The sequence below is a fragment of the Eupeodes corollae genome, chromosome 1 (assembly GCF_945859685.1).
Source record: "Eupeodes corollae chromosome 1, idEupCoro1.1, whole genome shotgun sequence".
In the NCBI taxonomy this organism is placed as follows: domain Eukaryota; kingdom Metazoa; phylum Arthropoda; class Insecta; order Diptera; family Syrphidae; genus Eupeodes; species Eupeodes corollae.
In genome coordinates, this window is record NC_079147.1 from 242114596 (window position 1) to 242258774 (window position 144179).

At 33.0% G+C, this 144179-nt stretch overlaps 6 protein-coding genes across 7 annotated transcripts; 2 read left to right on the top strand and 4 right to left on the bottom strand.

Annotated features, from left to right (window-relative positions):
* Nucleotides 1-9200: 9200 nt before the first annotated feature.
* Nucleotides 9201-10664, top strand: LOC129949469 (putative nuclease HARBI1). Its single transcript, XM_056060958.1, has 5 exons — nucleotides 9201-9506; nucleotides 9560-9995; nucleotides 10051-10192; nucleotides 10257-10584; nucleotides 10661-10664. The coding sequence occupies exons 1-5, from the start codon at nucleotides 9373-9375 to the stop codon at nucleotides 10662-10664; spliced, it is 1044 nt and encodes a 347-aa protein (XP_055916933.1). The 5' UTR covers nucleotides 9201-9372.
* A 154-nt stretch (nucleotides 10665-10818) lies between these two features.
* On the bottom strand, nucleotides 10819-11975 carry LOC129953477 (uncharacterized). The gene is made up of 2 exons (XM_056066729.1): nucleotides 11482-11975; nucleotides 10819-11430 (listed from the first exon to the last, which is right to left on the bottom strand). Exons 1-2 carry the CDS (start codon nucleotides 11620-11622, stop codon nucleotides 10858-10860), a joined length of 714 nt encoding a protein of 237 aa, XP_055922704.1. The 5' UTR covers nucleotides 11623-11975; the 3' UTR covers nucleotides 10819-10857.
* An 827-nt stretch (nucleotides 11976-12802) lies between these two features.
* Nucleotides 12803-77806, bottom strand: LOC129953471 (sodium-dependent transporter bedraggled). 2 transcript variants are annotated; one of them, XM_056066721.1, is made up of 7 exons: nucleotides 77102-77806; nucleotides 22965-24078; nucleotides 15278-16542; nucleotides 14761-15211; nucleotides 13915-14699; nucleotides 13617-13855; nucleotides 12803-13547 (listed from the first exon to the last, which is right to left on the bottom strand). In XM_056066721.1, the coding sequence occupies exons 2-7, from the start codon at nucleotides 23965-23967 to the stop codon at nucleotides 13013-13015; spliced, it is 4278 nt and encodes a 1425-aa protein (XP_055922696.1). In that variant the 5' UTR covers nucleotides 23968-24078; nucleotides 77102-77806; the 3' UTR covers nucleotides 12803-13012. The 2 variants fall into 2 exon arrangements, with proteins under 2 accessions (XP_055922696.1, XP_055922699.1); XM_056066724.1 differs by having other exon boundaries at nucleotides 14761-15208; nucleotides 77102-77803.
* A 17335-nt stretch (nucleotides 77807-95141) lies between these two features.
* LOC129940413 (death-associated inhibitor of apoptosis 2) lies at nucleotides 95142-98507 on the bottom strand. Its single transcript, XM_056048732.1, has 4 exons — nucleotides 97800-98507; nucleotides 97543-97731; nucleotides 95818-97012; nucleotides 95142-95749 (listed from the first exon to the last, which is right to left on the bottom strand). Exons 1-4 carry the CDS (start codon nucleotides 97965-97967, stop codon nucleotides 95661-95663), a joined length of 1641 nt encoding a protein of 546 aa, XP_055904707.1. The 5' UTR covers nucleotides 97968-98507; the 3' UTR covers nucleotides 95142-95660.
* A 7276-nt stretch (nucleotides 98508-105783) lies between these two features.
* Nucleotides 105784-106898, bottom strand: LOC129942073 (60S ribosomal protein L18a). The gene is made up of 2 exons (XM_056050872.1): nucleotides 106770-106898; nucleotides 105784-106412 (listed from the first exon to the last, which is right to left on the bottom strand). Exons 1-2 carry the CDS (start codon nucleotides 106785-106787, stop codon nucleotides 105897-105899), a joined length of 534 nt encoding a protein of 177 aa, XP_055906847.1. The 5' UTR covers nucleotides 106788-106898; the 3' UTR covers nucleotides 105784-105896.
* Nucleotides 106899-110678: 3780 nt separating this feature from the next.
* LOC129940588 (activator of 90 kDa heat shock protein ATPase homolog 1) lies at nucleotides 110679-124937 on the top strand. Its single transcript, XM_056048971.1, has 4 exons — nucleotides 110679-111222; nucleotides 111295-111955; nucleotides 124064-124199; nucleotides 124267-124937. Exons 1-4 carry the CDS (start codon nucleotides 111075-111077, stop codon nucleotides 124408-124410), a joined length of 1089 nt encoding a protein of 362 aa, XP_055904946.1. The 5' UTR covers nucleotides 110679-111074; the 3' UTR covers nucleotides 124411-124937.
* Nucleotides 124938-144179: the final 19242 nt, after the last annotated feature.

The window sequence follows — 144179 nt, forward strand, 5'->3', positions numbered from 1 at the left end:
TTAAGCATTCATTCTTTAAAATTGTCGACAATGTACTAAACGATACACAAAATTTGTCTGCAACATCTTTTTCCTATGTTCCCCTTTTAACTTTTTCAATCATCGATAACTTCTCTGATAGCGAAATAGCTTTGGGCTTCGACATTTTTTTACAATTCTCGAACTTTAAATGCCTACTCAAACAATTGACCTGTTGATATGCGTAACATTTCTACTACACATCTTTAAAAAAATTCTTCCCAAAACGGAGTGTTCCCTTTTAAAATAAGGAGTACAAAACGTAGTAAACCTTGCTTTCAAATTTGAAAATTGACATTTGTTATAAAGAAATAACTTTGCTTTCAGGCCACAAAATTAGTTCCTTATAAAGATAATTTCGGTATGGACAATTTCGTTATAAAAAACCTAATTCGTATGGGATATTTCTTAAGGGGAAGGGAAACAAAATGAAATTCGCTATATAGAGAATTACGTTATAAGGAAGTTCGTTATAAAGAAGTTTGACTGTAGTTGAATACGATGCCAATGCTCACTATATACCATGAAGAAGTACTGATATTAATCGAAGTGGTAAGTACCTTTTCCAATTCATTATCGAATGAAATTAAAGCCATATTTAACGTAGGGAACACCCCCGCTTTTGTACCTAAGAAAAGAAAAAAGTCTTAGACTTAACATTCGGAACCGCAAACTTACAGCCCTATTACGGTTGTCAATTATCAATACGCTAGTTGACATTTTTCAATGAAATTGATGAATTAGTATTATCGTTGTCAGCAATCAAAATTTTTGATAAACTGTGAATGCTCTTCAGAAATTAGATCTATTGTGAATGGTTCAAATTGACAGTCTTGGTATTATGGTTGTCAAAATATTTGTTAATTATCAAATTTTCAGTCAACCACAAATTCCTTGTTGATTAAATATTTTACGGATCGCGAAAGCCAAAAGCATGTCTGCTATTGAACTATTTTTCGGTGAAAATGAAATTGAAGAAGAAAATACTTTGGAGCAAGCAAAGATTCAAAGGAAACTACGCGATGCTTCAAATCCAATGGATTTGGCTGAACATATGTATGTAGATAAAAGATCTTTTTTAGTTACAGAATCTAATTTGGCTCACTTTTAGATTCATTCAAAACTTTAGACCAAAAAGTTCCGAACTTATTGTAAGTTCTATTCCTTGAGCCTTGACTTGAGATAATTTTTGAAGATCGTCTTGATTTGTATGACCTAAACGTTTATGCCATAAATCGGTTTTTGTAGCTTGACAAATCTTATGATCCTTTCTTATGTCAAGCTTATAAAGGGTGATTTTTTTGAGGTTAGGATTTTCATGCATTAGTATTTGACAGATCACGCGGGATTTCAGACATGGTGTCAAAGAGAAAGATGCTCAATATGCTTTGACATTTCATCATGAATAGACTTACTAACGAGCAACGCTTGCAAATCATTGAATTTTATTACCAAAATCAGTGTTCGGTTCGAAATGTGTTTCGCGCTTTACGTCCGATTTATGGTCTACATAATCGACCAAGTGAGCAAACAATTAATGCGATTGTGACCAAGTTTCGCACTCATTTTACTTTATTGGACATTAAACCAACCACACGAATGCCTACAGTGCGTACAGAAGAGAATATTGCGTCTGTTTCTGAGAGTGTTGCTGAAGACCGTGAAATGTCGATTCGTCGCCGTTCGCAGCAATTGGGTTTGTGTTATTCGACCACATGGAAGATTTTACGCAAAGATCTTGGTGTAAAACCGTATAAAATACAGCTCGTGCAAGAACTGAAGCAGAACGATCTGCCACAACGTCGAATTTTCAGTGAATGGGCCCTAGAAAAGTAGGCAGAAAATCCGCTTTTTTATCGACAAATTTTGTTCAGCGATAAGGCTCATTTCTGGTTGAATGGCTACGTAAATAAGCAAAATTGCCGCATTTGGAGTGAAGAGCAACCAGAAGCCGTTCAAGAACTGCCCATGTATCCCGAAAAATGCACTGTTTGGTGTGGTTTGTACGCTGGTGGAATCATTGGACCGTATTTTTTCAAAGATGCTGTTGGACGCAACGTTACGGTGAATGGCGATCGCTATCGTTCAATGCTTACAAACTTATTGTTGCCAAAAATGGAAGAACTGAACTTGGTTGACATGTGGTTTCAACAAGATGGCGCTACATGCCACACAGCTCGCGATTCTATGGCCATTTTGAGGGAAAACTTTGGAGAACAATTCATCTCAAGGAATGGACCGGTAAGTTGGCCACCAAGATCATGCGATTTGACGCCTTTAGACTATTTTTTGTGGGGCTAAGTCTAAGGTCTACAGAAATAAGTCAACAACTATTCCAGCTTTGGAAGACAACATTTCCGAAGAAATTCGGGCTATTCCGGCCGAAATGCTCGAAAAAGTTACCCAAAATTGGACTTTTCGAATGGACCACCTAAGACGCAGCCGCGGTCAACATTTAAATGAAATTATCTTTAAAAAGTAAATGTCACGGACCAATCTAACGTTTCAAATAAAGAATCGATGAGATTTTGCAAATTGTATGCGTTTTTTTTTTTTAAAAAGTTCTCAAGCTCTTAAAAAATCACCGTTTATTCCACCTTTTCACAATATGTCATATATGATGCTCATATTAAGAATATTTTAGATATTGTTAAAAAAAAAACAGATGAGAATTGTTATTTTGTAATTAATGGTGTTTTTAATTTACCCAATATTAAATGGTTGTACTCGAATGTGGATAAAAAAATGTTTCCTTGTAATGTTAATAAAAACTTCGAGTACAGTGTGATTGACAATATTACAAGTTTAAATATGCACCAAATTAATAATATTTACAACTCGATTGGTCGTATTTTGGATCTTATATTTATTGACAATAACCTTGAAGATCAGATAAATGAAGCAAATTTTAAACTCTTAGATAATAGTGTCCATCACAAAGCACTTGAAATTACATTTAATTTGTCTGTCTTAAATGAATCAAATTATTCTTGCAATTATGTTCAAAAATATGATTTTAACAATGCTGATTATGCTTCAATAAATACTTATTTAGAATCAATTGATTGGCAACAACTTTTTTATTGTACTAGTTTAGAACTAGCTTATACTATGTTTCGGAATACACAGTTAGTCCTTAAAGTATTTGAAGCAATAGTGAAAAAATTATATTCTTAAGTTAGGAGCTATATTTCTGAATTCCAACACGGATTTTTCGAAGGCATTTGATCGTGTTCAACATAATATTCTAATAAGAAAACTTGAATTGTTTGGATTTCACTCTGTGCTTCGTAAATGGATTCAAAGTTACTTAGTTGGGCGAAAACAATATGTTAAAATTGGTAACGTGTTTTCTAAAGAAATAATGAACTTTCCGGCGTTCCACAATGTAGCCATCTTGGACCGCTCCTTTTCATTATTTTTATTAACGACCTACAGCAATATCTTCTACACACAAAATGTCTTTTGTATGCTGATGATCTTAAACTCTTCAGCAGCATATGATGTCCTCAGTTCTAATATTGATTGTCCAATGTTGTTATCAATGTTTAATATTTACGCTCCAGCTCGCAGCTTGCGCATAAGAGATGGCGATTTTTACATGTTCCTTACCATAGTACAAGTTATGCTAGACATAATCCAATCACAAATGCTTGTATAAATTTTAATGAATTTGACTCAGCTATTGACTTAAATGTAAATAGAAATGTAATTAAGAAAAATGTATTATTATATTTATTATTTAAATATAGAAGATGTATGTATATATTATATTCTATTGTTATTAATGTCTATTAAAAGTTTGTAACTTTATTGACGAAATAAATAAATAAATAAAGATTGTTGATTTAGTGGAAATGAGGAGCAGCTTACCAGCAAATGACAATAATTTTAACTCGTTTAAGAGAATACATCTCAAACCAGAGAGGATTAGAATGCAGCAACAACTACCTGTTTCCATATTTAAATTGTTTGTCAAAATCACTACAAGGTATTTGAACTCTTTGACAATCTCAATATTTTCACCATTGTAGTTCCATTTTTCATTAAGGCAGTTTCTACCTTCTCCGTTCTTGAAAATCATGATCTTTGACTTTTCCATGTTTACTACTAGAATCCATATTTTACAGTACTTAAAAATCCGGTTTATCATAAGCTGTAGTGATTCTGGAGATGACGCGAGAATCACAATATCATCCGCAAACAAGAGCGGTTTAATCAATTCTCCCGCGTGTTCGATACCATCAGGTAAGAAATCGACTAAGTCTTCGATAAATAGAGCAAATAGGCTTGGACTCATCACTGCTGCATTAATATCCATATATATGCTTTGCAAGGGGGTTATTATGAAAATCGATTATCGTTTTTAATACGGAGTATTTTTGAAATTGCGATTATAAAAACGATTGCAGAAGCGCGTATTTGTAAAATTGCGATTACCAGAAACGAGAATCGTAAAAAAACGATACTCGTATTTTTATTTACGAGTGCCTTCAAGCACTCGTTCAGCTTTTGTTTTTGGGGGGTTACTGTCAAGTGTCAAACATTATAGTGTTTTGTTTTTTTTTTTTTGGTTTGGTTTTCATTCTAATGAGGGAGAAAAATGTAAGTTAAATAATAAATATAATGGTGAAAACCATAAAAATAATATATTTCTAATATTTAGTCCTACAATGAATGCTAAACAAATAGACTTGATGGTAGCTTTCATTTAAAGTAATCCAAATGTTGCTAAAAATTATTTTCCGACAGCCAAGCTAAATCCAAAGCCAAAAATGTTTGGAATATCTTAGCTGCTAAATTAAACGCGTGTATGGTCCTCCAGAAAAACAACAGAGGGTTAGAAAAACGTGTGGAATGATTATCGATATAATCTGACGAGAAAAATACGCGACAATTTGGTCCATCTATGCGGTACAGGGGGCGGGCCTAACAAGCAGAAAAAAATTGTCTGATAACACAAAAAAAATGTAATTTCGATCATTGACCTAAATGAGGCCGTTTCAGGAAACCAACTAGGCAATCAATTTGGTGATCCAAATGGGAATAGCCCAAACATTGAAGTGACGGCCGTTAGCAGCACCAGTGTTAATGTATTGATGGAATATGCTAATGATCAGGATTACTTTAATCGAAGACCCTCAACCACAACTTGAAAACATTGTGAATAGTGAACCACAACCAAACAATTCAGAAGGTAACCCGTCGTCGTCTAGAAAGAAAAAAGCAACAAAACGGAATAGGAACATTATGTTGGAACAGCACGTTGACCTGCAAGATAAAGCTGTCAATATACTAAACGGAAAGCTTGATTGCATCCAGGAAACTCAAAAGGCCATTTTAAAAGAGCTGACTACATTAAATGCATGGAAAAAAGAAGCAGCGTTTTATAAAAATACCATTTTTAATTTTTGGCTGGCAACATTTTCTTTATTTCATTTTTGTTTCTCATAATCTGAGTAGCTCTACGCCATGAGTTTCGTTTTTTCTGACGTTCGTTTCGTATTTCATAATAAGGGCCCATAACTTTTCAAAATTTTAACGACATTCCCATACCAAAGAGCTTATGGAAAAGAGCTTGCTTATTCACCGTGTCAAATGAAGACTTAAAATCCATGAAAAACGCGTATAACTTCTTCCTTCTTCTTGTAAATGAATCCGCAATGCTTTTCAGAACAAAGATATGATCGAAAGCCTGCCTAACCCAAATTTATAGATCCTTTTTTGTGGATCGGAAAAATGATTGATTCCCTTAATTCTTGAGGAATCATACCTGTTTCCAACATCTCGTTGTAAACTGTAGTAAGCTTATTTATTTACTCAACGGTTCCATACTTAAAAAAATCGGCTAGTATCCCATTGGAACCTGCCGTTTTTCCATCCTTCATTTTTTTCATTGCTGCATCTACTTCTTCGTTGGTTATATAAGTGTCGAAAACTTCATTATAAAAACCCGCATGTGCAAAATGAAAGTTGTTCCCTTCATTAATTGGGTTGAGCAAATTTTTAAAATGGTCTGATAAGAGCAAAGGGCTCAACTTACTAACTTACTTAAGGTGGCGCTACAGTCCGGGGAGGACCTGGGCCTCAACCAACATACTCCTCCAGCCAGCTCGGTCCTTAGCTAGCTGTCTGCAGTTTCACACGCCAAGTTGGTTGAGGTCTTCATCCATATAAGTGCGCCACCTGAGTCGCGGTCTTCCTCTACTGAGCCGTCCCTCGGGATTGGATTCGAAGACCTTCCGGTCTAGAGTGTTGATGTCCATTCGCTCTGCATGATCCAGCCTTCTAAGCCGTTGGACTTTAATTCTGCTAACTAGGTCCGTGCAGCCCGTACAGTTCGTCGTTATATTATATTCTCCTCCATTCTCCATCTATGCGTACGGGACCAAAAATCACCCGAAGAATTTTTCTTTCGAAGCATCCTAAGACGCTCTCATCTTTCTTTGACAGGGTCCAGGCTTCAGCGCCATAAATGAGAACCGGGATGATGAGTGTCTTATAGATGGTGATTTTAGATACTCGAGAGAGGACTTTGCTTCTCAATTGCCTTCTAAGTCCAGAGAAGCAGCGATTTGCTAGAGTTATTCTTCGTTTGATTTCAGCGGTGGTGTCGTTGCCTGTATTATTGGCGGTGCCTAGGTAGACAAAGTCCTTAACTACCTCAAAGTTATAGCTGTCCATTGTGACGTTTTGTCCAAGGCGTCGTTGTTCAATGTCCATTTTTGATGACAGCATATACTTGGTCTTGCCCTCATTGACCACTAAACCCATCTTCTTCGCTTCCGTCGCAATGCTCAAAACCGCTTCACTGACATCACGCTTTTATCTTCCAATTATGTCAATATCATCTGCGTGTCCGAGTAATTGGATGGTCCTTTGAAAGATTGTGCCTCTAGTGTTGACGGTTGAGTTTTGCACAATTCTTTCCAGAACGATATTGAAGAAGTCGCATGACAGTGCATCGCCTTGTCTAGAACCTTTTTTGACATCAAATGTATCGGTGAGATGTTTTCCGACCTTGATTGAGTTGCGTGTATTCTCCATCGGCATTCTGCACAAAGGGATAAGTTTGATAGGGATGCCAAAACTAGACTTTGCTCTGTAGAGCTCTTCCCTATGAATGCTGTTATACGCAGCTTTAAAATCCATAAAGAGATGGTGGGTATTGATTTGAAGCTCCTATGTTGATTCCAAGATCTGCCGTAGTGTGAGTATTTGGTTGATACTGGACTTTCTTGGTCTGAAGCCACACTGATAACGACCTATCAGGTTGTTGACGAACGGCTTCAGACGTTCACATAATATAGTAGATTGGATCTTATAAGGATCTGATGCCTCTGTAGTTGGCGCAATTTAGAGGGTCTCCTTTCTTATGTATCGGGCAAACTATGCTGAGATTCCACTCATCGGGCATGCTTTCTTCCGACCATATTCTGCAGATGAGTTGGTGCATGCTCCCTTCCAAGTAATCGCCTGCTACTTTAAATAGTTCGGCAGCGATGTCGTCAGCTCCAGCAGCTTTGTTTGACTTCAGTTTAGATATAGCTACCTTCACTTCGTCTAGGTCGGGTAGGCGGGTAGGCGGAATTGTTGATCTGATGCGTCGCCTAGGTTGAGTGGTTCTATCTGCCTTACAGCGGAATTCGGTTCGTCATCGCCGTTATATAATTTGGAGAAGTGGTCTTTCCATATTCTCAACATCGACTTCGGTTCTACTACGATGTTCCCCTGATCGTCTTTATAGCCTTCGGTTCTTGAGTGGTACCCTTAGGAGTTTTTTTTACCTTTTGGTAAAATTTGCGAACCTCATTCCCGTTGTGACTATCTCCTCGATCACGCGCTTCTCGTGCTCTTTTTTTGCTATCTAAGAAGCCGGCGTTCCTCTCTCCTCTTCTGCTCGTAGAGCTCGCAAGCAGCTCTGGTACTTCTGTGCAGCGCTGTTTTGTATGCCTCTTGTTTCGCTGCGTGCGCTTGCCGGCATTCGTCGTCAAACCAGGGGTTTCGCTGTTGTGGCCGTGTGAAACCTAGCACTTCAGAGGCGGCATCTCTCATGGCTGCAAGGCAATGTTGCCCCTGGTTTTCAATGCTTAATGCAGGCAGCATACTCGATTGGAAAAGGACATGGCAGTCTCTTGCGATTGTAGCCGTCTAACGTCGAATCTTCTTACAGTACTTCCTTGTTTTGGCTTGGATCGGGATATCCGTAGCCGTACCTTGGCTACAACGAGGTAGTGGTCCGAGTCAATGTTGGCCTCTCGGAATGTTCGGATATCCTTGATTGATCAGTAGATTTCAATGTACCCTTGTGGATATTAAGATGCGTGAACTGCGTACTAGCTACCAGAACGTCTCGCTCAGCAGCAAAATCGATCAGCCTGAATCCGTTGTCGGAGGTGGTGTCGTGCCACCAAAGATGTCTTCTCCTCCTAGCTTGGCATTAAAATCTCCTAAGAAAATTTTGATGTCGTAGCTAGGACACTGCTCATAAGTCTTGTCCAAGAGCTCTTTGGTGTTGTCATCCTTCTCTTCTGTGGGCGCGTGCGCGCATGCTAAGCTAATGTTGTCGAATAAAGCCCTGATGCGCCATGAGGCGCTCGTCGATGTACCTAAATAGCTTAATACTTGTTGCCTAAGTCTCCAATGACAAAACCGCATCCAAGCTCTGTTGGTAAATATCTGTAGAATTGTAGACGCCACCGTTAATTCTATCTTGGGAATTCATCCGCTACCGTCTGGATAAGTAGAGGTGCATTAGTGGAAACACCTCTCCCCCCTCTCTCGTTTGCTGCCCCCAACAACGTTTCAATGGGGTTGGAACCCAATCTCCAGTTGAGCTACTAGGCACTAGGAGAGTAGGAGTTGATAAACAGAGGTAGGTTTTGAGCAAAAACCTGTGGACGCTTGTGTCCTTTTGAATGCACATGTCTACCATTTGAACATCAACTTGGGTTGGATTTTAAAGGTTTTACCATTCAAATTGTTCACCAACTTCCAAAAGCTTCGGTCTCAAAGTATTTTGTTTTCATTTGGAAACACAAGGTCTTGTAAAAGGTGTTTGCTTGAAAATATTGTCTTTTAAAGTGCTCATGGCTTGAGCGACGATAACCTCTTAACCATCCAAATTATAGGGGCGTATTATCACTCGCGAGCCGAAAATTCGCTTAAAGTCGAATGTTTTGGTGAATTAAAAGTTTGGTGGTATTACCAATGGCGAACTCCGTAGTTCGTCTTTCAAAACAAAACTGCCAACATTAAAAACTGAAAGTGAAATGTCATTCATTGTCATAAATATTTATAAAGTCAGATTGAAGAATATTGTTTTTTGTGAAAAAAAAGTAAATAAAAATAAAGATGATTAGCAGCGTTGAACTGTTTTTCGAGGATGAAAATGAAGAAGTAACAAATAAAGAAGAAAAAATCATGATCTGCAGATTGAGGAGAAGTTTAAGAGATGCTTCCAACCCACTGGAAGTACCAGATAATTTGTAATAAAATTAGCAATTACTTTGATAAAATTTAACTAGTTTTTTTTTCATAGATTTGTGTTATACTTTCGGCTTAGCAAACACGGATTTCAATATGTTTTAAGTCAGATAAGTTCAGGATTTCAAACAACTCAAAGTTCTGCAATTCCACCAATTTTAAAACTTGCGTGCGCACTACGATTTCTCGGATGTGGAAGTTATCAAAACAGTGTAGGAAATGACTTTGAGCTAGGTTTCTCCCAACCTACAGTTTCAGTAGTTTTAAGCGAAGTTCTTAATTTGCTTGAAGCAAGAATCTGCCCAGTTTGGATTAATGCAGATATGTCCACTAATGAAAAGCAAGAAGCGAGAAACTATTTTTTTCAAAAAGCAGGCTTACCAGGGATAGTTGGATGTGTAGACGGAACTCACATTGGTATCATAGCTCCTGCTCAGTTACAACACCAATATTTAAATAGAAAAGGTTTTTACAGCTTAAATGCGATGGTGGTAAAGTACTTCAAAATTGAATCTTGATGTTTAGGTAAAACTTTTTCTTTTTAAGGCTTGTGACAATAATGGAGTAATACGATTTATTGATGCTAGATATCCTGGTTCTACACATGACTCGTTTGTGTGGAATCATAGTGCGTTAAAGGATTTGTTGGAAAGGTGGTGGATAAAAGGAGAGCGGTCAAGATATCTTGGTATGTGAATCATACTCTTATATTAGCATATGTTTAAACAATTTTTTGTTTTCAAAAATTCTAGGAGATTCAGGTTATCCTCTACTGCCGTATTTAATCGTTCCATTTAGAAATGCCTCCTCAGGGTCTAGAGAAGGACTATTCAATAAAAAACACGCGAAGGCAAGAAACATTATTGAGAGAACAATTGGTGTTTTAAAAAGTAGATTCAGGTCAGTTTTGAATGAGCGAAAACTGCACTACAGTCCACAGAAAGCCATCAGAATAGTTAACGCTTCTTGTGCACTGCATAATATTTGTAGAAAGTACAACATTCCAGATCCAGAGGCAGTGGAAGAAGAAACCTTGCAATCCAATGAGATTGAAAATGAACCAACGGAATTCATCAGAAGGTACCCGAATAAGAAATGAAATATTATTTTCTCTTTAGGAAATGTTTTTTTTTATTTTTCTATTTTATACTTAAAGCTAATAATAAGATACAGTAGAATAATGAAGTAAAGAAGTTAAAAAAAAATCTATTACAAAATTCATAATATATACACAGATGATAAATATTAATAAAATGAAAATAATAATGAAAATAAATAAAGAATTTAGTTTAGTGAAAAAAAAAAACCATTTCATACATTTATATACATTTGTTCTAATTCTACTTTCTTATACTATTTTGGGTGGTATTGTAATTTACATTCCAGTTTTTTTATTTTCAAATCCAGAAGATCTTTATGTTGTTGCGCCTTCTGCACATTTTCTCTCTCCTTCCGTTTTTCCTTTGCTTTCAGTACCTCAACATGTTCCTTGTTTACTTCATAATTCTTTCTTGAATATCTTGCCATTTCGGAAAGAGATTTTTGAATTGAATCCGACGCAACAAGAAGTTTTTCTTGAGTCTCCGTTTGTTTTTGGAGGAGTTTGACTCGTTCATCCACAAACTTTCCCCTGCTTCTACGACATTCGTTGATTTTTGTTGACTGGGCTGATGTCATTGCCATGGGAGCATCTTCAACTTCAACGTCTGCATTATTTGAGTCGGGTTGTTCCACTGTTGCAGTTGAATTTGTTCCAAATGTATTACCCATTGGATTTACAGCTTGCTGCAAACTTAGCAAATTGTCAACTGCCTGTTCCAAAGGGGACAAAGTCAACTGCCGAAAAGGTCCTCCACCTGTTGCGACTACATCCTTTTTATTTGTCGCGATTTTCTTCTTCAATTTCAATTTATAGTCCAGCCAAACCTATAATATTTTATTTTATAAAACCGTTTTGTAATATTCTTTGTTACGTACCTTATGCCACTCTTTACCCTCTCGTATAGGAGGTCCCAATGCGTTTAGCTCAAGGGCAAACGAATCCCAATATTGGGCTTGGTTTTTTTTGGATGATCCAAACGTCCCGACACCCTTGGCAATGTCGGGGTTTGCCTCCATTACCTCCACCAACTTTGAGAACTAGGCGTTGTTTGTTCTTTTAATGCTATACCAATAAAAGTTGTAATTATAATTTGTTTAATAATTATTTAATTTGTTCTTACGTTTGTCGATTTTCACTCATTTTTTTTATGTCGCAACAAAAAATCTAGACAACTATGTATTTCGAATTCAAAAAAAAACTGTGTTTTTTTCAAAGTCACCAAGAATTACAGTTCGACCGATTATGACAGATAAAGGCGAGCATTCGCCAATTGTAATAGAACGACATTTCAATTCGCCAAATTTTTGAAGTTTAAGGCTAACGTCAACTTGGCGAATCGCAAACAGTAATGCGAAAAAGTCACATTCGCTTATTTGAATAGGCGACTCGCGAGTGATAATACGGCCCATAACTTGTTGGCCTTTTTACACTCTAGATCAAAGCTATCGTGTGCTTTCCTAATACTGCACAATGTTCTCCGATATAATGCTTTCATGACCTCTTCTAACTGACTCAGGTTATATTGCTGATAACTTTGGAGGGAAGTGTTAAGATTTATTTGGTATTGAACTCTATTTTTTTGGTTCCACCTAAGTTTTGGTATGAGTCTCATAGGGTTTCAGTCCTCAGTTGCCATCGAAAATCCACAAGTAACAACTAATGGAAAGTGATCCGAAAAGGGCACATTTTCAACTTTGAACTTAATTATTCGGTCGTTCCAATTACCATTAATAAGGCTGTAAAGTCATCCCTATTAGAGCATGCTTGCAGGGAGGGATATTATCTCCCTAACTACGGAGCCTACAAGTGGTTCATTTATTAGAAATTCTTATTTCTCAAGGTATATAAAATATACCTTAGCTTAGCTGAGGACAATTTTTCAAAACTTCAAGGTACATTCTTTGTAACATAAATCAAAGAGGACTGAGTATTGAGCATAACCAGGAAAACTTCATCAATTACCCTTAAGTTGTACACTGATGGGTCAAGAAAATATGACTTAACTTACCAAGGTGTATTTGAGCCTATAGAACCAGACTCTCAGTACCGATAGAAAAAAACGCACAAGGTAATAAATATATCTAAAGGTGGCAGTGCGTCAAAACCTCTTTTTATTCATTCATTCATGTTATTCCATTAAAGCCTCTTTGGAATTACCATAGGTTGGCCGCCTTACGGACAAAAGAAAAAAAACTATTTTAACATTTTATTCTAAGTCTAATAGTTAATTTTATTATGCACTTTACATTTTACAAATAACAATATTATTGTTTTTCCACGCTTCTATTTATGTATAAATAACATTAAATTACTGTCTAACATAAGGCTCTCTTTATTGCAATATTAAAGTTAAGTCCAATGCTGGACTAACCAGAGGAGAGAAACATTTTCGTTTAATGGGGAGATTCAAATCACAGATGTATTTTCGTTATTATCTAACATATCCGGTGGGTTGTGATCGCTTGATGAGTCTTCTGTCGGGGAAGCACTTAGTGTAATTGCATTGCTTTCTCCAAGTGGTGCTGCATTGATCACTAGATTTTCAACTGACCAACTTGTCTTGTTTCGCAATGATTGATCGATTCTCGATGAAATCGAATTCGATCCAGATTCACGACGACGAGTTGAAGTTCGTAAAACGTTAGCAACATCAAATGCCGTATAAGGTTGCCTTGATCTTGATAATATAGTTGTTCCAGCTGATGAAGGTCGAGGTTCACTGGATCGATCGATTTTATGAGCTCCTCTTAAATTTCTTCCTAATGAAAGGCTTCGCTGTGTGTAACTATTGTATAGTGGTCTCGGACGGATTTCAATGTTTTCAGTCTGATTATCAACACCAGCTGGATTCGACAGGACTGTAGAATAATCAGGTGGAAGACTGTTATCGGCTGATTCAAGAGATAGGATTGGTCGTGGCCTACTTGGTTCACCCAAAAATCTATAACAGAACACATTAAAAATATTATGTACAGTGTAAGTAAGTGACTTTTAACAAATGAGACTTTACCGTCTGACACTTCGCCTTATGCTTTGACGTAAGATCTTTGCTAAACGTGCTCCCGTTGCTGTTGTGTATGATGGAGGTGGTGTATATTTTGGAGGAGCATCATCCTGAGCATTGCTTGCTTCTAAATCGGAATTCCTAAGATTATATTGACCAGCTTGATGTCTGTTTCTATCAGCGCCCGGTCGCCCTCGACGGTGTGGCAATGGTGACTCTGTTGGGCGGTATAGAAGCTGAATACGCTAAGAAAAAATATTCATTAATATCTCACTACAGTATTACAAATTAATTAATAACTTACATCTAAAATATCTGGTGGACCATTTGTAAGATATCGATATATTTGAATGATTGCTGTGACCGGTACGATGAGTAAGAACGAAACTTGAGTAAGACCTCCAACTTTTCGAGTCCAAAAACTAAAGTAGGACTTTCCACGCCAATGATAGAATTGGCTTGTCAGTGAAACTTTATATTCGATTATAGCCAAAGTAATCATTGCAATCGGAAGAAGCACATTCCAGGAAAGAGCCAAGAAGGCCGACATCGAACCGTTCATCCGCAAATCATTAACTAGCACATCGCCATTATAAGGACGACCTCTAATCAAAAACACCGCTAAAATTTCCGCTGTCCATAAAACCAACATCCACCATGCTCCTCCAAACACCATATCAAAGTAATGTATCATAGCCAGACCCATTTCGGAGGCGAATGGTATTCCCAATAACAAAGCGGTCACACAGCTCAATAGAACTGAGCTTGTCGAGTTACCCAATCCACTTGAGATAGGCTTCCACATAACGCACAGCTGTCCCAACCCAAACAGAATGAACATGAAGAAGGTAAGTGCAGTCCAAATACATGATAAGTCACCCTGAGCAATAGCCATTGCAGCCGGAAACAACTCAGTTATCAAACGTAGCGCCTGATACCCACTCTCTCGAACAGAAGTCAGTGGAGGTCGACGATAGGTTTCCCCCAGGAGGCTGGAGTAATGTGGCACCCATTTAGTTGGAAATGAAATAAGGGCAGGTGTTATTGGTCCTTTGAGAGAATACACTGAAGTGTAGGAGTCCATGAACTCTGAAAATAAAAATATACTATTAACAATAATCACACCACAAACAGAAATATATCATCTTACCGTATGACCTTGGCACATAAATGTAATGGTTTTTATGCAAAATCTGCTCACAAGAGAACCCGAACACTCCCGCTAAGCAAAGTCCTAACAAAGTCAGCAACACCACCAATATTGCTTCACGCCGAAGAATCACCTTGCTGTTGGTCTTCCCATGACTTCGGCTGCTAACAGATATAACAGATGCTCCCAACAAACCCCAGGTTAGAAAAGCCTCTTGGGCAGCCGCAGTCCAGGTTTTCGAATTTATCAAAAAATCCTCAAAGTCAGAGGCTGAGAATATATTTTGAGCACTTGAGAATCCGATGTAATACAATAGTCGAAATGTGATCACAATGAATAAGATCAGCGGAGCCAAAGTCAAGAATAATATAACTTTTCCGAATGATTTTGATCCTTTGCAAAGCACCAAGAATACTATTGTCCAGATGATCGACAAATTGAAAGCGAGCTGCTTAAATGGAAAACACAAATGTTCTTAAAAAAAACTTAGTTAGCATGAATTTAATGTCCGACTTACCATATCGCTCACTTGGAACCGAACATCACTGCCATCACTTCGCCTGCCCAAGTGCAGTCTCTGCAGAACGATTCCATTGAAATAATCGGCAACAGTTTCTGTTAGATTTCCTGAGACGTTCGTTGTTCGATGATAGAGATAAAATGATTCCTGCCACCGATAGAGTGGTTGGGCTTTTGTTAAGAATGAATCCTTTAAATAAACTAGAAGCCAGCTTATACTGACTGTGGAATACAATCCCATGACACATTGTCCCAATACCAAAGCAATTCCGATGCCTCTGCAAATTGGACTGACCTTCCACATCGAAACCGGACCAGCTTTTATTTTGGCTCCAAGACAAATTTGCAACCAAAACAGTGGAATTCCAAAAACAACCGAAAGAAGTAGGAACTGAAGCAGGAAGTTTCCTCCATAATGAATTGTTTGGTTTGCAAAGCGACTAATGTTAAAAAGCCCCAGCGTACAGCACATCAGGGCCAATATCCGACTATACGAATTCGGCCACTCTGCATTGAAATCCAACTGTACCGACTGATTGTTATCGGGATCAATATGAGCAATTCGTGGCTGAACATTGCCAATCTCCAGAGGTGGAGTATTGGGCCTGCGTGGCGAATGGCCAGCTGTTGTTGAACCTATCGAGCTAGACCCAGTGCTAGAAACTAACGAAACCGGACTGGGATTGCGTGATGATCCAACTGAACTGGGTTCCGATCCAATGTATCCTGAGCAAATAACATCAGCCAGGTGTGACGTGGTATTTGGATTACGACGACCACAATCAACGGAGCCGTTAACTGGGGCGCTCATAGGTCGATCATGATTTATAATAATGCAATGATTACCACTGCCTGTTGCCTCGGAGCGTATGGAGAATATTCGCGGATGACCATCAGCTCTACGTCCAAATTGCCTCGGACGATCCTCAGAACATTCCTCCCCTTCTGCCGAATTCCTGTCGACCATTTCCTGCAGAATATCGTAGGGCGTCAGTACACTGGGGGTGAAGTCAGTCTGAGATATACATCTTCTCATAGTGGGTGTACTAAGTGGGGGAGCACTGCCACTTGCAGTCGAATCTTCAATTTCTCGAGGCAAAGAAGATAACTCCTCTGATGTGACTGATGACGCTGACGCTGACGCCGCTGTAGGTAGGTCCTCCTCACTCCTTATATGATCGGGAAGAACCAAAAGCGATGTCTTTCGCATTGAATTACGGCGCCATGTTTTCCGTGTGGGGGATGTCGATCTGGTTATTTTACCTGTAAACAAATAAAAAAAAAAAACAAACCAAAGATTAATAATACTATTAACGTCACTTAAAAAAAATAAATTAAACGTTTATTACGTCTTCTATAGAATGCGTCTTGTTCTATTCAGCAAAACGTTGTATTTAAAAAAGTAGCTTTTCTGTTGTGGTTTTCCAGTCGCCGGATTTGAAACTACCTAGCAACACATTGATTATGTTGGATTCAGTGTCATAGCTATGAACATACAAGAGGTAAGGGCTCAAACTTAAAGGGGCGCATGTTAATAGACAATACAATTCTTACCAACGTTTATAATCATTGGTTGATTTAAATTTCAAACTATTTGAAGGCCAACATAAGACTCTTCAATTGCAGTCAACTTCATTCTTTGAACGTACATTTTGACCAAGGCAACTAGTTAGTTTTTCAAGCGTCTTGAATTTCAAATTCAGAACTTTACCAACAAAATTACTGTCTTCAAAACACTCCTCAGTTAAGCTTCAAGGCCATCAAGATTTGTATTTTGCGTTGAAAGTTATTTCTTTTCCAAATTGACAAGGAATCCTTTTACAGAAAGCATTAAATGAAGTTGTGCAGAAAATAAATAAATCATAGACATAGAGTAATAAAGATCAGCTTCCAGTTGAATGAAAAAACTTTATGAACTGTCATTTTGACAGAAGTAGACTTGATTTGATAGTTAGGAAGATTTTTCTTGACTAACTTTCCAGTCAACTTTCCATTAAAGTTGCCTTAATTGGAAGGTAATTTTTTGGCAGCTGGCCAATCAGAACATAGAAACTTCCCTAACTTTCAAGTCCCTTATGTTGTCTGAACCTGCCCAATGTTTAAATTAGCTAAGCAAAAGAACTATAAGAATAATAATTTAAATGACAGGCTCCAAGTTAACCATCAAATTTGAAACACAGCCCTGGTTGAATTTAACCCTCATAGAACAACACTCATGATTCTACATTATCTGACTCATAGTTTTAATGCCCTTCAAGTCAATTTTTTCTCAATTAATTCAAATTAAAAACCTTATAATGCAACAAAATAAAAGACGAGGAGATGATGAACTTTATGTTGCGCAACGACAATATAATGGTGAATGGTGAAAGTTTTCTTTTTTCCTATTTATCCATCATGATGGTTTATGAATCTTTATTACAATTTAATCGATGGACATTATTTGTATGCGCTTGTGTATGTAAAGGGTGTTTTTTTTTCAGAGATATAGAACAAAGATAATTTTGTCCTCAAAGTATTCAATAGCTTCTGGCTTATCGACGTAGACCGGCGACTTTACATATCCACACAGAAAATGGTCAAATGGCCGCTTTAAACTCCACGGTCTTAAAGGCCAATTCACGAGTCCGTAACTTAAAACTATGCAATCAGTCAGTTTTTGTGGATGTAACAGTGTATCAACATGCCCTTTAGGATTATCACAACTCTAAATATGCAGTTTTTTTATAACGTATCCATTCAATCAAAAGTGAGCTTTATCGCTAAACAAATTTCGTTTCTGGAAATTGGCTTCATGAAGATTGATTTTCTAAATGAATTTGCGAAATTTGGAAATGTTTTTTAAGTGTCAGTCTATGCTGGTTGAAATGTCAAACCGCAGCTAAAAATAAATAATTTGACAGCTGACAGATATGCAAGATAGTCATTTGCGCAGTCAACTTCATTCTTTGAACGTAAATTTTGACCAAATGCAACTAGTCAGTTTTTCAAGTGTCATGAAGTTCAAATTGAGAACTTTACTTTACAAACCTTTATTTTATTTTAAGTTCATAGTAAACAAACTACCAAAAACATTATTGGCTACAAAACACTCCTCATGCATGGTACAAGTCCATCACAATTTGTATTTTATATTGTAAAGTAATATTATTTATTTCTTTTCAAAATTGACAACGAACACTTTTACAGAACGCATTAAATGAAGTTGTGCAATACAAAAATAAGTCATAGAGTAATAAAGTTTAGCTTTCAGTTGAATGAAAAAACATTATCAATTGTCATTTTGACAGAAATTGACTTGACTTGATAGTTAAAAAGATTTTTTTGACTAACTTTCCAGTCAATTTCCATTAAAGTTGCCTTAATTGATAGGTAATTTTTTGGCAGCTGGCCAATCAGATGATAGAAACTTGTCTAACTTTCAAGTGCAGTAAATAAATAAATCATAGAGTAATAAAGTTTAGCTTTTAGTTGAATGAAAAAACATTATCAATTGTCATTTTGACAGAAGTTGACTTGACTTGATAGTTAGGGAGACTTTTCTTGAATAACTTTCCTGTCAACTATCCATTAAAGTTGCCTTAATTGGAATGCAATTTTTTGGCAGCTGGCCAATTAGATGATAAAAACTTGTCTAACTTTCAAGTGCAGTAAATAAATAAATCAGAGTAATACAGTTTAGCTTTCGGTTGAATGAAAAAACATTATCAATTGTCATTTTGACAGAAGTTGACTTGACTTGATAGTTAAAAAGATTTGTTTGACTAACTTTCCAGTCAATTTCCATTAAAGTTGCCTTAATTGACAGGTAATTTTTTGGCAGCTGGCCAATCAGATAATAGGTACTTGCCTAACTTTCAAGTGCAGTAAATAAATAAATCATATAGAGTAATAAAGTTTAGCTTTCAGTTGAATGAAAAAACATTATCAATTGTCATTTTGACAGAAGTTGACTTGACTTGATAGTTAAAAAGATTTTTTTTTGACTAACTTTCCAGTCAATTTCCATTAAAGTTGCCTTAATTGGAAGGTAATTTTTTGGCAGCTGGCCAATCAGATAATAGATACTTGCGTAACTTTCAAGTCCCTTATGTCGGCTGAAGCAGCCCACTGTTGTCAACCTAAAGCTATATACTCGTACCTCCAAAAAAACACCCATTACATAATAAATGTATGCTTTTGAAAAGTATTCTTTGAAAAGAATCAACAAAAATGCAATTCTTCTATATTATGGCTTATTTTGAGGGCATAAATGTATAGAAATCGTCTAGTATTACGATGTTCCCAGTTTAAGTATTATTATGGAAGTGATTGTACATTTGTGGTGCTGAGATATTCTATCAAAAAATGAGTACATACATTAAGGAAATTAATCTTAGCATTAGCATCAGCATTCTAAGTCAATGAACTTTCATATCTACTCAGAGATTTTCTGTTGCAGTTAATCAAAAAGCTGAATTTAGAAAGTCTAAAATCTTTTTAGGGCTTTAATCTTAATCCTGGACGGTCTCTCCAGCTCTTGAGCTACTGATGAAGACGCACTTTCCGGGTTGCGAGAGTGATAGCCCCGAATATCTTGAAACCACAGAGCTAAACGTAGCTCATGTGGAGTAAGTAAATTCCGTTATAACCAGAGAAAATATTTTGTGGGCCATCAATACTTTTTCTCCATATAAATCCCCAGGCATGGATGGCATACACGGCATAGCCGTGTTTTGTTGGAAAATCTATCAATAGTGTAGTAGGACTTTTCACGAATAACAAAAACAATATCCGCAGTATGAATACTACCGATAAAAGTTAAGGTAGAATCTTACTACGGATGGGTTTTTGACATTTATACGAGTCTCGAATGGATCGTATGTGATTTTGTTCTCGAATGTTGGTACGATTGATATCGCATTTGTATCTCGATGGCTGTGTTCGTTGAGTAGTTGTGCATTTGGAACTATGTGTTTTCTTTTGGAGAAAAAATCAATCTGTTACTGTTGATATTATTTAGTTTTGTTAATGAAAATGGACTAACTGGGCTTATTTTGCAAGAGAAAACAATAGAAAAGATAATTGAGTTTTGCTATATTTCCAATAAGGGTTTATATCAGTTTAGATTAAATAAATCTTTTTGGTGTTTCCACCGCAAGATTTAAAAATGATTAAGTTTGTCAAACTTTCTAAATCTATTGAATAATTACTCAATACAGTCAACAGATTTTGCCATCTGTTAGAATCGTTTGAAACTAACAGATAATTTTGAGTCTTAAATAGTTTGCAATCATAAATTGAGATGTAAGCTATCCTATCTTTGTTATTGGATCAAACTGCACACAGTGTATAAATTTTATTAAAATCGGTTGAGTAGTTTAGTCCATCGCGGACAAACGTCGTGACACGTAATTTATATACATATATTAAGATATACTATTTTTAAAGGTCCTCTCTCAATTTTTCGATGATATTGGGCGCATTCACAAAGCAGTCACTACGTAGTCAAAATTCAACTAGTTTTGTGAATGCAAAATAACACTACAAAGCTAGTCAATCCGGAACTGTCATATTAATGATATACAGAAAAATATAAAATAAGAAACATTTATTTTTAGAACATTAAATAGTTTTTTTCTTTTTAAATTTAATAAAACCAAATAGAAGATATAATACAATTGATTTATATATGTATTTAAATACCGAAAGATTCATTTCATTACGTGCGTTTTTTCGCATTTCAAATATAGTAAAGTGAGAAATTCCCAACAAAACGATCCGCAGTGGCCAGATTTTTGTATTTAAAAATTGGTACAACTGAAAGAAGATCTGTCAAAATAATAATAAAAAACTTCAAAAAGGGGGTTTGTTCGTAGACTACTACATTAACATGTGGTGTTGAAGCGAGCTTGAAGCTCGCCTCAATTCTTTATATACCTGAATCGGGTTGAGATTTATCTATTCTAAACTGAGATAAACCTTTTTTGGAAACATGCATAGCTAAACATAAATATCTTTTCTATTGTTTTTTCATGCAAAATAAGCCCAGTTAGTCCATTTTCACTAACAAAACTAAATAATATCAACAGTAATAGATTCGTTTTTTTCCGCAATGGAAAACACACATGCACAAACTACTCAACGAACACAGCCATCGAGATACAAATGCAATATCAATCGTTCAAATATTTAAGAACGAAATCACATAAGATCCATTCGAGGCTCGTTTAAATGCCAAAAACCTATGCATAGTGAGATTCTACTCAAACTTTTATCGGTGTTATTCTCACTTTGGATATTGTTTTCGTTATTCGTGTAAAATCCTACTTTACTATGGATATATTTCCGAACAAAACACGGGTATTGTGATTGCTTGTGTCCTTGTCGAGCAGCTGATTGTGAAACGTCAAAATCAGTGTGCACTAACTTTGTAGCCGAAACGTCGGAGGAGAAATTTCAACTACTTTTGTAGTTAGATTTAACCAATCAGAATCCCTTGGCTACGTAGCCACTAGTTTGAACTGTGAATGTGACAATTATCTGTAAAAAACATTCTTTTGAAGTTGATATATTGACCGCTTCTAGAGATATGGACGATGGAAAATGGCATTTTACACGTCCGGCGTATGGACTTGACACAAGGTGCGACCTTCATGTCCATACGACGTACAACCGTACTTGCACATGCACACACTGACATCTCTCTAAATGTCTTTGATTTAGATTCTCGGGACCTTAAAACGTCAAAAAATTTCAATATTTTTAATTCAAAAAATCCTATTTGAAGTTATTAAATCATATGACAGCTGTCAAAATGGCCGCACACACGTACAAACGTACTTGCACACGAACACTGTCACATCTCTCTAAATGTCTTTGATTTAGATTCTCGGGACCTTAAAACGTTGAGAAATGTCAATATTTTTAATGCAAAAAATCCTATTAGAAGTTATTAAATCACATGACAGCTGTCAAAATGGCCGCCAGTCTAAATAGTGTTGCCAACTTAAAGTTCTATACCTTGAAAAACAACAAAGTTATTTGTTTTACTACATTCATCTTTGTGTCCAGCCTCATATCTATTAGATCACATGTTTAAAGTGATGAAATGTCAGTCTTCTTAAGAGCAAGATAAAAAGTCAGTCTCTCCGCATCCCCCCCCCCACAAAAACAGCTCTAACCCACTTAATTTATGTATGTTATTTATATGCAAGCTAATAAATAAATACTATTTGCTCAATATAAATATGTACATAACCATATAACCTTTAATTTGTGCAATACCATAAAACTTGTGAAAACGAATAAAGCTGCTTAAATATTCAGGTAAATTTATTTGCAGCCTGCACATCGAAATAAATTCGCGTATAAGTGTAAACAAAGAACGAACAAAAAATAATAAAAGAAAACTAGTTTGAGAAACCACCGCAAACCTGATTTCCAAAAGCTTCACTCATTGACCTCTCCCTCACTTTAGCTGTTGGTATATTAACTTCACGCCATGTGCACAGGAAAGTGTAAAAGTTAAAAATAGTCACAATATTTAAACAATCACGGAATGGCGCTGCCGACACGGTGGCGGTGTGGCGCGTCACGACAATCGTCGGCAGCAGCAAGCCCCGAACCTATGCTATGTGACGGTGGCTTAGCTGTCACCGACTTAAAAGAGAAAGCAAATAACGTGAAATAAAAGAATATCTTACCTGAAAGAGATATGTTATTATTTGTGGCCTTAATAACTCCATTGTCACCAACACCGCCGCGGTCGCCGCCACGCATACTCCGCAGTGCACTGCCACTTCCAATGGTCTTTCTCAGCACATGACCGCGATTTAGTGATGATGAGTCATTGCCAGAGCCAGCATTGGAGCCTTTAGAATTTGTAAAACTACTACGCATATTCTTTGGAAGGGTTGTAGGTCGACGTTTGGGGGCTTTGTTTAGCACCTTAACATTATCACAGTCAATGGAGCTATTAAGACTCTTATTGTCATCTAGCCCATCCAAGTATGTGTCCAATTCCAAGAGACAATCCTCGACTTTTTCCGTCTGCTCCGAGGATGAAGTCAATTCCATGCTAGACGAGCTGGCATGGTTGTCCAAGATGGCATCAAGTTCATTCAGTACATTCAATGCTTCTTCTTGGTTAAGCGTAAGCGAACTGTGATTGATGATGTCATTGTGATGGTCTCTTTTCAGATTATCAAACGTTCCATCCGGCAAACGAGTAGTTTCTCCACCTCTGCGCAGTGTGCAGAATGGATTTTCAGCCTTTTTTCTTTTATTGCGGTTTTTACTGATGGTTGATGGTGACCTCAAGGACCTCCGTTCGTTGGTCAAACGTTGTTCATCAAAGATTGGCGGTCGATCGTCATCGCTTAATTCAGCGAATTCGCAAGCATTTTGTATTGATTCTATCGAAAGGTTATTCGATAGACCAAACGAACTATTATTTTCATTTTCTTCGGATTCGGGCTTGAGTTTCTTATACGGCGGAAGTGCATCGTCGTGTGATTTAATGACACGTCTTAGTTTCCTTCCCACGGTTCCGTATGATGATGTTAAGGTGGTTTCTTCATCGAGCTTAGACAATCGCTTGGTGTCGCCAAACGAAGAGGTTTTCAAGGCATCATCTTTGGATTTGTTGCGAGAAAACGGCAGCGTACAGTATGCTGAAGCGCCTTGATGTGATGTATTTGAGAACATTGCCTTAATTTTATTGTGATGTTCTTGAATGTGGAATTTTGATTTTATTGAGTTTCCATTTTAGTATATAAAAATATTATATTCGCATGCATTTGTCCGCTGGGTATGTTCCTGAAATTTTAAGAAAAAAGTTTATTAAAGTTAAATTTTATTTGGTGTTTTAAATAATATTATTTATATCCTAAAAAAGGTAAGTATAATTTACAAATAAGAATTTTAAGAATTAATTTTGTTAAAGCTTTCACATTTTGTGTCTGCGGTTGTGCTAAAATAAACAATTTGGATGGTAACTAGGGTAACAAGTTCATGAAATGTGTGCTTAAGTGCTTGGTTTAACTTTAACTGCTTTGGAGAAATTAAAGGTAATATTTAAGAATATAAAACAGAACGGTAAGAAGTTATAAGTTCATATTTCTTTTAATGTAAATAAACGGTGATTTTTTAAGAGCTTGAGAACTTTTTTAAAAAAAAAAAAACGCATACAATTTGCAAAATCTCATCGATTCTTTATTTGAAACGTTAGATTGGTCCATGACATTTACTTTTTGAAGATAATTTCATTTAAATGTTGACCGCGGCTGCGTCTTAGGTGGTCCATTCGGAAAGTCCAATTTTGGGTAACTTTTTCGAGCATTTCGGCCGGAATAGCCCGAATTTCTTCGGAAATGTTCTCTTCCAAAGCTGGAATAGTTGCTGGCTTATTTGTGTAGACTTTAGACTTGACGTAGCCCCACAAAAAATAGTCTAAAGGCGTCAAATCGCATGATCTTGGTGGCCAACTTATCGGTCCATTCCTTGAGATGAATTGTTCCCCGAAGTTTTCCCTCAAAATGGCCATAGAATCGCGAGCTGTGTGGCATGTAGCGCCATCTTGTTGAAACCACATGTCAACCAAGTTCAGTTCTTCCATTTTTGGCAACAAAAAGTTTGTTAGCATTGAACGATAGCGATCGCCATTCACCGTAACGTTGCGTCCAACAGCATCTTTGAAAAAATACGGTCCAATGATTCCACCAGCGTACAAACCACACCAAACAGTGCATTTTTCGGGATGCATGGGCAGTTCTTGAACGGCTTCTGGTTGCTCTTCACTCCAAATGCGGCAATTTTGCTTATTTACGTAGCCATTCAACCAGAAATGAGCCTCATCGCTGAACAAAATTTGTCGATAAAAAAGTGGATTTTCTGCCAACTTTTCTAGGGCCCATTCACTGAAAATTCGACGTTGTGGCAGATCGTTCGGCTTCAGTTCTTGCACGAGCTGTATTTTATACGGTTTTACACCAAGATCTTTGCGTAAAATCTTCCATGTGGTCGAATAACACAAACCCAATTGCTGCGAACGGCGACGAATCGACATTTCACGGTCTTCAGCAACACTCTCAGAAACAGACGCAATATTCTCTTCTGTACGCACTGTACGCATTTGTGTGGTTGGTTTAATGTCCAATAAAATAAACTGAGTGCGAAACTTGGTCACATCACAATCGCATTAATTGTTTGCTCACTTGGTCGATTATGTAGACCATAAATCGGACGTAAAGCGCGAAACACATTTCGAACCGAACACTGATTTTGGTAATAAAATTCAATGATTTGCAAGCGTTGCTCGTTAGTAAGTCTATTCATGATGAAATGTCAAAGCATACTGAGCATCTTTCTCTTTGACACCATGTCTGAAATCCCGCGTGATCTGCAAATACTAATGCATGAAAATCCTAACCTCAAAAAAATCACCCTTTACAAAAGTGGTGCATACTTAAAATTCACAATCAAAGAAGTTAAGTTAAATAAACTCGAGTTAGATTAACACTAAACGACGTATTCAAACATAAATATTATTAACTTCCCATCGGAAGTTATTGTAACGATTTGTCAAATTGAAAATTTTGACATTTCTCGACGTTTCAAGGTCCCTAGTGACGAATTAAAAGATTTTTAGAAAAATGTCTGTGCGTGCGTGTGTACGTACGTTCGCGACGTTTTTTTCGTTGTCCATAGCTAAAGAACCAAAAGAGATATCGGCTTTAAATAAATTTTGTAATACAGATAATAAAGCAGAACGATGCAGGAAGGGTTCTCAAGAAAGTTGCGTGGGTTGTTTTTTAACCATAGCAGTTTGAAAAAAAGGTGAACATTTTGGTTAACCCTAAATATCTTAGGAACCAAAAACGCTAGAGACTTCAATATAAAGGGTGTCCCAAAATTAAAGCAAGATTTGAATTCAATAGAAAACGCAGTTTTAAGTCTTTTGATAGTTATGTTTTTATTGACTCGTAAAGTAAAGGGTGATTTTTTTGAGGTTAAGATTTTCATGCATTAGTATTTGACAGATCACGCGGGATTTCAGACATGGTGTCAAAGAGAAAGATGCTCAGTATGCTTTGACATTTCATCATGAATAGACTTACTAACGAGCAACGCTTGCAAATCATTGTATTTAATTACCAAAATCAGTGTTCGGTTCGAAATGTGTTTCGCGCTTTACGTCCGATTTATGGTCTACATAATCGAGGCTCATTTCTGGTTGAATGGCTACGTAAATAAGCAAAATTGCCGCATTCGGAGTGAAGAGCAACCAGAAGCCGTTCAAGAACTGCCCATGCATCCCGAAAAATGCACTGTTTGGTGTGGTTTGTACGCTGGTTGAATCATTGGACCGTATTTTTTCAAAGATGCTGTTGGACGCAACGTTACGGTGAATGGCGATCGCTATCGTTCAATGCTAACAAACTTTTTGTTGCCAAAAATGGAAGAACTGAACTTGGTTGACATGTGGTTTCAACAAGATGGCGCTACATGCCACACAGCTCGCGATTCTATGGCCATTTTGAGGGAAAACTTCGGAGAACAATTCATCTCAAGGAATGGACCGGTAAGTTGGCCACCAAGTTCATGCGATTTGACGCCTTTAGACTATTTTTTGTGGGGCTACGTCAAGTCTAAAGTCTACACAAATAAGCCAGCAACTATTCCAGCTTTGGAAGACAACATTTCCGAAGAAATTCGGGCTATTCCGGCCGAAATGCTCGAAAAAGTTACCCAAAATTGGACTTTCGGAATGGACCACCTAACCCGCAGCCGAGGTCTACATTTAAATGAAATTATCTTCAAAAAGTAAATGTCATGGACCAATATAACGTTGCAAATAAAGATACGATGAGTTTTTGCAAATTTTATGCGTTTTTTTTTAAAAAAAAGTTCTCAAGCTCTTAAAAAATCACCGTTTAGTACAGTGAGAAATTCCCAACAAGACCATCCGCAGATTTTTGTATTTAAAAATTGGTACAACTGAAAGAAGATATGTCAGAATAATAATAAGGAAAACACAGAAAGTTTTGTGAAAATCAAAAGCTTAACTTCAGCAAAAAAAAACTAATAAAATGGACAATTTTCATGAAGAAATGGTAAGAAAACATTTAGAAATTGAGATTCTATAAACAAAAGTTCATTTAACAATTGCTTCAAGGAGGGGGTTTGTTCGTAGACTGGTACATTATCATTTGTGGTGAAGCGAGCTTGAAACTCGCCTCAATTCTCTATATACCTGTACCAAGTTGAAATGAGCTTGATTCGCCTCGATTCCGGTCGGGTATAGCAATGGAGTCAAAATGTGTGAACAAAAGCAATGCATTATGGTCTGTTTGTTTTCATTTTTGTGTACAAAAGATATAGTTCTGTTTTAATCAAATTAAAGAAAAAATTGCACATGGAGTAGGTAAAATATTTGTATATGATGCTGAACTTAATCATTTTTAAATCTTCTTGTGCAGTGAAAATACCAAAAAAAAATTATTTAATCGAAAATGAGATAAACCTTTGGTGGAGACATAGCAAAACTTAATTATCTTTCCTATTGTTTTCTCTTGCAAAATAAGCCCAGTTAGTCCATTTTCCTTAACAAAACTTTTTTTTTTATATTGTTGATTTTTTTCCCCAATGGAAAATACATACATAATTCCAAATGCATAACTACGCAACGAACACAGCCATCGAGATACAAATGCAATATCAATCATACCAACATTTGAGAACGAAATCACATAAGATACATTCGAGACTCGTATAAACGTCAAAACCCATCCATAGCAAGATTCTACTTTTATCGGTGTTATTCATACTATGGATATTGTTTTTGTTATTAGTGTAAAATCCTACTAACACTAAGCACGTGTTTAGACAACAAACATAACGTGGTACAGTTATGATGTCCGTCAAATTGTGCGAGCCGCAACTAATTTCATTACCAACATTAAAATTCAAAGTGAGATTTGACGTTTAGTCAGCGGTATTTCGCACGAGTTTTAAATTTAAATAACACACAACGGACTGGTGAATGAAACTGAACACAAAATTGCATTATGAAAGTTGTAGTATATATTAAACTATATACATCACAGATTGTATTAAATTGATAAGTTTTCTCAAATCAATGATAATGTTTAATAAACAATCACTTAATTGTTGTTTTTTTTCGGTTGTGACATGCCAAAGGACTGACGTTTTAAGAACTAATTGTGTTTGTTTAATAACTTGTATTCAAAATGAAGAACTGAAATTGAGTGACTAAATAAAGGTCTTTCCATTGTTGAAAAATAAATTGTAATCTCAATAAAATGTAACAAGACTTTGTATATATTGGTTGATGACATCGAGTTACTCAACTTTTGTATAATCACGTATTTGCACAATTTTTTTTTTAGGAAATTCCAACTGTCAGTTTTCTTATAAAAATAAGAATTGTCCAAAAATACTGCACAAAATTGTTAAAACTGGTTTTCAACAAGAAAACTTCGAGAATAGATGTATTATTAGTGTTTTATAATGGTCTTAGAAGAAATTTGTACTATTTTGTGTAAGAAATAAAGACTTTTAAAAAAATCTTGCTTAAAGTTATAAACATTGGTTTTCGACTAGTAATCTTGAGAACAAAAACAGATATTGAAATAAAAGTTATTTTATCATTTGGATAATATTGTTTTTAACTTTTTGTTAATTAAACAAAAAAAATCATAAATAAACAAAAAACTAAAAAAACAACAACACATTGAGAAGAAATGGTTTTCGATTCAAGTATTATGAGACGGGCACGGATGGAAAGTTATCGGTGTGGATTGACTCAATGTCAAATCGTTTTGGGCTTTTTGGAATAGACTAGTAATTTGACATATTCCCGCAGAAAAAAGTCAAGCGGCGTTGAATCAGACGAACTTGGAGACCAAATTACTGGTACGTAAAGTGAAACTATGTGGTTGCCAAACGCTTCTTTCAAAAAAATAAACTGTGGCACAAGCTGTATGACATGTTGTCTTGTTGAAACCACAGCTCCTGCATGTTTATTAAATTGATGGGCAAAAATGTCAGTAATCACAGCTCTATAGCTGCCTCCATTGACTGTGATGTTCTAGGACCAATTATTCCACCAACCCATAGATCACATGATAAACAATCAGTTTGTATGGATCTAACGTTATCTCAAGCTCAACATACACTTGACGATTATCAGCACTATAAATACGGAAGTTTTGTTTATTGACCATATATAACCTTCATCGTGCTGCCCATAAAATGGACGTACTCGTAGTTTAATTTTCAAAATAAATTTTCACAATTGGGAAGATCAGACATTAGTTGAAATGTCAAACTTAATTTAAAATAAATCACTTGACAGCTGATATATTGGCTGCGTTCAATCTCGTTATGGATTGGGTATCTTGGATAGGTGGTTACGAGTTCAATAGCTGTATTAATATAGCGGTCAAAAAATAAAAACAACTTTCAGCAGTTCGCAAAAAGCAGAGAAACATTTAAGCTTCGAAGTCACAATTGGTGTAAGGTTAAACATTTAATGGATAATGCAACTGATTCGTCGGACGATAATAAGTAACAATTTAATAAATAGCTCAATTGGAATTCAATACGATTATTAATTTACTATCTATTATGTACAGAACATCCTCAAATACAACTTCAACTACCATTTTGTATTTTTTGGTTTACCAACAAAAATACAAAAAGGTGAAGTCAATGTTCAAGTTTCTCGAAATTCAACCATGTCTTGAATTAGCTGTTCTGTCAGATACCTACATACCCCAGAAATTCGTGGATAACTTTGGATTCCTTTTTTGACACCTCAGCTGTTTTTGATTAGCTGTTATACACATAACAAACTAACATAAAGGTATCCGGATACCCTATCTGTCTGAAATTGAACGCAGCCTTTGAAATAAATCACTTGACAGCTGACGCATTCCCTGCCATTTAAAAAAGTGCTGCCAAGTTTAAGTTCTATACAAATAATTTTAGATGTTTTTTAATGCTTTTTGACTTCTGCTGAACTTTATGTCACCTACTTAACTCGCAAAGCATCTGATACTAATTTTAAAATGCATCATACATGTTAAATATAAACCCGGTCTAGACACGTTTACTATTCTCAAGAATAAAAAACAAACAAAAGCTCCCTTTCTGCATTCCGATGTAATATTTAACTATGTGCATATACCTTTATACATTTATGTAGGTATGAATTTCATACAATTAGTTAAAATAAACTTAAAAAACAAAGCATTTCCAGCACAGGTACGTGTTTTGTTTATGAAGCGTACTAACGTGATTCTTTGCAAATTTGTCGTGCTTCCTAAATAACTGCAAATTTAAAATATTCCAAGTCTTTACGTTCTTTTTTTTTTCTTTACAATAAATATGTTCATATGTATATGTACCTATTGTTTTCATTCATTTATATATAAAAAAATGAAGACATAGAACAAAGAATAAAATTATTGTTGTAGCAACTTGAGTGCAAGTTCACAAATGCGTGAAATTTTAATACAAATATTTGTGTTAGGTACAGTGGGTAGGCTAGGTAAGGTATGTATCTTAATGCGTTGTAATTATCACTTAAGAAATTTAAACAAAAACAAAAGAAGCATTTCAATGATGATTCTACACGACGAATAATTGCCCTAACCAGGAACGTATAGGGAAATGATGAAAGGGGTATACCCAATTTACTTTGGAAATAATTCACATTTCAAAATAAGTTTAGTTTAAAATTAGACAATTCGAAAGATTTTTATGTGAACAAGAGCAAGAAATGACATTTCTAGTGTCTTTGTTCAGCTGACATTTGACACCTTGAATTTAAAAACAAATTGTTATTTATTATTAGATATATAAGTTATCCAGATTCAGGGAAGAGATAACAGGAAACAGGTGCGGAGCTTTTATAGAAAAGTCAAAAAGAAAACAACGGGATTCACTAGCCGCCCTGGAGCCTGCAAAGATAAGGACGGGAATAACGTAGACGCGGACGAAGCTAATGCTAATAATCTGGAGAGATCATTTCAACCAGCTGCTTAATGGTGATGAAGTCTACGATTCCGCCAGCGAGCAGCCACGTTAAATCCATTTGGTTGACGATCTAGAGTTCCACCCACCCGAACAGAGTGCGCTGAAGTCGTACAAAGCGGCCGGTGATGACGGTCTGAAGGCGGAGCTTTTTTTAAGTACGCTTGAGCAGATCTGGTAAGGAGCATGCACCAGCTAGTTACTAAAATTTGGTCGGAAGAAAGCATTTCACCACAATTGGAACTTAAGCACCATCTGCCCGATCCATACAAAAGGTGACCGCTTTTTCTGCGCCAACTACAGAAGCATTAGCCTTTTAAACATCGCGTACAATATCTTGTTCAGCGTATTATTTGAACACCTGAAGCCATTTACTGACGAACTAATTGACCCTTACCAGAGTGGCTTCAGGCCTAGAAAATCAACCAACGACCAAATTTCACTCTACGCCAAATCCTGGAAAAGACTCAAGAACATAACATCGAGACACACCGTCTTTTTATCGATTTTAAAGCAGCTTATGACAGTGTATACAGGAACGAACTATATCGTGGCATGTTGAGTTTTAGTATACCTTCCAAATTGATACGACTCGACTTGTCAGGATGAAGCTGGAAAATGCTCGTTGCTGCGTCAAAATTGGAAGAGACTCGACCGAATCCTTCGAAACCACCAGAGGACTTCGACAAGGCGATGCGCTGTCATGTATGTAGCTGCTTTAATATTGTTCTTGAAAGAGTGGTACGCAACACCGACGCCAATACAAGTGTCACCTTCTTTTACAAATCTACACAATATCTTGGATATGCAGATGATATCGACATTATGGGAAAAACCAACGAATTTGTTTATCTGGGCATTGCTTATAATTCTGCAAATGACATTAGCGCAAAGATCAAGCGCAGAATTATAATTGCTAATCGCTAAGGAATAAGGCCCTATCGCGAGGTACCAAAGAGACACTGTACAAAACTTTAATCATCCCAGTCTTGCTGTATGGTGCAGAAGCATGGACCCTCTCCCAGGGGAATGAAGGATCTCTTAGTATCTTCGAGAGGAAGGTTCAGCGTACGATCTATGGTCCGGTTTGTGTCGACAGGCAAAGTAACATCTGGCGGAGAAGATTTAATCAGGAGGTATACGAGCTGTACAGCGACTTGCCACTGGTCAAAAAACTGCGTGGATAACGCTTAAGATTGCTAAAGCATAGCGAGCGAATGAACATCGAAGCTCCAGCCCGTAAGGTATTCAACGCCAAGCCTGAGGGAACAAGAAGCAGAGGCAGGTCTCATCTCCGGTGGAGTGATCAAGTTGAGGGCGACGCACGTCAACTTGATATTCGAATTTCGAAACTGGAGGCAGCAAGAGATCGAGTAAGCCGGCAAAAGTTATTATACTTGAGGCCCAGGAGCACAATGTGCTGTAGCGCCAATTAAATTAAAGTAATAAAGTAAGATAAGTTATCCGTATAATTGTTTGCTATGGGGTTTTCCAGGGGCCAAGTAAATTGATTTATTTTTGATCTAAGATCAAATATGCATAACTGGATTTTTCGAAAAATCAACTCCTCTTTTGCACTAATACTAATACAATTCTGAACTGTCAGCTTAACAGATACAAATTTTTCTTTTTATTAACTTCCCATATTAAGTTATTGTGTTTGGTCCGATTTGTCGAATTGAAAATGTTGACATTTCTCGACGTTTCAAAGTCCCTAGAGTCGAAATAGTAGATGTTGTTATCTCCAAGACAATTTTGTGCAATGAAAAACAACGTTTTTAACATCTATTAAAATTTTTTTATAAGAAATAAAACATTACTCAAAGTTGGTAAAAATTAATTTTTGACTCAAATATCTTTTCAAACACTAGAAATATTGGCTTCAAAAAAAATTAATCTTATAAGAAATATTGTCTTTAACATTCGGTAAAATTTTGAAAAAAAAACCGAATTGACAGTTTTTTTACAAAAAATTAAAAACCGAAAAAAACTTACAAAAGTTGGTAAAAAATAATTTTCTTTTGATCTACTCGTAGATCTGTCAAAACAGAAATGTAACTGTTTTTCTCTTTCAGTTTTTAAGCTGTCATCTTTTGTATTTGTACGCTTCAACAACGCATTGAAATTTGTCACCACAAACAGTTACAGTTTGCAAATTTTAAGTTCGGTCGGCAATAGTGAAATGGTGGAAGGGACAAATTGGTGATCGAAACATGGTGCTTCGGTCGGTCCAGAGCAATAAAAAATATTGTTGGTGCAGCTCGTAGTGCTCACGAAACCCAAATTTGAGGATTGTTAATTGATGTTTGGAATTAGTATTCCACAAACAACATTAAATCGTATTTCGCATGAGGAATTTAGGTCTTTAGGGTTTTGAAGTTAGCTTAACATAAAAAATCAAGCAGGTCTATCACCATCAATGCTGTGCTGACTTTGTAATTAAAGTGCATTAAAATGATCTGATTTTTAATCGAAAAATCATCTTCAGAATTGAAGACCATTTTATTTGAAATTATTAAGCATAATTGTCTAATTTAGGACTAGAAAAATCCAAGGATGATTGTAGAAAAGCATCTTCATCCTCAATGTGCCTCTGTTTAGTGCAGGTTCAAGACTCGCTGTGTTTTTAAAGCGCATTTAAAAATAAAGCTAGTACAGCTGATACGAGATTGCGTTGTTTTCTTATTACGTTGGATTTATTATAGTGGCAAGTCTGGTTAAATATTTGGTTCTTAATTTGGCCTATGTTTAGTTGTTAGTGAAAACGTAGTGAAATCTTTAAATCTTTCGATTACCAAATAAACCAAAACTGCAAAAATCGATATTTTCACAGATTCTAATAAAAATTGGTATTTTTTTTCCTCGTTGTATAACTCCTATCAGTTCAAATAAGTTCTTAGATCTTAGAAGTTCAGTAAAAATATAAGCGAACCAAGACAATATTTGCTTTACAGAGTAAGTAAACATAAATACTAATGTTACGGACCTGTCTGTTTGGCTTTGAAAGAAATACAAATTAGACCCAGTTGTTCATTGAGTGTAAAGATAATGTATTAACAACAATTCTTAACTTACAATTATTACTATTTTATGTTCTTACGGTTATACTCTACTCGGTAGTTATTTGAACCTAAAATCCCTATAAAACTTGTTAAAAAAAAAACAAAGCTATTAATTTCAATCAAATTATGATAAAATTAAGGAATGAACTTAGCTGCTTATACTTTAACACTAATCTTTTTTTATTGCGACGAGATCAAATAATAAAAATACATGAAGCTTATAATTTCTTGATTGTGACGTCAACCGTGCAACAAAGCTTTAGGGTATAAAATCAACCAATATTCGAAAGGTGAAAAGAAATGGACAAATTTTGAATTAATTCTTAAATAGAACTTATTTTAATTTTAAATTGACTCTCAAAATTTCTCTAGAGATTTTCATACAATAATGTAAATATAAAATTATTTAAAACTAGTTGACCCTTCTTACGTTGTTCTACTCTTGTATGTACATAAAAAAACCAATAGACCACACTAAATAAACAAAATTTTAAATAAATAAAATAATAAAATAATCATAGAAGATAGCATAAAGCTTATGTTTAAATCTTTGGTAAGCTATAATAATTTGAGAAGAAACTAGAAAGCTGAGAATACAAATATTTCGAGAACATTTTTCAACAAACAGAAACTTAGTTTTGTTCTTTACTGTGTCATTCCTAAGGGTACTTGCACACGCGGCGCTTGGGCGTATCACATATTAGTTTCAATAAAAAACTTATTCTAGCACTCAACTGCACTAAATCAACAAACTACATGAATTCCATCAGTTTCTGTTGCAAAAAATTTATTTCTGTTTGATATAAAAATAATGTTGCACCAATTCGGGATTCAAGAATAATTTTGGGATTTTAATAGGGACACATATTTGTCTCTTTTTTGAAATTGACACTATTGTCACTTACATCTGTATTAATATGAAATTTCGCGGGTGAAATCAAATTTCTGCTACCGAAAAGTAAAAATTAATGCATAAGATCATGGGTGCTACTCAGTGAAGTGGGAAAATTTGGTCGATTTGTACCAAAAAACAATCAGTTTCTGAACTCGTTCTTCGTGATTATATCACAACAAAATCGATCCATATCGTTCTAAAATCACCGGTTTTGTATGACTTAGCACCAAGCGACTTCTGGCTGTTCGTTTAACTTAAGGCGTAAGGCAGAAATAGTATACAAAAAAAATCAGTGTTTATAGAAACTGGGTTTTATTATACGAATGTGGGGGACAATTCTGACAATGCTGAATCAAAATGGAAAATCGATACTCGATAGACGCTGCCGGAAATCGACCAACCATGGGACAATACGGTTAATTAATAGAAAATGATGGAGAAATCACAGTCACGGTTGCCACTTGAAAAAAAGTTGTGTCCAAATTTGAAAATAAAAATGACCACTTTTAGGTAAAAATCACCAACATACTTGTAGTCTGAAATCTTTGTAAACACAGAACAAAGAATTAATCACATTTTTTGACATATTTTCGATATTGTGCAGATCTCAAAATCCCTAACAATCTTCATTAAACTAGATTAACTCAAATAAAGGTACCTAACAAAACATACAATTAAAGTGCTTTAAGATAGGAACACAGTTTATAAGCTTAAAAAATGAAAATACAAAAACCTAACTTTAGAAAATCTATTCCTCTCCACACACAATGACTATGGTGTTATTTTGAAGCTCTTTAGCTAGCAGATTATCAAAATTAAATCAATTTCTTAATTTTCAAACTTAATTCTAAAAATATTCTTTCAGCAGCAGGTAAAACAATAAGTACTCATTTTAACCATGTTTTTAAAAACTGACTTTTCCCCTAAATTCGCATAATTTTTTAATTAAGACTTTGATTTTTTGAAAATCTAGGCATCCTCCACTACACACTTCATCTTCGGGATAACCCTGAATCCATTTAGAAAAACAAGCAATTAAATATAATATTGAAATTTCTAGTAGAAACTTTTTAGATTTATTATGGTTTTCTTAAATCATTATTATTCAGATGAAATCCTAACAGTCGTTTTAAAATTTCTAAATTCAAATTTAAAAGGTTTGTTTTTAAACTCATTTTATTAGAATTGTTCCGGCTTTGCTTTCAATATAAACATTTGTAATGTTTAGATAACTCTCTCTGTTACTTTAATCAAATTAAGATCAAGTTAATATTTTTATTAAATTTATTATTTACGCAAAGTTGCTTAAAATAAGTTTAACCGTTGTTTCTATTTGGCCATGTGAGTATGGTAAAAGAATATTTTCGGACTGAAACTCAAATTGTGGAATATGATATTTCCTTTCGGAAAAAAATGGCCAAATGGAATAAAACATGACCATTTCACGAAGTGAAAAAATAATGACCAAATTTGGTCACAAATTACCAGCATGGCAACCGTCATCATAGTCAGTTGTCAGAACAAAAATACTGGGGCCTACTATGTATATCGATTCTACTTTTGATTCTATTCGAAACTCATTTGTTATCTCTAAAAACAAAATATTTTAATCCCAAACTAGTTTTTTCTTTATGGTTAGATCGATCGTGCAAGTTGGGTTATTTTTCAATTTCGACAAAGTTTAAATTTTTGATGATTTAAAAATAGTGATACACTGCCAATCACTAGGATGAGGCCACATATTTTTCAACCGATTTTCGGTCCGATACCTGTTGGAATTTGTTTAACCCGGAAAATTTTACTACATGAGAGTAGGTACATATTTTCTTAAAACAAAGTGATACAATTATAGGGTTAATTAGAAAAGACCGTTGGAATTTCCCTACATTAATGAATGAGCTACCTAAAAAGGATATAAAAAAGTGAGTCACTAGGATGAGGCCATTGCGAATATTTCGTTGTAGAAGTTCAGATCAGCAATTTTTTTCAAAATTTGGGTTACAATATTTAAGAACGTTTTACAAATAACTATTTTTATTAAATTTCAACTACAAATGGGTTCCGGAAAGACGTTGACAGTAGCAGAAAGAGGACAAATCGATGCTTTCAAGGAAATGGGACCCTCAAGCCGAGAAATAGCAAGGAAGCTGAACAGAAGTAAGACAGTTGTAAACAACTATCTTGCTGATCCTCAAAACTATGGAAAAACCAAAAAGGACGCACAGCCCAAACAACAACATCCCGAGAAAAGCGGTTAATTTTACGTATTGCTTCAAATTCTACTCAATCAGCTACTAAAATAAGGTCCAAAAGCGGAGTATCAGCCAGTATTTCGACAGTCCGAAGGATAATAAGAAAAGATGGTACTATCCAGAGAAGAAAACTCAAAAAGAAACCTGTTCTAAAGCAACTACACAAGGAGCTGCGAATGAACTTTGCAACAGAACATGTCTCTTGGAGCAGTCAATGGAAACGCGTCGTCTTTTCGGATGAAAAAAAGTTTAGCCTTGACGGCCCCGATGGTTACAACTTTTATTTCCATGATTTAAGAAAATAGGAACTAATTTTGGGAAGACATCACAGCCGTACATCAGGTGTTATGGTGTGGCGAGCTATCACCTACTATGGCAAAATCGAATTTGACTTTCTTTCTCTAACAATGAACGGAAACAGCTACAAATACTTGTTGGAACGCTCATTTCCGAAGATGAAAAATATTTTTGGACCTCTGCCTTGGATTTTCCAACAAGACAATGCCCCCATCCACACTTCCAGGGTTGCCAAAAGCTGAATTTTATCAGAAAACGTAGAGGTTTTGCATAGCCACCCTATTCACCGGACTTGAACATAATCGAAAACGTATGGGCATGGCTATCTCGAAAAGTTTATGAAGGCGGTAGACAATTTGAAGACAAGGACTCCTTAATTGAAGCTATCCGTGATGCCTGGGACGAGATTTCACTTGACTATTTAAAAAACTTTATGATTCCATTCCAAACCGTCTAATAGAGGTCTTATCGAAAAATGGGGGGCATACCATTATTAATTGAGAAAAACTTAATAAATAAATGTTTGAAAAGCAAAAACTGTAAACATTTCTTTCATTTTTTTGATATTTTATAAGATTTTTCATAATGTTGACTTTTTTTAAAAGAAAATATCTACCTACGCAAATGTAGTAAATTTTTATTGGTACGAAATTTCCAGCAGGTATAAAGAACGAAAATCGGTTGAAAAATATGTGGCCTCATCCTAGTGATTGGCAGTGTATATTAAGTGGGAGCTTATCACTTTTTGTGTTTTTTATCACTTTCAAGTTTGAATAACTTCTTTGTCTCCTATTTTCTTCTTATAAAAGACAATTTTTATTTAAATAATTTTACTACCAATTGAGGAATATATATTTTTTTTGCTAAAATGTGCTAAAATGTCGAAAATTACCCTTTGTTTCAACAGAGAAATTTCATTTTTATATAATTTTAGAGCCAAGTTTAATTATTAAACGTAGTGATTTATTTAATGTTTGGCGTGACTTGAAGAAGGTAGGGGATGCTACAAAGAATAAAGAAACGTTGAAAGCCTGTATTGAAATCTACAACTTGGAACAATCTAGATATAGAAAAAAAGATCAACAGCCTGTGCAAGTCGTTTTTAAAAACATGGCACAATGCTTCAGGAAATGACTGTTATTTCTTAACTAAGAATGAAGATTGGCTAAACGCCACTGATCATTCGAAGTGTCGACGGAAGAGGATGTATTCAAATCGTATGGAAAGGTTCTTAAGGCAAAAAAGGAATGTTATCCGGATCCGAAGGAAACGAAAATATGCGATTCATCAGCTGAAATTTCTCTTCAAGATTTATTAAACAAAACCGCAAAACGGATCGTCGAATCGCTTTTAGAGAGGGCAATATTAATCTAAAAGACGGCTCGTGCAATTTAACGCTAATTGGAAAGTAAGGTTTTGATGGCAGTAGTGGACAGTGCGAGTACAAGCAACGAATGGTGGGGAGTTTAGCGATAGTGACATGTTCATTACGTCATATGTTCCCCTTCAACTTTTCAAGAGGGATAATGACGACAAGCAAATTGTATGGCAAAATCCCAAGAATTTGCAGACCAGTGCATTTCCAGCTGGAAAAGAATACAGCAGAGTTTGCAACGCTTTGACAGACAACCTATCACAACAGGTTTGCTATGTTTGTGGAGCCAAACCGTCTACAAGAAACGACATTCAAGGTTCCTTGCAAAAAACAATAATCACAGACAGCTTGGATTTCCGCATATCTCCATTACAAGCGTACATACGTTTTTTTGAATTTTGTATTTATTTTGCGTATCGAACTGAATTCAAAAAATGGCGAACAGGCCCAGATGAAAAACCTCTCTTCGAAAGGCAAACAAAGCCAACTTGTTTTCAAAAAATGTTGTGCTTTCGAACGAGTATCGAGGTGTTTGACAATTTTAAAAACAAAAAAAGAGGCTGGGATGCGACCCACACTGATAACTTCCCATCCCGTCTTCCGATTTGTCTTGCTTAAAAGTTTGTCTATATGTACTCGTATCAATTTTTACCAAATCTACTATTTTTTGTAGATTTTATTTTTTATGAAAAAATGGACCGTTGGATTTTTATATACAAATTACTGAATATCGAAAACAATATTTTCTCTGAAATAAAATAAATTTGAAGCCAATATTTTTAATTTTTGAAAAGCTATTTGAGTCGAAAGTAAATTTTTACCAAGTTTTAGTATTGTTTTTTTTAGAGTTTTATTTTTTGTAAGAAAACTGTCAATTCGATTTTTTTCAAAATATTATCGAATGTTGAAAACAATATTTCTTATAAGATAAAATTAGTTTGAAGCAAATATCTCAAATTTTTGAAAAGATATTTGAGTCGAAAATAAATTTTTAAGAACTTTTGTTAATTTTTTTTCGGTTTTTAATTTTTTGTAAAAAAAACTGTCAATTTGATTTTTCTCAACATTTTTCAGAATGTTGAAAACAATATTTTTTATAAGATAAAATAAGTTTGAAGCCTAAATTTCAAGTTTTTGAAAAGATATTTGAGTCGAAAATCAATTTTTACCAACATTGAGTAATGTTTTTTTTTAGATTTTTATTTTTTATAAAAAAAAAACTGTCAATTCGAGTTTTCTCAAAATTTTATCAGAAGTCAAAACATTATTCTTCGTTGCACAAAATTGTTTTGGAGATGAAATCATGCTTTAGTCGTAAAATTTTGAAGGTGACAAATTTTTTTTTCAGTTTTTTTGATTTATAATTTTTTTTTTCAAAAAATATACTTCTTTGATATCACGTAACAATATATTATATAAAATTTAATTCGAGTCTCTAGCGTTTTTGTTCGTAAGATATTTAGGGGTAACCAAAATTTTCACCTTTTTTTCAAACTGCTATGGTAAAAAAAACCACCCTTTCTGCATCTTTCTGCCTCATTATCTGTATATCAAAATTTATTTTAAATCGATATCTTTTCTGGTTCTTGAGCTATGGACAACGAAAAAAACGTCGCGAACGTACGGACGTACGAACGTACATACGCACGCACAAACATCTTTCTAAAAATCTTTAATTTCGACTCTAAACCTTGAACCGTTGAGAAATGTCAGAATTATTAATTTGACAAATCGGACCATTACAATAACTTCCTATGGGAAGTTAAAAATGATACAGTTTGACAGCACTTTCTAGAATGCAAATGGTGTTTCAATGTTTTTTATGAAGTGCAAGTGAGATAGTTTGATTCGTGTTAAACAATGAAGAACTGAATAGTTAAACTCCGATCCCCGACCGGGATCGAGTCCAATCAAGCACATTTCAACTCGATTTAGTATATAAAGAATTAAGGTGAGCTTCAAGCTCGCTTCAACACCACATGTTAATGTAGTAGTCTACGAACAAACCTTCTTGAAGTTTATGTCAAAGCTGTAATTGTTAAATGAACTTTTTTTTATAGAACCTCATTTTCCAGATGTTTTTTTACCATTTCTTCCTCAAAATTGTCTATTTTATTAATTTTAGTTAGTTTTTTGCTGAAGTTAATTTTAAGTTTTGATTTTCACAAAACCTTTTCTATTTGGGTTTTTTATTATTATTCAGACAAGTCCTCTTTCAGTTCTACCAATTTTTAAATGCAAAAATCTGGTTACTGCTGATGGGTTTTCTTTTGAATTTTGTACGATACTGTTTACAGAATGCCAAAAAAAACACGAAGAAGGAAGTATTTTAGCGTTGTACAGATTTTTGACATATGACGGACTTTTAAAGTGAAAAACTTGCCTTACAAATCTTCATTAAAGGTTTTTGATAGTTTTAGTTCAAGTCTTCAATATCAATCTAACACGTAAAATCCATGAAATACAACCTTTAATATTTCAACAAAAAAAAAACGTTATAATGGGTTATCCATCTTGCGGTTTCAAAAGTATAGGGCTGAAACTGGAATTTTGAAACCGCAAAATAGATAAGCCTATATAAGGATTTTTGGGGATGTATAAATTTATTAAGTCGTTTTTTTTCAATAAAATTGGTGATGAATTTTTAAACCTACAATCTCTTAGTTATATACCGTTTAAAAATGTTCATTATCTTACTAATTTTTCAAAAAATACTCATCAGTTGTAAGTCTTCGTCTACCATACACTAAAACGGTTCTTAACAAGAAACCGCAGAACGGTATGATTGCAATGTTTGATCTTATCTAAAGTTTGCTTTATAACATCGAGTTTTTGGAATATATTGAAATAAATAGAAAACTAATTTTAAAAATGTGTACTTTGGAGTTTGAGCACATGTAGCTTAAATTGGATTTAAGATTCGGGATTACATAGTACCAACAATTAACTCTTAAACGAAGTGTTAAAAGACATAAAGGAATTAAATTCAAGGTTTAGGGTTTTCAAAACATCAGATAAAGTCAAATAAAGCGATAGGTATATGCATTGTGTTTTAACTTATATTTAAAAAAACAACCAGTTTTTGGGATTTTTTAAAAATCTGATGTGCGAGGAAAATATTAAGACGAGATTCGAGTTCCGAATGCCTTGAAAAAAGTATTCTTCTGTTTGTGCATCAGAAGAAAGCGTAATTTTGTAAATATCATGAATAATTTTGCAACATATTTAATACCAAAATTGCACTTACAGGGACAGGGGTATCATTTTAAAAAAATCATTTTTTTGAAAATTCTAGTATAATATAGGATCGAGTTTTGAATTCATAAATGAAATAGAAACCGAAACAAACAAAGAGGAAGAGCACTTTAAAACATATTTTCAACATTGTAAAAAACATTGGCATTAGTAAAATGAACAAAATTTAAAAGATCAAAGATTTATGGATATTTAAACAATTTAGCTAAAAAAAAAGAACAATCTACGAATAGAAGAATCTAAGAACCTTCAACATTTTTCTAAAAAAACTTAAATATTTCTCGACTCCCTGAGGCTTAAATTACAAACAATCATTTTTAAAGAATTTTTTTATTCAATACTATTTTCAAGACAAAAAATTGTGCATGAAACAATTTACAAACTCGAACATCAAGCATAGTCAAGTCATGCATCATAATCATAAACGATGACTAATGCCCTGCACCCATATTGAATATGTACATAAGTTCATTCATATAATGAATAAACTTGCATTCAATTATACAAACATTATGTATGTATTCGTATATCTCAAGAATATGAAATTGAAGACAAAGAATATTAAATTCATTCGGGTAATTCAAGCATTTGAAAGGAACTAACAATAAGAACCACTCAGGTCAAGAGTGTTAATTAAGCGACTCAATGAATCAATTATTATTATTATTATTCTTATACCAAGTCTACACTGTCATCCATTTCCCTTCAGCCATGAGTGTGTTCATAATGAAGAAAAATTAATTTGATCGGTTTTTGTTTTATTGATCTTATTTTATTTGTGAGTAAATAATGAAGTAGGTAAATAAAAACAGAACATTTTATTTTAAATTGCTGAAAGCTCCAATATCAAGGCCGAATAAGGCAGAGGTAAATATAGCATACTTTAAAAAGCTATCTACGGGACTTTTAATGACCTTGACAGCACCGAAATCAATTTTGCAATATCGACAGAATTATTCGTAATTATAACATAAACAATATTCGTTTTAATTTTTGTTTTTAAAAATACATATAATCTTAATGCACTAAAGGGTCGGTTGCACTTGTTGCAAATGTTTCGAATAGCGTTAAAATTTAAAAATAAATGTAGGTTCTGTCATTTTTTAAGCAAGATCTGAAATACTTAAACTTTGGGTTGGAGTAGAAATACTATATGTACGTCAAAATTTATAGTGACCGTAGCGTGATGGTAAGTGCGTTGGACTGTACTTACAGGCCCACACGACTTGGAGGTTAGGACACTGAAGTCGTCAATAAAAAATGTCAACCTGTTGATTAAGGAGAACTACAGGCTATCAATTAACAAGTACTGAGACCGCAAGATCCGGTCAGTTAATTCGAGTGACCCTGGTATGTTCCCCAAAATCAACAAGATATTCAGGAAAAAAAACGTGTCTTAAACTCCAAAGAACTGAAAAGAACAGAGACTTGCTTAGGACAGTGCAAATAGATCCAGAAGAAGCAATCTTTGACTATGAATGTTTCATAATTGAAGATCTGAAGGAAAAAGTGGAGGCGGTGGGAGCTGCCTTCTAGAAAGTGTACAAGGTAAATGTTAGCATTCTCCCCAACCACGACCTGGAAAACAGAGCCCTACTTAATCACTTTTACCTCCGTAATGATATCACACAATGGTGATCTGAGAATCACGGTTTCATGCGGCTCAATGACGATTCCTTGGCAAATGCCATAATCGCCGAGCAAACCGGACCAAGTCCCTTATTAGTGATGAAGGTTGAGCTCCAGCTCATCTTCAATTCAATAAAAAATAAAAAGTCAGCAGGTGTCGATGGTATATCCAACGGTGTACTTAGACATTTACCGATGGAGCTAATTGACATTTATACCATACTCTTCAATAATGCACTGAATAATGCATATTATTCAGTGCATTGGAAGACCGCTGTGGTTCATCCTCTCCCGAAAAAGGGAAAGGACAACTCTAACTCATCAAATCTTCGGTCGATAAGTCTTCTTCCGAGCATCAGCAAAGTTTTCGAAAAGATCATTAATAGGGCTCTGACTAAGTGGGCTGCGGACAACAAAATAATTCCGGATAATCAGTTCGGGTTCAAGGCGGGTCATGACACAATTCATGCTGCGTCTAAACTCGTTTCTGATATCCAATGGAATAAATCAAAACAACAATGCACAGGTGCTGTCCTGGTTGATTTGGAAAAGGCCTTTGACACCATATGGTTAGAGGGTCTTTACCTAAAATTGAGCAGGCTTGGCATTAGCAAGCCATTGTTGTATATACTTTATGATATGCTTAACGGTAGAAAGTTTGTTGTCAAAAGTGGCAATGTAATTTCTACCACAACATTCTCAATTAAAAATGGTCTTTAACAGGGAGCGGTGAATTCGCCGATTCTCTTCAGCATTTACACCAGCGATCTGATAGGTAGTCTTACAAAGGCAATTGCGTACGCCGACGATCTAATTGCGTACAGAACGGCCCGAAAGGTTGAGGTTATTAGAAGTCTCTTGCAGCATGATTTCGACAAGATTCAGCGATATTGCGACGACTGGAAACTGAAAATAAATGTCCACAAGTCGGAGACAATTCTGTTCCAGACTCCGTTAGGCCACGAGGGATACTTGCAAGAATTGGTGCAAGATGGTCATCATTGATCTTCACGGGCAGCCATTGGTGAACAAAAGTGTAGTGAAGTACCTCGGTATCTGGTTAGATCAGTATTTATATTTCGACAGACATATAAATGCTGCTCTGACCAGGGCCAGAGGAGCCTTCGCTCTGACGAAACGGCTGTTTTTTAGCAGTCGGCTTGACCCCAGAGTGAAGGTATTTTTTTACATGGCCCTCATACGGCCGATGATCGTTTATGATTGTCCTGTGTGGTTCAACGTTGCCCCTTTCCAGATGGAGAAGTTTCGGGTGTTCGAGCGGCAGTGTTTACGATGCTGTACCGGCTTATATCGAACTGCCGAATCTTCTTATGTGCATTACTTTTCCAACGAGGTCCTATACAATGGGGCTCGAATCAACAGAATTGACAATTTCGTGATAAAACTCGTTCGAGGTCACATTGCAAGAGCTATGTCTTCGACCAACAATTTAATTTTTGGGGCGTTCTATCCGAACGACGAGTATTTTGAACGTCATGGCACAAGGCGGAGCAGAGCTCCTTCGGTTCAGTAGGACTGTGTCCGAACTGATAGGGTGTAGCAGGAGAACCAGTTTTGGTGGCTTCAATCGGCACTTGATATTGGGTAGTCGGGATTCGGGCTTAAGCCTTAGCCGGCTTACATTCAAGCCGGCCGGTAAAAAAAATACAAAACAAAAAAAAATACAAAACATTTAAAAAAACATGGAATAAATTAAAAAAAAGACAACAAAATATGGAAAGATTTGCTGCTGTGGTTGTTCTAGTTTTAAGTAGTTTATAGGTAGTTTAAGTTAGCTTTAAGTTTTATATTAAGGACCTTATTTTAAGTAGTTTTTAAGTAAAAATAAAAAAGGATATCGATATTAGTTTTTTTCATATTTTCCAATAAAATAAAAATTGAAGTAAAATAGATCTTACGGCCGAAAGGCGTTCTGTATGGGGCCATTAAGTTAATTGTAAGTTATGGTACTGCTTCTTGCGAGGAATTGACAAATCCTCCAAGTGTAATTCTTGTCACGAAAAGTGGTTTCTAAAATGTGCCATTCGGATTTGGCTTAAAATTGTAGGTTCCTGCATCCAGTACTCACAAACAGGAATGGTTAAGACTTGAGAGTTGTAAGTCACTAGGTCCTCGTTCTCAACGGACTGTTGCAAGACCTAATTTTTTGTTTTTGTGTTATGTCAAAATTTTACATTACAAAACTTAGTATAAACGAAATATTTATTGGCAAAATTCTAAAGTAAAAAAAAATTGGTATTTCAAAATTCAGGTTTGTCAAAATTCTTTATTTCAAAATGCTTTAACAAGTCTGAAAAAGAAAAATCGTCCCGACTATGTAAACAAGTATTGACACTTTTTGGCACTTTAAAGTACACATATTTGTAAACAAAATATTTGTCAGAACAAGGTATTAAAGGTGTTAAGTTTTGACATTTTTCGACTTTTCAAGGTCCCTAGAACCTAATTCAAAATTTTTAGAGACATGAATGTGTGTGCGTGTGCACGTACGTTGGTATGTTTGTACGTTCTGTATACTATTTTTCATCATCTATATCTCAAGAACTAATAAAGAATAACCTTTTTGACATTTGGTAAAATTTTAAGAAAAATCGAAGAAACAGTCACGGAACCTAAAATAACGTAATAAAGTTGTTAAAAATTAATTAAAATAAAAAAACTGGTAAGAAGAAATAGTTTTCGATTTAAGTATTATGAAAACAAAGCAAGATATTGAATCGACTTTAAATCGAAATTCGGACACGCATGGGAAGTAATCAGCGTGGGTCGTATCGTAGCCTGTTTTCTTAGAATGGCTTTGCTCTTATTATTATAATGAACAGTTCATTATTTGAAGAAAATATTCATTATTTTAGAAATTGCTCATTATTTTTTCTTTAAGGAAAGCCTAAACATGAAAACCATTAAATGTTTAATGTTAACGTACCCTTAAATCATAATTCGTAGTCTTTCTTTTTCGGAACACTTCCTACTCTCCCAATTACAAAAATCAGATCCTTAAGTAGTATTCGAATGAGCGCGACCAACGAACGACGAATGAATTACAAAATGTGAATTTTTATACGTTTGAAGACATTATTTCCACACAAATTTTTAACAAACCGATAGCAATATAGTTTCTATTTGATTTATGAAACATACTTTTACTTTTCAATATCATATATTAATAAATTTAAGAAAACAAATTTATTCGTCGCGAACAAAAATTAAGTTTATACGAACTGTCAAATTTTATTCGCGTTCCACATTATCCACACTCGCAACGAATAAAATAATCGCTCGTACTTAACCTAAAATAATCATTCTTGTTTATTCATTCGCGACGAATTAAAAACTCTCATGTGAAAGAAATGTCAAAATCGACGAATATTCGTTCATTCGTTGGTCGTTGGTCGTGCTCATGTGAATAATGCTTTACGTACAGGTTAAGTTAAACTAATACTCTTAAGTGCCTTGCACATGAGAGCGAACAACGAATGAACGAATGGACGAACAAACGTGATTTTACACATTTCAAAAAGTCAATTTCAAACAAAAACACATTTAAAATATAAGAAACCAATTATTGCTACTTATGTTAGGATAATAAAATTTGCATTTTGTTCTCTAAAACAAGACAATTTTGTAAAAACAATTTGGTAGTAACGAATTGCAGTGTGATTGCTACGAACTGTCAAAACTCTATTCGCGTTCCACATACCCTCCACCATAGAGGAAATATATTATCAAAAAATTAAAAAAAATTGAAATCGAAAAAAACGGATATGTTCAGTTCATAGAGCAAGAAGAAGCGAAGACTGAGAGACGTTGGTGGTTCCGGGAGCTCAATCTACGGAGTTCTTCAATCTATGAGGAGTTCTTGGGAACTTTTTTTCTGTTCTACAAAAATATAACGTTTTGAAGAATAAATTGAATTTCAATAACTTACATTTTAACTTTTTCTAATATACAATGGTTATCCCTCCAAATGCAAATATATTTTGTTTGTTGGCATTTTTTTTATAGCTGTTGAGCTGTCAGATAAAGCAAATGTTCAGCAAATTTGAACTAGAGCTTCCGTTTGGAGTGACGTTACGTAACATTACGTTCGTTTTCTTACGATTGTCAAACGAAACGTGAGGTCAAAACTTCATTGCGATAGCATGCATTGAATTCCTATGGATGAATTCGTAAACGTCAGACGAAGCTGAAGCGTGTTTGTGTTTCAGCTATTAGATAAACTATTTAGGTTTCCTATTCCTACTCTAGGGACAATTTTTGATTCTTGAACTGACCTTCAATTCCACTACAAAAAGCTATCAAACAGTGGCCGGACACTAATGCCTCGCCGGTTGTTGCGGTACACCTACCATAATTTAGCTCGTCTCTACACATATATTTTATTGGAAAACAATTGCTCGACCTTAACAGGATCTATAAAGGTTAACACATTATAGCTACATAACGATGTACCTACATCAAGTTCATAAAGAATATATTATTCTACGACTTTATGTCTACCTCATAAACGATATAGTCTAGATTGTGGATTTTTGTTTTATTTTGCCTAATCAACAAAAATAAAAAAAATATGATTTATTTAAAAGTACTTTACTACGTGATGTTAAGCCTAGAATAGGTGAGGTCAGTTTTTCAAAATGTTCAAAAAAACTATAAAGAAAAAAGCTTCTAAACAACTTTAGTTGAAATAAAAACGTGTTTAATAAGTCGAAGTACAAAAGATTCAATTAGTAGGAGTACACAAGTATTGTAGGTACGTTTAACAAGAAGTGTATCGAATTGCATTTTATTTTAATTTGTCACGATTATTAAGTTTATGAATAAATTAACTTTTTAGCTATGCCAATGATATTCAACGTAGCGAAACAATAACTTACATAACATAAACTTCTGGAAATGAACACAAATAAAACGTTGATGTATGCGCTGCGCAGGATCAGATTGCATGAATTTCAAATTATGACTAATTATTAAATATTTTATTAACAATTACAATGAAGTGAGTGATAGGAACGGGTTTTCTAGCAACGATACCTACAGACTCAGATCAGGTGTCTTTTAATGGAAAATGTTTTGAATATGCATTTATCGATTTTCTGAAACAAAAGAGACCCTTTAAACTGCACTCATTGTAGATGCATCAGTTTACTTAACATCGCTTGCAAAATATGTGAACTTTTAAAGCCTATCGTCAACAACCTGAATGGTCCTTATCAGTGTGGTTTAAGGTCAGGAAAGTCCACAGTCGATCAAATATTCCCATTACATCTAATCGGCACCCACCATCTCTTCATCGATTTCAAGGCCTCATGTGACAGTATTTACAGGGATGAGCTGTATAGAGCTATGTCTAGTTTTGACATCCCTTGCAAACTTCATAAAGGTTGGAAAAACTTAATAGAACCTTTCGATGTCAAACAAGGCTTAAGAAAAGGTGATGCAATTTTTTCAACATCCTTGAAAGAATAGTGCAAAGCTCATACGTCAAGACCTAGAGGCACTATCTTTAAAAAATCTGTCCAATTATTAGCATATTCTGATAGCATTGACATAATGGGAAGAACTCACTAACTTTGAGTAAGTTAAGGACTTCTTCTACCTACGCTCCGCTATGAACGCAGAAAATATCACCAGCGCTGAGATCAAATGAAGAATTACCGCTGTTTCTTTGGGTTTAGTGAGCAATTGAGTAGCAAACCTCTCTCTCGAGCTGCCAAAGTGTAGCCTTTAAGACCCTTATCATCCCCTTCTTTCTATACGGTGTAGAAGAATGAACTATAGCAAAAGCGGGTGAAAGCATCTTGGGTTGTTTCGAGAGAAAAATTATTTGCGTGATCTTTGGTACCGTATGCATAGAAGGTGGGTGGAAGAGAAGATAGAACGGTGAGCTTTATGGCTGGAACACAAACACGCTCCAGCTTCGGCTTCGTCTGCGTTACGATTGGCCTATTTCGAGGTTGCTTTGAATGACATTTATAATATGACAATTCTAAAACGATACTTCTGTCATTAGCAGCTGTTATTTTGTTTTCAAAAGTTTGTACCTTACACGATTTAACGTGGGTATGTTCAGCTCATGGAGCAAGAAGAAACAGACTGAGAGATGTTGGTGGGTCCGGGAGCTCAGTTTACGGAGTTCTTAAATCTATGAGGAGTTCTACAAAACTCAATTTCTGTTCTACAAAAACAAAACGTTTACAAGAAAAAATTGTATATGTAGTTATTCTATGTACATAGGTATATTTCAATACCTTACCTTTTCACTTTTTTCCTAATAAACAATGGTTTTCCCTCCAAATACAAATGTATTTTGTTTGTTGACTTTTTTATAGCTGTTGAGCTGTTAGACAAGGCAAATGTTCAGCTTATTTGAACTAGAGCTTCCGTTTGGTGTCACATTACGTGACATTACGTTCTTTTCTTTACGATTTTCAAACAAAACGTGAGGTTAAAGCTTTATTGTGATAGCTTGCATTGAATTCCAATGGCTAAACTCGTAGACGTCAGGCGAAGCCGAAACTGAAGCTTGTTTGTGTTTCAGCCATTACGGTCTGTACAACGACGTAGACTCAGCCAGAGGGGTAAAAGTCCAACGACTGAGATGGCTAGGTCAAGTAGAGCTCATGGACCAAAAACACTCTAATAATGATATAAATCCTCGGTACCCATAGTCTTCAAATACACGCCCATAGGACAGCGCAGTAGGTACAGAGAAAGACCGCGGATCAATTGGCACGCACAATTGGAAAGTTACCTCACTCAACTTGAAGTGCGCAACTGGAGACATTTATAGAACTAGGGACCGAGCTTGATGGAGAAGTTTATTGGGTGAAGCCCTAATTCAAACAGGACTGTCGCATCACCATAGGTAAGTGGCTTGTTTTGCAAATTACTGAATAACAATATATCTAGATTAGATAAGTTTGAATTCAATAACTTTACATGTGTTTAGAATATTTGATGGGCGTATTCACAAAGCGTATTCAACTAGATTTGTGAATGCAAAATTGGAATCCGGAACTGTCATATTACTGACAAATAAAAAAATATAAAATAAGAAACATTTGTTTTTAGAACTTTAAATAGTTTTTTTTTTTAATTCAATAAAACTAAATAAAAGATAATTATAATATGATTGATTTGTATTTGTATTTAAATACCGAAATACCGAAAGATTCATTTCATTGTGAATTCTTGTGTCCTTAGCAAGTAGCTGATTGTGAAACGTCAAAACCCGTGTGCGCTAATATTGTAGCCGAAATGTTTACACTACGTCGGAGGGGAAATTTCAACTACGTTTGTAGTTAGATTTAGCCAAACAGAATCCCTTAACTATGTAGCAACTAGCCTTGTGAATGCGACCAATATTTAGTAGTGAAAGGTGCTTTTTAAACGTCAGAAATTAAAGCTGGCAACACAAATTTCACTCATAACAATTTTGTTAGCCGTCAAATTTATTTATTTTAAGTTTGGTTTGGCATTTCAACACGGATAGAATGACGCCTAAACAGCGCCTCCAAATTGTGTAAATTGATTTTAAAAATCATGATTCCGAACAGAATGGCACTGCCCGTATGGCGCGAATTACATATACATCATATAAAAAAACTGCAGTACCTGGAGTGATTTTTGCTTTCACAAAAACTGACAGGTTGGTGTGGTTCATGGGTTGGTGTAATAATTTTTCCGTAATTTCTTAAAGACGGTGCTGGCTAAAACGTTACAATCAATGGTAACCGCTATAGAGCCATGATTACTGACTTTTTCGTTCATCAACTGAACAACTATAATGGGTCCTACCGTGAACGATATTTCCCTTGTTCGAAAAATTTGTATCGTGAATGGTATTCGAAATTCATCTTGTTATTTATTGCTATCTTGAACAATATTTCCAATGGAAATGAAAATGATTTTTTTGTATATGGGGAAAGAACCAAACAGGGTTTTCAGTAAATAGGTATTTGAATAACAATTTATTTATTCCCTAATTCTTGATAAATCTGAAACAAGAAGAATTTAAGAGATAGTTTTGCACAGTGTTAAATTTTATCCACAATTCTATTGGTAACTCAAAGTTGGTTGGAATTATCCCTCAATTCGAGTATTTTTCACCTGATTTAATTTGTGTGTTTTTCTACCTCATCCATAGCCAGTAATTTAAATCTTATGCTATGCATTTTAAAACTTAAAATTTTAAAATTCGACCTGGCAAAAACAAAATTTATTCCAAACAACAATAAATTAATGTCACTGTCAAAACAGTGTTTCTAGATGGAGGGATTTTGTTCTTCTGCGATATTTAACACCTCGTTCAAACAGAAAAATCTAATTGGCAACATTAAAAAATTAAATTATTTTTATTGGTGTGCACAGTTACTGAAGAGGACAGCTGCAAATTTGTACAATTCGGTTGAAATGAACGCGCCAAATATTTGTTTCTTCAAATAGATGGGAAATTTGTTTGGGATATTTTGTTCTATTGTGAAGGAAATTTCAGCTTAAATTTAATTTGTTTGAACTCATTATCCTTTGATAACACTGCACACAATTCGAAATTGATCTCCGAAATAATTTTGTTTTTTCAATCTTGGTAGTTCTTTTTCTCGATAATTAGAAATATTTCTTGGGAATTAAACTTTTCGTGGGAACTAGAATTCCCTGGGACATTTAGGTTTATAGGGAACTTCTTTTCTCATGGATTTGTTCCCATATTCGAAAAATCGGTATTGGGAATTTTTCAATATTGGGGAAAACATTCCTATGAAAAAATACCTACCGGCAATTTTTTTTTCATGGGAAAGTCTTGTGTTTTTCTCTCTGAATATTTCCCCGTTATTTAGTTGTCGGAATTGAAAGCGGAGCAAACAATGTAAGCCATTATCAACAAAATAATAATGAAAATATTAATAAAAATTTATCTTTTTAAGGAGTTCAAGTTTTAATTAGTTTTATGGAAAAAAACGAGATATTGCTAATGGTTTCACAAAAACTCGGTCTAAGGAAGATGTAACAACGTTTTGGAAAGAAGTAGAAAAAGAACTTAACAGTTTGGGCGCACCAATAAAATCTATTTTTGAATGGAAAAAAGTAGGTGATAAGTTGATAACCATGATTTTTTTTCTTTAAAAAAATTTAAGGTATGGCTTGATAAAAAAGTACGTGAGGAAGAAAATTATTGAAAACAAAGGACAAAAAAGAGGCTGTGATGCGACCCACACCGATAACTTGCCATTCCGTCTGTCGATTTGTCTTGCTTAAAAGTTTGTCTATTATGTAGGTACTCGTATCAATTTTTACCAAATTTGCGTACCATTTTTTGTAGATTTTATTTTTTATGAAAAAACGAACCGTTGGATTTTTATAAAAAACTACTGGATTTCGAAAACAATATTTTCTGTTAAATAAAATAAGTTTGAAACCAGTATTTTTAATTTTTGAAAAGCTATTTGAGTCGAAAGTAAATTTTTACAAAGTTTTAGTATTGTTTTATTTTTTGTAAAAAAAACTGTCAATTTGATTTTTTTCACAATTTTATCGAATGTTGAAAAAAATATTTCTTATAAGATAAAATTAGTTTGAAGCCAATATTTCAATTTTTTCAAAAGATATTTAAGTCGAAAATCAATTTTTACCAACTTTTGTTAAATTTTTTTAGGTTTTTAATTTTTTGTACAAAAACTGATAATTTGATTTTTTTTAAAATTTAACTAAATGTTAACAACAATATTTTTGAAAGATAAAAGTAGTTTAAACCAATATCTACAATTTTTGAAAAGATATTTGAGTCGAAAATCAATTTTTACCAACTTTTGTTAATTTTTTTTAGTTTTTTAATTTTTTGTATAAAAACTGCCAATTCGATTTTTTTCAAAATTTTACTGAATGTTAACACCAATATTTTTTGAAAGATAAAAGTAGTTCAAAACCAATATCTACAATTTTTGAAAGTAGTTTGAGTCGAAAATTATTTTTTAACAACTTTTATACTTTTTTTTAGGTTTTTATTTTTTGTAAAAAAACTGTGTATTCGATTTTTCTCAAAATGTGTCCTAATGTTGAAAACAATATTTCTTATAAGAAAAATTAGTTAGAAGCTATTGTCTCAAATTTTGGAAAAGATATTTGACTCGAAAATCAATTTTTACCAACGTTGGTTAATTTTTTTTAGGTTTTTAATTTTTTGTAAAAAAAACTGTCAATTCGATTTTTTCAAAATTTTACTGAATGTTGACAACAATATTTTTTGAAAGATAAAAGTAAATTAAAGCCAATATCTCAAAGTTTTGAAAAGATATTTGAGTCGCAAATCAATTTTTACTAACTTTTATTAATTTTTTCTTTAGGTTTTTATTTTTTCTAAAGAAGAATGTTGAAAATAATATTTCTTATAAGATAAATAAGTTTGAAGCCTTAATTTCTAGTTCTTGAAAAGATATTTGAGTCGAAAATTAATTTTTACCAACTTTGAGTAATGTTTTTTTTTTATTTTTTATAAAAAAGTTGTCAATTCGATTTTTCTCAAAATTTAATCTAATGTCAAAAACATTATTATTCGTTGCACAAAATAGTTTTGAAGATGAAATCATATTTTAGTCGTAAAATTTTGGAGGTGACAAATTTTGTTTGCAGTTTTTTTGATTTATAAAAAAAACGTTAAATGGATTTTTTTTTTCAAAAAATATACTTCTTTGATATCACGTTACAATATACTATATAAAATTTTATTCAAGTCTATAGCGTTTTTGGTTCGTAAGATATTTAGGGTTAACCAAAATGTTCACCTTTCTTTCAAACTGCTATGGTAAAAAAAACCACCCACGCAACTTTCTTGAGAGCCCTTTCTGCATCTTTCTGCCTTATTATCTGTATAACAAAATTTATTTGAAGTTGATATCTCTTCTGGTTCTTGAGCTATGGAGGACGAAAAAACCGTCGCGAACGTACGAACGTACGTACACACGCACGCACAGACATCTTCCTAAAAATCTTTTATTTCGACACTAGGGACCTTGAAACGTCGAGAAATGTCAAAATTTTCAATTTGACAAATCGCATTACAATAACTTCCTATGGGAAGTTAAAAAGCAACAGGTGGAGGCCCAAACAAGGAGTATAAATTTAGTGCGTTGGAGGAAACGAAAAAGGGCATAACTTGTGATGTCGCTTTGGAACGAGAAATTGAAATCCAAAAAGAACTCTGCTATAAGGTTGAAGAGGCAGTTAAGGCTATGAAGCGACACCAAAAAGAAATGGAATACCATTTCAAGAAAACAAAAACGTCCAATGACAAAATTTATGAGTTTCAGAAAAAGATGTTGGATGAAACCTCAAGATACAACCTTGAAATGGAAGCGATGAGAAAGGAGGTTAAAGCAAAAGTTCAAGCAAAGCTCGAGTTCCATTTACTTGAAATCGCCTTATGGATTAATAATAAAAAGGATATTTTTTGCATTTTTAATTAAGGATTAGGTCTAGGACGAAAACAAACAATTTTTTCCGACTTTGAAATCATTCCAAAACTATGTTCGAAAATAAGTTTATTTTTTCATGTTGGCAAAATTTGTTCCCAAGGAAAAAGAATTCCGTGGGAAATTCCCCAATCCAAGTTAACCAAGATCGAATGATTTAACGCCGGTTGATTATTTTCAAAGCACTTCCACTTCTTGATAAAAACGACATCGTTCATTGTATGCCTTCAGACACAGCTATAAATTATTATCGGTCAATTTTATTTTATTCAATAAGTTTTGGAAATGTCCAGTTTAAAAACACATTTTAAACTCTTAGTTTTTGTTTCTTATCAATATTTTAATATATCGCACTCAATTTTTTGGTTCGCTTTCTTTTATATACATACAGCTGCGGTCAAAATAATAGCAGTAAGAAGGGAATACTGAAAAAATTGAAACTAATAAATACCTTATGATTGTTAATCGTTATAAATATTTATATTTATTAAGCCACAATAATTTTAATCCAGGTTATGACAAGAAAAGTTTGGATTTTACCAAATAAATAAAAATAAAAAAAATTTTGCCTTCAAGGTAAAGATTTGCTCCGGTCAAAAAAATAGCAGTATTCACAAAAATTAAGGAAATTAACAAAATGTTGATAAAACACCGTGGTATGAGAAGGAACCCCATACCATAATGCTAGAGCCACCATGTTTAACGGTTTTACGCGTATACCTAGGCATAGGCACGTATTCGGCATTTGGTGGGCGTCGCACATATTCACGAGAACCAGGGCTGCCATACAAAACGATTTTGCTTTCATCCGTCCATAAGATATTTCGCCAATCCTGAAGGGGCCTATGAACATGAGTCTTGGCGAACTGAATTCTTTTGGCAATGTGTTTTTTTGTCAAAAATGGAACTTTTCTGGGGCTTCTGGCGTTGAGATTATCTCTTCTTAAGATTCTTCTAAATGTTTCTACACTTGCATTCAAATTTAATTCTTTTTTTATCTCATTAGCAGGCAAATGGTACTTTATAATTTTTTCATTCGAAATCATTTTTGCCGAGATTTGAAGAGAGTTTTGGATTTCCGTATAAGTTTTTACTTCAGAAAGAAGTTGGCGAATGATTCGGCGTTTCTCCGGAGTGCGTGTTTAGTGCGGCCCATACTGTAAGTATATCTGAGTATAAATATGATAATACAGTGAGGCATTGAAAGCTTACCTCGAAACTTGAGATAATTATAATTTAAATGTGCACAGGATCAAAAAACAATATACAAATACCATAAGCTTGCTAAAACTGCTATTATTTTGACCGCTAAGATTTACACTTTAAGAGCATTCGAGTAACATTTGGAAAAAAACCGTTATGTCGAGGAATTTTTTTTCCGGAAATGGAAGACAAAATGTTCTAGTACCAAAAAAGTACTTAAAGAATGTAATTAATTGTTCATAAATTGCATTGTACTAGAATATATTAATAGGGAGGTTACACTGCTATTATTTTGACTGGCACTGTACATCTTATCATTCTTATATGAAATAAAATAATTCATGCTTGGAAAAGTAAACTATTCAATTAAGTTCACTATAAAGAGTTGAGTTTGTTCATTTAAAAAAGTATGTTATCTACATATTCAAATTTTAATAACAAATTACATATACACACATATGTATGTACATATATTCCATATAGGGTCAATTTCTTCAACCCTTCAAATGTTAACTTTATGTTGTGATATGGGACAATGGAATTGTTAGACCCTGTGTAATATTCAATTTGGTTCAATTTAATTCATCTAAACAAAGTAACCTGCCCTATTTAGGGTCAGGTTCCTCAACCGTGCAATGGTTTAACTTTACGATACCCCTTACTGTATGTGATCGTCCCCCAAATATACAAATTATAATACAAAACAATTAAAAAAATTATTAAATTACATTCAACTCTGAAATGCAACAATATTTTACATTTAAACAACTTTAAAAGAGAACATACAAGTTTTTAGAATAATTTAGCTACAATCGTAAATCATATGTTTAATTAATATTTGGGTGACTTTCAAAAGTTTATAGGTACTTATTTAATTACATATACGAGACAAAAAAATAAAAGTGGGTTTAATGACCCTTAGTTTGTTTGTTCCCTTAAATTCTGGTTTTTCAAACTTGTAAAGTGATAAAACAAAGTGATTATAAGTAAAAGGGTGTTTCTTAAAGTGAGAAATTATTTTTGAAAACGAAAAATGTTTTTGATTTTGTTTGGAAAATGTTTGATAATTTTTTCGAGTTCAATGCATCAATTAAAAATCACTCAAAATAAAGAAAACCATAACCTAAATTAAAATAGTATATACAAATATTGAATGAATTAGAATTCAATTTCAAAATGATTGACACCCTAACGTTTGTCCACAAACCACATAAAATATCTCTTGTTGTATTTATGAATAAAATTTTTTATATTATTAGTTTTTTTTTCGTCACTGTTAGAATATTAACCCGAAATATAAATGAGACTATAAATAAATTTTCAAATAAGTACGAAGTAGGTAAATAGAAATACATATAAATTAAAGTTTGTTTACATTTGATACACTCTTCACCTTTGGTATTTCGTAGAGGCTTGATGGTTTTGAAATAAATATATGTAAATATATTATTTGTGTTACACTGAGTTTAATTTACATAAAAAATAGATGATACGGCCAACGGCAAGTCTAATAATCAAAAAAAAAAATCTAAAATTAAATTTTATGTATGCTTTTTTTTAAAGGGGTTTTGAATGAGACCCAGTTTTTGGATGTTTGATAAAGGAAATAGGAAGGAACATTAAGTGGTAATGGAATATTTGTTTAGATAACTTGATTTTTATTATATAGGAGCCTCAATTTATAGATGTGTTGAAATATTAGTGAGATTTTTGTGTAGAATTACTTTTTTTGTTCTTCTTGCGAATTAAAAGTTTTTAAAAATATTTGAAAAAGTTATAGCCTTTTTAACAATATCCACAAAATGTGTGGTTTTATTTTTTCAAAGGTGTGTACATATTTTATAGACTGATTTAAAAAAGAAAATGTCTTCGATGAAAAGTATTGAAAATATAAAAATGGAGTTCTTGAGCACCTATATAGAGGAACAAGGTCGGCTGTAAGGACATGTGAAGAACTCTCAAACTGGTTTGAAAACCTCATCGGGAGTGAGACAAGGTTGTACATTAAGCCCTATTTTGTTGTGTTTTTTTATAATAAACGGGCATAATAAAAATGTTATTAATACCCTTAACATGTTTAAAGTGCGAGCTTTAGGAAAATAGGGAAGGATTAAAGAGGAGATACCGATGCGCATTGGTCTTAAAGTTGTGAATATCAATATGATAGGGAAAAGCTAAGCGGCTTGGAAACAAGCCAAGATTATACCTATTCCTAAAAATCGTGAATGTGATGATTTCCGACCAATATCTATTTTACCGTTCCTTCCCAAGGCTTTGGAAAGACTAATGAATATACAAATAAGGGGTTTTCTTAGTGCCAATGGAATGGTATGCATCAATCAATCAGGTTTTAGACCTAAGCATAGTTGTAATTGAGATTGTGGAAAACATAAGAGTGGCTGTCGATGATAATAAGGTTAACATTCTAACTCTATTAGATTTCTCTAAGGCATTCGACACCGTCAATCGTATCACACTTTGTAAAAAGCTTAAAAATCAGTTTTGCTTAACATCACAATCAGCAAAACTCATTCTTTAACTGATAGGTCAAAGGCAGTGTATGCTAACGACTCGATGTCTTCATTTCTACCTTTGTGTAGAGGTGTTCCTCAGGGCTCTATTTTGGGCCCTCTGTTGTTTTCAATGTATATAAATGATCTACCTTCCTGTTCGCTGAACTCCTCCTTGCACATGTATGCGGATGATGTACAATAATATAATAGTTTTTCACTTTGAATGCTGGAGAATGGCGCATACGTAGTAAATGAGGATTTGGATACAAAAGTTGTCTGGTCTCGTAAAAACGACCTTTGTTTGAATCCTAAAAAATCGAAGTGCTTAGTAATTTCCAGAATCAATATTGGCACTTCCTATTTTTCAACAATTTATCTGAACAATATGATAAGAATATAAAAACGAATATGCAAAGCTGAGAGTACTGTCATCCGCAATACAATTAAGTGGGTAAGAAGTTTCAGATAAAAGATCATTTATAAAAATAAGAAAGAGCGTCGGAGACAAAACAGAGCCCTGGGGCACACCAGCGTTTATTTTGTGAATATCAGATTTGAACCCGTCCAATACGACTTAAATTGAATGGTCCGAAAGGTAATTTCTAACCCAACAAAGAAGGGATTCATCAATACCAAATGCACTCATTTTTGATAAGAGAGCTTGATGCCAAACTCTATCAAATGCCTTTGAAATATAAAGTGCAATAATCTTACTTTCTCCAAAACGATGTAAATATTTGTACCACTGTTCGGTGAGATAAACCATGAGATCATCAGTGGACCCTATGCTGGAAACGGGTCTCTCTCCTTTGTTAATAAAACATAACCTTGTAGCGAAAAACTATTTGAAGGATTGGAATGTCCGTGTGATTTCTTTGATGGTCAGACTTCTTAAAGTGAACTAATAGATTTAAATTTCATGCCACACAGGCCTGAAAAAATGAACCTGGGGAAAATGCCCCATTCTCAGATAAATCAGAGGGAATTTATTCAGAGAAGACTTTTTATCGGAAGATCAAGTGATAAGTTTATTCAATGAAATTGATGTTGTCAATCTTTACGAATTTTGCAAAACTGCGAATGAACAAACATTTCTAATTTTGTTTCTATTCACTGTTTTTTAAATTATTTGTTATCTATCATGAACTGTATATAGTTAAAAAATTATAAATACCTTTTTTAATATTGAAAAGTAATTATATTGAGGGCTTTTTACATTCATTCTGTTTTGTTGTTAATCTGGCAGACGGCAATCGCCATGTTATAATGATTATTGTAAACATTTTTGGTGTGTAATTTCAATTTTACTTTAATTCAATAAAATCTCTATTTATCTATCTAGTGAAATAAATCTACTTAGGCTAATTCGGCTATAGAAATGGCAAATTCGTATTATTCAATACTGTGGTCGACAAAATTAGTTTTTTTTTTTTATCTGCTACACAACCAAACAATTTTTGAGATATACTCGTACATACAAATTTCAGGTTTTAAAAAAAAATGCTCCTTTACAAATGCTTAAATTTTCGAAATCTGGCAAAATTTTGAAAAAATCGAATTGACAGTTAAAAAATAAAAAACCTTAAAAAAACATTACTAATGCCCATGTTCTGTATTTCACTTATTGTGAAAACACTTTACGAAAGTGAATTGGGGTGTTCCACAATTCGTTATAGTGAATTGGATTTTCGAACATGCAAATGGATGTCCTGCATTTCGGTTTGTTCTATTTTTTGAACGCATTCGAATTACATTTTTTATTTATATGAATTGATCTTTTATAGGTTCCTTCTGTTAGAAATCTGAGGATTGCAGCAATTTTATGAATTGAAGGAATCGATGAAGGTATTATAAAAGGTTTTATTTCCCTAAGAACATATAAAAAAGCGTCTTTGCTTAATCTAAACTTACAATGAAAGCTTAAAAGAAAGAATTTAATTTATTTATCAAAACAATTCCACATAATTTTCACACACATTCTGTCAGGTAAATCCAATATATTTAATTATCTCGCAAAATTCGTCTTCTTATTTTTCCTCTTGAATTCTTCTTCCTTTTTTCACTTAAAATTGCCAATAATATTGCATCCATCATCAAAACAGCAAAATTTTTACTTCAGAAACAAAATAAAAATGGATAATCATTCAGTTCTGGCAGTTCGAAGAAATTTCGAAGTTTTCGAAATAGATCGAATTGAAGAACATGCAATTTCATTTCGCGTGAAATTGAAAAGTGCTTCAATTCACTTTCGATTGGAATTCGGAACATGGCGAAAATCTCGTTAACAAAAATAGTTTTTAAAATCAAACTATTTCATCATATGCAAAACATTGTTGCATATCAAAGTTGCGAAGCACCAACAAGCCTCGGATACGGACGGATTTACTGTTCACAACCAACGCAAACGAATAAAGGACAACGAACTTCGGATATGCACGTGGAATGTTAGGTCCCTTAACAGACCACGTGCGGCCGAAGAATTAACGGAGGCCCTAGAACGATATAAAGCAGATATCACCGCCATCCAGGAAATACGATGGGATGGGCCGGGCAAAAAGAGGATGAAAAACTGCGATAATTACTATGGTGACTGCTACCACGAAAACCAACAACGCTTATTTGGATGCGGCTTCGTCATTGGAGCCAGGCTTAGGCAAGAAGTCTTGAGCTATAGGTGCATCAATGAGCGCCTCATGACCATACGCATCAAGGCTAAATTCGGCAACATAAGCCTGATATGCGGGCACGCCCCCACAGAAGAGAAAGACGACAACACCAAAGATATGTTCTTCGAGCTCTTAGACAAAACATATGAGCAGTGCCTTAGCTACGATATTAAAATAGTCCTGGGCGATTTTAATGCCAAGCTAGGAAGGGAAGACATCTTTGGTGGAATAATCGGGAAGAACAGCCTGCACGACAACACTTCCGACAATGGATTCAGGCTCATAGATTTTGCTGGGGGGCGAAACGTCATGGTAGCCAGTACTCGTTTTCCACACCTCAACATCCACAAAGGAACTTGGACTTCTCCAGATCAATCTACCGTCAACCAGATTGACCATATTGCGATCAACGCCAGACACGCTTCCAGCATTATGGATGTACGAACTTTCCGAGGAGCTAACATCGACTCGGACCACTACCTCGTTGTAGCCAGCGTAGCAATTCGGATTTCCAGACCCAAGGCAAAACAGGGAGGTGCTGGGAGAAGATACAACGTCGAACGGCTACAATCGCCAGAGATCGCCAAATCCTTTTCGGACCGAGTGACAAGTAACCTCTCTCGAAGTTCTCTGCCGCCAACACAATGTATCGAAAACCAGTGGCAACATTGCCAAGATGCAATCAGAGAAGCCGCCTCTGATGTGCTGGGTTTCAAACAGCCACCAACAAGGAACCCCTGGTTTGATGAGGAATGTCGGCAGGCAAATGCTGCTCGAGAGCTCTATGAGCAGAAGAGGCGAGAGGAACGCCGACTTTTCAGAAGGAAAAAGAGAGGGCATGAGAAGCGTGCGGGCGAAGATGTTGAGAGGTATAAAAGCAGGAATGAGGTTCGAAAGTTTTATGAACAGGTGAAACGAAATTCACAGGTACATTAACCTAGAACCGAAGGCTGCAAAGACGAAAGTGGAAACATCATAGTGGAACCGCAGTCAATGCTGAGGATATGGAAGGACCACTTCTGCAGACTGTATAACGGATGAATTCCGCTGTCAGGCAGGATGATCGATTCAACATAGACGACGAAAGCCAACAATCCCGTCCTCCCGACTTAGACGAAGTAAAGATTGCCATATCTAAGTTTAAGTCTAATAAAGCCGCTGGAGCAGATGGCTTGAATGCCGAACTCTTTAAAGCAGCTGGGGATAAGCTGGTTAGGAGCATGCACCAACTTATCTGTAAGATATGGTCGGAAGAAAACATGCCCGATGAATGGAACCTCAGTATTGTTTGCCCGATCCTGAAAAAAGGAGACCCTCTAAACTGCACCAACTATAGAGGAATAAGTCTACTTAACATTGCCTATAAAATCTTCTCTGCCATAATATGTGAACGTCTAAAGCCCATCGTCAACAACCTGATAGGTTCTTATCAGTGTGGTTTTAGACCAGGAAAGTCCACAGTTGATCAAATATTCACATTACGGCAGATCCTGGAAAAAACTCAAGAGCACCAAATCGACACCCACCATCTTTTCATCGATTTCAAGGCCGCATATGACAGCATCTACAGGGACGAGCTGTATAGAGCCATGTCTAGTTTTGGCATCCCTGCCAAACTCGTCCGTTTGTGCAGGATGACCATGGAGAATTCACGCTGCTCCATAAAGGTTGGAAACAACTTAACAGAACCTTTTGATGTCAAAAAAGGTTTTAGACAAGGTGATGCGCTGTCATGCGATTTTTTTAACATCGTGCTTGAAAGAATAGTGCAGAGCTCACACGTCAACACTAGAGGCACTATCTTTCAAAAGTCTGTCCAATTACTGGCATATGCTGATGACATTGACATAATCGGAAGAACTCAGCGTGATGTCAATGGGGCTTTTGTGAGTATTGAGGCAGAGATGGGTTTAACGGTTAATGAGGGCAAAACAAAGTACATGCTGTCGTCTAGAAAGGACATACAACACCGACGTTTTGGTCAAAACGTCACAATCGACAGACGTACCTTTGAGGTAGTCAAGGACTTCGTCTACCTAGGCTCCGCTGTAAACGCAGAAAAAAACACCAGCGCTGAGATCAAACGCAGAATAACTCTTGTTAACCGCTGTTTCTTTGGAGTAAGAAAGCAATTGAGTAGTAATGTCCTCTCTAGAGGGACCAAAGTGTTGATGGAACGACGAACTGTACGGGCTGTACAGCGACGTTGACTTAGCAAGAAGAGTAAAAGTCCAACGACTAAGATGGCTGGGTCACGTAGAGCGCATGGAAACCAATGCTCCGGCCCGGAAAGTCTTCGAATCCGCACCCACAGGACAGCGCAGTAGAGGAAGACCGCGGATCAGGTGGCGCGCACAAGTGGAAGGTGACCTCACCCAACTTGGAGCGCGAAACTGGAGACATCTAGCTAGGGACCGAGCTAGATGGAGAAGTTTGTTGGGTGAGGCCCTAGTTCACACAGGACTGTAGCGCCACCTTAAGTAAGTAAGTAAGTAAAACATTGTTGGTAATTTTTAAATATCTAAGAATAATTAAACTGACAACTTTTTAAACAAAACACAAAAACCTACAAAGCAGATAAAATTTTAAGTTATCAGTGTGGGTCGCATACCAGCCTCTTTTATCTATTTGTTTTTGTCCCTATTCTCATGAACTAGTCTGTATTTATGGTCATTTCTATATTACATTTCTGAATTAAAACCAAAAACATACATTGAAATCTTGATATTAAATAATCAAAAGGCGTAATTGTCTTTGGAAAAAGCAGGGAAATTCATTAGTTAGCCATTTTTTGAAAAATCCCAAAGACTTATGTCATACATTTTTCTATATACGTTTTTAAGACGAATATCACTATTGTTAAGGATGAATTCACAATCCAAAATAAATATTTTACTTCCTACCAAAAATGTTACTTCTTGTTATAATCTGACTTTAATTTAATTTCTATTCTTGCTTCGTTTAAATTAAATTAACAGTTATTATTGCCTTTTTTTTAAATACATTTTTGTTCATATTAACATAAAAACAAGAAATAATAACAAAACAGAATTAACTGTTTTGTGACTTGTGATTGTGACTCATAAACGCGTATTACTTCTTTTTTTTTTAAATACATAGCTTTGCCCTTAAAGCACTTAAAAAAGTGTCTTCCGGGTTAATTTTAACTTCGTGAGAATTAAAAAATAAAAAACTCGTTAAATTTAATGCATTACACATTACAATATTACCAATTTAACCTGGTTTTAAAAAAGGAGACAAATAACTCTTTGAGAATTTAATAGATGTTAGCTTTCAAGGTTGTATTATTGTTATTGTTTAAGTATTGAACATAAGAACTTTTATTAAAATTTAAAAATATTAATTACTACACGAGTATCTGAGTAAATGTATTTTTTAATATTTAGGTGTAGTTATTTAAAATAATGTATTTTAACAGCTGACAAATGGCACCATATTAATTAATTTTTTCTTCTACTCCTAATATTTACTATGACACATTGTTATAACACAAAAATGAATGTGTTTTAAGATATCAAAAGCTACGACTTGAGAAGCTATGAACAATCAAATTAAACTTCTAAAACCATTTGTAATTTGTTTGTATTTCTTTAAGACATTTTTATGGTCAAAAATACAAGTATGGTGAAAGAAAAGGTGTGATATTAAAATAAGATACTAAAATAAAATCTTTTATATAAAATAACAGAGTTAGGTCAGTAGAACAAAAATATATTTTTATGGCATCATAAATTGTTATTAAGTACTATTAAATAATTAAATATTTCGATAATTACGTTTTGTTAAAAGTGACACAGGTTTATAATTAACGGTTTATCTGAACAAACAAAAAAGTAGTATGAGTTGTTGGTAAAATATTTGTATCTGTGGTGATCTCAAATTCACCTGTATTTTTGTCATTGGGATTGGATTGAAAACCCCACGAGACATTAACTTCAAATAAATTTTGTTTTATAGGAAATAAAATCAAGATGTTCAAAAAGGAATATCAAAACAAATAAATTTGGTGTTTTTTTGTACAAAAAGGACTAATTTGGTTGGCTCCAAATGTTTCAAAAGGTGCTATAAGGATTACCCGTGTTTTCTTGGAAAATCTATCCATAATATAGTAGGATTTCAAACGAATAACAAAAACAATATCCACAGTATGAATAACACCGATAAAAGTTAAAGTAGAATCTTACTGTGGATAGGTTTTTGACATTTATGCGAATCTCGAATGGATATTATGTGATTTTGTTCTCAAATGTTGGTACGATTGATATTGCTTTTGTATTTCGATGGCTGTGTTCGTTGAGTAGTTGTGCATTTGGAATCACGTGTTTTCCATTGGCGAAAAAAAAATAATCTGTTACTATTGATATTATTCAGTTTTGTTAATGAAAATAGACTAACTGGGCTTAATTTGCAAGAGAAAAAATAGAAAAGATAATTAAGTTTTGCTATGTTTCCACCATAGTATATAATAATAGCTATAATTGTTAAAAAAAATTTATAGAATCTAAATTTCCAGATGTTTTCTTACCGTTTCTTCTTGAAAATTATCCATTTTACTAGTTTTAGTTAGTTTTTTTTTGCTGATCTTAATATTAACTTTGGATTTTTACAAAATTTTCTTCTATTTGTGTTTTTTGTATGATTAGTCTGACAGCTCTTCTTTCAGTTGCACCAATTTTTAAATACAAAATATTTATTTTTTCTCTTCAAAATAAGCCCAGTTAGTCCATTTTCATTAACAAAAATAAATAATATTAACAGTAATAGATTGATTTTGTTCCCCAATGGAAAACACATGAATCCAAATGCACAACTACTCAACGAACACAGCCATCGAGATACAAATGCAAAATCAATCGTACCAACATTTAAGAACGAAATCACATAAGATGCATCTGAGACTCAAATATACATAGGTCAAAAACCCATCCGTAGTAATATCCTGCATTAACTTTTATCGGTTTTTGTTTTTGTTATTTGTGTAAAAGCCTACTATACTATTGATAGATTTTCCAACAAAACACGGGTATAGTGAAGAAATTTGAAGAGACTGGATTGGTAACAGATATAGTAAGGCCTGTGCATTATCGTTTCGTTCGTACCACTGAAAATATCGCTGCTGTAAGTGAAAGTGCCAAAGACCCGAATATGTCGATCATCGTTCTCAGGAATTAGGCCTGTCCTGCGGCACATTATGGCGTATTTTGCATTTGGATCTAAACCTGCATCCATATAAAGTCTAGCTCACACAATAACTGAAGCCAGCTGACCATTCGCAACTTCGTAGATATTTCAATGGGTGCTTGACAACAGGAGTCGGTGGACTGCAATTTTTCGAACAAAATTTTCTTCAGCGACGAAGCACATTTCTCACGCGGTAATTATCCTGTAGTTACTGAAGGATCTACATGTAAAAATCTATGTAAAAATGTCAAGTGCGGGGAAAGTATTAAAAATATAGACTAAACATATAGAATTTGAGACCTTAAATAGATAACCCTTCGAAAACACCCACCCAAAACAATAGTTACAAAGAAAATGTATCTCTGTATGAGACATAAATAAAATAAACCCCTTCAGAAGTTTGATGTAATCGGAAACTTTTAAGAATGCCCCTTGAAAAAAACCATATCCGTTCGTATGACATTTTACATTGGGCAGGTTCAGACGACATAAGGGACTTGAAAGTAAGGCAAGTTTAAAGCAAAAACACTCTAGTAAAGATATAAATCCTCGGTAGCCTTCACAAGTTATTGGTTTGCTTACAGCGTAACCGGAAATCGGACTCATAAACTCATTAAAGTATGAGTGTGATTTTTCCTCTAATTTATGAAAGTTCCCCTAAGAAATTCAGTAGTTTATTCTATGCATGCGTGAAAACACGTCAATTTTTCTCGGCCACATTACAAATACAACAATGTAAACAAATGGGTTTTGGAGGGTGATACGTACGAAGGATTTATATCTTCATATAGAGTGTTTTTGGTTTCTATTATCTGATTGGCCAGCTGCCAAAAAATTACCTTCCAACTAAAGCAACTTTAATGGAAATTTGACTGGAAAAATTTCCCTAACAATCAAGTCAAATCTCCTTCTTTCAAAATGACAGTTGATCATGTTTTAACATTCAATTGAAAGCTGAACTTATTACTCTATAATTCAATAGGTATGTATTGTATGTGGTATTGCAGTCAACTTCATTCTTTTAACGTAAATTTTGACCAAGGCAAATAGTTAGTTTTTCAAGTGTCATGAATTTCAAATTCAGAACTTTACTTCACAAACCTCTACTTTAAGTTCATAGTACAAAAAGTACCAACAAAATAATTGTCTACAAAGCACTCCTCAGGTAAGCTACAAGTTATCACGATTTGTATTTTGTATTGTGAAGAAATATTAGTTATTTCTTTTCTAAATTGACAAGGAACCCTTTTACAGAAAGCACTAAATGAAGTTATGCAGAAAATAAATAAATCATCGACATAGAGTAATAAAGTTCAGCTTCCAGTTGAATGAAAAAACTTTATCAACTGTCATTTTGATAGAAGTAGACTTCATTTGATAGTTAGGTGAGATTTTTCTTGACTAACTTTCCAGTCAACTTTCCATTAAAGTTGCCTTAATTGGAAGGTAATTTTAATCAGTAATCAGATACTAGAAACTTGCCTAACTTTCAAGCCCCTAATGTCGTCTGAATCTGCCCAAAGTTTTCTATGAAAGGTTCAATTTGGAAAAGAAATAAGTAATATTTATGTACAGTACAAAATACAAATCGTGATGGACTTCTAGCTAGCTGTGAAGTGTTCTGTAGACAATAAAGCTTTTGGTAGTTTTTATACTATGAAATTTAAAGTTCATGATAAATGGAAAGCTAACTAGTTGTAGTTGCCTAAGTCAAAATGTACGTTCAAACAATAAAGTTGACTGCAAATGAAGTCCCTTATGTTGCCCTAAATCTTTCCATTGTAAACTTATTAAGTGGAAGATTTTTTTCGGGATTTTTAAAAGTATGTGAAAGAGGGTGAATATTCGAAAAAAAAAAAACATATACAAGTCTTGCGTACATATTTCAAATTATTGAACTTTTCGAAAAACTATAAGTTAGCACCATTAATCATTTTGTTCAGTTTTTTTTTAAGCAAATACTTCGTCAAGGATTGAGCACCAACTTTTTTATCATCTTTTATTATTATGGCACGTGCTATGCGTGGAAAGTTATGACCTTGTATTGCAGAAAATGGGATTTCTTTAACAATTTTTTGTTTCAACTTCAAGCTCAATTGTCTCAAAAACCTCCAACGTTTTTACTTAATTTTCACACTTCGTATTCGTCTATATTTTTCTCCATCTGTGTTTTTGAAAACGTGACGAAGACATTAATTTATGCTCAATGGATCAAATATGTATTTAAAACTTAAATAGCACTATTATTGTAATAATTTTTTCGATTTTTGTTTTATAAAATTAACCTACCGAATTATTCAAAAACTAGTTTATTTCCTTGTAGTTTAATCTTTAAACTTCATAACAAACCACCATCCAGCAGAAGTATTTATAACCTTGGACGATAAAAACAAACAAAGGCTAAAATTTACGAAGAAATAAATAATTTTGATCTTATAAAATTTTTGTTTTAATTTGAAAGCTTTTATCTACGCAACAAATAAAGCAAATAATTTAAGAATCGTCTCTTTAAATTTGATCTGTCACAGCAGGGTTTTTAAAATGTTTTCCTTTAAAAAATACTAAAGACAACTAAAAACGGGTTTTCAAGGCTAAGTTAAGACACAACATATCATCATATACATTGTATATGATGATATTGCAATGTACAAATCTTTGTTCTCTAGAAAGAGTTTTAATCATTTCAGTATCTTACTTATTTTACTTAATTTCTCATTAGGTATGAGATAGCTTATGCGGCATGTAGGCAGGTATGACTCTATCTGGAGTTTTAAAAATCTTTAATGTAATTCTTTTATGTTTTTAAATAATTCGTCTAGGAATTCATTTTTAATGTTGATTTCGAATCCAAACTCCGATTTTGGCTTTATGTGCTCGAACTCGGAAATACCCGTTTTTAATTTTTCTTTTTTAAACATTATCCAAAAACTTGATATAAAAACCACAATACTACGAATTAGTAATAAGTTCAAAAATTGGATTCATACTGTCTTGAGTTTTTTGTGTGTTCAGTGTTCAGTTTTTGTATGGCAGGTGAAAACTTTCAACAAATGGCGAGTTTTTTGAAAAATAAGTAAGATACTGAACATTTTTAAACGAAAAATTGAAGTAACGTATTGAAGATCACGAATTTTATTGATAAAAAAATACTTCATGAGCTTAAATGACCTTTTTAACATCTTAAAATTCTGGCTTGATAGATAGGTTTTGAGTCGAACTAAAGCCATTCAAAATCTTAGAAAAAGAACGCCCCTTTGTCCGTATGTTCGGGATAACATTTATCATCGTCCATATCTCAAGAACCATTAATAATAACACAGAAAGAAATTGAAAAAATTGAAAAGAAGTACATATATGTAACATCGAATATTTTACGAACTCAAAATAGTTTTAACTTCAAAATAATTATCGCAACGAAAAATGTTTTTGAGATCTGGTAAAATTTTCAGAAAACAGTTTTTTTTTTTTTTAAACATATTGGCTTCGAAGTAATTTTATCTTACACAAAATATTGTTTTAAACATTCAGTAAAATTTGTATAAAAATCCAATAGTCAGTTTTTTCATAAAAAATTGAAATCTACACAAAATTGGTTAAAAAGGATTTAATTCCGTGCTTAATTATTATTTTGTTAACATAAGTTAATGGTTTTGGAAAAATCCAAAATGTTTTTTTGTTTACATTTACATGTACAAGAAATAAAAACTTTCAAAAAATGTTACTAAAATTGTTCGTCTAAGAATCTCTTTATACTTATTTTATCACATGAACAATTTTGTTGTTAACTTTTATTTCTTTTTTAACTTTCCATATGAAGTTATTGTAATGGTTTGAAAAAAAGGTAAAAATTAAGGTTAACCCTAAATATTTCACGAACCAATTACGCTAGAGACTTGAATTCAATTTTATATTATAAATTCTAATATGATACTAAACAAATACATTTTTGTAAAAAAAAATCAAACTAACGGGTTTTTATAATTAAAAAAGCTGAAAAATAAATATTTGTCACCTCGAAAATTTTTCGAAAACAAAATGATATTATATCCAAAGTAATTTTATGCAACGAAAAATAACGTTTTAACATCTGGAAAAAAATACAAACCTAAAAAACCATTACTCAAAGTTGGTAAAAATATCTTTTCAAAAATTTGAAATTATGGCTTCCAATGTATTTTATCTTATAAGAAATATTGTTTTCAACATTCGGTAAAATTTTGAAAAAAAAATCGAATTCACAGTTTTTTTCCGACTCAAATATCTTTTCAAAAACTTGAGATATTGGCTTTAAACCACTTTTATCTTTTAAAAAATATTGTTGTCAACATTCAGTAAAATGTTGAGAAAAATCGAATTGATATTTTTTTTTAAATAAAAAATAAATACCTACAAAAAATTAACAAAAGTTGGTAAGAACAGGCTTTCGAGTCGAATATTTTTTCAAAAAATTTGAGATTATGGCTTCCAAAAAATTTAACTTATAAGAAATATTGTTGTTAACATTTTGAAAAATTTTGAGAAAACTTGAATTGACAGTTTAAAAAAAAAAATAAAAATCTAAACAAGAAAATTAATAAAAGTTGGTAAAAATTGATTTTCGACTCAAATATCTTTTCAAAACTTTGAGACATTGGCTTCAAACTAGTTTTATTTTTCTTTAATATTGTTGTCAACATTCAGTAACATTTTGAGAAAAATCTGATTGACAGTTTTTTTTACAAACAATTCAAAACATGAACAAAAATTAACAAAAGTTTGTAAAAATTGATTTTCGCCTCAAATATCTTTCCAAAAATTATAGATATTGGCTTTAATTTACTTTTATCTTTCAAAAAATCTTGTTGTCAACATTCAGTTAAAGTTTGAAAAAAATCGAATTGACAGTTTTTGTACAAAAAATTAAAAACCGAAACAAAAATTAACAAAAGTTGGTAAAAAATGATATTCGACTCAAATATCTTTTAAAAACTTTGAGATAATAGGTTCTATTTAATTTCTTCTTATAAGAAACATTGTTTTCGACATTAGAACACATTTTGAGAAAAATCGAATTGACAGTATTTTTACAAAAAATAAAAACCTAAAAAAAATGTTATAAAAGTTGGTAAAAATTGATTTTCGATTCAAATATCTCTTCAAAAATTTTAAATATTGGCTTCAAACTTATTTTATCTTATAAGAAATATTGTTTTCAACATTTGGTAAAATTTTTAAAAAATTCGAATTGACAGTTTTTTTACAAAAAATAAAACTCTAAAAAAAACAATACTACAAGTTGGTAAAAATTTACTTTCGGCTCAAATAGCTTTTCAAAAATTAAAAATATTGGCTTTAAACTCATTTTATTTCACAGAAAATATTGTTTTCGATATTCAGTAATTTGTATATAAAAATCCAACTGTCCGTTTTATCATAAAAAAATAAAATCTACAAAAAATAGTACGCAAATTTGGTAAAAATGGATACGAGTACATATAGACAAACTTTTAAGCAACGGGATGGGAAGTTATCAGTGTGGGTCGCATCCCAGCCTTTTTTTTAAATCAATTGACACGAAAACCTACAAAAACTATAAAAAAAAACTGATACGAAATGGTTTTCAGTGTAAGAACAAGGTCTGGCAAAAAGATGGGTCCAGCAAAAAGATCTCGCATATTTTAAAAGGTAATAAATAAACAATTTAACAGAAAAATGTTATTGAATTTTTTTTAATAAAAAAAAATAATTACTTAGTTTTAAACATTACCATTTTATCTATAAATAGCTTTAAATATAAACGTCTAAAAATACGGGAGGTTTTATTGCCGGACCCTGCAATACGATAACAAAGACAGATATTCACGCATAATCTTGTAATTAAAATATCAGCGTGGGTCGCATTCCAACCTCTTTTTAACTTCCCATAAGAAGTTTTTGTAATGGGTCCGATTTGTCAAATTGAAAATTTTGACATTTCTCGACGTTTCAAGGTCCCTAGAGTCGAAATAAAAGATTTTTAGAAAGAAGTCTGTGCGTGCGTGTGTACGTACGTTTGTACATCCGTACGTTCGCGACGTTTTTTTCGTCGTCCATAGCTCAAGGACCAGAAGAGATATCGACTTCTAATAAATTTTGTTATACAGATAATAAGGCAGAAAGATGCAGAAAGAGCCCTCAAGAAAATTGCGTGGTTGGTTTTTTTACCATAGCAGTTTGAAAAAAGGTGAAAATTTTGGTTAAACCTAAATATATTACGAACGAAAAACGCCAGAGACTTCAATTAAATTTTATATAATTTATTGTAACGTAATATAAAAACGGTATATTTTTTGAAAAAAATCCATCAAACGGTTTTCTTATAAATCAAAAAAAATAAAAATCTAAAAAAAACATTACTCAAAGTTAGTAAAAATTGAATATCGACTCAAATATCTTTTCAAAAACTTGAAATTTAGGCTTTAAACTTATTTTAACTTATAAGAAATATTGTTTGTAACATTTTGAAAAATCTTTAGAAAAATCGAATTGACAGTTTTTTTTTTACAAAAAATAAAAAAACTAAAAAAAATGAATAAAAGTTGGTAAAAATTTATTTTCGACTCAAATAGCTTTTCAAAACTTTAATTTACTTTTAACTTTCAAAAAATCTTGTTGTCAACATTCAGTAACATTTTAAAAAAAAATAAAATTGACAGTTTTTTTTACAAAAAATTGAAAACCGAAAAAAAATAACGAAAGTTGGTAAAAAATGATTTTCGACTCAAATATCTTTTCAAAACTTTGAGATATTGGCTTCAAACTAGTTTTATCTTATGAAAAATATTGTTTTCAACATTCAGTAAAATGTTGAGAAAAATCGAGTTGATAGTTTATTAAAAAAAAAAAAATAAAAACCTAAAACAATTAATAAAAGTTAGTAAAAATTGATTTTCGACTCAATTATCATTTAGAAATTTGATATATTGGCTTTAAACTAGTTTTATCTTAGAAATATTGTTTTTAACATTCAGTCAAATTTTGGGAGAAATCGAATTGATATTTTTCTTCCAAAAAATAAAAACTTGAATAAAAAATGAACATAAATTGGTAAAAATTGGTTTTTGACTTAAATATCTTTTTGAAAAATTAAGATATTGGCTCTAAACTAATTTTGTCTTATGAGAAATATTGTTTTCAACATTCTATCAAGTTTTAAGAAAAATCAAATTGATAGTTTTCTTACAAAAAATTCAAAACCTAAAAATCTTTTCAAAGCTTTGAGATATTGGCTTCAAACTAATTTTATCTTATAAGAAATATTGTTGTTAACATTCAGAAAAATTTATAAAAAAATCTAATTGACAGTTTTTTGTACACAAAATTAAAAACCTAAAAAGTATTAAACAAAAGTTGGTAAAAATTGATTTTCGACACAAATATCTTTTCAAAAATTTGAAATATTGGCTTCAAACTTATTTTATTTCACAGAAATATTGTTTTTGATATTCAGTAATTTTTATATAAAAATCTAACAGTCCGTTTTTTCATAAAAAATAGTACTCAAATTTGGTAAAAATTGATACGAGTACATATAGACAAACTTTTAAGCAAGACAAATCGACAGACGGGATGGAAAGTTATCAGTGTGGGTCGCATCCCAGCCTTTTTAACATTATATTTACCAGTTTTAAGCTTTGTAAACTATACAAGGTTTTAAACTTATATACTTAAAACTAATTCTGATTCTAAAAAATATTAAAGATAAAAATTCCCCTTCCTTAACTTCTTTAGAATTGAAAAAAAGCAATAATAATAATTACATAATTTTCTACAACAACTTTAGGTAAAAACCGACTCGTATATTTTGTACCTTTATGATCTAAAAATTCCAAATAAATGTACTTAAAGCCTTATCCCGCACAATTATTCGAGTACAAGTCAAGTACATGTTTCATATATAAAAATATACTAGACACAAATTAACATTTATAGATTTTCCTTTCATCCATTGTCTATACCCGTTTAATGACATTTTAACAGTTGATTTCTTATAAACACTAGAATTGAATTAGCGAATTTTTATAAATGTATCTATTATATGCATTTTCAATGAACAATATAATAATGCGGGAAATATACAAATTCACACAATGCTACAGTCCATAGCAGCATTATATATGTATTATATTAGCATCCCCGTATAAACAAATTGAAACGACGAATTCACACCCAAACGTTAATTACAACCAGGTGGTTAAAACGAAGTGTGTAGTTTGTACTGACCTTAATCATATACTTAAGGTCAGTGTAAACAAGTCTACCTGAGCTAAGCTGAGTGCACTCACTCTATATCTACCTAACTAAGTATATAATATGAATTTGATACGTCACATTCGAAGAAAAACATTTAATTGTATGTAGGTAGATACCTACTTGTACTCATACTCGTAATACCTAGGTTTTGATTTTATAAAGCACAGGTGTACCTACAAAAGTGTCCATCATCATGACTCGGAAAGTCGGAAGGTAGGTATTTCCCCGCATAAACAAGCTGACTACTTGTTTGTAGTTGATGAGTTATTTCGGTCTATTATAAATATTTGATGAGAAAACTGAAACCCAAACATGGAAATACATCTTAAATTATAAATTTAAGTGGTCATGAATTTTTGCCAAAAAAAAAGTAAAGCAAATCCACACCACAAAACACCATCACTGTTCAAGTACGAGAGAACGAGAAAATCCGGTAAAACCACTATGTGGACCGAACAGGTAATAAACAATGGCCGACCGCTACCAGCTTCAGCTATAGAGCGAAATATCCTGGACGGAAACCATCTTAGCTCATTGATCTTGCATAGGCATATAGAGTCAGAGATGGCAGTGGAGGGTTTATTCCTTTATGTCTACATACATTTTGAATATTCAAACATAGCTATATTTTGATTTCGAGTGTAATTTAATCTGCCTAAAAACAACGATGAAGAAATATTCTCTGGAGCAACCGGACCATCTCCAAGAAACTATACTAGAAGCTACAACTGCTGTGTGCAGTTCTTTTTTTAGACCAAGCGATATTGCCTAACTTCGTCACCGCCATCGCCACCGCCACTGATACCGCTGCGCTGTCTGGTTGCGGATCGGCGGCGGCGCTGCGCGGTGCAATCATGTCCATTTATATATATTGTTTCTCCTGCGCAACGGAGCATACCACGTTGAGTGTGATGCAGCCCAGCAATCAGCACCAGTAACAGCACCAGCTTTGCTATGGCACCACACGCTGATGGCCTGAGATGGTTGACGTTGGCTTTAGGTATTGATAGAGCAGCAATGTGGATAGTGGATGTGGATGACGACTAGAGCGCAGTGTAGTGTTGGAAACAAGAATCACTTAAGCGGATATTTCATTTTTGTTTGTTGTTCAAATAAAAAACATTATTAGAGAATGTTGCGTGGATAAATGCCTCGAACTCGAAGGCAACAGAGTGGGCTACAAAAACACAGCTTTTTTAAAAACAGCCTTTATAAAAAAAATCAATCAAACAACAACAAATATGTACCAACACGCCTGTAGATATTCCCGGAGAAATCGCGCAATAATTCGACTATAAATCAACATAGCGATCTAGCGAGCGAGCCCACTCTTGTGGGCGGTCCCTTATATGAAGCCATTAGAGTGTAGATAAAAATAAAATGATTGTTCCAAAAGGAACTTCAAGTCATAGTTATACCGCTCGCTCATACCGCCCCAGCCACCGACCGACCGCCATCTAACAGAGGTTAATGACCATTTTATGCGCGCGATTATCCCCAAGTGCAACAAGCTATTATAAATTCAATCAAAAAACACAAAGTGAATCACTCGACCATGTTGAACATTATGAACGAATAAAGTAGGCTCTATACCTTTTCCTTTGCTTTCCTTAAAGATACTTAAAAATATGTATGTTTGAAAATTTTCAAAAAATATCGTCACAAGACTTACCTCACAATAACGTAAGTATATCCATAAGAGATTGTAATTAGTCCATTCAGAAGAAACCGTTTGAATGTGCGGTGTGCGGCTGCAGTTAGTTGGCTTTTAAGAAAAACCTAGGTAGGTATCTAAACTTGTTTAACGCCAAATAAAAAGTATGGTAGGTATATAGGTAGGTACGGTACTAAAAAAAAAACAAAAACTTTCAGATTTATGTACGTAGGTACATAAGCAGCAAAGCGATCGCGTAGGGGGTTTTCAACTTGGATACAACACTGAACACTCACTAACTCTATAACTCACTTAAAAATAATGGCATTCACGAAACTTCTTTTTCAAAAAAGGCAAACGAAAACGACGAATAGGCGCGATTAAAAAAATGTATCTAATAGGTGTATTTTCCCTTTTTAAGATCTTCACTTTATTTGAGCATACTTAATGAAATTAGGTTAAAGATCAACTTTTTTCGTATCCTACTTAGTAAGTATTATGCTCTGCTCTGTGGCTCTCTATCTATGCAACACAACGCAGTGGGAACTGGGGATGGAACAACAAAAAATACACAGCACACACAACGTACAGAACTTTTATAAATGTAGAAACACGTCTGCCACGGACAATGTTTTAACTCGAACTAACTCAGAGTCAGCTCAGTAGATACGTCGAGCAGAAATTGCAGAAGAAGAAGCCAGCGCCGCGCCAGCCAGTCAAGTCAGCCAGTCATTTTTGAGACGAGTATAGCCTAGCCGGAGCTCCACAAAAGTCAGGAGACAAGAGTATTACCAGTGAGCAAAAGTATCTATAACTAGCAGAAGAAGAAAATCTATAAGATAGAATGGAGCACCAATGGGGCAGGCACTGTGCTGTGTGCACAAAGCTGAAGGCGAAGCGAAGCGAGTATGAATATGGTGATGGTGATATGGCGAAGTGAACACACAGAGAGGCAGAGAACCAGTAATGTCAAATAGAATATAAAACCATCAAAACTGGTTTTCACATTTTGCTTTCTTTTTAAATTAAACTTCGATATTCGAACGACAGACAAGAGCGTAGCTAGAATTCAATAAACGCGAAGGGGCATTATATTTTTTTTCTATTTACTTTATATTTGTTTATAGTTTAAATCCGAGTAAGTTTTCAAGAGTTATATCTTTAAGGAACAACTAAAAAAGAAGGGGCTGGATTGAGACCCACACGGATAACTTACCTTCCGTTCCCGTCTTTCGATCTGTATTAATTTTTAACAAAATTGTATTAATAATAACATTTTTGGGTGAATTACAAATTTTTAAGTAAATATTTTTCTCTGTTTTCAAAATACTTGAGTCGAAAACCATTTCCTATTGTTTATGCAGGTTTTCTTATTTTGTAAAAATAGCATTGTCACTTTAATTTTTTTTAAAAGAAATTAACTTAAAATTACTGACGATATTTTGCATTAGTTTGATTTCAAAATATGTTTTTGAAAACTAGATTTGAAGTCGAAAACTAGTTTTTAACAATTTTTGTATCATTTTTTGAAAATTTGTATTTCTATATACAAAAAAATACACAATGTATTTTTCTAGGAATTGATTGAATCTCGTATAAGATGAAATCAGTTTTCCAATATCTGATATTTGATTTTTTTTTTTACGAAAACTGTTTACTCAGATGCTATATCTTAGACTTGTACCTTGGGTTGAAACAAACAACAAAATAAGTTGTTTTCAGGCTGCGTTTCGAGCCAACCTCTCTACAGTTGATCAAATTTTTACTCTAACTAATGTCGCTAAACGTTTTTTGGATAAAAAAAATAGTCTCTCTGTTTTTTTTGTAGATTTTGAAGCAGCCTTTGAGACTACGAGTATAAACAGAAAACAATTACTTTTCAAACTAGCAGGTGCTGGATTATCAACAATTTTTTTAAGGATATATGAGAAACTTCTTTCAAATACAACAGCGGTAATTTCTAATGGTAGAACCTCTTCCCAGCAATTTAAGACAGAAGTGGATGCAAGGTTGCATTTTGAGTCCTTTTCTCTTCTCACTTTTTATTAACGACATTGGAGACAGTGTTGTATATTATGGTGACTTGCTTTTTAAGGTGCATTTATATGCGGATGACCTTGTCATTCTTACTGATAATCCGGTACCTCTACAACTGCAAATTTACAAGCTTAACCAGTATTGTAACTATTGGGATCTTCAAATTAATACTTCAAAGTCGAAGATTATAGTTTTTAGATCTTATAATTTTAATGTCAGAAATGACCGTCCTTGGAACCTTAATGGTGAAAGAATACAGGTAGTTAACAAATTTAATTACTAAGGTTTTACAATAACACAATATTTAAACATCGGACCTCATATAAGAGATAAAACATCAGTTACGAAATCAGCCATGTGCATTTGGTCAACCTTTTTTTTAAATAACAAATGTATCGAACCGATGGTAAAATTCAAAGTAGTTGCTGCAACAATTAAAAGTTCACTCTGTTATGCTAATGAAGTGTATGGTTACGAAGTATGTGAAGACTTTGAAGTTATCCAGAGATATTTCTTCAAACGTGTATTTAAGGGATCTTTAAACACACCTAACTATGCAATACATTTGTCGAATCTGGATTACCTCCAATTTTCTTAAAAAAAACCTTAAGGCAAATGCGGACTATATTGTCAAAGTTTTAAAGAGATGTAATAATAATCTTAAAAGTAGTACTTTACTCATGATTGCACTTCAGCTACACGCCGTTCAAAGATTGACAAGAATTGGCTGCTAAATATAATAGAACATTTAATTTAGCCTTAAAGAACTTTGGTTGATGGAAGGATAAATTTTATGACTGCATCTCAGCAATTGACGAAAAAATATTTCAAAATTCTCTGAACCGTGCTAAAAAGTACATATCAAGAACGATATACAAACTAAATCACTGTTTCACGGAATCTAAATATTTTCGAAAAGAATTCACAGCTAACGAGATAAGTTTAATATTTAAGATCCAAACTGAAATGCTACAGCTAAGTTATAGACCTCATAGGGTTGATATAAATCATAATTGTATTCTTGGCAACCTTAATCAAATCGAAAACGTTTACCACTTCCTAGCAAGGTGTTAAATACTCCAAGAAATTCGACTTTTATACTTTAGGAAAAGCTTTCTTTCTACAGAAGGAGTTACTCAATTCTAAATCGTGAGTGTAGTTGGAAAGTTCTTATCCGGTTTGTTACTGAAATACTTATGTAAATCTCTTTTAGAATCAATCTATTATTTTGTTTTAGCTAAGCTAAAAGCCCATCTTTCAGTTAATATTGAATCCCTTAATTTACCATTGCTCTTTAATCGATTAATCCATCAATCTTTTAAATTTAAATACACTAGTTTAAAAAATTGACTTTTGCAATAAATTTAAATTTATATCTGATTAAAATAAAGACTTAAGCTCTATATTTTGTTAAAATATTATTTAATGTACTACTACACTTTTTCATTTTCATTTTTCTTGCTGTGTTTAAAATTTATAAATGTAAATTTTAATGCAATAATTTTAGATATAATCGGCAGAGGACTTCAAAGCCATGCTCGTAAATCTTTTATATTAAAAACATTTGTATTTTATATGTTGAAAAAATAAAGATAATAATTATAACAATATAAATAAATGTTTACTAACTTTGAATAATATTTTTTTAGGTTTTTATTGCAAAAAAAACTGTCAATTCGATTCTTCACACTTTTGAGTCCTTTCGTCAGTGTCTTATGTTATTATCTGTATAAAAAAATGTATTTGAAATCGATATCTCTACTGGTTCTTGAGATATTAACGACGAAAAAAGGTTCTCGAACGGACACGCATACACAGTCATCTCTTGAAACGTCGAGAAATGTCAACATTTTAAATTCGACAAATTGGTCCGATTACAATAACTTCCTATGGAAAGTCAGTCATAATAAGAACAGCGAAAATAAAATGTTCACTGTAAATGAAAGTTCATTCCGACATGTTTTTCATTAGGTTCTTTCGCGAAACGCTTGAAACAACCTCGAAAAAACCGTGAATATATCGTAATTGAATGCATCATTTACTTTACACTTGCATTCAGAATTTAAACACGAGTCTACAACACAATTGTAACAGAAATAAGGAAACATTAATGTTTTCACTAGGTACATTTTCATGTTGGGACTTAATAAATTACATTACCCTCTAAGACTCTGCAAGCCTCCGTAAATTCTGACGTAGCGTCACAACAACTCATTTTACTATTTCTCATAAAGCCAAGGTATTTAAATTTTGTAGCATAAGGTATTCGGGGTTGATATTTCACTTCTCTAACCCACATTTGAAAACAATTTCAACGGGTTCAATCTTATTTTATTTAACTCAGCTCAACCCGTTAAAAATATAGCAAATCTTCATTTACTCGAGCTACACAATCTTATATAGACCTAGGCTTTTTAGATAGATAAATTGTTACATCAATTGGATAAATATTCACATTACAATTTACAAAAACATCAAGGAGGTTATTTATGAAGATGCCGAATAGAAGAGGACCTAAGATAGATCCTTGTTAAACACCTGTGTTGACAAGAATTGAATAAGATATTTCAAGTTCTGTTTCGATCTGTAATAGACGATTTTTGAGTAAGAAGACAGAAATAAGGGGACGGAAGACGAGAATCAAAAGTTATTTTTAAATTCCACGTAAGAGTTGAGTAGTCTTTCATTGATCTCCTTAAATCGAAAGTTATTTCTATAACTGCTGATTCAGAACTATTTTTTTTTCCGAAACCATGAATGCGAATTGAAATACTCGTACTATAATTTCTATTCAGACTTTCTTTATTTTTTCAGCCATTATTTTTTCTAATTTTGTCGACAAAAATGATAATATACTAATTGGTCTCAATTCCAAAGGACTTTTGGGGTTCATATAGAGTAATACAATATGTGTACAAGATAAATAAGAATAAGTGGATTGCTTATTTTTTTATAAATTTTGGTCACTACGCAAGATTTTAACTTGCGAACTGCTATCTCAACACCCAAATCGCTTGCACATCTAACTTTTAAATAGTCACAAGAGAATAATTCTTCAAGTTCATGACAGCCTATGGAATGACAGTCCTAAGCACTAACCGTCATGCCAAGGGTGATACGTTATCGCACAATGGCTGCGTTCAATCTCAGACAGATAGGGTATCCGGATACCTTTTTGCTAGTGTTTTAAGTGTAAAATAATAGCTGATCAAAATCAGCTGAGATTTCAAAAAAGGAATCCAAAGATATCCAAGAATTTCGGGTTGAATTTCAAGAAACTTGAAAATTGATTTAAGCTTTTTATATTTGTAATGTTAGTTGAAGTTGTATTTGAGGATGTTCTGTAAATAATAGACGATGAAGAAGCTATTTGCCTCCGAGTTTTAAATGTTTTATCTTACAACAATTTTGACTTCGAAGATTAAATGTTTATCTGCTTTTTGTGAACTGCTGAAAGTTTTTTTTATTTTTTGACGGCTTTCTCAACTCGTTCAATAACGTATCTAAAAAACCATCTATCTAACACGAGATTAAATTATCTTTTTTGAAAAATTTGGACCTGGGTTCTAGTAAATCCCCGTTTTCAATCACTTTTTTTAAACAAACAAGACAAGCATTTGTTGATGTGTCTTTAAATTATTTTCTTTCACTTAGATTATTTCGTTTTTTCTCAGATTTTTGTGGATCCCCAACAGAAGAGAACATTACAGTGACCTCAGTTGAAAATGCGTTTAATTTTGTTTCATGACTTCTTTAATGCTTGAAACGCAGTAATTTTTCCGATGATAAGGACAAGCACGAAAAACATTTTTTTTTAAATTTATTATTGGATTATAAACGGTGATTTTGTAAGAGCTTGAGAACTTTTAAAAAAAACGCATAAAATTTGCAAAATCTCATCGATTCTTTATTTGAAACGACTTTAGACTTGACGTAGCCCCACAAAAAATAGTCTAAAGGCGTCAAATCGCATGATCTTGGTGGCCAACTTACCGGTCCATTCCTTGAGATGAATTGTTCTCCGAAGTTTTCTCTCAAAATGGCCATAGAATCGCGAGCTGTGTGGCATGTAGCACCATCTTGTTGAAACCACATGTCAACCAAGTTCAGTTCTTCAATTTTTGGCAACAAAAAGTTTGTTAGTATTGAACGATAGCGATCGCCATTCACCGTAACGACGAATCGACATTTCACGGCCTTCAGCAACACTCTCAGAAACAGACGCAATATTCTCTTCTGTACGCACTGTACGCATTCGTGTGGTTGGTTTAATGTCCAATAAAGTAAACTGAGTGCGAAACTTGTTCACAATCGCATTAATTGTTTGCTCACTTGGTCGATTATGTAGACCATAAATCGGACGTAAAGCGCGAAACACATTTCGAACCGAACACTGATTTTGGTAATAAAATTCAATGATTTGCAAGCGTTGCTCGTTAGTAAGTCTAACTTTCTCTTTGACACCATGTCTGAAATCCCGCGTGATCTGTCAAATACTAATGCATGAAAATCCTAACCTCAAAAAAATCAACCTTTACAACTAACCTTATAAGGAAAAACAAAAATATGAAAAATTAGACTTTACTTTATAATTTTGATATGGGTTTTTTTTCACAACGAAATAATGTTAAGGCCAATTTTTAAAAGCAATTCTTAGTGAAACTAAAAGCTTTTAATTTTTAATTTTTAATTTTTATTTTAATTTTTTTATTTGACACGTAATTATTAAATTTGGCTTACTCTTCTTGAACGACTCTTGTTAAATAATTTATAGTGTAAAATAAACGTCTATTTTTAAAACCGTTTTGTATTAAAATTGCCCAAACGTTTTAAATCGGGTTCAATTTAGGACTGGATGGAAGTTAGTGCAATGAGTTAATATTTTGCCTATTACTCTTTTGTATATTTTGAAACATTATTTACAACAATGCAAACCGTCTCTGTATCCTCAATTTTTTCTCATTCGAAAAAATGATGATGACGTGACGCAAGTTTTTTTTTGATAACCTTTTAAAACTTGTTGCACTCACCTTGGTGAAAAATTGAGGTTTAAAATATAACCAATTTTCGCGGGGCTTATCGATTCATTAACGTTTAGATGTTTGATTTCTCCAAAGGTTTTAATTAAGTTACTTACCTGAACTTCGCTTAACTCCATAATTGTAATTCAGCTTTAAGAAAATGTCTATTGAAGTTGTACTTCTTGAAAGTATGCCACCGATTTGGCTAGGGGTCTTCATCTTTTCTTCTGATAATGACTTTCAGGAGACATTATAATTATAAAATCATAACGACGTGTTCTATTCTAAAAAATTCAACCTACTTACGTGATTTACAAAGTATTTATAACAACAAACCTTTGTTCTCTGAAGATTTACTCATTTTTAATAACGATTCTTAAAAACAATCACTTGGCAATAAAGATCAATAAATTATTGTTATACTAATGGTTCAAGAGAGAGAAATTTAGTTTAACCGTTATAAAATATAAGATCAAACAAAATGGTTGCCATTCATTGATAGTAATTTTTCATAAAAACAGACGGAACAGAAGTGTTTTTTGTCTTTATCATTATTTCGCAGAGTGCATATTAAATTAATATTTAAGAAACCAAAACCTACCCCAATAATTCGAAACCAACAAATTTAAGTTGATGTTCTTCAAGTGAAAAACGTTTTTTACATTTTTTTAAAATACAAACGAGAATCAAGTTCCTCTTTTACTATATTTTGGATACGCGTTTGCTTTTAACAACAATCTCAATCTCAGCTCATAAATAAATTTATAGAACAACAAAAACAACAAAGTGTTACTATAGTAACAAAATGTATCTATCTTTTTTATTATGTATGTAGGTTCTACAAAGATTAATACATTTTGTCTGTTTGTTTGTTTGTTAGTTAATTTTTAGGTATGTTTTCTATCTTGTATCTTACAGAGTTTGCTGCTGCAGTTTAAATATTGCATTGTTTGTTATGAATCACACACTCTTTTGTTTGCAGTTTGATAAGTTTTTATCATAAAAATAGGGGGAAACCTCGTTTCAACCCGACAACGACTTTTGTAAGGATTCCAGTAGCTTGCGCATATGTTGGAAAAATTATTATTATTATTATTATTGACAACATAGTATTTATAATGGGGTGATAGTAGATATTTATATTTTCATTCCTTTTTTGTTGTGAGTGCCTTTTGTAGGTTTGTAATGGAAAATAAGTGACAATCAGGTCATTATTAGGTATTTGATTATCTGAATGATGCGTGATATGGTTAGAGAAAATAAGAATTCGGACCTGATGAAGTAACTTAATATTTTAATCCAAATTTATACAAAAGTAAAGTAATCAAAATTAAGGAATAGTCTATCTAATCTACTTTAAGGTACATGCATAGATTATGTCACGTTATTGATTAATTATGTTTTGTGATTTTAAAAATATGATAATTAGGGAGGTATATATTTGTATACAGGACATTTCAAGGAGTTATTCTACGATAATCACGTTATAGTCAACCCTTCCGGCACTGAATTGGTACAGGGCAAAGAAATTTTGTATGTACTCGTGTTACAATCGTACCTAATTGATTTTAAGGGAGTCTTCTTTGAAATTATTATTTACACCCAACGTATTTTTACAGATCATACAAATAGGATATGATTTTTGGGTCGCTTGCAAGGGTGATTTAATTGAAAATGGTAGGTCCCTAAATTAATTTGTTGTATTGATATAATTGCACCCTTCTATAATTTATAATAATTTGAAAAAAAATAAAGAAAATGGTTGGCGTGAACAGTTAACATGGATCTGAGAAAGTCGTTACTTATAATCTTATAATTTTTTTTGTTCGTAACCCCGTTTCCATTTCTTGGGTTTATATTCAGAAAACAGAAACTTATATCGGATAATGGATAACGAATTTGGGTCAGATTTTATGTATCTACATATGTACAAACATACGAACAATGTATATCAATTTTGAACATTTACCGACTACTAACAAAATATTAAAGGAAATTTCAAAAGTCATCATAGAAGAAAATATGTAATAAAAATTGATAAATAAATTCAATTTGAATTATTGTTCAATAAACATACCCGTAATAATAATACCTGTGGCGGTATGGTTAGTGCTTAGGGATTTCATTCTAGAGGTCTTAGGTTTAATCTCTGTCCGAAACATCTAAGTTTTTCACGGGTGCGAGGATGTGATTAATCCACAAGGTGTTATACTTGTGATCAAAATAGGCCTTCGGATTCGGCTAAGAACTGTATACTGCCTTAGAAGATATTGTATAAATCTATGCGAATAAATATATGAATATGAATATGAATATGAATATGAATATGAATATGAATATGAATATGAATATGAATATGAATATGAATATGAATATGAATATGAATATGAATATGAATATGAATATGAATATGAATATGAATATGAATATGAATATGAATATGAATATGAATATGAATATGAATATGAATATGAATATGAATATGAATATGAATATGAATATGAATATGAATATGAATATGAATATGAATATGAATATGAATATGAATATGAATATGAATATGAATATGAATATGAATATGAATATGAATATGAATATGAATATGAATATGAATATGAATATGAATATGAATATGAATATGAATATGAATATGAATATGAATATGAATATGAATATGAATATGAATATGAATATGAATATGAATATGAATATGAATATGAATATGAATATGAATATGAATATGAATATGAATATGAATATGAATATGAATATGAATATGAATATGAATATGAATATGAATATGAATATGAATATGAATATGAATATGAATATGAATATGAATATGAATATGAATATGAATATGAATATGAATATGAATATGAATATGAATATGAATATGAATATGAATATGAATATGAATATGAATATGAATATGAATATGAATATGAATATGAATATGAATATGAATATGAATATGAATATGAATATGAATATGAATATGAATATGAATATGAATATGAATATGAATATGAATATGAATATGAATATGAATATGAATATGAATATGAATATGAATATGAATATGAATATGAATATGAATATGAATATGAATATGAATATGAATATGAATATGAATATGAATATGAATATGAATATGAATATGAATATGAATATGAATATGAATATGAATATGAATATGAATATGAATATGAATATGAATATGAATATGAATATGAATATGAATATGAATATGAATATGAATATGAATATGAATATGAATATGAATATGAATATGAATATGAATATGAATATGAATATGAATATGAATATGAATATGAATATGAATATGAATATGAATATGAATATGAATATGAATTTGAACTGTAGGTCCCCTCTTTTCCTGATATCATTACTCGTACATATGGAGTGGTTAAAAGTTGTCACTAGGCTCTAGTTCTCAAGGGACTGTTGCGCCACCTAATTTATTTTGTATTTTTAATAGGAAGTAATTGTAATTGGTCCGATTTATCGACGTTTCAATAATCCAGTTAATAAAGGTTTTCACCTAAAAAAATCTAACAGTTTTGAAACTTGGAACATTTACTAAGGGATGTCTGGTGATTACCCAAAAAAAGTCCCCAAAAATCCGACGTGAGCTCTAGCGGCAGTTAAAAGAAACATGGTTTTGTTCTAGTTTTTCACGTTTATCTCGAAAACTATTTCTTGTATCAAAAAATTGTATTACAGGAAATCAAAGCTCATTAAATTTTGTAAAACAAGCTTCCATGATTTTGTTCCTATCTGTTTTAGTTTATAAAATAACCCTAGCGGCAGTGAAGAGAAACATACGTTTTTTCGGTTTTTCGGGTTTATCTTAAAAACTATTTGTCATATCAAAAAATAATCTTTTACAAAAATAAAGCTAATTAAATTTCCTACAGAAATATGATATTAATTTGTGTGTGTAGGAGCTTATGTATTATAAAAAAAAATATGGTATGAATTTGTTCATGTCTGTAACTGTCCACAAAAAACTGTAGTATTCAGATTGTATGTCCCTTCTTACTTCTTAAACTCGTTGGCTTAATAAATGGATCATGCTTAGAGAATAAGCATTGTAGGAAGTTACTTTATCATCTCCGATGCCACTCGCTATTGACATGATTTCATTTGTAACTGGAAATTGTGGAGACTTTGGAACCAATTTGACAGATTTGCAATATCTGCATTATCTCTAATTTTATGTGCCTTCAGAAAATCTTCATGTTGGTCACTAGTAGAAAAAAGAACCACAGTGAATTCTTCGAGTGATGAGAAAATTTCATGAGTGGCAGTCAGCCTTAAAACACATTTGCTAAGTACACTATCAGTGATTCCACGTCCTGTTGTCAATTTGTTAAGATTTGTTTGTAGTTTCTCACTAAGATGGATCAAATGAGGTTTTTTTTAGTGCACTTAACGAAGGAAACTCATCAAGAACATTTTTCGTGAGATTTTGGATTTCCATTCATGTTGGCTTATGTCGACTTGTTCCATTATTATATTGGCTAAAGATGTCTGTATTAGTATTAAAGCACGAACTGCTGAAACCGGGGCGGGGATGAAATCCACCCAATATGACTACGCATTTTGAAAGACGGAACTTAGTTAAAGCTGGCAGCAACGATTTCTTTACTTTTTATATAAAGAGGCTATTCAAATGTTCCCACCAGGTATTTTTGGTCAAATTTGTCACACAAACTGCCAGCATAGTGCAATGCAGTGGATAGTCGGACGTTGGCGAGTTTATGAACGGAAGAGGAATAATGACTACATTTTTCCACTAAACAAGCCTGTGGTTATTGAGTGCATGTACCCTTTTTATTCTGGAACATCGTAAATGCCAATAAACTTTGATACCAACCAAAGAGCGTCATATGGTTTTGGCTGTAACATGGAAGTATATGCAGCGATGCATCTTATTCCGCCCAAAGAATGTAAATGAAGAACAAAACCCTAAGCTTGATATAAGGTTTACCAAGCAACCTTAGAACCAAGCTTTCTGTATATAAATAAGACAAGGCTGCTTAGTATTGGAGAGATAAATGATCTGGGACGCACAACTGATATAATTATTTTCAATGTTCGTTTTTTTTTAGTATAAGAGTTTCCAGAAACGTTTAAGATACACAATAGTCATCAACGTGTTTAAAAAAATCATCATATTTTTTCCTTACATGCCTATAGAGTTATTTTACAAATTAAAACAAGTACAAATAAATTAATATCATATTTCTTTAGAAAATTTAATTAGCTTTAATTTTGTTGAAGACTATTTTTTGATACAACAAATAGTTTTTAAGATAAACCTGTAAACCTGAAAAACCGAAAAAACCTTATGTTTCTCTTCACTGCCGCTAGAATTATTTTATAAACTAAAACAGATACGAACAAAATCATTATAAAATTTAATGAGATTTAATTTTGTTCAATAACATTTTTTGATACGACAAATAGTGCCCTAGAGCTCACATCGGATTCTTGGGGACTTTTTTTGGGTCAGTACCCAACATCCCTTAGTAAGTGTGCAAAGTTTCAAAACTGTTGGATTTTTTTTGAGGTGAAGGCAATTTTCTGCGTTCATTGACTGGACTGTTGAAAAAAATTGTCACCTCGAAAATTGTACAAATAAAAAATGGTTTCATCTCCAAAACAATTTTGTGCAACGAACAATAACGGTTTTGATATCAGGTGAAATTTTAAAAAAATCGAATTGGCAGTTTTCTTAACAAAAAAATAAATACCTAAACAAAATTAATAAAAGTTGGTAAAAATTAATTTTTGACTTAAATATCTTTTCAAAAATTTAAGATATAGACTTCAAATTAATTTTACTTTATACAAAAAATATTGTTTTTAATATTAAGTAATTTTTTAAAATCTAAACGTCAGTTTTTTTCATACAAAGTTAAAGTCTACAAAAAAATAGTACGCAAAATTGGTAAAAATTGATGTTCGGTCCTCGATATCTCGTGAATAATAGAAAACATTGGTTGCAAATAAATAAAAACTTTTAAGAAATGCTACTAAAATTGGTAAAAATTGGTTTTCGAATAAAAATCTCGTTAACCAAAATAGATTTTGAAATTTAACTCTTTTATTATATGCAAAATATTGTTGGTAATTTTTAACCAAAACCTACTAACCTTTGAAGCAAGACATATCGACAGACGGGATTGGAAGTTATCAGTGTGTGTCGCATTACAGCCTTTTTATTTTGAAGATCAGAGACATAAGTTCAAAAATACTCATTAGTTTTTTCCTTAAAGAATGTCGTTCTACATATGTACATATATTTATTAAAAAAGGAAATATTTTAGAGAAAGCTAATTTTTAAAAAATTGAGTTTATAGTCTAAGATACTTACTTAATTGAGGTGGCGCTACAGTGCTGTGTGTCTAAGTCTAAGATACGTAGAAGGAATATCTACACAGACCAGTTATTTCATATTGACCAATTATTGTATTAAATATTATAATTTTAATACAAATTTGCTCTTGATTTGCCTAGGTACAGTGTTGACCAAAATATTAGCAACTAAAATTAACTCCATTTTTATGTCATTTAAAAATTAATAACTTTGTCTAATCATGTACATTTTTTTTTAATTTTTTAATACATTTATGTACATACATAAGTATATTACGTACTGCTTAATAAACTACAAAGAAACTAGTTTTCAAAACGGTTTAATAAATATAAGCAAGAACGTAAACCCAATTTTATGTTGGTCAAAACAAAAGTAACTTTTTATTGCTATCCATCACTCTTTTTGTTATTAATGAAGGAAAGTAAGTTAACTACAAAATCCATTGCTCAAATTAAAGGTGTTGGCAAACGAGTGCAGTTGAATCTATTTATTAGGTGTTATTCAGTTCACGGGTAAGTTAATCAGTGTTCTTAGCTAACTTTTGTAAAATGGCCGAAAATAAATACTGTAACGCAATAAAAGAAAAAAAAATATAAAAGATTACTTACTTACTTACTTAAGGTGGCGCTACAGTCCTGTGTGAACTAGGGCCTCACCCAACAAACTTCTCCATCTAGCTCGGTCCCTAGCTAGATGTCTCCAGTTTCGCGCTCCAAGTTGGGTGAGGTCACCTTCCACTTGTGCGCGCCACCTGATCCACGGTCTTCCTCTACTGCGCTGTCCTGTGGGTGCGGATTCGAAGACTTTCCGGGCCGGAGCATTGGTTTCCATGCGCTCTACGTGACCCAGCCATCTTAGTCGTTGGACTTTTACTCTTCTTGCTAAGTCTACGTCGCTGTACAGCCCGTACAGTTCGTCGTTCCATCTACTCCTCCACTCCCCTTCGATGCATACGGGACCGTAGATCACACGAAGAACTTTTCTCTCGAAGCGACCCAAGGTGCTTTCATCCGCTTTTGTCATGGTCCATGCTTCTGCACCTTATAGCAGGACGGGGATGATAAGGGTCTTATATAGCAACACTTTGGTCCCTCGAGAGAGGACATTACCACTCAATTGCTTTCTTAGTCCAAAGAAACAGCGGTAAGCAAGAGTTATTCTGCGTTTGATCTCAGCCGTGGTGTTGTTTTCTGCGTTTACAGCGGAGCCTAGGTAGACGAAGTCCTTGACTACCTCAAAGTTACGTCTGTCGATTGTGACAGTATTGTATGTCCTTTCTAGACGACAGCATCTACTTTGTTTTGCCCTCATTAACCGTTAAACCCATTTTTGCCGCCTCTGCCTCAATGCTCACAAAAGCCCCATTGACATCACGCTGAGTTCTTCCGATTATGTCAATGTCATCAGCATATGCCAGTAATTGGACAGACTTTTGAAAGATAGTGCCTCTAGTGTTGACGTGTGAGCTCTGCACTATTCTTTCAAGCACGATGTTAAAAAAATAGCATGACAGCGCATCACCTTGCCTAAAGCCTTTTTTGACATCAAAAGGTTCTGTTAAGTTGTTTCCAACCTTTATGGAGCAGCGTGAATTCTCCATGGTCATCCTGCATAAACGGATGAGTTTGGCAGGGATGCCAAAACTAGACATGGCTCTATATACAGCTCGTCCCTGTAGATGCTGTCATATGCGGCCTTGAAATCGATGAAAAGATGGTGGGTGTCGATTTGGTGTTCTTGAGTTTTTTCCAGGATCTGCCGTAATGTGAATATTTGATCAAATGTGGACTTTCCTGGTATAAAACCACACTGATAAGGACCTATCAGGTTGTTGACGATGGGCTTTAGACGTTCACATATTACGGCAGAGAAGATTTTATAGGCGATGTTAAGTAGACTTATTCCTGTATAGTTGGTGCAGTTTAGAGGGTCTCCTTTTTTCAGGATCGGGCAAACAATACTGAGGTTCCATTCATCGGGCATGTTTTCTTCCGACCATATCTTACAGATAAGTTGGTGCATGATCCTACCCAGCTTATCCCCATCTGCTTAAAAGAGCTCGGCATTCAAGTCATTTGCTCCAGTGGCTTTATTAGACTTCAACTTAGATATGGCAATCTTTACTTCGTCTAAGTCGGGAGGACGGGATTGTTGGCTTTCGTCGTCTATATCGAATGGGTCATCCTGCCTGACAGCGGAATTCAGTTCTTCATCGCCGTTATACAGTCTGCAGAAGTAGTCCTTCCATATCCTCAGCATTGACTGCGGTTCCACTATGATGTTTCCACTTTCGTCTTTGCAGCCTTCGGTTCTAGGTCTATGTACCAGTGAATTTCGTTTCACCTGTTCATAAAACTTTCGAACCTCATTCCTGCTTTTATACCTCTCAACATCTTCGACCGCACGCTTCTCATGCCCTCACTTTTTCCTTCTGAGAAGTCGGCGTTCCTCTCGCCTCTTCTGCTCATAGAGCTCACCAGCAGCGCCGCTTTGCGTGATTATAAAGGTCAAATTAAGATATCGGACAAATCTTCCATTCCAAAATCAGTGATTTGCCGATTAATACAATTTTGCAAATCCAAAAAGTCATTCCAAACTCTTCATCGAGTTGGTAGAAAAAGAACAACAAGGGGATAAATCAAATAAAAAAGACACTTTTATTATATCGTAAGCGCGAGAACAACTCGGTGACGAGCTGTTGATAGTGGATGAATATTCGATCATTCGTTGGTCGTTGGTCGTGCTCATGTGGATTGTACTTAACTCTTTTCGGACGAGTTTAAATTCAATTTCAAGGGTTTTTATGGTTTCCGTCGTGTCCGCAGACCAGCCAAAGAAACACTAAATCCACATCACACCAAAACTCTGTAACACGGGGGAGGTTAGGTAATGGTGTTGGGGTGACACACGGTGAGGATCAGTTGCCTCTGAAATGGATATTACAGTAGCACAGCAGGAAAACTACCCAAAGCACACGTCCAATACGGTTAAGACGTGGTTTCAAAAAAAAAAAAAAAAACAGATTAACATATTACACAGCCCTGAGATCTCAACCGCATACAAAATAAATGGAAAATTAAAGATCGACGAATTTTAAGGACTAATTTCAAAAATAGAAATGATCAGCTTGATCAAACTAAAATGGCTTGGAAAAGTATCCCAAACAGCATAATACAAATTTAATTGACTCCATACCTCGAAGATGTGCTGAAATGATTAATAACTAGGGGTTCGCTACCAAATAATAGCAATATTTTAGTAATATTAAAAAAAAATATGTATATTTGTTTTAAAGTTGATTTTGTTTTGACTATTTTCCATCAGAAATTTTAAATATTTATTTGAACTTAAAAAACAAAAATATACAATAATTGAATCCTAAATTTATTTTTAAATTATTTAATAATAAAGACAAATAAGGTTGCTTTTGTTTTGGCCAAAACTCTATAACTTGCCCAAAGCCGTTAAATTTTGCAAAATAAGAGTGCGTTTTTTGAATTCTATTACCCTCATCTGTTATTTACAAATATGATGAAAACCATGACCTAAGGATAAAAAACGGGTGGTGTCTACTTATATATAAACCCTATTCGAAGGTTTGCTGGCTTAAAGAGGTGTGTCTGCGGAGTAAATAGACCCTCATCCATTATTTAATTGATTTTGCTGTCAAATGAAAGGTAATTTAACCCTCTAGTTCAAACAATACATGTTGCCTTACCAAAACCTGGCATAACCCAGGGTTGCCTGCATTTGAAGTGTGAAGTCCTTTGGAAGCAAAGAGAATTAATCTTATGTGATATTTACTCTGTTTTTTTTTTTTGTTTAAATGAAAGGTTATTTAATTGTTTGTCTCATAGCTTAAGGTTGTTTAAAACAAAATTTGGCATAAACTAAGGTTGCCTGCATTTAATTTGGACGTCTAATGTCATAATAAGCCCAAATAACTTTTACGCGTTTCTCGGTTGTGTATCTTTCCATGGTTCAATTTGAATTTGTCTAAAATTTAGAAACGTCAAATGAAATACAGAAAAAACGTGACGTTGACATTCCATATCGGCCTTTAAAAGTTAACCACCCTTTAAAACTGAAAAAAAGAGTATTAGTATTTTTTTTGTTGAATATTTCGTACTATTTATCCTTGTGGTGTTAAAGGCAGTTGCAGTCTTACCAAGATCGCAGATGGCTTCCCAATTTATGCAATTTTTAGCCCTAAAATTCTTTTTGAAAAAAACTTGTTCCCTTCGTGTTTGCTAGCAGATATTTGCACATAGCAAAATTATGGGAACATTTTATTAGAAATTATAAAGAAAAGATTAAACTGAAATTAAACTCACCTATTCATTTGAATTGGTCCTTTTATTATGCGATTGAAAACAATTAAATTTGAGTCCTGTTCTTTTTTGGTCTTTACAAGAAAATTATATCAGTTGCGATTCTATTCAGTAGGAAACGACGGTGAGAGAATTGTTGTTCATGTGTTCCTTTTTTTTCATTTTTAAGCAATTGATACACTTAACTTATTTAAAATGACGTAAAAACATTGCTCCTTTTACAGGTTCCCAAAAAAGTCATTGACATTAAAAAGACTACATTGTGTGTTTGCATGACATTCATATACCTTTATTCTTTAAATAAACAAGAAAAAACCTTTGTTTTTAAATAAATATTATGCATCACAACATACATCATAGTGGAACAGATAAAATTTATAATAGGCAAAGACATACATTATTTATATTATTTTTAGTAAGGAAATATATATAAATAAATGTATGGAAGGCTAATAAATTTACAACCACTAAACAACAGAATAAATTTGTTTTTTTTTCGTTTTTTTTTATATTTACAATTTTATATAAATCCTACTTGCAATTAAAAAATAATCTACAATAAACCATGTTCGAGAAGAAAAAGGTAGGAACATTATAGTTAATATATTACTATTTCATTTTAAAGCCATTCGAAGATATTTTATTGATTGGTTGTGTTTTGTTTTTCGATATTTTTGTTTTGTTTTGTTTTTAATAACAGCATGCGGTTAGAAATAATAGAAGAGCAAACTTAATAATACCTAACAATATACTTGAAATGAAATAATATTGAAAATTCTTCATGATAAGAAAGTTCGAACAAATCCTTTGATCGCAGTTCTGCAGAGTGGACACTGGCTAACTCCGGGAGCACACTGAACACAAGTTACTGTTTATAAACAAAAGAAATATATTTAATGAATTTCAACAACATTCTTAAGTGATTGTGATGCTTACCAAGATGTCCACAAGGTAGAAATACCACACCAACTTCTTCGTCCATGCAAACTTTACAGAGCCGAGCGTCTTTAAGTTTTCTATTTTCCTCTTCCAAAGAAAGATTCTTTTCGTTACTAGATTCAGATAATTTTGATTGCGATTGGTTCTCGGAGGTCCATTTACTTGGACCAGGGATAGAAGGTGCTGCAGGTCTAAGAGTTTCGGATACATCAACAGAAGCTTGATGTGAGGAGGAAGGGATGCACTCAGGTGCAGATGGAGGCTGATTGATCGAAAGTGAAGAGCTTGAAGAAGGTGGAATGTGATTGCTTTGTTCCCTTTCAACTGATGGAGTCACTTGACTGGTTGCATCAGGACGAGTCTCTGTTCTAACTTCTCCGAAGAAAGAATTTATTAGACGAGACAATTGCTGAGTCATGCGATTATTATAATCCTCCGCTTCGTCATCCTCATCGAATTGGTCCCCAAGAACAGCTTTCACCAGTTCTTCATTGGTTTCATAAGGTCTTCCAGAGCTCTCCAATTGTCTCTGAGTAGCATTACGGATACACGCAGCATTCAAGCCCATTTCGAGAGCCTGAAGGACAGGTTGCGTACACATTGCTTCATCCAAAGTCATGGGTCTCTCTGGTAATATTGGTTCCTGTGATGTTTCACAAACATTGTTTTGTGACATTTGTCGAGCAAGTTCCTGCACTTGAGTCACATACTGTGGACTCATAACCAATTTAACAAATTGACAGTTAGGAAACCATTTGGCATGGTCAAACCAAGGATCGTCTTCCTTTTGCCATGAACGCAAACCCCCATTGCAATGGAAACAACGAACTTGATCATCAATATCTTGATAATAGAAACCAGCTTGGGATAGTGCTTCAGGTTTTTGTATATCAGGAATTGGCCAATTGGCATAGGTACGCATTCGGGCATCCAAACTTGAATATTTTGCCTTTTTAGGTGGTAAAATTTGTTGTATTCCTAAATCACGAATACCATCGCTAGCGATTTCAATCAATGGACCAAGTTGAACTCGAGGACAGTCTGGGAAGAATCTTTGATGCTCTTCGAATGCGTTATCGTTCTTTTCCCATTTAGCAATGACTCCCTTGCACCAGGCACATTTAACTTGGTCCGATTGATTAAGATAGTAAAATCCAGCTTTAACTAAGGACTGCGGTGAGATGTTTGGATTCTAAAAGTAAGTGAAAACCAATAATTAACTTATTTTTAAGAGATAAATTAAAAAAACAAAAACAAGAGCTATTCAAATTTATTGAAACAAAAGAGATTAAAATAATGAAAGAAATAAGAGGGCATATTTTTAAAGCTATAAGTAGCAAAAAAGCAAGAGCCCTTATAAATGTTATGTGCTCATCCATGAAGGCTAAAAAATAAGCAGACGACCATGGTCAACTATAAACAATGAAAACTACAGTGATGAGTGAATGACAGAGAATCTATTTTCTCATACCCAAAGAAATGTCATTGATTCATGAATCATAATATTCGATGACGAAATGAGAACTTAAAACAAAAATAAACTCGAAGGATAAAATTATTGGGTTATGCGAAGTAACTTTGAATTTGACATCGAGAGAAATTTACATAAAACCCAATTCTGTTGACATACTTTTTTAAGTAGGTATCATATCCACACAAACTGTCATAAACTTAGTTATATTAGGGTTTTTATCAGAATAACTTGGACTTATTAATACTTACAGGCCAATTTTTGAAGGTCGCCAAACGATGCATTTCATTCTTCAAATCGATTTCTTCAGGTGCACTGCTAACGTTTCCCGAATCATTTGCGTTTGTTGCTGTCCCATTGATCAAAGGAATATTTCCAGACTCAGCTGGATTTATTATGAACATACAAAGTGGAAACAATCTTCGATGTCTTGCCATAATCTAAAAAATAGACAATCCCAATAAAACATAAACCAAATGCAAATTTCACTAAAACATCGTAATTATACCTGGTCTCCATATTGCCAATCAGATATTCTTTTCCGACACCAATGACATTCGGTTTCTAGAAGATTACCCGTAGCATAGAAGCCTCCTCTAGCCAGGCGTTCCGGATCAATGGGGGCGTTCGTTGGCCAACCACTGAAACTTCGTAAGCGATTTTCTTCACTATTCATTTCTCTCGGTACTCAATATCGAAACGCCTTTGATTCCAATGTCTTTTCCCTTCTCCTTACTTGGTCAAGAGACGTATCTTTTCTCAAAAATCAGACTAAAATTTCAGGAATTTCAGACTGTGTCTTCTGAACAACGCATTATTCGATCCCAACAATATTATAATGGGAAAGACCTAATTCTTCTTCTTGGGGGGGACTTTTTTAACTTTAGATTTTTTTTCTTCAAATACCTTTTTGCATTACAAATATGTACCTACATAGCAAAAGCTACATGTTTACTAATAAACCTCATTATGATGAAAAATATGGAATCTTGTGGTACATTCCATCTTTAATTTGTTTTTCAATTTGTTATGCACTTTGACGTTACCTAACAAATTACAAATTACTTTAAGTATTTAGATATTATTGAGAAAATTTTAATGAGGGATAAGGTTTTTTTAAGGAAAAAATTCTTTGGACTTTCACGCACTGAGCCACTGCCACACCAGAAAACCAGGCCAAAACTTCGCCTTTAAAACAAAACAGTGTCGAATTTTCTGACCAAAATAGTTAAAAAATGACAGCTGAGAAGAAAAAGTGCAGGGTGCTCTTGAATTCATGTTTTGAAAATAGAGCTGAATGATTTGATTAGGTGTGTTTGCTTAGATTTTGTTTATGCTGCAGTTACACGGAGACTTTGTAGAGGGTGTTTTTTAGAGGTATAAAACATTGAAATGGAATAAGGGGCCTGTTATACATATCATTGGTTTTCTTCGTTGAGCAGATTCAGACGACTTAACGGACTTAAAAGTAACGCAAGTTTCTAGCATCTGACTGGCTATTTTTGACAGATTGGTTACAATTGAAAATATAGGTTAAACTTTATTTTTGACAGTTTGGTTATATCTATCATTGAAAATATCGGTTTTTAGATTTGATCTTTAAAATTAAAACTGACAGATTGAAATATATAGAAAAGGGAACGGTTTCAGTGGAACAATTTTGTTTCGAATTATGAACTCGAAAATCTGCTGTTAATTGAAAACGAGTTCATCATAAAATAGACAAATGTAATTAAACAAAAATTCTAAGTTAAATAAAGTATTTTTTAGCAAACAAATTCAATAACTAATTAACTTTACTTTGACACCAATCATCACAAGTTTTAATTACTTTTAAATTTCGAAACTATATTTATATATGATGAAAACCAATGATATCTGTAACTGGCTTATAAAACAAAGGTGATTTTTTTTAATTGACAAGAGATTTACTTTCTTTGAAACATAATTTTCTGCTTTTCCACCATGGCTGGAAGGGACGTAGTCTAATATGGATGTGGTATGATGGTTAGTGCGTTGGACTGTACACCAGTGATCTGATAGGTAGTCTTACAAAGGCAATTGCGTACACAGACGATCTAATTACGTACAGAACGGCCCGAAAGTTTGAAGTAATTAGAATTCTCTTGCATCGTGATTTCGACAAGATTCAACAATTTTGCGAAGACTAGAAACTGAAAATAAATGTCCAGAAGTCGGAGACAATTCTGTTCCGGACTCCGTTGGCTAGGGTCAAGAATTGGCGCAAGATGGCCATCGTTGATCTTCACTGGCAGCCATTGGCGAGCAAAAGTGTAGTGAAGTACCTCGATATCTGGTTAGATCAGTATTTATATTTTGACAGACATATAAATGGTGCTCTGACCAGGGCCGGAGGAGCCTTCGCTCTGACAAAACGACTGTCTTACAGCAGTCGCCCTTATACGGCTGATTATCGTTTATAGTGGTCCTGTGTCGTTCAACGTTGCCCCTTCCCAGATGGAGAAGTTTCGGGTGTTCGACGACGCTGTAACGGCTTATATAGAACAGTCAAATCTTCTTACCTGCATTGCTATTCCAACGAATTCCTACACAACGGGGCTCGAATGAACAAAATTGACTATTTCGTGATAAAACTCGTTTGAGGTCACATTGCAAGAGCTATGTCTACGAACAAAAATTAAATTTTCGGGGCGTTCTATTCGAAGGACGAGTATTTTGAAAGTGCAGGCAAAGATTGGCAGTTCCACTAATCCGTAAAAGAGCGTTGGACTGTCATGCGAGAGATCTTGGGTTCAATCTCTGCCTGTAACACCTCACGAATAATGCCTCTTGCGAGGAATTGACAAATTCTCCAAGAGTAATTCTTGTCATGAAAAGTGCTTTCTTAATCTAGCTGTTCGGATCCGGCATGTAAACTCTAGGTTCCCTCCATCCCTGCAATTACTCGCACAAAGGAATGGTTGAGAGTTGCAAGTCACTAGAACCATGTTGTTTACGGGCTGTTGCGCCACCTAATTTATGCATTTTTATTTTTTTCACCGTTTGGCCGTATCGTATCAATCGTTTTGGGCTAGTCGGACATGTTGGGCCGTTTTGTTGAAACCACAGATTTTGCCACTTTATGGTTCAATTGATAACCGAAAAGGTTAGTAATCATGGCTTTATAGCAATCACCATTGATTGTACGTTCTGTTAAGCATCGTTTTAAAAGAATTACACTCCACTTATTTCAATAGCCCACAAGGCACACCAAATAGTTAGTTCCTTTGAGGTGTAACGGTGTTTCTTGAGGGTTATCATAACAAAAATTGCAGTTTTTTTTATCTTTTTCTAAAAGTAAGCTTCATCGCTGAACAAAATTCACTTTCAAAGTAGCCAGTTACAATAGTTTAGAATAATTAAATTTCTATGCTTCTAAAAAATACATTCCTTTGATTTATTAAATCATTTATTAAGTAAAGTTTCGAAACTGTTTCAAGTTTTCGTGATTGTGAAAAAAATGCAGTGTAATTTTAACTCGTTTTTTTTATTGGTGTTTTCGTAACTGTCTGTTTCTTAACGCTGATAAATGTAAAATTACGAGCTTTACGAGAAAACTTTCTGTTCTTTCATTTAATTAGATGTTGAGTATATCATTTATCACTTGTTAATGAAATGTCTGTCCTTGGTGTGTTATTCGATGGAAAATTAAAATTTTCACGATGCATTAATGGGATTCCCTATGCTATCCTTTGTATTGCACATTTAATCAATCTCTATCTCAGAGTATATTTCTAAGTGAATAGAAAATATCTTATCTTGTGCCAATTCATAAATCTGGACCTAAAAATAAAATTGAGAACTATCGTGGTATTTCCAAGTTGTCTGCCATCCATAAATTGTTTGAGATCCTGGTAAAAAATAAATTGGAATTCATAACCCGAGAGCATATTTCTGACCGACAACATGGCTTGTTTCCGGTCGTTCCACAACAACTAATTTAGCTCTTTTCTCAAATTATGTGTTAAATTCGTTTGAAATTAAGAATCAAGTAGATGCGATATATACCGATTTCAGTAAAGTTTTTGATTCGGTGGATCATTCCACTTTAATGCACAAATTAAAACTTTATGGTTTACATTCTACTCTTCTTCTTTATTGGCTGTCATCTTATCTAATGGGAAGATCTCAAAAAGTCATAATAAATAACACTTTTTCGAGATCTATTCAATGCAGCTCAGGTTTTCATTAAGGAAGTCATTTGGGTCCGCTCCTCTTTAATATTTTTATAAATGATATAACTACAATGATAAAATATTCTCAATACCTCTTTTAAGCTGATGATTTGAAACTCTTCTTAAAAATCAATGTCCTCCATGATTGCAAGCTGCTACAGGACGATCTTAACCATGTCTCCGAATTAAATATAAAAAAATGCAATGCTATCTCCTTCTATAAAGCCTATATCCACATTAGCTTTGACTAGACGATCGACGAAAACATAAAAGATTTAGGTGTTATATTGGACAAAAATTATTCCTTTAAAAGTCACATGGATTAGTATGTAATTGGAAGAGCTAACTCAACTGTAGGATTTATAAAACGTAATTGTGTTGATTTCAGAGAGTACTATATTGGAATATGCAGATGTCATTTGGAATCCGGGTTTTAAGACCTGGTCTTATAGTTTAGAAAAGGTTCAGAGGCGATTTATTAGATTCATATTTTATAAGATGAAGTGGACTTCTATCCCAGATTATAAAGCAAGATGTCTTTTTGTAGGTATTAAGTCTCTTGAATCAAGAAGAAAAATTCATGGTATAATGCATGTAAGGGATATTTTATTTTATCACGTACGTTATCCATCTTTGCTTTTAATTGTACCAATTTATGTTCCGTCAAGAGCTTTGCGTGGTAGAAAATTTCTGTTTGAATCTTTTCACAGAAGAAGCTACGGTAATATTGAGCCGATTTGTAGATCTATAAGGCAATTCAATTAATTTTGTCAATTTATTGAATAAAGTAATTCTAGGGATTTGTTTAAGCCCATTTTACTCTTATTGTTTACTTTTTAATATAATATTGTAATACTTAAATTTTTAAGATCAAATCTGTTAGCTTTAAGCTTGTAGATAAATAAATAAAATAAAAAAATACAAATCTTAATATAGCAATTAAAAACCCCAATGTCAAAAACTAATAAATTCAATTGAATTCTTGATTAGATTAAGAGGGAATCGAAACAATTTTCGTTATAAAACAAATATCTATAACATTAGTTCGGCCAATTCTTGAATTCGCTTGTCAGGTCTTGGCATCAAATTATATATGTACATATGTATGTCATAAATCCAAACTAGAACTGGTGCAAAACCTGGTACGATGTTCTAGTCTTATCAGCACAAAATAAAACTTATTGATGTGTGGAGTCTTGGGAGCGAACGTTCTTATAAATGTATGTTTTGTTTTTGTAATTAAATTAATAAACTAAAATATTTAATATTTGCACCTTTTGCCTCGTATCAATTGTATGCGTATTCCAAACTGTAGGACTAATTATGAACTCCTTTCAATAGTTGAATAGGATGATTTAATTACTTAAATATCAACTTGTTTGGCCGTATAGTGAATTCATAAATTGAATTTAAATCAATTTTGTTGACAATTACCCGTGCATATGAAATGTTAACGAATTCTGTGAGGCTATTACTTTGCTAATTTAAATAAATAAGCCGTTATCTTTCAGACCTTCAATTAAAAACAATTTTTGTCAGTTTCCTTTTAAAAAATATTTTAACTTTTAATTTGTAAAGTATTTAAGCCCTACCCTATTTAAGCCTCGCCCGATGATTGTACTATAGGATTAAAAATCATAAAGTCATCTGTTGTTGCATTAAACATGTAATTATTTTTAGATTAACTTCATAATCAGCTTGAAAAATACGTACAATACCTATCTTCTTATATTTCAAACAAAATTTTATTTTACCGGTTCATTGTTTTAACGAAAAGATTTTGAATATTAAAATCTTTTTCACTTAAATCGGCAAAGGATTCCACCCTATATTTCATATCTCTTATGACGATTTTTATTCTTCTATAATTATTTGTTGTACATATTTCAAGTCGAATCAACGGTACATGTAAGATTTATGTTTTTATCGATGAGTAATAAAATATGTCTTTGATGGTCATATAATAGTGAATGAGTCAACATAAATACAAAATTCATCTGACTTCTAATAGGCTTCTTTTTTGTTCGACTTGAAACTTCTTAAGCTGAGTATGGGCGACCTTGAAAATTTGATTCAAGATAATGCAGGGTTCAACTAAACAACACTTTCTCAAAAGTCTGAGCCGAAATATATGTACATTCAAAAATTTTCATATTCCTACTTAATGTCTCTAAGCCATTGTAAATTTCAAATTTGTTATAGAAATTGATCAAAACCAAATTTCAAAAAAGGAGTACATCTACCCAAGTCGTTCAAGTTAAATCAAAAAGGTGCTTTCATCAGTCTTGAGAAAAGATAATTCAAACATCCAAGATACATTTTTAGACTATATTTAAATTAAAAAGAAATGCGCGATTTCAATGGGGCTTTTGAGAGCATGGGCAGAGGCGAAAAAAATGGGTTTAGCGATTCCGCTATGAACACGGAAAATAACATCAACGGCGAGATTAAGAAAAGAATTATTCTTTTTAACCGCCGTTTCTTTTGGATAAAAAAGCATTTGAGTAGCAAAGTTATCTCTGGGGTAACCAAAGACACTCACCATCCCTGTCCTGTTCTTCAGCAAAATTCTGGAAAAAGTCATATTAAGGAGGTTGAAGAAATTCTGCAAAAAAAAAAAACATCATCCCCGACATGCAGTTTGGATCCCGAAAAGCTCACTCAACGATCCATTCACTTCTAAAGTATCATTTCGACATCACCGCCTCTCTCAATAGCCACAGTTGGATGCTTTCTGGATGTCGAGAAAGCTTTCCACAGCGTATGGATTGAGGCCCTCATTCATAAGCTCCGAATTTTTCTCCCGCAGCCAATAATACAAATTTTCTTTTCTTTCTTTCAGAAACTTCTTCGTAGAAATTGACAGTTGCAAGTCAACTATTAAAGACGTAAAGGTGCCAACGGATTGTTCCTGCTGTTTGCGGATAACTCACTCACCTATTCGTCCTCCATGTTTCCTACGATCGCAACTCGAAGACTAGAAGCACACATAAGCAGACTCTACGAGTACTACCAGAAGTGGGGAATAAGGATAAACACCTCCAAATCGGAATTGGTGTGCTTCTGGAGACCCGTCACCAAAATTAGCCGCTGTAGATGGGCGGCATTGGCCCGAACGCTTGTTCTGACGTTTCCGGATGGATCAAGTATTAAAGCCAAGAAGAACACTAAATACCTGGGAATACATTTGAATGAGCTACTGCTCCACCCACACTCTAATGCTGTGATAACAAAAGCCATTCAATCATGTTTTCATCTTCTCTCGAAGAAGAAAACATAATTGATCAGTTTCCCGAGAAGCACCATAGCAATCGAAGTCTATGAAGCTTCTGAAATCAAGCCACTCGATCAGTTTCTTGCACAGGCAGCAGGACAAATAATCACCAAAGTCGCCAGCCACCCTAAGCAATTAATGAGAAGGATGACCAATCAGGAACGACACCCGGACTCGAGATACCTTTGTGGTATGGGTATCTTGGACAAACTCTCCACTGACGACGAAGTCTCCTTCTGTGCTGCTCCAGGCCAGCATACTACCGCGGCTGAACGCAGCCACACCCAACCAAGCTCCATCAGGACAACCGGGATTGAACATCCCGAGATGAACCTGGAAAATGACACTCTTTTTTTAGCCATCGATTTCACATGTTAATTTTTATAATTTACCAATGTATAAAGTTAGGCCCCCTTTGTGCCAACAAATTAAAGTTATTGTTAAATATTATTTATGTTAGAATTAAGCCAAATGTATACATGTACATTTTTTATGATTCAATAAATTAAAATGTAAAAAAAATTGTCCTGTTAAACGGTGCAGAAACATTGACGCGAATGAAAGGATCTCTGGTGGTTTCGAGAGAAAAGTTCACCATACGACCTTCGTTCCGACGACTTATGGAGGAGAATAATGGAATACGAGCTGTACAGTGACGTTAACCTAGCCAGGAGTAAAGTCCAACGTCTGAGATGTCTTGGTCATTTAAAGCGCATGGAAACCAACGATTTGTACCCACCTCTTCAAATCCCCTCCATATCCTCAAAACATTGTAGTGTTTGAGTTCAAAACTAGAAAAACGTTAACTTCCTATACAAAACGATAATTTCGATTACCTCCTTACGTTGATATCCCAGGGAAAGTGCTGTTCTCCTTGATGTTTGAGACCGCTTCTCCATCAGCTTATTTGTCCTCCAACACTTACAGACCTATTGTCAGTTTTACTTACCCTAGAACTGAGCTAATATTCTGAAAGAAAGTTGATGCAGCACAATATTAGGCCAAATGGAAAAAACAATTAATTTGGGAAAATAAAAATGTGATTTTATTTTCCTAGTTATTTTTTTGTATGTTTCTTCAGTTTACAGCTATCATCAAAAATTTCTTATAAAAAACAAAACTCCAATGTAACTTTCTACAAGAAGTATGTCCTGGGCTTCCTGAACGAGAAGAGCTTCCTGTTGCCCTTGTGGTGTACCCTCTGTACCAATGGGAACTTTATCTTGGAGTTGTGGAATTGCTTGACGTGCACTCGGCGAGTTTTGCTGGCAGCAATAGCCTCAACCTTGATGATCTGGATTGAATGGGCACGAGCACGATGACGTGCACCCATATCACGGTAACACTGAGTGACGGCTCCACCGACAGTCAGATCACGGTATTCACGGTACATGTTGTGTGTGCCGGAACGCGAGTCATAACGCAACCAGATGCCAAAGTTCTTGATTTTAATTGGCGAAGTTTCGTACACCTGCTTGAGGGAGACAATTTCACCGGTGGTCTTCTTGAACTTCTTCAATTGACGCAAGAAATACCAGAAACGTGACTTGGCCACAATGTTGTCTGGGGCGAAGATTCTCATCTTGTAGAGAGGAGTCTGGGGCTCCTTCTCTGTGGGCAATTTGCGCCCGATGACTTCGTATTCTTTCAACTGAAATGGAAAATTGTATTTTGTTTAGAATCGCACACATGACACAAGGTTAGAAACAAAAATTAGTTTTAAATTGGTCCACAAGTAACAAATTTTAGTTTTAATGTTTGTTTCTTGAAATTAATTATTATTTTTTGAAGGTTTTAAAATCCAACTTGTATTTTTTGTTAGATGCAATTTTGACAGATAACCATAACACATGGCAGTGGCACATTATTTTCGCCGGAATTCTTAATAAAACACTAATCATTTCACGATAAATTAACTAGAAAACAATTTATGAACTAATTTAAGTTTGTTTATTGTGTTATTTAATTATTTTTCACATAAATAAGACATTTTTTTGGGGAAATTTACCTGTCCCTTAGCTTTCATTTTGGCAGCGTTCTCAAAAAAGGAAACGGAAAGAGATCTTCCGCCATGATGTAGACTTTTAGTACATTTTGTCACTTTTCACACTGAACTGAAATTTGAGGTGTGTTCAAAGAATTTGGTATTTGGTTTGTTTTCGAACTTAAGGTGGAGGTCACAACTAACAGATGAATTCGTTAGCTATACAATTTGTTTTATTTTATGGAATTACATTTCAAAATCATACAACTTGTATAGTTATTATCAAAAAAGTAATAACTACAGTAGGATACAAATTGTTCAATTCAATTCAGGTAATTACTTTCACTGGAAATAAAGACTCTTAAATTTCTGCTCAAAGTCATCAAGTCGTAATTTATTCTAAGGTGTATTTGCATTTGATTTTTAGAAAAAAAAGGATGCTACATATAAAATTAATGTTTATGAGGTAAAGAAAAAAGACAAAAATGAAGAAGATATTCTTTTCAATACCATAGGAAATTTGAGAAATGTAAAATTCAAGATTATTAGTAGAACATTTTCTTCTTTGATTGTGAGGTACATATACTTCTTACATTAGTGAGATACTTTCCCGAATGTGTTTTACTACATTATCATTAGTTATTATTATTTTTAAAGTACAAAAACCATTGGTGTACGATCTCACACTTTCGGGTATCTCCAAATACTCGCTCTAATTTTTTGCATTATGTAAGTACATGGTAATGTACTTTAGAGTAGCTATTTAACTTTATTGCCATTAAATCTGTTTATAAAGCACCGATTATAAAATGCATTGTTTTTCGATTTTAAACAAATACCAAGCTACACGAACAAAACAATATGAAATATTTTCAGCACAACAAATTATTGAACCAGACTTTATTCAGTCACTACTTTAAACTCTGGTAGAAACTGAACAGTTTAGTTGCAAGCAACTTTAAGTTTTGCCTTACCAAGTTATGTACACCCAGAAGTAAACTTCGAACAGAGTTTGTATTATTTATTAGTGTTAATTTTGAGTTTTAGATGTTGAGGTGAGCCTCATTAAGTTGCTAAAATAGACATCAGCAACATAACTACATTAAACTTCAAAAAATTAAATATTAAAAAACTCCTTGCCTTTTACCAGCAACATGGGAATTTCTATCTCTGATCTCTGTAAATCAAAAAAGAAAAGTTAAACGGTCTTGGCTTTCACTTCTATGTTTTTCAAAACACAAATCTATGTAGACAAAGCTGAAACAATTGAGTGATAGATATTTCTCAAATATAAAATTTTTGATGAAGACTACTTTTTGTTGACAGAACTGTTGATCAAAACTGCTTATTGTCAACAATAAATTGTTGCTCAAATACTGTTCCACATTGCACAAATTTGGAAGTTTTGGGCAGAAGAGAGCGCTTGTGAGATAAGTTCTGCCCAAGACATTTCTTTTGGGCAGAAATTGTTGGGTTGTCAAAATGTCATAAAACGATACGTAAATTATCTTTCATTCCGTTCGGTTTGCTATCCATTGATTGAGTTGCAGGCAATTTCCACTAAGAAACCGTTCTATACTTTTTTCCTCTCTTTGAGAGAACTTTATCTGCACTCTCTAAAATTTGACGGACCAAAAATTTCAGCCCAAAAATATTGCTAACAAACATATAATTTTAAAGTACTTAACAAATTTTGTTTACGCTTTTTCAGAGATAAATGTAGCTGCCATATGCGTGTATTTTTCACTTTTTACACATGCACTTAAGCATATTGCACAAGAGCTACGAACTACGGACCTGCGAACTGTGGATGTTCGCATATTTTTCACTTTTCTTTTACATGGGCTTTTTTTCAATTCGCAGACAGCGATGAATTGAATTACCCTTTTCTCCATATTTTCCTCAGTTATGATCTTTGACACAAAAACAAAACAAAAGTGGTATAATTTTGAGGTTAAGTTAAGTACTATTCACATGAGCACGACCAACGACCAACGAATGAACGAATATTCGTCGATTTTGACGTTTCTTTCACATGAGAGTTTTTAATTCGTCGCGAATAAAGCCACAGACGAACACCATTCACCACAGAAACCAAAACAAGAATGATTTTTTAGGTTAAGTACTCGCGATTATTTTATTCGTTGCGAATAGAGTTTGACAGTTCGTATCAACTACAATTTTTTTCGCGACGAATCAATTTGTTTTCTTAAATTTATTAATATATTATGATGAAAAGTAAAAGTATGTATCATAAATCAAATGGAAACTATATTGCTATCGTTTTGTTAAAAATTTGTGTGGAAATATGTCTTCAAACGTATATAAACTCACATTTTGTAATTCATTCGTCGTTCGTTGGTCGCGCTCATGTGAATACTACTTTAGGCGCGAACAATTTATTCGTTGCAGTGTGGATGAATGTGGAGCGCAAATAGAGTTTGACAGTTCATAGCAACCACACTACAATTCGTTACTACAAAATTGTTTTTACAAAAGTGTCTTGTTTTAGAGAACAAAATGCAAATTTTACTATCCTAACATAAGTGTCAATTGGTTTCATATAATTTAAATGTGTTTTTGTTTGGAATTGAATTATTGAAATGTGTCAAATCACGTTTCATGTGCGAGGTCCTTTAGGCAGACATACATAAGATTTTAAGCCATTATGGCTGAATCACAAACACGTTTCAGCTTCGGCTTCGTCTACGTTACGGTGGGCCTGCTTCAAAATTGCTTTGAATGACATTTTTATAATTTCATCCCTTCAAAGAGCAAATATTTTGTTTGTTGACTTTTTTTTACAGCTGTTGAGCTGTCACACAAAGCAAGTGTTCAGATAATTGAACTAGAGCTACCATTTGGAGTAACATTACGTTCTTTTCTTTACGATTGTTCCTATAGCTGAACTCGTAAACGTCAGGCGAAGCCGAAGCGTGTTTGTGATTCAGCCATAAGCTTACTGTACGAAATTAATTCGGTGAAATTTAGTTGTTTTGTTGTTCCACAAAGGAAACAATACTTATATGTATATAAGTATTAAATTGTTCTGAATTGAAATCTCGCATAATATTTAATGTTAAAGGTTAAAAACCACCAAAAACAGTGTTTTTTAATTTTATCAAAATCTTAAAACTATCTTAAAGCTAGACAAAAATTCTTTAAAAAATAGCATTAATTTCAAAACTTAAAACAGTGTTTTTAAGGCTCAATGAACACGAAATACTCATTAACAATAATGATGATGATGAACCTTTTAAATATCCATTTTCAACGTAATTTTTACATAAATGTATGGTGTTATAAATTACTTTGGAAAATGTATGAAATAATGTAAATATTTGAACTGAATTAAAAATAGAGATCAAAGATTTTGAAAAGAGCACAAATTTTATTTGAAAACTACTTTAAATATTTGTTTGTTTTTTAATTTTTTAAAGTAATAACATTAAATCAAAATGATTTTGAAGTCGGAATTTGAATAAGATCATCAAAACGTATTATCAGACTGCATAACTTATACATAGAAATGAGTTAAGTATCCCCATTTAATTGAAATTATCTCTTCAATTTAACGAATGCAAAATCATATTTTAATATAATAGTGTTTAATTTTAAGTGTGAAATATAATTATTATAATCCGTCATGTTTACAACATCAGCTTCTTCACTTTTTCCTGTATACTGAATACAGAGCCTAAGAAATTTCGAACTGTCACATTGTGTTATCAGCCTTACAACTTTTCGTTTGAAAAATGTTCTAAATAAGTACTAAGCTCATCAGAAAGTTCGATAAAAGTCACTTTTGACGTTTGTTTTCTCGAAATTTCTCGTTCCCCCAAACTGACAATTCGAAAAGTTTTTTTTGTTATTTTTGTAATTGTCGACCACTTCCTGAAGCTGTCTAATCGGCAAACTAGAAAGAGATATAAAATAGAATTTCCCATACATTTTACAAGTTTTTGTTGCTAGTTTGTGTGTAATTTATTTTTCCACAAAGTGTGTTGGAAAGAGTTAGAAAAATTCGCTAAAAGCTCAATTTGCTATTTTTCTGTCGACTACCTTTACTTGTACTTGTCAAATGCAAATTTTTCCTAAACTCGCTGCTAGTCGATTGGTTTAGCTTTTCCAGTCTTCCACAAAAGAACGTGATTTTAAATTTTAAAATATATAAAATCAAAAAGATAAAAACGAATTTAAAACAAAATCAATAAAGATTGAGCTCTAAATTGAGTGCAAAAGAAAAACAAACTACAAAGTTTTCTTTGCTAAAAAGAACTTTCATCTTTTAACTCAGAAAAACTTATTTTCAATTCATTTGCATTCATCATGGCCAAATGGGGAGAAGGTGACCCACGTTGGATTGTGGAGGAGCGTCCCGATGCCACTAACGTCAATAACTGGCATTGGACTGAGAAAAACGCCACCGTATGGTCCAAAGAAAGGCTCAAGTCTCTCTTTAGTGATTTGAAAATAGGTAATAGTAAATTCGCTGTGTCATGGTCACAAAATGTACTTATCACGGAAATCCTTCTTTTTTATTTGACAGATCAAAGTGGAATTCAATGTATTATTGATAAAATAGAGGATTGTTCTGGTGAAGCCACCGCGAACAACAGAAAAGGAAAACTCATCTTCTTCTACGAATGGAACATCCTTTTAAAATGGTCTGGACGGTTGCCGGGATCCAAGGAACAATACTCTGGAAAAGCCAAAATTCCAAATCTTTCCGAGGAGTACAATATCAATGAAATCGAAATTACCATCACAATAGACGAATCGAACAACGAGGATGCCGACAGATTGAAACAATTCATGTACAATGTGGGAAGGGATGTTATAAGAAAGCAATTGGACACATATATTAGAGAATTGAAAGAAGAATACTCCAAAGGTCTTATATTGCCTAAGAAAGGTAGTGAAAACGCTACAACACCCAAGTCTGGAGGCCAGGCCAATAAGAGTGCCTTCAATAACTCATCGTCGTCGAATTCTGCCTCAACTAATCAAAAAGTTACTTCGCCCACCTCAAATAAGAACGGAACTGAATCAAATTCCTCTGTTGGCTACAAATTGGATGTGAAAACATTGACAATGAGTGAAGACTTTGAATGCAGTGCATTTGATTTGTATAATGCCCTTACCAAACAGGAGATGGTGACCGCTTTTACACGGGGACCAGTCAAAATTGAAGCAGTTCGCGGAGGAGAGTAAGTAAAGAAAATATTCATTTTGTTTTATTGAGGATTTTCTTGTGTTTGTTTTTATTGTTTTTCCGAGTTTTTATTTTCTTTAAATGAGAATAAATAAACAAAATATTGAGGTATTTAAGTAGTTTCTGGAAAAACATTTGCGGAGAGGCATTTGGCAACAAAGAGAGCATGCGCTAAAGCTAAAGTTGTTGCTATAAAAATAATAACAATCTCAATTATTAATTAATTTTACTTTGAAATTTTACGTAGACTCACATTTTTAATGAAAAGACATGTAATTAGTGAACACTTCAGTTTTGTTGGTTATTCATTTTACGTCACTTTGCCATCGCAGGATTTGGTAACTGAACTGGCAGCAAAGACAATTGTCTATTGTAAAGTTTTGTCCGAGTACATGTCCAGATTTACTCCAATAACAGTTTGAATTTATTTTTAATACTTCGTTTCGACTTTATGGAAGCGTCATTTTGTTTTCTTCCGATTACATAATTGTTTCGTATATAAAATTGGGTGGCGCAACAGTCCGTTGTGAACCAGGGCCTAGTGACTTACAACTCTCAACCATTCCTGTGTGCGAGAACTGTTGTCAGGAATGGAGGGGACCTACAATTTTAGCCGAATCCGAACAGCTAATTTGAGAAAGCACTTTTTCATGACAAGAATTACTCTTGAAGGATTTGTCAATTCCTCGCAAGAGGCAGTACCCGCGAAAATTATTTTTTTTTTAAATTAAGGTGGAACAGGCAGGGATTGAACCCAAGACCCCTTGCATGACAGTCCAACGCACTAACCATCATGCCACGGGTACTACAATTGTTTCGTATAGGTAATGGTTAATTTGTAGGCCTTTAATGTAAGAGGTCTGGGTGTCATTATTGCAAGAACATTTGAATCTTATCTTATAAATAGAAACCAAAAAACTAGAGTGAATAATGCAACATATGAAGCAAAAGCGAACAATTGGGAAGTGCCTCAAGGTCCTGTTTTATTTTAATTCTTTATTTTTTCAATACATAAAGTACTTTCCAATACCGCAGCACGAATTTCCTTCTGTTTTTTTTTTTACAGTTAGGTAGGGGTCTCAATAGAACAAGTTTTAAATATTAGGGCGAGGAAACAACTTTAAGTCATAAAAAAAAATATTTTCTTTTTCGGACTTAACCCTACTTTTTTTGTATTGCATTTTATAAGCCTAAAACAAGTTTTTTTAATTGATAGCACGGCGTAATAACAGCTAGGTATGTAAGGGGGGGCATGCTGCCCCCCTGCTTGGGGTCACTATAGGATTTGGGGTGGGGGCGAGTTTGGGTATATGCAAAGTACTTTTCCATTTGAGCACTAAAATAAAAGAAATTACCAAGAAAAACAAACAAGTATGGCAACACTGAACAAAAAACAGGGAAGAAATGTCAAAATCAACCATTTTTGGGTGTTTTGTATGTAAAAATGTGAACTTTAAAAATTAATTAAAAATAGAAATAAATGTTTCCTCGCTCTAAAATTGCTATAGTTATTATTTATTTGCACATATCTATCGAATAAAAAAAACCGCGAGTCGAAATTCGTGCTGCGGTAATGGAAAGTTGAGCCAAAATATAAAATGAAAAATAAATGAATATAAACTAATATTAACAAAACATCTTTATTTTTAATAAAATCGGTTTAGAAAGAAGAGAAATGTATATACATAGGCTCCTACCACACTCACCGGAGAAAGAGAATGTAAACTTTCACATTTCCAGTTTTTAATTAGCAAATATGAAGATATAAGAAATAACTCCATAATTTAACCTCTCACATCGGATAATGGCTGTTTTTCCACTGTAGTAAATTTTTCACGCCATTTTTTCCGTCAAATTACAAATTAGTTGAGTTGTAGTCAAGACCAGAGAGAAAAAACTAATCGAGAGAGCCAAATCACCTCGTCTCCGTCCCTTCGAAACCTCTTACTCTCATTTTTTATAGCGTGTTGAATTCGTATCGGTGTATACATGTTTTCACCTCGGAAAGCAGAGAAAAAAAAACTTCAGTTGAGACATTTGATATTACTTTCTCTCTCTGGTTTCACAAATTAATTCTGGCAAACAAATTTCGATGGTCAATAAATTACGGTAAACGTTATAATCAAAAATACTCCATTTACCAAGATCGGAATCTTTCGTACGTTTCACTCTCCCAAACCCGTTTGTTTACATTGTTGTATTTGTAATTTTGACAATTAGTCCATGAATAGATGTGAAAACAAACAAAAAAAAAAAAACGATGCCGTGGGCTAGCGACACTTTGCAAAGCAAAAACAAAATGGGGAGGTTAACATTTATTTTCAGGTTTTTCTTTTTACTTTTTTCGATGAAAAAGTCAGTTTTAAGCTTTAATTTTGCAGTCATTTTGTTGATAGCGAACCAATGTACATTTTTGTCTTAAAAAAAGCATTTTCAACATAATTTCATTGTAATTAATTCACTAATTTAGAGTAATCACTACGAAATTCTTTAAATTTCATAACTAACCTCGAATTATTGTATTAAAGATGCGTTCGAAGAACCATCAAATTAAGGGTCCGAGCGCAATTTTTTGTATTGAATTCTAATAAATTTTCGTTAATGAACGGCCCAAATATTTTTTTGCAAGTAATCAAAATCTGTATTAATTTAACTAATCCAAGTGTATTTACAATTTGTTTTTAATGATTTAAGCTTGCAACTATTCTTCAATTCCATTTTGAGTAATAAATATTAAGTTTAAAAAAAAGAATTATAATCGAAAAATACCTTATCCATAACATTCTTGATTGATGGATGCATACATGTGTTTGCTATAAAAAAAAACTTGCATCAAAGGAACACCAATGTTTTAAAAAACTAATCAGAACGATTCTAGCGAACCTGTTGAATAAATGCAGAACAAATAAAATGAAAATTTTAACACATATCACAAAATGAAAACGTGAAAAAGTCGTATGTACAACTCATTTAATAGATCAAATAATTGACATTAATGTTTATTGTTGACGTAAAAAAGTTTTTTGTAGTGAATTCCCACAGCTTAACGCAAAATATAATTTTCATTCATTCCGTATAAATGTTTAGTTACCAAACTTCAAGTTAACTTATTATTGTTTAAAGGGTATGTTTAATAAAAGTGCTGCTTATAATAACAAAATCAATGAGTTACGTATATATTAAAAATGCTTTACACAAAGCAACTTATTTTTAAAACATGGTTACCTCAAATTTGTATTTCAAAATCTAACTACAAACGAAATTCTAACTCTAACATAGTCCCTCAAAAAGAAATTTTCAGTATATTCCTGCAACAAACAAAACTAAAATTTGGTCTTGCAAGTATCGAACTGCTTAAATGATAAAAATACTAATTTAATTGAGAAATCTAAACTAGCTAAAGTTGGCAATGGAACTTCACAAGTATGCTTCTCGTAGCATTGTCTATACAAAGAAATACGGAGGCATCCGCCTATTGTTTCCACCTGAACTTCTAACGTCGCCAAAAAAATGCTCTAAGCCAACTGCACTTGAAAACTTGTCTGTTTTGTCGTTTTACAAAGTATTGTGTTACACTTTTGTCCATTTCCAAATATACTTAACCAGTTGCAGCTCATATTGCGTTCGCAAATAATCTAAGTAAATAAAAACAAGCACTAATAAATCATTTAATACGTATTTGGTCAATCTTATTTTATTTAACAACATTTATTTGGATTGAAAATAAAAAGCTATACAAATCTTCCAATTTAAGACCATGTCAGCACTTCAGATTCTGTTGGTTAGGATTGTTTAGTGTTTGAACGAGGACATAAAACATTCAAAATAAAGCTTTTAGATGTGCCTGCAGACTATAATGAAGCATTTTGATGGGCCGGAACACTAAATGTGAGAATGTGTTTGGTTTTTGCATCATTTCACGCACACTTTCTCACATTTAATGTGTACTTAGCTTGTAGGCAAACCGAAATGTCAGTCTGAGATTCCGATCTTGGTAATGGAGTATTTTTGGTTATAATAACAGTAGATCGTGGTGAATTTGTTTTTCCCTTCTCTTTCTCTGAGTTACAGATAGATGGCACTAACAACCAAACAAAGAAAAGATGTGAAAAAGTGTAACAAGGTTAAGATTTTTAAGACTAGACTTTATTTGTATATATTAACGAGTACATGTTTTTTTTTAATGTATGTTATGTTTATTTCAATAGTAATACCTTAATTAATAACTTAACAACTTTATTATCTAAAATATGATATAATTATTTTACATTGAATTATAAAAGGCGAAAATAATAAGGTTCTACAGTTTACCGCGAATATTTGTATAAAATATCCATATCTAGGCACTACAATTGCGGTATCAATCGCAATTTTCTGGCACTTAGTGTTAACGTAACTTTTATTTGTCATAAATTACTTTTTCAGCTTTTTATACACCAAAAAAATCAATTATGAAATTTGGCTGCGATAATAATTACTTGAACACAGCATTTTCTATGTTTATAGTTTATAGTGCATTTATTTATGAATAGCCTAAAAAGTTTAGCAAACATCTATGAATAAGTCACAATGCACTTCAGAAAAACTGTAGTTAGAAATTTCCCTCCTTCCATGTCGCTATATAGTTGAAAGATAAGATATAAATAGTTAGAACTGGAAAACTTATAAAAATGATGCATAAGACTTAAGTTTTGGTTAAAGAACAAATTTGCAAGAATACAAATATTTTTGTTTTGTACAAACCTACTTTTCGGATTATGTAGTTAAACCTTTAAAACCAACACACTAGCTTAGTGGAAAGCAGTTAGAATAGCTTATCACCTGTTCACAAATTTTATGCAAAGAAAATTGGCAACAGAATTAACAAGTTGACGGTCTTTTTATTTAGTCTCTAATTAAATCACTTATTTTCAGCATTTTGGAAATGTCGGTATCGTAAAGAAAATAAACAACGAGTACACACAAATAAAATAGGAATGTAAAAAAGAGATGAGTATATAAAAATGTTTTTTAATGTTCCTGCGTTGTTTTATTTTAATGATCCATGTTAAAATTCTTTAACTCTCGTTTTCAAAGTTCATGCAACTCTCGCATCGACAAAATTAAGTCGATGAACTCTGAAAATGGAAACAAATCTAAGTTTTTTTTTTGCATTTTTAAACGGTCTGAGCGAAAATTAAACGCATAAACGCAGCTAATAACTATAATAATATAGTTTTAGTTCTTTCAGAGTTTTAAGTTTCTAAGTCCTAATTCTCATTGGACTGTTGCACCACCTAATTTTATTTTACTTACTTAATGATTAAAACTGGCTTCAAATAACTAACTTATATTTGTCTAAATGCGTAATTTAGAATTGTTTCTAAATATTCATTGTTCTTTCACCTAACAAGAGTAATTAATTTCACTTCATATTTGAATAATATTATTCCCAAACGAACACAATGAGAGTACCAAAAAATTGTTCATCCACAATTTTGAATTTTCTTTGAACACCCCTGAACAGCTGACTACATCCGTCATATTTCATAGGTGGACGCCATTTTTCAAATGTGTGGAATATACATATCTTCTTGCATAAGTATTCGTTTCCCACATTTTTTTATATGGAGTTAATACATATGCAAGTTTATGTGCAAATCGCAGCTTGTAGGCAAAAAGAGAGCAACCGTCGAAGTTGGTTCTCTCGTTTAGTTTTTTCTCTCTGGTCATGACAACTCAATTTGAAGACAGCTACAAAAAAAAAATCGTATTATAGGAGACAAATTATTTCAGTTGAGTAGACCAAATACATTGCCTACTTTTAAGTGCTTGTTTTTGTCAAAATCAGCTGTGTAAAGTAAAATACGTAGGTATTTCAAAGTTTTGAATTCAGTCAAAAAATTAAAGGCATTCATAAGGCATAAGAGCATTCGCCAATTGTAATAGAATGACATTTCAATTCAAACAGTAATGCGAAAAAGACACATTATTTGTGCTCACCGACGTTTTGTCTAGATCAGAACAGCACAGTTTCCTGAGAAACGTCAGATCAAGTTAGGACAGTCAGTTAAACGTCAGTTGTCAAAAAAAACTAAACAAATTGCAAATTGTGTGAATTTTTTTCGTTTCTCGCTTATTTTTTTTTTCATTTTTTTGTGTTTTTGCTGTGAAAAATGTTATTAAAAATTATTGAAATGAAAAATCAAGTGATTGCTAAGATAATACTAAATGAAAATGTTAGTGGTTAGTTAGTAGTTTTTTTTTCAATTTATTTTATAATTATTTAATTAAACAAATTGGCAAAATAACCTTATTTTATTTTTTTTAAATCACGAGAAAAAAAACAAAGCACAGCCAAATCAAAATGTAAACAAAAAATAAAATGCACGACTGGGTCGCACGAACTTGCTCCTGTATGCAAAGAGTCTGTTTAAAAAAGTACTTACAATGAGATTTAAAAATATACCTGTAAAATAAGTTTGGCTTCAAAGATATAAATGCCATTTGAGCAGAAACTTTTAGGGCGACCAGATGCCGAGTCGTTGGCGTGGCGTTAGTTTTGAAAGTGGAGAAATTCAACGGGAGCGAGAGAAAAATATTATTCCCATTCCCATAAGCAGCCAGCAGAATAAGGGAGATAATTAATTTTCGACCCAAAAAGTCAACACAATTTCCTTCATTTTATTTGAGTCTATCCTTGTATATGTTTTCACATAAAGAGCTTCAATATGAAGGTTGATGAATTTGTTTTTGTTTTATATATATCAATGCACTTTATATAACAAACAAAATGGCTTAATATTGTATATAATAAGGGGATGAAACAAACTTTTGCATGCCTAAGTCAGCTGTTTAGGATCTTTTACCGATATTTGTTTTTATTTACATTCATAAGCCTGCTTTTACTTGTGTACGATCTTTGTATATGAAAAATGGTTTCTATTAACTATAAAGCTACAATGCGATTCATATAGATTCAACTTGTTCCTTAAAAGCTTTTTTCCTTTAGATAGCTTTATTGTAATTTCATATTAGAAGAACCAGGATTGAAAATAAATAAGATAAGAAAGAGGCAGACCATGAATGTTTAAATTGTAAGGCGATCGCCTATTGGTTGTGTAGTTAGGTAGCAGGTAAATGTCTAAAACGACCATATAATAGTTCACTTGGCGTGCTTAGCTTTATGCAGATAGATTGATAAGAACATGTTTATGATGATAATGAAGGAATGTTATTGGTGGCTAGAAGGTACATACTACATTCCTTCTTTACTACAAGTTTTCAGCGCAAACATGGAGTTATTACGTTCAGTCTATTTTTTTCACTAAAGTTTTAAAAAACAAGCATACGAACAAGTGCAAGAAATTGCTGTTCATGTGTTGTTTACAGTCAGGCTCTTGTGCGTTTTGGATTTTAGTTAAGAAGTGACACGTAAGCAGTAGTTGTAGAAGTTGTACGTAATACCTTTATATATAGGTACAATGTGTATGCGTTGAAAAAGTGATTCTAATAGAAAATACATATACTCTTTCTGGCCAGTTTCTTTAACTTGTAAACTTGTAGGTACTAAGTATTTATTTTTTTATATAGGCGAAGGCCAGTAAATCATGTGTGAAACAACCTTATTCGTAAAGACTAATATTTTAAAATCACATATACAAAGTTACCAAGATAATACTTCTTGATAGACTCTTTAAAATGGATTGTTTACTAAATATATCATATAAATGTGTACCAAATGCATTAATTTGGATGAAAGATAGGAATGTAATTACAATTTTGTCAAAATAATGCGCTCTTTCCGGCTCATGCACAGTTAAAATAATTAAAAAAATAATATTTTATGATTCAAAATTTTACCTGAAAAAGAAGTTTGTCTTCAAAAATTTAAATGCCATTTTATAAATAAAAAAACCGTTGATTTTTCAAATTTTTATTTTGAAAATCGTTAGAGCGGTTTTTTTTTAAATTAATTTTTTATATATAAAATTTTCCAATTTTGTTCTAAAAATATTTTTGGAATGCAGTTGTTTAGCGATTGTAAATATACGTCTTACGTTTGAATTTCGTAAAAAATTGTTGACCCGTTTTTGAGATATAGAGTTTTGAAAAATAAAAAATCAATATTTTTTAAAAAATCCAAACAATTAAAAATTGCATTTTTGTTAATCAAATATTGTTAAGGCAATATAGGAGCTTATTGAGAAAAAAAAATTATTAAAATCAGTTCATAAGTTGCTGAGAAAATTAAAAAACAAAATAACGGTTCTATGAGCGGTACCTTTTCTGAGCAATACAAAAATATGGTTTTTGTATAAAAAGAAGCCAAGTTAAAAAATAAAATTTTAGAGAAAATTTAAAAAAAATCTATCGGTTTGTTTTTGAGAAAATTCGAATTTTCGGTTTTTGACCAAAAAAATTGTATGGGGGCCACTGTTAGTTTTGATCTTAAAAAAAAATGAAAAAAACGCCTAACGCGAATCTGCTCAAAACCTTAACTTCTAAGTTTGAACTCAATCGACCCAATGGTTTAGGCTGTAGGAGCGTGGACAGACAGACAAAACCGACCGGACGGAATCGCGGGACCCACTTTTTTCGACTTCTCTACAATCGTAATATTATGTTTGATTAAAATCTCGAGTTCGAAATTTTGCACGAATGCAAAACTTGCCATATAGTTCCTATATGTCGCAAGTAAAAATGACAACTTCGGATTTGACATTTTTCACGAGTCTGTTCTAACCTGATCTGACTTAAAAGCAGGAACAGAAAATCCTGTTCTAAACTGTTCTAGGTTTGTCAATGAACAGGAAAGTAGAACAGTTCAGCATAGAAAAAACGTCAATGAACAGCAAAAAGCTGTACTTTTCTGTCTAGAACAGTATAGCACAGCGTCAGTGAACTGAAGACAGCTATTCTCTTATTTTTTGGGCGACTCGCGAGTGATAATACGGCCCTAAGTAATTTTCTTCTGTAGAAAAAAAGCTCTTTTTAAAGTGTAAGGGTCTGATTTAATGGAGTATTGTGCAGGTGCCTATGAAGTGATAAATGTTCGTAGACAGCAAAGAGTACAGTAATGCAAATAGAACAGTAATGATTTATATAATCCCTGTGAGATCTGTTATTTATCTTAAGCAATTCAGTATGGTTTTTAAATATTAAACTCATCTCATTAAGCGTCAATTAATTTCGAAAATAAATTAGGCTCTGCCAAATAAAGATTATGTTAGTTGTATATTGTTCTAGAGATCGACTCTTTTTGAAAGAGTTTTAAAAATAAAATGTCTATCACTGATACAATTATAGAATTCATATTTTCATAAAGCAAAGACATTCAGGGCTAAATTCAGTGTCTAGTTATATTTAGCTGCCAATTTTTGTCAAATTTTGAGCGGAGCACAGTGGCCCGTTTATGCAAAACTGCTTACAATATTAATATTTTTGAGTGAGTCTATAATGCAAAACTTTTTAGTTAACTGGATTCACAAATACTTGGAGCTCGATCGAAAAAACTATTCAATTTGGGTTATTGGTGTGGTGTGCCTTATAGAGCAGGCTGTTGAAAATTTTGTATGATGTTATATTTTTTTCTTAACTTTGAATGTAAAAACTAGGAAAAGGGCTTCGAAACTCTTTTTCGTTCTTGTTTTCATAATATGCTTTGCCATTATTTAAATCGATAATTTAAAAAAATATATATTTTTTAATTGTTTAATTTAATATCTTTGGAAACACTACTTTTTGTACACTTTTTCTACTTCAAATTGTATAAAAAAAGGTTCAACGAGTGGTGCTAAGATCTCAACTGATTCAGAATCCTTATATATTTCTTAACATAAATCCAAAAGATCAACTGTGCTTCGAACTGAACTAGGAAGATTTGAATTTATGAAGTCAGTCATTTGTTCCCCTCGTTTCCCTCCATGGAAAATTCTATGGAAGTACGATTTCTCTGTTTTCTATGTGGTGGGTTTAAAAAAGATGATTTTTGAAAAATTTTAATCATTTTTGTTTTATGTTGATTACCTGAGATTTTCAAAAGTCTAAAAACAATTTTTTTTTTTAATCCTGTAATAAAATTTTAAATAATGCATTTGTTCATTATGTTCCAATATGTTAAAGAGACTAGTGACATCATAAATACCACAGCCAATAATATTAAAAGTCAAATAGCAGATATTCAACCAACAGTATATAAACTTAAAGAGGAAACAACTATAACTGTGAATCACGAGTTCTTTTTAACTATGATAGACGGAAAAGTATTAAACAAATTAACGGAAACAAAGTCTACGCGGTCATGTCCGATATGCAAAAGGATACAAAAGAAATTCAATAGAGATGTATCAATTCAGGAAGAAGATAATTACGAACATAGAACATAGAGGAGAAGGTACTGATAAATCGATTGGCAGAAAAAAGAAGAAAACAAGAGATCCAAAGGCGTTTTCGCGATGAGCTTGGCCTTGATGTGGATAAACCAAAGCAAGGGTTTGGAAACACTAGTGACGGAAACACAGCAAGAAGATTTTTTGAAAAGTCAGATGCAACCGCTCGAATAACTGGAATTAATGAAGAAGTTATAATGAGGGTCAAAATAATATTGAAAGTTTTGAATCAGAGAAGTAGTAAATGCAGTTAAATTTGGGCAGTTTACTAAGAAAACGGCAGAGCTTTTAGAACTAAAATATCCTGAAAAACTACTCACAGCTACTCTACACAAAATATTGTTTCATAGTCAAAATATCATTGAATATTAATCACTACCACTTGGAGAACTGTCAGAAGAACCCCAGGAATGCAAAAATAAAGACAACATAAAAACATCGATATCAGAATACGTGTAAAGTTTCTAGGATTTGGCAGAATGAGGCCCTTTTTAACATGGTTGCAACCTCTTCGGATCCACTTATTTCTTCCTTAAGGCATGTGAAAAGCCTAAAAGAACGATACTCTCCAGAAATTATAAGTTTATTACACATTTCCCGCACTAGTTTTCAAGAAATTTAGTGTTTATATATTAATTTGTTTTGTCTTATTTCTCTTTCCAGTATTTGACTTTTGATTTATCATCAAAATACATTATATACTCTCGATTTTATTTGACCATATACAGATTTACAGCCATTTCTATCATAAATTGTTTCAAACATATTCTGCCATTTGAAAACTAATATTAAGACCTTAGGGCAAATAAATAGAATTTTGATTGATATAACTTATGAATGACCAACAAAATAGGAGACAGTTGAGGGCCTCCAGAAATAAAAATGACTTTTTAGGGCGTTTGAATATCGAGCTCAAGACAAATTTCAGTCCACAAATGTGATGAAAAAAATCACATTTTATTTTAAGCTTTCTCACGAGTTGAGACGTAGCAAAAGACTCTAAAAAAATGGACCAATAAATTACTCCACCAACAGCAAAGGTTGTTGAAGGAAAATTAACTAAGATTCAGTATAATCTTATTAGAGAATTTATAAGAAAGCATAAACTAAATTTCGATAAATCAGCTGTCGTCCTTCGCATTGAACAGTACGGCTCGTAGTTCAAGGGCACCAAGTGAAATGCAGTTTTGCTTTTAGGTTGATAGTTTTTATTCTTTCTTTTTTCATTTTCAATTCCATGTATTAAAAATTCCGAATTTCTTTCATTTATGCCCTTCTTTCCCCACATTTTTAGTATACTCCTAGGAAAGTTAGGACTTTCTTGTTTTATCATGTTAAAGATCTTCTCAAAAACTATCCTAAACAAAAAAAAAGAAAAATAATTTTTTAAGTCATAAGCCACCTTTTCAATGAGAGCATTTTTTTCCTATGACAGAAATTTATATGTCTATAATTTTTTTAAATGGTTTTTGAATGATAAGTTAAAAAAGAAAACATAGTCAAATATTCATTATACAATTTTTCCGAATTCATTAAGTTGTTAGCTATAACTGGCCTCTTAATGGTCAATAAGTACCGTATTGCTAAATGATAACCTCCCTTCTGTAGAAGATCAATTCCTTGTAGAAATTGACAATGTTCCCTTACTTCCGAACTCAAGAAAATTTTCCTTTACTTTTTCTTATTAAAGTTTAATGATAATAATATAATTTTTGTTTTGTATTTTATCAAAGATTTGCGCTTTTTGGAGGAAACATTCAAGGAAAATTCGAAGAGTTGGTTCCTGAAAAGAAGATAACTCAATCGTGGAGGCTTAAATCCTGGCCTTCTGGCCATTACTCGAGTGTAACAATAGAACTTGAACAAATGGTAAGAAAAAATAAAACTATTTTAATATTTTTAACACAATTCTAAATATCATAATTTTCTACTTAAGCGTGATCATACCCAAATGAAACTTAAACAATCTGGTATCCCGTCTGCTGAATACGACACAACTGAAACGAATTGGAAACGATACTATTGGCACAGTATCAGGCAAACCTTTGGATTTGGACCAATGCTAGGGAATGGATTATAAATTTCTTTTGATAAATAATTAAAATTAAAAAAAATACTGACCCAAAGTTCAGATTCACAATAAATAAAATTAAAACAAAACAACCGTAGCAGAATCTTAAGTTAGTTCTTTACAAATAAAAAAAAACACAAGTTTTATTTTATTTTCATTTAACGAAAACAAATAAGCGCATAATTAAATTATTCTTAAAGCATTCGAGGCGCCTATTTAAACAAAAACAAACAAAGAAAAACATAAATAAAAGCAATGTTAGTTCAAAAAGATTATTATAAATAAACAATGCTTTAAGCTAGCAAGCCGAACACAATGATTATTATTATTTAATTTTAATTATCACGTTTCATATTCATGTTTTTTTTTCTTTTTTATAAATTTTTGAATGTGTATTAAGAAACAAAATAAAATGGAAATAATATTAAAATACATTTTTCTTTAATGCAAATCGAATTTGAACATTATGAAACAAAAATTTACAATGTATACATTTTAATAAATGTTGATTAAAAGATCATTCAATGAAATTGGTATGATTAGTCTTTTTTTTTATTAAACACAGTCCACTTCAATTTGTCCTATATTCAAACAAAGGACAAGCGGAGGCTAATTAATTAGTTGGATGGTTAATTAAGTGTCATGGGATGGTAAGGAAAGTAATTATTGGTCTTGGAGAACAAAAATTATTATAAAACAGCACTAAGAATACTTTTTTAAATTACAGACGTGTGGAATTGAAAACAAAATACGATGAAATTGCAACGAAAAGAAAAGCGAATACTTTATAAGAAATGCAGTAAAAAGCGTTTCCTTAAATGCCTTCAGGTGTTGGGTGTTTCAAAAGTTATGTCTCTGATGACTAAATTCATCTTATAGCATCGGATAAAATACCTATCATTAGTAAAATAAAAGACTAGAAGTAGGAAATTATCAAAAAGCGTAATCGTTGCAACGCGTTTATGTATGTGTTACAATAGGCTTTTTTATACTTCCTTTCCTACACTTACCCATTTCGGCTCCAAGGCAATTTGGTTCGGTGAATTTATGTTTTTTACTTATACAAATGTTTTTCGAATTATTTTCTTTTTCAAAAATTTGAAAATCGCCATGAGACTTGACAAAATCTCCTAGGAGTTTTTCTTTTAAATGTCTCTCTTTCTTTTTAAGCACAGAAAGATCAGAGCGCTTTTTTAAGCACAACTGAGAGTGAAAAAGACACAGCTAATAGCTTATGGAGCCTTTTTCGTACTTCGTTGTTCATAATCATAGTAGTTCTATGTTGCGGATATCTTCATTTTGGTATCGTTTTTTTGCCTCGGGTTTTGTTATTCTTGATTCAATTGTTAGCAGGAGAGTATTCTTACGTACATAGCATGGTTTAAGGGTAGCCAAGTGATCACATGAAGTAAACAGCATTTTTGCGTTGAAGAGGGAGGTCTTAGATCTATTACAGACGCATTTTAAAAAAAATCGACGATTATGAATGTTCAAAATTGAACATAAGACTAAAATACAAATTTGATGCAGGTTTTGAAAAAGATATACGTTTTTAATACGGAGTATTTGTAAAATTGCGATTGCCAAAAACGATTGCATAATCGCGTATTTGTAAAATTACGAGAATCATAAAAAAACGATACTCGTATTTTTATTTACGAGTGCCTTCAAGCACTCGTTCAGCTTTTTTTTTCGTTTCGTTTTTTCATCTTCCGTCATTGCAAATGATATAAACTTTAGACACAGAATATTTTCTATTTTTGGCAATATTTTTGCTAGAGTGACCGATAAAGTTGGTTGTGCCATACTAACAAGGTAATCATGTCCGGTTCCTCTTTGATATCTACCCTCTGCCAGAAACCGAAGTGTTGCAGCTAATTTCAATACATTTGGTAGGTATGTACATATGTAGAATTAAAACTTGGAATGTGTGGATCAATCTCATCAAATACATACATATTTAAACGCTTCCTTGTTGAGACGAAAAAATTGCTTGCACCTTGAAAATATTTTAGGAATTTACTTAAAGACAGCATGAACAAAAGGATTTTCATTTACTTACCTACTTGGAACCTGAAAGGCTTATTGGGTCGGATGAATCTCTTAAGAGTACCCTCGTTACACGCATTTCTCCTTCGGATTCATTTCAGATTCATCTTCGCTTTCAAGAAAGCAATTGCAATAAAAAAACATTTTACCGAACTCAATTGACATTTATAAATATGTAGGTGTGAAGTTAATTGCGTTTGAAAAAAATACCATTTTTTATTTTTAGCTGGCAACTTTTTCTTGGTTCCATTTTCGTTTCTCATAATCGCTCTACGCCATGAGTTTCGTTTTTCTGGGTTTCGTTTTTTCTGCCGTTCGTTTCGTATTTCATAATAAGGGCCCAGGGTCCAACAAAAAAACCTCCAGTATTTTTAGACGTTTATATTTAAAGCTATTTATAGATAAATAATAATGTTTAAAACTAAGTTTCTATTTTATTTAATGTAAAATGGCGTAGTATTTAATTTAAAATATTCAATACAATTTTTCTTTTAAATTGTTTATTTATTTGCCATTGACTTTTAAAATATGTGAGATCTTTTTTGCGGACCCATCTTTTTGCCTGACCCTGTATTTTAAACCGACCATAAAAGGTAGGAATATCTAGGGCCCGATTATGAGGTCCGCGGCGAATCGTTTTCAATTCGACCTTTCAGAGCCGACTCGCGTAGTATTCTTTATCAATGAATTCGCGTCGAAGCGAAAATAGTTCTTGCTATATTCCAGTGATTTGACACTTTTGGTTTGACAGCTTTCCAAAAATTTTGTTTTGTTTTGATTGAATTTTTGAAACTTGCGGTATTTTATTCAATAAATAATATTATTAAATTTAAAAAATAAAATCACCTCACATTTTTATATAATTACAATCAAGAAAGAATCCACAATATCGAACATTAAAAAATAATAAACACTTTCGCCTGAGAATCCGCCAAAAAAAAGCTATCGGGTTTCAACTCGGCAACAAACATTAAGACAATTTAAATTCGCCTCCGGATTCGTTAATTGGTCGAATTCAAAACGAATTTGTGGGTCATGTAAAGACTACAACAAGTTTTTCAAATACATGTTGAAAATGGGTATTTCAAAAGTTTAAACAGATAGACAGTTAAAATCGAATTTCGTATCCAAAATCATTACTAAAAAAAATAATTCCAAAACTTGCTTGTAAAAACCATGAATTTTTTCTCAAGACTTCATAACAGACTCAAATAAAGACTCTTAAATAATAACATTTTACAGAAACGAACTTATGAAGATCCTCAACAAATTTAAATTGTACAATCATAAGACCACGGTTGAACTAGGTTGTGTTTTACCTAAGCCATTAAAACACCGTTCTTAAAGACAGCACTTAAAAGAGAAGATAAGAACAACTTAATTATTTAAAACGTTATTGTTTTGTTTCTGGTAGGGGTAGACAAAAAAAATAATTTTGCCAACTAGTGAACTATAATAAATATGACGGTATTTTTGAACCAACGAACGAGAAAGGAAGTTGTTCTTTTACTATGTCTTCACAAAATAAATTAGGTTGCTCAGCAGTTAATTAAAAACTAGGGCCTAGTGAATTACAACGCTCAACTATTTCTGTATGCGAGTAATGTTTTCAGAGATAGAGGGGACCTACAGTTCTAAGCCGAATTCGAACGGGTAATTTGAGAAAGCACTTTCCATGACCAGAATTACTCTGTATTTGTCAAATTCTCGCAAGGGGCAGTACCCGTGCGAAAAAACTTTAGATGATACAGGCACTGATTGAATCCAAGACCCTTGGCATGACTGTCCTACGCACTAACCATCACCCCTCGGTTCTTTGGTTCCCTTAAATACCAAAATCACATCTACAGGGTCTTTCTTTTGCACTTATTATCTTACAATTTAATCAAAACAAAATCTGTGCAAGATATCATTAAGATTTCATATTCATCTGGCCGTTAGAAAAATATTCGTTCGAAAATGGCCTTATCGCTGAAGTTGATTTTTCGATTAAAATAATTGGTGGCGTTTTAACAGCTTTAAAGGCCCTTCTGCACGGCCTTGTCTATGCTCTTTAACCTTCAGCTCGTTGGTCAGTAAAATTTGTCAATTTAAAATGATTTTGGAAAAAAACATAAGTTCGATCTCTCCTAAGGAATAAATTAAAAGTATAAATTGACTGAATGGAAATGTATGGATTTATTTGTAAATCAAATTGAAAATGTTGACATTTCTAGACGTTGAATCTAAATAAGAAATGTTTAGACAGATGTCTCTGCGTTTCGTACATACGTTCGAGATACCTTTTTTTGATGGCTGCTGACGGAACAGTTGGCTTTTTGTAATATTCTTTTTACATATAAAATAAAACTTTCAATAAATGCTAGTAAATTTAATAAAAATTGGGTTTCGGCAAAAATTGTTGGGAATAAAAACAGATATTAAAATCAAACTTGTTTTATGCAATGCCAAAATTGTTGTTATCTTTTAGGTAACTTTTTTTTAGAAAATCCAAACATTGAAACATTTTTTTTTACAAAAAACAAAAAAAAACTTCAAAAACAACTAACAACTGTCAACAAATGGAATTCGACTCAAGCATCTTAAGCACAAGAAAATACATACAGTGTTGGCCAAAACATTGGCTGCGTTCAATCTCAGACAGATAGGGTATCCGGATACCTTTTTGTTAATGTTTTACGTGTAAAATAATAGCTTATCAAAACGGCCGAGATGTCAAAAAAGGAATCCAAATGTATCCAAGAATTTCTGGGGTATGTAGGTATCTGACAGAATAGCTGATTCAACACATGGTTGAATTTCGAGAAGGCGATGAAAAAGCTATTTGCCTCCGAATTTTAGAAGGTAATTATGATTTATTTTTTTAAACTTCAAAATTGACATATTTTGTTCCCGTTCCGTCCTAGGAAAAAATACCAAATTTTTCTGGCAAAATTTCGGAATTTCATGCATTTTTTCCTAAAAATTTTCTGGCTTTTTTCTATTTACAAAAATGGAAGCTCAAGCAGTTGCAGATTCAAACGAAAATTACAAATGTCCGGGAAATCGAAGCAGACACTTTGCAAGTATACATTAAGTAAAAATATTTTGTTCTTTTCTATTTTGTTAAATAAATTGTTACAAATAAAAGAAAATTATTGAAAACTTTAGTAATTTTTTGCGTGGCAGCCACCCCGTAACCGCGCCGGCCCGCACCGCGCCCGCAACGCCATGGCCGCGCCACGCCCGCGACCATCAACCCGCGGGTGCATGTCAGGGGCTGTTTTTTTCCTGTTGTGATAAAATGTCTACAATATTGACCAAGTAGCGACTTTTAAAATGCAAAACATTTTCTGTTTTTTTTTTTTTGCTATTAGGAAATTAGGCCAGAATATATCAATTGGTTTTCTGGCCTAATTTCCATTTTGGTTTCTGGTTTTTTTCCATTTCTGTCTGGCACAATTTCCAATGTTTCTGGCTTATTTTCCATACAAAATTCTGCTTTTTTTCCCAATTTGAAGCAGAAAACATTTTCTGTCGTTTTTTCCAAAAAAAAGATTCTGGCGTAATTTCTTCTGGCGTAATTTCCGGGAGCCAACATAAGCTTATGTCAAAAACAAAACGAAAATTCACTTAAGTTTGTGAAATTACTGCGGATAGCCACTATGCAATTTTGCTCACGTATCTACATGTCAGATTTTACTTATGCTGGGATCGCTCTCGCTTAAGTTTGCTTAAGTTAACGAAACTGAGAAAAGTTGAACGAAACGGAGCTAGACTCCATTATGTTCACTCGTATTGAGATTCTTTGTATTCGCACGTTTACTTATGCGAGCATATGCTAGCTTATGCCTATTATAGTTGGGCCTTTAGTGCGTTGGACTGTCATGCAAGGGGTCTTGGGTTAAATCCCTGCCTGTGCCACCTTAATTTAAAAAATTCGGATTCGGCATATAAAATTGTAGGTCCCTGCAATCTCTGACAAAATTACTTGCACACAGGAATGGTTGAAAGTTGTAAGACACTAGGCCCTGGTTCTTCATGGACTGTTGCGCCACCTAGTTTATTTTATTAATTTATAAACAGCTGAAAGTTGTTTTTATTTTTTGACAGCTATTTGAATACAGCTTTCCAACTCGTTCAACAAGGTATCTAAAACTCCACATATCCAAGATACCCTATCCAATACGAGATTGAACGCAGTCATTAGGAACTAAAACTACCTTCATCTTTATGTCGTTCAAATTTTAATAACTTAAGCAAATCATTTTGAATTTTTTGTTCGCAAACAGTGACGAATTCTCAATTTATAATTACCCTTTTTTAACAAACAAAATAAGAGTGGTATAATTTTGAGTTTAAGTTGAGCGCAAACAATTTATTCGTTGCAGTGTGGATGGTATGTGGAAGGCGAATAGTGTTTGACAGTTCTTAGCAACCACACTGCAATTAGTTACTACCAATTTTTTTTTTACAAAATTGTCTTGTTTTAGAAAACAAAATGCAAATTTTATTATCCTAACATAAGTGTTAATTGGTTCTCATAATTTAAATGTGTTTTTGTTTAAAATTGACTTTTTGAAATTCTAAAATTACGTTTGTTAGTCCATTCGTTCATTCATTGTTCGCTCTCATGTAGAAGGCCCTTTAGAAAATGGAGAAACGTACTCTTTTCGGACGAGTCCAAACTCAATTCAAGGGTTCCGATCGTTTTCGTCGTGTTCGCAGACCAGCCAAAAATCTAAATCCACGTTACACTAAAGCTACAACGAAACTCGGAGGAAGTTACGTAATATGGTGGGGATGCTTTTCAGGGCACTAGTACTGGGACTGGGACCGATTCACCCAGTAGATGTTACAATGGATCGTTTTACCGTGACATTTTGCAAACTATAATGCTGCCACACGCTGAAGATCGGTTGCCTCTGAAATCGATATTTCGGCAGGATAACGAACCAAGCTCACCATAATATGGTTAAGACATGGTTTCAAGAAAACCAGGGGACATTCCGTAAAACGATTATCGTCAAATGATAGCGATTTGACGATAGTATCACATGTAAGACGATAATCTTCAAAGTGATATTGCCAAAACGGTAGCGTTTGCACGAAGCTAAAAGTATCGTCTGTCATAGACTTCCAAATACTTAATTAGCTAATTGAAATAAAAATGTTTCGGTGTAATTGAGTTATGTTACAAAGTGAAAATGAAAACTCGGAAAAAAAAAATAAAATCAATACGGTTATGGAGATAAATCAGACCCTCTATCTCTTCCAACCTACATATATGTAACCATGTTTTTTTTTTCTCAATTGTAAAATAATCTAAACCATTATAGTTGTGTTCAATGATTTTCAAAAGAGGTCTTTATAATTTCAATAATATCAGATAAATCACTTAGATGTTGAAATTATAGGTACATCTTCGCCGGAAAAAAATAAAAACAGTAACAATAAACACCACAAAATAGTTAGTAAGTTTGGTAAAAAGCAAATTGTTTTAAATTTTCACAACTTCCCATAGCAAAACCAAGTTTAATAACATTTTCAAGTTATCGAACAAGCATTAGTTTCGTTAAGTTAATTTTGACATTTCAGTTATCTTATACTAAAAACGATAGAAGAGACGATAGTGAGAAAGTTACGTGAAGCAAATTATTGACGATAACGTTAATGACAATAGTTTTGAAAATTACGGAATGATTCTGTAGATTGACTTGTTACAATGGCTGGCACAGTCCTCAGATTAATTGCAAAAATAAAAACGATATGTTTGATGAAATTAAATTGGCTTGGGAAAGGAACCCAAAAGATCACTACAAGCAATTTAATTGACTCCATGCCTCGAAGATGTACTGAAGTGATGAAAAACAAGGGGTTTGCTGTCAAACACTAGCAATATTTTAGTAAGTCTTAAAAAAAAAAATGTACTATTTTTTAAAAATTGCTTTTGTTTTTACCAGCCTATTATTGAACTTATTGTGCTATATTTAATGAACTATTAACTAAAACTATTCTATTTTATTTTCCACTAGAAACTGTATTTATTTATTTAAATTTTAAGACCAAAAATATACAATAATTGAATTCTAAATTTGTTTTTGAATCATTTAATAATCGAGGAAAATAAAGTTGCTATGGTCAACACTGTCTATTACCCGTGTTTTGTTGGAAAATCTATCCATAGTATAGTAGGATTTTACAGGAATAACAAAAACAATATCCGCAGTATGAATACTACCGATAAAAGTTAAGGTAAAATCTTACTACGGATGGGTTTTTGACATTTATACGAGTATCGAATGGATCTTACGTGATTTCGTTTTCAAATGTTGAAGCGATTGATATTGAATTTGTATCTCGATGGCTGTGTTCGTTGAGTAGTTGTGCATTTGAAATCATGTATGTTTTCTATTGGGAATTATTGTTGATATTATTTAGTTTTGTTAATGAAAATGGACTAACTGGGCTTATTTTGCAAGAGAAAACAATAGCAAAGATAATTAAGTTTTGCTATGTTTCCACCAAAGGTATAAACCTCAGTTTAGATTAAATAAATCTTTTTTCACCGCACAAGAAGATTTTAAAATGATTAAGTTTGACAGCACTTTCTAAAATGCAAATAGTATTTCGATGTTTTCGATGTGTGAAGTGCACGTAAGATAGTTTGATTCGTTTTTAACAGTGAAGAACTGATTAGTTCAGCACCATATAAGAATACCTACTCCATGTCCATTTTGTTTCTTGTAATTGTATTAAAATAAAAGTACATATTTTGTTCGCAAGCATGCAAATAAACAGACCATATTGCATTATCTGTAAAACCAACTCCTTTGACTCGACACTGATCCCCGACATTAGTCGATTTGAATAAGGCTCATTTCAACTTGATTCAGGTATATAAAGAATTGAGGCAAGCCTCAAGCTCGCTTCAACACCACATGTTAATTTAGTAGTCTGCGAACAAACCCCCTCCTTGAAGCAATTGTTAAATTAACTTTTTTTATCTCAATCTCAATTTCCAGATGTTTTCTTACTATTTCTTCTTGAAAATTGGTGATTTTATTAGTTTTAGTTAAGTTAAAGTTTAACTTTTGATTTTTACAAAACTTTATTCTATGTGTGTGTTTTTTTATTATTATTCTGACAGATCTTCTTTCAGTTGTACCAATTTTTAAATACAAAAATCTGGCTACTGCCATGTTGGCTATTTCTCACTGTACTTTATATGGAATTCCAAAAAAAAACGCACTTAAAGTTGCTTTTCTTTTGGCCAACACTGTATATTGACTTTAAATTTGTATCTTACAAGAACTGTTGTTTTTAATATTTTGTAAAACGTTTAGAAATATCGACGGACGACTACCACGAATGGGAAGTTATCAATGGTTATACCATCCGGGCATTCAAATTTTATGTTCATATTTTGACTTTTTAAATAAATATGAATCATTCAAAATGGAAACATCAATTAACTTTTAGTTCTTAAAGTGTTAATCCAATTGTCGTTCACTAAGGCGTATGTGGAACATAAACACTTCTACTTCTTCAAAGAAGGCTAAAAAAGAAGCACTTTATCAATTAATTGAAATAAAAATAATGTTAAAAAAAAGAAAAAATACTTGATCCATTCAAGTAAAGTACCTACCCAAGTATCTTATACATTATAAGATCTCCTTAAAGTGAATTCAAAAGAAAGATACTCTCCATACAACTAACTAAAACTAATCTTAACACTATCAATCTTATACAAAAAAAGGCTCCATTTGAAACAATTTCGACACAAGTACCTCCACTTTCACAAAGAACAAATCATAAACTTTCAATCACAATATAACAACTCACAATCATCAAAGTCCATTCAACTTGAATACGTTGAAAGAACGAAAAAATCAACAACAAAAATAAAACAGAAAAAACACAACACAACAACCGTTTCCACAATATTTATGAAAAAGAAATCTCTGCCCATTCAAAACTCATATTGTACAGAGTTCAGCTTCAAAGGAATACAGAATTCCAGAACACAGAACTAAATATCAAGCCATCAGGCTATTGCGCAAATATAAATTATTTTCCAAGCGTAGTAAATCACATTCTATGAATGGACCTATGGAAAACACCACACTATTTACACCTGAAGGAGTCTGATGTTGGTTCCGTCCCAAATATACCTTCCTTCCTTACATACCTCTTCCACTATACACAATAACAAGAATATATCAATCTAATATAACCTATCATATTTCAACGTGTAGTACATCAACCTGCAAGGCATGATGATGCCAAATCAATCTACTTCTGCATAAGAAACAAAACAAAAAATGATTGCCTAGGAGAAGAAAACTCGTGTTGTGATAAAGAATATTATTATTCAACTTCAAGTTAACTGTAATTGAAAACAACTGATAAATATTCCAATATTCGATATCTTCACAAAACACAAAGACAGAAAGAGAGTGAGCGCGAGGCACTCTTCCAAACACCACAAGCTAAAACGTTCTATTTTCCAGCTTCCGATTTCTCAGAATGATTTTGCTCCCCTCTGTAGCAACCTTTAATTTGGCAGAAATAGAGAAGATTGTGGAACGCGCACACTTTCAAGAACCTACCTAGTTCATACGGCGCACGCCTGACGCGCCCGAAAACAGGCTACAATGTAGATTCAAAAATTTCCCTAAAACTATACATTTTATTAATTTAGTTTTTATTTATATACAAATTTTAAAATAATTTAAAAAATCCAAAGATATATTTTTAAATTCAATTCGTTATCCTTTTATCTTTACATTAAACAAATATACTAAAAACACGAACCCCGCTGTATACATGTTCTTGGTACATTTCTGTAAGTTAGTAGGTCAACATACAACATACATTTAGGATGAGCAACCCCCATTGTGTGGGGGAGCAGCAATATCTATGTCAGTGTCCTTCATTCCCTTCCACATTAGAGCTGTCCTTTTTTTTTTGTTGTTTAAGGTTTGCTCTAGCGATACGTTTACCTACATCCATTCCGTTGTGTGGAATGTTGACTGAAGGGTAAATGGCGCCCAACCACGGCCATCACCAACCCACTCGCTCATAAGGAAGCTTAGTCGTATCGTAGCTGTAGCTCCATTGAAGAGCACACACAAATCCATCCCCGAATACTTGGGAACAGAGAGAGAGAGAGAAAAAAGTGAGAGACGCATCCTTCCAATTCCAATCTACCATATTTCCATGCGAATATAATATGTTGTGTATGCCTGCTGAACATTTCTGCGATGCTCTAAGAGCAAGGATCTCTGTTATCCTTGTTGTTTGTATTCAGTGTTCAGTCCCGGACGAGAATCTGCATCGAAAGCTCCTCACTCGCTACGGATCTTATCACCGCGATATTGGAAAATAGAAAATAGAAATTCAGTGTTTTTTTGAGCTAAAATAATAAAAAGAATCCTGAATATCCTGCACAATACAGTATACCAGTGAAAATAGTGAAACAATCCTAAAAGTATACAACTGATTATATAAAAAATACGGTTTCTTTGTAACACTTTCAACTAAATAAAATTATGTTATAACGGAAAAATTATTAAAAAAAGGATACATCTTGTGTGTTGGGATAAGGATTGTAAGGATACGAAAATTGATGAAGGAAAAAAACCTGTTTCTCTATTTGATTGATGCAAAGTGAATTATGTGAAGTGGGCGTGCTAATATTTGTGTATGTAGCCAAAGCGAGTTCTTACCGATTTTTCATTAAAAAATAAGTCTGAAAAAATTACGAGCAAAATAAAAAATATCTATGCAAAGTTTTCGGAAAATTAATATATCCTTCAATTCGAAGGATATAGAGAGGTTGAGTGCATGTAGTGTGAAGTGAAATTTATAGTTTTATTCAAAAGGGAAAAAGTGTTTTTAAAATTTGCATCCCTTTTGCATCAAAAAAGTAATATTGTAAAAATTAAACCCTGAAACAGTTAAGGATAGCGATATAGCGAAAAAAGGACTCTCCCAAGGAATAGAACATAGAGACACACGGGCAATATAGAATCAAAAAAAAAAGAAAAGAAAGAAGAGACAAAGGATATCACCACCAATACATACCGTTATCATTGGTATATGGTGTATTATAGTCGCGCGGAGACGACGACGACGACGACGACAAAGCAACGAGCAAGAAGTAAGTGGACCAGCAGAAGCAGAGGATATACCACATTCCTGGAATCCTTTTGTAGCATCTCTCATTTGTTTATAGCGCGCCATGCCGCACAACCCCGCGCCTCATCGTACCGCTTGCATACTGAGTTTAAGTTGGATTTGTATGGGTGTTTTTTTTTGAGATGAGACTGGAATTTAAATATGTATTTGGATTATTATTGTTGTGTTTTTTGTTTTGTTTGTTTGTGTGCGGTGGCGGCGCGGCGGTGGTGCTGCTGGTAACTCTTGTCCCTCTAAAATATCGTTTACTCCATTTTAGCCTGGTGACAAGTGTTTACAGCATATTTGCAAAATACTTAGGTACAGGATTTTGTTTTTTTGTTTGAGAACTAATTTCGTTAGAGCATTGTTCTTTTCCGCTGTGTGATTTTAAGGATATTTTTTGAAGTTTTGTTTTCTTAAAGTGGAAACAAAAAACAAAACAAATAAACAAACGTATAAATTTGTGGAAATTCAAAAGGATTAAGGATTTTTATGTTTCTATTCTTCTATAAAAATAAAGCTAAGAGGTATGAATTAAATCATATTTACTCCCTAGTGGAAATACGATTTCTGGTAACTGCATAGTTTGTCCTTAAAAATGTATTCTTTCTGTATCCTGTTAAATTCCCGGGGGTATACTCACAATACAGAAGTTTAAAGTGGATAAAATTACATAAATCAATTGTTGCACATCTTATAGTAAAACTATAAATAGTGACTTCCTCTATTTTCGTGACCTGATATCCCGGAGCTTATTTTTTACTCCATCCAAGTAACAACATGCAATTCTTGCGATTTGTGTAAACTGTGACTGCTTGACAGTCCTTTCCAAAACCTACATGAGTCTTTATACTTTATCGCCTTGATTTTATATCACGCATAATGCATAATGGAAGATCAAAAGAATAATATGTTTAAACTTTTACAATCTTAACATTTCAAATAATAAAACTAGTTTGTACTAAACTGGTGATCATAAAACGCAATAAAACTATAATAAACGGTTGTTACATCCTTAAATGTTGTCAAACTATTCGATGAATTATCTACTGAGCTAAACTGACAATTAAGTTGAGTTCTTATACGTTTGGTAGAAATAAAACCAATCTCTTACAATTTATTGTCAGAAGTTGACTAAAATTTATAATTTATTGACAGATAGATGTCTAAAAATCTATTAACGAATTGTAAAAGATTGGTAGATTTTCTAACAACATTGTAAGGACACAATCGTTGGTTGGTAATTGCCAGGACAATAGAAACAAATGTTAAAAATTGACAGGCCTCAAAATAAATTTTGTCTATACATTGATACTAAATACCTTCCAACTTAAAGTCTTACAATATTGATTGGTGTGCATTTTTGGACAATCAATTACACGAGATCACGACTATCAGCTAGCTGACAGATGATTGTTAAGGGCCGGTTATAGCTATCAGTAAAATTCATCAGTAAATTTTCGATTTTAGTTTTTGAACATGTTACAGATTTATTTCTAGCAAAAGATTACGTGCGTTTTGTTCGCATTTCATATATAGTAAAGTGAGAAATTCCCAACAAAACGATCCGCAGTGGCCAAATTTTTGTATTTGAAAATTGGTACAACTGAAAGAAGATCTGTCAAAATAATAATACAAAACTTCAAAAAGGGGGTTTGTTCGTAGACTACTACATTAACATGTGGTGTTGAAGCGAGCTTGAAGCTCGCCTCAATTCTTTATATACCTGAATCGAGTTGAGATTTATCTATTCTAAACTGAGATAAACCTTTTTTGGTAACATAGCAAAACATAAATATCTTTTCTATTGTTTTTTTCTTGCAAAATAACCCCAGTTAGTTCATTTACACTAATAAAACTAAATAATATCAACAGTAATAGATTTTTTTTCCCCAATTTAAAACACACATGATTCCAAATGCAGATTTACTCAACGAACACAGCCATCGAGATACAAATGCAATATCAATCGTACCAACATTTGAGAACAAAATCACATAAGATGCATTTGAGTCTCGTATAAATGTCAAAAACCTATCCATAGTGAGATTCTACTCTAACTTTTATCGGTGTTATTCTCACTGTGGATATTGTTTTTGTCATTAATGTAAAATCCTACTTTACTATGGATAGATTTCCCAACAAAACACGGGTATTGATGCAATACGATGAATCCTATATTCAACTATTTTTTTCAAAAACAATGCATTTAAAGTTTTATTTAGTTTATAAATCCATTTTAAATTTTTTTAATGATGAAATTTCATTTTACTGAACAGCTGACTGCCAAAAGTCAAAAAAATTCCATATAGTTTTACTGTTGGTGTTCCAATTTTGTACTGTTCCGATCACATCATTAAAAATTTTACTGATCAAAGCAACAGTAAGAAAATTGTTTGAGACGCCAAGCCTTAAAGTGACATTTAATTTAATGACGTACATTTACTGATTGCTATAAACTCTCATCCAGTAAAGCATTTCAGATTCCTCCTGTTTCAAATTTTACTGATGGATTTTACTGATAGCTATAACCGTCCTCTTAGATTTTTTACAATTAATTGTGAGACAAATTTCCGGATTATTTATTATTATACAGTTATAAGACATTTTAAGCAAGTTTTTCATTAAGGATTAAGGATTTTTATGCTTCTATTCTTCTATACAAAAAAAGCTGTGAGTTATGAATTAAATCATATTTACTCTCTAGTGGAAGTATGATTTCTGTTAACTGCATAGTTTGTCCTTAAAAATGTATTCTTTCTGTATCCTGTTAAATTCCCGGGGGTATACTTACAATACAGAAGTTTGAAGTGGATAAAATTACATAAATCAATTGTGGCACATCTTATAGTAAAACTATAAATAGTGACTTCCTCTATTTTCGTGACTAATCCCGGAGCTTATTTTTTTACTCCATCCAAGAAACAACATGCATTTCTTGCGATTTGTGTAAACTGTGACTGCTTGACAGTCCTTTCCAAAACCTACATGAGTCTATATACTTTGTCGCCTTGAGTTTATATCACGGTTTCTTTAGGATATGACTCTCTGCATAATGGAAGATCAAAAGAATAATATGTTTAAATTTTTACAATCTTAACATTTCAAATAATAAAACTAGTTTGTTCTAAAATGGTGATCATAAGACGCAATGAAACTATAATAAACGGTTGTTACATCCTTAAATATTGTCAAACCATTCGATAAATTATCTACTGAGCTAAACTGACAATTAAGTTGAGTTCTTACACGTTTGGTAGAAATTAAACCAATCTCTTACAATTTATTGTCAGAAGTTGACTAAAATTTATAATTTATTGACAGATAGATGTCTAAAAATCTATTAACGAATTGTAAAAGATTGGTAGATTTTCTAACAACTTTGCAAGGACACAATCGTTGGTTGGTAATTGCCAGGACAATATAGAAACAAATGTGTGGTGTTCACAGGTTTCCTTTTTTTATTGGAAACGTTAAAAATTGACAGGCCTCAAAATAAATTTTGTCTGTACATGAATACTAAATACCTTCCAACTTACAGTCTTACAATATTGAGTGGTGCGCATTTTTGGACAATCAATTACGCGATATCACGACTATCAGCTAGCTGACAGATGATTTTTAAGGGCCGGTTATAGCTACCAGTAAAATCCATCAGATTTTTTACAATTAATTGTGAGACAAATTTCCGGATTATTTATTATTATACAGTTATAAGACATTTTAAGCAAGTTTTTCATAAACAGATCTGAAAGTATTGTAAGATCTACCAAATATGATAATATACAATAGGTTAAGTATTGTAAACCATAAATAAAGGATGTTTTTTTGAGCCAGAACTTAGAAATGGAATATAACAGAGCTAATTTCGTTCCCGAATCATCTCTACAAAAAATAGTCAAGCTCCGTTCAATCGCACGATCTTAGTGCCAGTAACGTGAAACTATGTGGTTATCAAACGTTTCCTTAAATAACTCAATCGTGTCAATAAATGTGTGACATTTTGAGCCGTTATGTTGAAACCACAGCTCCTGCACATAAGGATGTTGAATTAATGAACAAAAAAGTCAGTACTAGTGGCCTTTTTGCAGTCACGAATGGCTCTGTTTATTGACCATGATTTTCAAAATAAATGTATTCTATTTGAAAGGGTTGTTCAAGCTTTAGTCTATTTATGTTTAAATGCCAAACCAAACTAAAAAAAAGAGGCTGGGATGCGACCCACACTGATAACTTCCCATCCCGTCTGTCGATTTGTCTTGCTTAAAAGTTTGCCTATATGTACTAGTATCAATTTTACCAAATTTGCGTACTGTTTTTAAAGATTTTATTTTTAAAACGGACTGTTGGATTTTTATATAAAAATCACTACAAAAATCTGTAAAATAAAATAAGTTTGAAGCCAATATGTTTAATTTTTGAAAAGCTATTTCAGTCGAAAGTAAGTTTTTACCAAGTTTTAGTATTGTTTTTTTTTTTTGAGTTTTATTTTTTGTAAAAAACCGTCAATTCGATTTTCTTCAAAATTCTATCGAATGTTGAAAACAATATTTTCTATAAGATAAAATTAGTTTGAAGCCAATATTTTATAGTTTTGAAAAGATATTTGAGTCGAAAATCAACTTTTACCAACTTTTATAAATTTTTTTTTAGGTTTTTATTTTTTGTAAAAAAACTGTCAATTCGATTTTTCTCAACATCTTTCAGAATGCTTAAAACAATATTTCTTATAAGATAAAATAAGTTTGAAGTCTAACTTTAAAGTTTTTGAAAAGATATTTGAATCCATATTCAATTTTTACCAACTTTTGTTAATTTTTGTTCGGTTTTTAATTTATTATAAAAAAACTGTCAATTCGATTTTGTTCAAAATTTTACTGAATGTTGACAACAATATTTTTTGAAAGATAAAAGTAAATTATAGCCAATATCTCAAAGTTTTGAAAAGATATTTGAGTCGAAAATCAATTTTTACCAACTTTTATTAATTTTTTTTTAGATTAATATTTTTTATAAAAAAAACTGTCAATTTGATTTTTCTCAAAATTTTATCAGATTTCAAAAACATTATTCTCCGTTGTTCAAAATTGTTTTGGAGATGAAATCATATGTTAGTCGTTAAATTATGGAGGTGAAAATTTTTTTTTTCAGTTTTTTTGATTTAGTATAAAAAAAACTGTTATATTGATTTTTTTTCAAAAAATATACTTCTTTGAGATCACGTTACAGTTTATTATATAAAATTTAACTCAAGTCTCTAGCGTTTTTAATTCGTAAGATATTTAGGGTTTACCAAAATTTTCACCTTTTTTTTAAACTGCTATGGTAAAAAAACCACCAACGCAATTTTCTTGAGAGCCCTTTTTGCATCTTTCTGCTATATTATCTGTATAACAAAATTTATTTGAAGTCGATATCTCTTCTGGTTCTTGAGCTATGGACGACGAAAAAAACGTCGCGAACGTACGAACGTACGTACACACGCACGCACAGACATCTTTCTAAAAATCTTTTATTTCGACTCTAGGGACCTTGAAACGTCGAGAAATGTCAAAATTTTCAATTTGACAAATCGGACCCATTACAATAACTTCCTATGGGAAGTTAATAAATCACTTTGGACATTTGACAAAATAGTATCCATAGAAAACAAATTTGTCAGCTCAAAAATTGCACGAACAAAAATGATTTTATCATCAGCATAACTTTTTGCTACAATAAATTAAATTTTTGACATCTATTATTATTTTTACAAAAATCTTTTTGGCAATCTTTCCACAAGAACTAAAAATTGATTTTTAAATAAAATAATAAACATATTCATAGATGTTTGTTTTATAGTTGCTAAGTTGTTATTAATCAAGCCCAGAGTTTAGGCTTTTTATAAATAAATTTAAAGTTTAGGGCTTAATCTGTGGTTCAACTATAAACATAGCAATTACTATGCTTAAGTTGTTATTATCACAGCCAAATGTCATATTTGATTTGACATTTGACATGACATTATTTGGTGATCTGCAAAATATGACACCAAGAAAAAGAAAAATATACAAAACACGGTTAAATTCATTCGAATTAAGTGACAAGAATTTTTACGAATGATATCGTTTGGATAAAGAAACAGTCACATTTTTTTTATATTATACATCAAATTTGAGAAATGACACCACAAAATAACAAGTTTGAAAATATAACAGTACTTTGTTGCTTTGATTTGTCATTTGAAGTATAATTGTAGTAGAATACAACCTTAACCTGGAGTTTTACTAAACAGATCTTGAAAACTGACTATGAATAAGAGCTGTGTTTATTTAACCAAAAAGCCTTAAACTATAGACCGATACAAATCACGACTTAAGTAAATCTCTATGAATACGCCCAAAATTATTTTAACGTCTCGGGATGAAAATTAATTTTCTATTGAAGTTCTTTAAATGATTTAAGGTTTTCGCAGTTGTTTGCATCCATAAATATTTTAAGTTTTAAATAAGCAGCGTATAAATTATTGATGTTATACACATACGGGAAGTAAGAACGGTATAGAACAGACTATAATATTTTTATTTAGTCGTTGCTTGTCCGAAACTTAAAATCAGTGGCTCAAAATTTAAAACAAGCTATTGTTAATGGCCTTAAACTTGCCTAAGTAGTAATTTTATACATTTACTAGTGACTCCAAAACCTATCTTTTGTATTTTTAATATTTTTATTTTCCAAACATGTCTTAAAACAGTGACAGTTCGGGCAAATAAACAGACCTATTAATTGGAATTCCAAACTGTACACTAAATTTTTGCATCCATTTAGACCTGTTTGTTTTTAAGATGACATGACATTATCTACACAATCTGGTTTTCGGCGAAAGCATAGCTAAACAAGTGCTATTATTAACATATTTGTTGACATTAGACTGTATTGCTTGATTTTTCTAATTCCAGCCGACTTTGAATTAAGATCCCTCCACTTAACAGTTGAGTCCCTTACAAATTGGTTTTATTTGATTCTTTCGTACTGAAGAATCAGTACCGTTCTCTCGTAGAAAGAATTTCACCTCTGCTCCCCCTTGGTACAACAGAGAGCTCCGTAGCCTAAGAAATACCCGTAACAAGCTTTGGAAGATCTTTTTACAGTCTAAATCTGATACTGATCACAACAACTATCTTCTCGCCTATAATTCTTTCTCTGAATTAAGGGAATCCCTTTATAATCAATACCTTAACCAAACGGAAAATAACCTTCTTTCTGATGCAAGGAAATTTTTCAAGTTTATAAATGTAAAACGAAAATCTGATGGGTTTCCAACTTCAATGAGTTTTTCCAACATAATCTTCTCTGATCCAACAACTATATCAAATCTATTTGCTAATTACTTTAGGAAATCGTTTACTGAACATCTGCATGATCCTGATCCACACTACTTTAGTTATTTAGATGGTTGCACTCAAACCTCCCTTTCATCGTTTACAATAACTGAAGAAATGGTACTTGCCAAAATCGTAAGCCTCAAAGAAAACTTAAGCCCTGGTCCTGTTGCGTCCCATCAGTTGTTCTAAAAAAATTTATGC

Excerpts from the sequence above, each read along its gene's own strand:
- LOC129940588 (XM_056048971.1), top strand. The coding sequence starts at position 111,075 with ATGGCCAAATGGGGAGAAGGTGACCCACGTTGGATTGTGGAGGAGCGT. Across the intron at positions 111,223-111,294 it reads CTTTAGTGATTTGAAAATAG|ATCAAAGTGGAATTCAATGT; the intron begins GTAATAGTAAAT and ends TTTATTTGACAG. Across the intron at positions 111,956-124,063 it reads GAAGCAGTTCGCGGAGGAGA|ATTTGCGCTTTTTGGAGGAA; the intron begins GTAAGTAAAGAA and ends ATTTTATCAAAG.
- LOC129953471 (XM_056066721.1), bottom strand. The coding sequence starts at position 23,967 with ATGTTCTCAAATACATCACATCAAGGCGCTTCAGCATACTGTACGCTG. Across the intron at positions 14,700-14,760 it reads TTATGTGCCAAGGTCATACG|AGTTCATGGACTCCTACACT; the intron begins GTAAGATGATAT and ends TTTTATTTTCAG. Across the intron at positions 13,548-13,616 it reads ATAAGGCGAAGTGTCAGACG|ATTTTTGGGTGAACCAAGTA; the intron begins GTAAAGTCTCAT and ends GTTCTGTTATAG.
- LOC129949469 (XM_056060958.1), top strand. The coding sequence starts at position 9,373 with ATGATTAGCAGCGTTGAACTGTTTTTCGAGGATGAAAATGAAGAAGTA. Across the intron at positions 9,507-9,559 it reads CTGGAAGTACCAGATAATTT|ATTTGTGTTATACTTTCGGC; the intron begins GTAATAAAATTA and ends TTTTTTTCATAG. Across the intron at positions 10,193-10,256 it reads AGAGCGGTCAAGATATCTTG|GAGATTCAGGTTATCCTCTA; the intron begins GTATGTGAATCA and ends CAAAAATTCTAG.
- LOC129953477 (XM_056066729.1), bottom strand. The coding sequence starts at position 11,622 with ATGGAGGCAAACCCCGACATTGCCAAGGGTGTCGGGACGTTTGGATCA. Across the intron at positions 11,431-11,481 it reads AGGGTAAAGAGTGGCATAAG|GTTTGGCTGGACTATAAATT; the intron begins GTACGTAACAAA and ends AAAATATTATAG.
- LOC129940413 (XM_056048732.1), bottom strand. The coding sequence starts at position 97,967 with ATGAATAGTGAAGAAAATCGCTTACGAAGTTTCAGTGGTTGGCCAACG. Across the intron at positions 97,732-97,799 it reads ATTGGCAATATGGAGACCAG|ATTATGGCAAGACATCGAAG; the intron begins GTATAATTACGA and ends TCTATTTTTTAG. Across the intron at positions 97,013-97,542 it reads CGACCTTCAAAAATTGGCCT|AATCCAAACATCTCACCGCA; the intron begins GTAAGTATTAAT and ends ACTTACTTTTAG.